Here is a 128,052-nt window from a genome sequence, read left to right as displayed (position 1 = left end):
TATTAAGAGTTTATAAGGTTATTAGACGATGATTATTTAAATTTAGATATTAAATTAGACCTAATTCTTAATTTTTTTAATGGCTATATTAGTGTTATCGATGGGACTTACGTTGCTGCCTACGTACCGTTATAATAGTAATAGAGATATTGTAATTAAAAAAGCAACTTTATATAGAACGTTTTCGTTGCTGTGAAGTTCGATTATACCTTTACGTATGTGTTGGCGGGAGTAAAAGGGTCTTTAAATAATATTTTGCTATATATTTACGTGTTCGGGAGATCTTTTTATATATTAAAATTATAATATTACGTAATAGATACGGGGTTTAGGACTAAATTAGGGATTATAATTCCCTATTTAAATATTAAATAGTATTTATAAGATTGGAGAAATATAGATAAACCCCTAGAAATAGTAAAGGAATTATATAATTTATATTATATTCGTATCCGTATTATCGTTGAATAAATCTTTAATTTTATAAAGAGAAGGTAGAAAATTGTACGGATCGCGCCTATCGAATATTCTATAAAAAAATAAGTTTAAATTATATACGCGGTAATTAGGCTTTATAATTTTATTATTATATATTCGAAGAAGGAAATAAGAGTATTAATATTAATTGAAGAGGAAATAATAAAAATAGCGTACCAGCGAACGAAGGAGGTAGTAAAGGGTATTTATTTTAGAGAAACTCTATTCGCACGGGGAAGAAACTCTATTCACACGGGGATCCACCTTTTTACTTATATATAACCCTAACCCTCTTAACTCTGTTACGGGGCGCGAGTAAGTACTAAGGTAAGACTTTGATTGTTGTGCGAGGAATAGGAAGAGAATCCTATACGCGTATAAGAATTATGTAGGGCACACGTGGGTCCAGTACACGGACTACAGCACGTATATACGTAACTATTATACTGTACTTAGACAATTGCAAATTGGCTGTACTACTATAGTATAGCACCCATCTATATATAAGAATATAGTAGTAATACCTATAATACTACCCTCCCTCAAAACGAAGCTCCTACTCGAAAAATCCGTTATTATTAATAAAATAAGCCCTCCCGACCCTTCCTATAGCTACGTCCAATTAGGTGCCGGTAAAAATTTCGCTAAGACGGGAGGCTACTTAGTACTCGAATTCCCGCTTAAAAGTGAAATACTAGCCAAAATATCGCTAAATCCGACCCTTCTACTATAAGAATTATTATTACCCTTAATAATCTATCGGCACGCCGGGAACCAGCTCAAAATACTCCAATTATTGTATATAAAAGACCTCAACGACTCTTACTATTACTAGCCCTACCGAGGGTACTATAGGGACGTCCGTAGTATAGCGGTTTATATAGGACGCCCGTAACCGCTATTAGTATAAATCTAGAAAACTCGTATATTCAACTCCCTACTTATACTTTATCTTTTCTTTAAACGCTTAATTATTATACTATTAACCTTAAAAACTCTTAGATTCCTCTTATTTTTAAATTTTAATATTAACTATATATATAACCAATTTAGGGAATAGGAGACGTAAAACCGCTGTAAAACGTACTATCTCTTAATACTATTAATAATTACTCTATAAAAGAATATACTATAAAGTATTTAATTAGGGTATATAAAATAAATCGAACTAAACTCCTTTCTTTTTACTTTTTCCCACATACCTATCGCCTTTTAATTAAAAGATTACTTATTATTCAATCTTATATTCCTTTTTATTTACCAATTATCCGCTACTAGTACTACCGTAACCGGAAATTAAAATTACACTTCGTCCTTTTAAATTATCTTTATCTTTTACTATATTTTCTACCCTTTTTTAAAATTTAGGTAGGGAGGGCCGAATTCTAAATATTAATTATAAAATTCCTAAATTAATTCCTAATAACCGTCGAAGTTTTTAATAAACTATTAATCTAATAAGTAATATAACTATTTCACTAAATACTTCTAAGAACTATCGACTTTTTAATAATCTAATAATTCCTCGAATTCCTACTATCTATCTTCTTTAAAATTATCCATCCTAATAATAATTATATCTTCATTTATTCTAACGTCTATTATTAATTTTCTTTAACCCGGGAGCCCCTTAATGTAAAATTTAATACAGAATATATTAATAATATAAATAACCTTTATATTTTACGGTAGGGCAAATTCTACCGTATATAAACTAGCCTTTATAATACAAAACGGGCCTTCGAACCGCAGCGCCAGCTTATTATATAAGCGCCCTATTGTGTAATTAATTATATTAAACATTACCTCATCGCCTACTTTATACTTAGGAACATCCGTACGTTTCTTATTTACAGCTACCTCATAACGTTCCTATATTTATAAAAAAGAAATTTTAATAAAATCCTAAACTTCCTTAAACTATATAACTAACTAGTTAATATTAAAGATCTATTTTTATTATATATCCGTAACCTCTAATAATAATAGAATAATAGGCTCTATACCTATTCTAGGGTAAAACCTATAATTAATAAAAAATAAAATAACCCCTATTAACGCTAACTTAAAATTATTCCCTTAAAATTCAATTAAAGGTAATTAATCTACCCAATTGTTTTATACCCAATTAATAAACATTCGTAAATACTATTCCATCTCAATATTAATCCTCTTAGTTTACCTATTTATTTCTTTATAGTAGAGCGTAGAGAACTTTAATTTAATACTTAATTATTACAATAATTACTTCTAAAAAACCAATACGAATTAGATACCCCTATTAAAAATAATAATATTTAGGAATCTATAGAACGTATAAATATAATTAATAAACTTTTCTATTAATTTTCCTGTTAATAGCCCCTCTATCGGAATAAAGTACCGCATCTTTGTAAATCTATCTACTATAATTAATATATATTTATACTTAGTACCCTTACTAATCCGCTATAATTTAGGAAATAGAGTAATATAATTTATAGAAATATTTCTTTATAAAGTGTAAAGAATTAGTAAAAATTTAAAGAAACCTATTAATAACGTTCTAATAACTTTAGTTTTATTATATAAAATATAAGTTTTATAATATATATTAATTACTATAACTATCCCTAGCTAGTAATAATAATATATTAAAACTACTATTTTATTTCTACCCGGGTAACCTCCTTATACTAAAGAGTAGATACAATAAATTAATTTTAATTAAACTTTCTCATTGTCCAATAGGATTACTAATCTATTTCAGAATATTACCCTCTTATTAACTATATAGTATTCAGCGAAGGGGATCTTTAACTTTACTTTTAAATACTTTAGCCACCACCCTCCCAATTTAATAACTTCGCGGATATTAACTATTATTAAAAAATTTATATATACCCAATTTACTAAATTATCTATATAAATACCTACCTCATTATCCTCCTCAAAACTATCTTCCAACATACAAATTATAAAGGGAGCCCCCTCTTCCAATATTATATTTATTACAAAACCTTCGCTATTGGTATCTATTAACCAATTATCTCCGAAGAACTCCTCATCGAAATAATTAAAGTCAATCAATAACTTCTATCTAACCTTCAACCTATTATTTATCTCATTTCTAAAAATATATTCGGGCTTCCTACTTAAAGCATTAAATCGAACGTTAATTAACCCCAACCGGTACTTAATTATAAAATTAAACTTTAAAAGAAATTTAAACTACCGTATATACCTTAATATAAATTTCTTTATAATCCTAAACATTTTTAAATTCTTATAGTTTGTAATAATTTCGAAGGGTTAAATAGCGTCCTTTAATTCGGGCTTCTATTCTTCTAAAACTTTAATTACTACTAACAATTCTTTATTATAAATATTATAATTATATTTAGCCGCCGAATATTTAATAAAAAAGTAAATTACGGGGTAAAGTTCACTATTATATATTTAGGAGAATATACCTTCTAATAATTAATTTAAAATATCGACTTTAATAACGGTTAATTTCTCCCAATTATAGATTTTTAGTACCGGAGCGGATATAAAAGCTATCTTTAAAACCTCAAAAACGTTATCCTATTCTTTATCCTACCTCTAATCAATAATCTTCTTTATAAATTCGTATAATAATTTTCCTATCCGGGAAAAACTAGCAATAAACCTTCTATAAAAATTTATAAAACCAAAAAAATATTATAACTAACGTCGGCTCTTTAGAACTTCCTACTTAGTAATAGCTTCTATCTTTTTAAGGTCTATTTCAATACTACTCGGAATAATAATAAGTTTTAAATATTTAATCCTTTATATATAGAATTCGCACTTATTAATATTAATCTATAAACCAGTATCAATTAATTATTAAAGGACCTCCCAAATATATTTTACATAATCTTCGTAGGTTTCTAAAAAGATAAATACATTATCTAAATAAGCAGTCGTATAAATATTAAGGATATTATATAATATATCGTTAATAAAATTCTAAAAAAAGGTTAGCGCTTTAAATAATCCAAATAGGCACACCAATAACTTATAAAAACCGAATCGTATAATAAACACTATTAATTATTCGTACCCTTCGGCTATTCGCAACCGGTTAAAGGCCGTAATAATATTAATTTTTATAAACTATTTAACTTTATAAATAGCGTTTAACATTTCCTTAATTAGTAATAACGGATATCTATTCTTTAAAAAAATATTATTAATACTTTTATAATCGATGTAAATTCTAACGCCGCCCCCTAACTTCCTTACTAATAAAACTAAAGAGGCTATATTTAAAATTAAAGGCCGAATAAAACCTTTTACTAAATTATTATCTAATTACTATTTAATAACTTTTAATTCCTAAAGTAATATTAGTCTTACTTTTAAATACAATAGAAATTCCGTTCCTAACTTTAATTCAATTTTATAATTATACGAACAATATTCGGAAATTATTTTAACATCTATAAAGTTAGCTACATAAAAAAAATCTTTATATTCATTAAGAAACCGAACTTTTACCTATTCTAAAATATACTTTAACTTCGTAGATTTTTCTATAAACTTCTACATATCTTCCTCTATAATACTATAAATCTTATTAATTTCCGTTAGTAATATAGACTCTTTCTATTTATCCTCTTTTATCCCTATATTATAAATACAATTAATAAAATTACAAACTACTTTACTAAATTAAAAAGATTACTCGCCGAAATTCTCGCCTGCAATTTCCCTCTTATAAAAATTAATAAAATTATAAATTCTATCGTCCTTAAAATAATATTTATAGGGCTCCCCCTTACCCTATATAATATCCTTCCAAGTATTTTCTAATAGGACTAGAATTAAAATAGCTTTCTTTTTTTCTTTCTAAACTTCTTCAAACTCGGCCTATATAATTAAATTTATATAAACCTTTATTAACTTTATATTAAGTATAAAAGTCCTTATATTAATAATCTTAAAGTCTGCTAGGTCTAAGGTTATTATATTAATTAAGGGTTTAAAGGGTTAGAATATAATACGCCGAACTCTTTCTAATTGTAGCATTGTCCAAATTCTTCGCCTACCAATAATTTTTACTCGTACTTAAATCTTCTTCAATATTAACTTCCTCTCTAGACTAAATAACTCCTCGAATCTACTTACGTAAAATAATAGAAAAGGTAACTCTATTATTATAGCCTTACTTCCCTTTAAAATATTTGTAATATTAATTATCTAATTAGGGAGGTCTTCCTCCAATTTACTATTTAAGTCGTCTCTAAAATTAGAATACTCGTCCTTATACTCTTCGAATTCCTTTATTTTTTAAATTCTTTTTAGGAATATAGCGACCTCTAAAAGTTAATTAATATATATTCCTATATATACAACGTTCTAAATAACTTTATTAGCCACCCAATCGATATCCGGGTTATAAAATTATAACTATAGCTATCTTAAAATAACCGGGTAATTTACTACTAAATTAATTATAAAAAAGCGAATAATCTCTTTATAATTATTTATATATATAATAACTTCAACGTATTAATCTACCCATTCTTTAAATACGCTATCGGCCAAATACAATAGCCTTAATTTTTCTAATATTTTAAATTCTAAATAGGCCCTCTCTATAAATAATCGGTCGATAAAAACTTTCTTAAAACAATTTAAATTTATTAATAATACGCATTCTATCTTATTACTATATTAGGGATACTAAAAATATATAGATAGAAGGGTTGCATTTTACTTATAGAATTCTAAGTTACCTAATCTAAATGGCTCTATCTTCTAATAATTAAAAGAATAAATATTAAATTTATTTATCCCTATCCTTCCTCTTTATATCTTAGAATACCCCGGAGTACAATTTAACCCTAGGGTTCACTATTTCCCTATTAAACGGGGAGAATAGGCGCTACAAAGACTTAAACTAGAGCTAAAGCCGCCGCCAGGGCAGCTTAAACCGGATTAACTATATCCACTATTATATAATTAATAACTAATATACCTATTATTACGGGCAAAGGGTAGATGGTAGATGTGATTATGCGTAATTGTACGAAGGAGAAAGGAAGAGAAGTGCAGCCGAGTGCCCAGAAGGCTGGCCTTATGAAGGTAACCGGCGGCGGGTCTAATAGACCTGCGGTAGGCAGCGTTCTAACCAATTAGCTGCCGGCGGTAATAATAGCGTACGGTAGTTTTAGAAGCTGCTGTACGCTGGTACTAGGTATAAGGTATATAGGCTAACCCTATAATACTTCCCTAGATTAAAAGAAGCTATATAGCTAACTAATATTATATGAAATAATAGAAATCCCTATTAAACGAACGGTCCGTTCTTAAAAAATCCTTATTACCGCTAGTGGTTATTATTATAACCTCCGCCGCGGAATTGGAACCTCCCGCTCTGCCTCCTTCTCTTTCTTTTTCCGCTTTTTCTCCGCCGCTACCCAAGCTAGTAGGTATAGCGCTTCTGGGTATCCATTATAGAAGGCCCGTACGGCGTCGGGGGTTATAAATATATTAGCGTGCGGTTGCTATAATAGTGTGTGTGGAGGTACTTAGATAATAAAATATTCCTAACGGCCCTTATTATTCTTCTAGTATTTATTAATCCTCTTAAATTTATATTCTACTAAGTCTTTCCTATTGTTAGTCCTCTTTATAGTTCGGCTGTAGTTAGTGCGAACGTTCTATTCCTTTATATCCGTTTACCCCGAAAGACCTTACTCGTTCTATAGTTTAACCTTGCTAATATAGAACGTTGGATTATACTTTATATTAATTAGGAGTTTAAGTGTAATTCGATAGCTATCCGCTTTAACAATTTCAAATAGTCCTTCGAAGAGGGGTGTAAGCTTAGTATAGGGGCGGCTAGTATCGAGGTTCTTAGTATTAAATAGGACCCTATCTCCTTTTTTATATTTCGGCGTATTAGTTCGTTGGGCATTCGTATTATCTTCGTAGTACTACTGTACTTACCGGGCTTAATTTGTAATAAAATTTAAAATTTATTTAAATTAATTAATTAATTTATTAACTTTAAAGTACTCGGCTTATTATACCACCGATATCTCTAGCGGGTATAGTTTAACTAATTCAATACCCATATAAGGGTAAAAGCTATAATTAGTAAAGAAGGGGGAAATACTAATAGTTTTAGAAATTAAATTATTCCTAACGAATTCTATAATTAGTAGTTAATCTATTTAATTATCTTATACCTAATTAATATAGAAGTAAAGGTACTTTTTTATTTTAATATTAATACGCTTAGTCTAATTATTAATAATAGGGTGGAAAGCGGAGGAGGGTTTAAAGGCGACCTCTAATTGTAATAATAAGGCTCTTTAGAACTGCGAAATAAATTAGGTACTATAGTTAGAGATAATAGAGTTTGGCAGGCTGTAAATACTATAGACTCTCTCTATAAAGCGTTCTACTAATTCTTCCGCTATTAAGCCTATAGTAGGGATATAATACTATATCTTAGTAAACCGGTCGATAATAACGGCGATATACTTAAATTCCTATCCGCGGTGTAGGTAGGGCGTGAGCGGGGTAATATAATCGATTGAAATATCCTTCTATAGTACGAATAGTACTACTAACAGTTTTAAAAAGCTGTAGGGGGGTATTATAATAGTTTAAACTTAACGTATACTAAATAAGCTTTATAGTACGACCGGACTGTAGTATATATTCCTAATTAAAAGAAGGATTGAAATAGTAACGAATAGGTCTTTTCGTAATTTGGATACCCGGCAATTAGCGAATTGTAAATACGTCGGAGGAGTGAGAGATAGAGTTTTATATTAGTAGGGTCGACGAGGATAGTACTATAGAAGTACACTCGTCCTTAAATCGCTTAGTATTTAGCGAAGGGGACCCGTTTTATATAATTTTTAATTTCCCTAAACTATATTCGACGGTTAGAGTCCGATAAATATATAATAATATTCTAAAGTATTGTCGACCTTTCGTAACCTTTTACTATTAGGTTATTTATTAATTTTTCGTTTAATACCTTTAAATTACAAATATATTCGGTATTAATATTGACCTCCTTACTTCTATCCTCTAAAGCGAACGCTCTATTAATAAAAATATTATAATTAAGTAAGATTTTATTTCTAACTAGTAGCCTTTTATTGGCTTTATCTTTAAGTAAGTCCTTTAATTTCCTACTTAGTACGTTGGGACGTACTTATAAAGATTTAAAGCGGTATTTAATTATAAAATTAAAATAGGAAAGGAATTGAGATTAATATATATAATAGGGGGTGAATTATTTATTAATTATAAAGGTCTTTAAATTTTTATAGTCGGTAAGGACTTTAAATAATTTTTAAGTACCTTCTAATTCGGAACGCCATTCCTTAAGGGCTTTAATAATAGCGAATAACTCCTTATTATAAATATTATAATTATATTCGGCCGAGGAGTATCGTTAGTTAAAGTAAACGACCGGGTATAAGATTCCCTTCTCGTTATATTAGGATAGAGTGCTACTATAAGTCTAATTTAAAGTATCCGTTTTAATAACGGTCTATTTAGACCAATTGTAGATCTGAAGTACTAGGCTATTATTAAAAGCCTTTTTAAGGGTCTTAAAGGATTTTTAATATTAATTAATTTATTATTAATTAGCCGATTTCTTCGTTAATTCGTATAATAGGCTAGTAATAATTGAAAAGTGCTTAATGAATTATCGGTAGAAATTAGCGAAATTTAGGAAATACTATAGCGCTCTCTTAGTTTCTAGGGCTTCCTAAATAATAATAGCGGAGACTTTATTAGGGTTTATTTTAAATCCTCCTAGTATAATAATTAAATTTAAGTACTTTATTTTTATAATATAGAATTTATATTTATTAATATTAATTTAAAGTCCTGCTTGGATTATCCGTTATAGGACTTTCTTAATATAATTTTTATAATTTACTTCGTTATTCAAATAAATTAGGATATTATTAAAGTATGCTATTGTATATACGTTAAGAATATTATAAAGAATATTATTAATATAGTTCTAGAAGGTCCCTAGGGTTCTTTAGAGGCCGAATAAATAGATAATAAATTCGTAGAGGTTAAACCGAATAATAAAAACGGTAAATTATTTATATCCTTCCTTTATACGAATCCTATTAAACGTAACAATTATATTAAATTTAGTAAAAATCTTCGTACAATAAATTATATTAAAAATCTCTTTAATTAACGGTAAAGGGTAATGCGATTTTAATATTATATTATTAACGCCGCGGTAGTCGATACAAATATAAACGCTACTACCGGGCTTTTTAATTAAAAGAATAGGAAATACGGCTATAGATTAAAATAAGCGGATAAAGTTCTTTTTTAGGTTATCGTTAATCTACTTTTTAATAATATTAACCTCTATTAGGGATATACAGCACGGTCGTACGTTGGGAGGAGTCGCCCTTAACTATAATTTAATTTTATAGTTATATAAATAGTAAAGCGGGATTTCTTTAATTAGGGAAGGGAGGAATACCGCTACTTTATTAATATATTAGCAACCCTCTAATTTCCTTAAGAGAGCGATAATCTCGTCTCTTATTTTAACCGGACGGTCGGCTTTATTAAGGAATTTCTTTGCATTTTTATCGGAGATTTTAACTAAATATACCCGCCGGATCGTCTCCTCGTAGAGTAGTACATTCTAATTAAAATTGCTAATTAAATAAATTACCTTAACTAAAACCGCTACCTCCCGAAATTCTTCAAATAAATAAATACTAATTAAATTATTAATAAAGGGGTAGAAGAGGGGAGGGAAATTTTCTTTATACTATTAACCGTTACCGGCTATAATATTTATAACTATTTCCTTAGTTAAATCTATATTCCGGATTCCAACTATAATAATTAATTTCTCGAATTCGGTATAGTTTGTAATGTACGGTTATAGGCGTTGGGATTCGTAGGCGAAGTTGAAAGTAATTGTATTAAATTCTTTAATATTGTTTAATTTAATAGAAGAAGTCCTATTAAAATTATAGTAACGACCGGTGCAGGGGCGTTTTATATTTGTAGAAACGTATTAACCGTTTAGACGGATATAAGGGTTATAATATATTAGGTTTTTAATTTTAATAAGAAGGGCTACCGTATTTGTAATACCGATCTTAGATTTAATTCTATTGGCTATTAGCGCTTTAATAGGGGGCGAAATAAATTAATAATTATCCTAAAGAGTAAACGAAATCCCCTCCTTATTCTTTATTATAAAAGACGGCGGTAGCGGTAGTAGCGGTAATTCTATTTAAATAAAATAAATAACTCCGCTCTCTAAATTTACTACTAATATTTATAATAGTAGCAGCGGCGCTAATTCTATTCGAATAAAATTAGTAATTAGTATCCTCCGGGTGGGAGGAGCGGTTTTATACTTCGGGGCTAGCTAGTAAAATAGGGCATTCTTACTATAGATGGCTACGATTAAAATTTAGTTAGTAAGAGTTCTTAGTACTATTAATTAGTCCTTAGGAAGATTAACGGGTAAATAATAACTTCAGTAAACGGGGTTAGTAAAATATATTCTATATTAATTATAATTAATTTCGGACTTATAGTATTATATTTAAGGGAATTTTAAAATTACTAAATAGTTCTTTAAAATATTATAAATTAAAAAGGTAATTATTTTACTATAATATCCAATCTAGAATTTAATTATTACTCCTTTAGAAATAATATTTTTAATTACCCTATTAGTGAAAATGAGTTTCTTTACCCGGTGGAGGTAAAAACGGGGAAGGTTATATTTAATTATAAAAGAACGGTCAATAAAAGCGAATGTAGAATAGCTAAAATTAATAAAGGTAATATAATAATCTTTATACAATCTAATTATAACGTAAGAAAATAAAAGTATTAAATTTAGGGAAGTAGAACTATTTAATAATTATATTTTAACCTCCTCTAAACCTTCTAATTCTATAGAATTTAAAACCTATTTCTACGATAACGATAGGGAAGGCTTCTATATACGCTTAAGTATAGAGGTTAAATATTTTCCGGATTATTATAATATTTATCGCCAGTGGTGGCGGTAGTAGTAGGAATTATAGCGGGAATAGTAATAGTAGTATTAATAGTAGGTACGGCTCCGGTAGCGCGGACTTCTTTTTTACCGCGGCGACCCTTACCTTTACCTTTTTTTTTTTACCCTTATTATATTAAGGACTTTAGGAATTATAATTAATCGAAGCGAGGTAATTACGGGCAATATAATTGTTATTACTATAATAGCGGTATTTGCCCTTGCGGGTGCGCTAGTTAAGAACGTCCTTATAAATAAAAATAGTAAGGTCGACGGTATTGAGGTTTATCTTATTATTACTCTGGCTAATAGGAATGTTATTGGTATTACGAGAATTAGCGTTACCCGTATTAATATTAGTATTACTAGAATTATTACTAGCGGAGGCACTATTATTAAAAATACGGGTATTTATTTTATAACGGTAGTCGGCGTCTTCTAAATTACTTATAATAATATAGTAAATTATAAGCCACTTCTTAAAATCGTTAGCCTCGGGAAGATTATAATACGCGAAAGTATTATAGAGGCGTTTATTAATTTTATTATATAGGTAGTAAATTTTTATAGAGTTATTGAGGCTGTAGAGGTTTATTAAATTAATAAATTCTAATTCGAATTCTATAAAAGATATATTTTTTATAAAGAATTCCTTAAAACGACGGCTAGCATCTATCTTTAGGTTAATATTCTAGAAACGGGTAATTAAATACTCTATAAATTTAATACCGGTCTTCTAATACTAAGAATCTATATTTCTTCTGTTTTAAATAATATTTAAATTATCCTAAATACCGAATAAGATTTTAGGATTTAGTAATATAGTAGTACAAATAATTTTAATATCCTTATTAATATAGAGGAAGGGGTTGTATTTCTATTGAAATAAAATATAAAAATACTATATTTTAAAAATCTTATATTTACGGGCCGTATTAATATTCTCCTTACCAGTAAAAATCGGCGGATTCTCTATAATTTACTTTAAAGACAATATTTTACTAATATTAATACCGGTAGTTTTATTAAGGTTATTAAGTAGGGACCGGATATTAACGCTATAAGACTTAAGGGCGGCGTAGTCTATATTAAAGTTATTGTATTTCTTTTAAAGGTTGTTAAATTTAATTATTAAATTAAAATAATCGAAATTCTTCTAATCGAAATTATTTTAGGCTCTAGTAGCTACTTTACAAATAGTCTTTAATTCATCCTCGCTACGTTTAAAGTCGATAGCAATATTTTTATATTAAATAAAATTATTATAATAAAAGCGACCGAACGGGGCGATAATTAATTAGAAAGCGGGGTCCCGAATAATAACGTTAGTTATATCGAGGTAAGTACGAGGGATAGCTTTCTTTTCTTTATTATTATTAATACTAATAAAAAGGTTATTAATTACTATTAAGGGAAGGAGCTCGACGAACGCGGTTTAATAAATAGTAATATTAGTAGTACTAATAACTTCGTCAAATACCTTGTAAATATTGTTCAAATTAAATAGTATACTCCTAGGAGGGGTATTAAAATTAATAAGATCGTCGGTACTACTAACGGGAAAGAAGGATGCGTAGTCGCTATTTTCGTTGTAAGATATAAGAAAGGTAATCGTACAAAGTAGTCTTTTATCCTTTAAATAAAGAATACTTACCCTTATTTACTAAATAAAGGGAGCGAGACTATAATTGCAACTATTATAATTTACGACTATTAGTATTTGGGGTACTAGACTCGGCAATTCGATAAATGAGATAATTCCTATATACGCGCTAATTGAGAATTAATAGTACAATAAAAGAAAATAAGTTTACGCTATAAACGCAATAATTAAAAAGTACAATTAACTATTACGGGCAAAGGGTAGATGGTAGATGTGATTATGCGTAATTGTACGAAGGAGAAAGGAAGAGAAGTGTAGCCGAGTGCCTAGAAGGCTGGCCTTATGAAGGCAACCGGCGGCGGGTCTAATAGACCCGCGGCAAGCAACGTTCTAACTAATCAGCTGCCGGCGGTAATAATAGCGTACGGCAGTCTTAGAAGCTGCTGTACGCTGGCACCAGGCACAAGGCACACAGGCTAACCCTGTGATACTTATATTAAATCTCTAATATATTGTAATACCTAGGCCTAAATAATTAATTTATTTACCTTTAATACTATAATTAATATTATTCCTATAATCCTTAATTAAATATCTTCCTTTACTATAATTTATACAATTACCTTTATTATAACATTCCTATAAAACATCTTTATAAATCTCTATAAATTTAGCGCAATTAATATCTATAAAATCGGGGTCCTTCTATTTATTACTACTACCGCTATTACTATTACCGCCGCTATTATTATTATTAATTATTTAAATATAATTATTATAAAACGAAGCTCTAGTATATACTTTAGCAATACCATAGAATAAGGTAGACTACCCCTTTTAATTATTATATTCTAATTAAATATAATAATAGGAAATTAAATTAATTAGTAATTTAAATACTTTCTAATACAAGAAATGGACCTTAATTATTATATTATAATTATAACGGTCTACTAACAAAATGAACCTAGCCTCGAAATCTTTGTAATTAATATATTTACCGGCTTACTTAAAATTCAACAATTCCTTCTCCGCTATAACTACAAAGTCGCCTTACTTATAGCGTTTATTTAAATAAGTAAGGAATTCCTCGCTTATCTTCTATTTTTAATAAATTAAATAGTACGGGTTATTTAGGATAAACTAGTAATATTCGCTAATACTAATTTTAACCTCGCTATTCAAATAAATTATAATGTAAAGGAGTTTAAATAATTTATTAAAGAACTTATATCTATCTATTAATTAACGATTGCGAATAGTTAAGTTCCAGGTACTATAAGCGTTATAATGCTTAATTATATCCGTCTCCTCGCTATTAAAATATTTAGGGTCCTTATAAAGTACTTTATAATAGTAATTACCTAAGGAATTAGGTTAGAAAAATATACCGCTAGGATTACCGGGTCCGCCGGAGCTTCTACTACTGGGACCTTCTATTCTACTGGAGAAACTACTACTAAAACCTCTACTACTAAGACCTTCAAATCCGCCGGGGAATCTTCTACTTCTAAAACCGCCGCCTATACTAAGGAAACCCTTATCCAATCCTCCAAGGCTACTATCGCTAAAACTGCTACTTATATTAAGAATACCTATACCCGATCTTCTAAGGCCGCTACTACTAGGACCGCCGCTTATATTACTAGGGCTAAAGCTAATTCCCTTACCCAATCCTCTAAAGCTACTATTTCATTTACTAATATTATTATCCGTAATATCTTCGACTGTAATTTAAAATCTAATTTTATCGGTAACCTTAAATTAATTTTATACTACTGTTAGATTATTTTCGATAATAAATATATTTTCTTTAATTAAATAGAAGTTATTTCGAATAGTTTTAAGGTCCTCTTATAATTTAGTAGACTCCTCCTATATAATTTTAGTAATAATATACATATTACTACATTCCTACTTAAGCTTATTAGACGTAGTATTAATTGTAGTTAATAAATTGAAAATAATTTAATAATCGCCTTCCTTCTTAATAATAATCTTAATTATATTACTCTTTTAGACTACCTTCTCTTTTTTAACTATAACCAACTTCTATTCTAAAAATATATTATCTTTAAAGACTTAATTATATTAAATTTATAGGACCTTCAATTAATTTATAAACTATTTTTTAATATTCTTAAACTTATTAATACAGTTAATAATTTATCTTATCTCGTAACTAATCTTCTTAATGTAAACTTCGGTATTACATTCGTAGTTCCTAAATTTTTCTTACTCAACCGTAACATTCTCATCAAATAATTTAATCTTTTTATTGAAATAGTATAAAAGCTTTATAACTTCTTTATAACCCTTAACTTATACTATAAAATTAAATAAGACCCGTAGGCTAATATTAGAATCATTACTATAAACTGTAAATAATACATTATAACCCTCGAATAGGGTAAGAAAGATTATAGTAAGGTCGATTTGATTATCGCCGTTCTAATTTTAATTACTAAATATCTTATTTAAATAAATAATTAAATTAATAATTTATTAATAATTAAAGAAAAAGATTTCTTTACCGTATTACGTAATGTAATAATTGCGCCCTCGTTATTCTTAAATATTTATTTACTTTTTTAGGGTCGACTTTAATATTATTAAAACCTTTAGTTCGCTATTAATAATTATATAATTCATTAAAGAATAGATTTTACAAGAACTATTTTATTATATTAACCTTTACTAAATTTAATTCGACCGAAATTACTTATTATATTTTAATACGGAGGTTAGGTATAATAAAGTATTATAGGGCGCGAATAAGTACTAAAGTAAGATTTTAATTATTGTACAAGGAATAGGAAGAGAATCCTGTGCGCGCACGAGAATTATATAGGGCACACGTAGGTCCAATACACGGACCACAACACGTATGTACGTAACTACTATACTACACTCAGACAGCTGCAAGCTGGCTGCACTACTGTAGTACAGCACCTATTTATATATAGGAATATAGCAGTAATGCCTGTAACAAACTCCCAACATCTTAAATATATTCTTTTATAAATTTCGCCTAATAAATCTAGGCATTACATTCTTTCATACTATACTAAGCGTAGACTTTAGACTATAACTAGTATACGTACTAGACTCGGTATTTATAGGGCATTTTACAGCGCACTTTATAGGGCATTTAGTAGTACAATCGTACATCGCAGTCAATTAAGCGACTCAATTAAGCGATCAATCAGTCGCACTCAATCTACATTAATCTATACATCTATAATCTATCTAATTTCTACCGTATAATTAAATACTCTAACTAGTCTCAATCGCTCAGCTACCTCCGATGGCCTATGCGTCTCTTCGGACCCACAGGGCCAAATAGTTATAACATCCGGCCCACCACCCTCACCCACCCACTAATCCGGACATTACACCATTTGGCCCTGTGGGTCCAAAACGACTGCGCCACGGGGTGGCGGGGAAGTGGATGGGGGCTGACTAAGGTTGAACGTCTGTCATAAGAGACTAACTCTAACTACTAGCGAGTCTCCCTTATTGGGCTTAAGTGCTAGTTGGGGTACTAGCTGGTGTGCCCCCCCTCCTTATACCTCCTCTACCCCGTATAGAGCTGCTTCTTCCCCTTGTACTTCCTCCTCTTTGAGAGCCTCGCAGTCGGCCTCGTCCTTTTTGCAACGGAGTAGGAGGGTGCTTATTTACTACATCCTCTACCTCTAAGTCAACCCCCTCCTATATAAACGCGTTTCTCTAGATAGACGGCGCTATTCGTATTAATACTATAGGGTTATAGCCTACTCTAGGCTATCGGCCGCGGCTAGGCTAAATATAAAGCCGACTTCGGGGTTGTAATACCACTTAGAATTAAATTAACACAGTCGATAGAAGAGGCGCTTAAATACTAACTAACGCAATCAATTAAAGAACGTAAAAATCGCTTACGAAGGGTGTTGAATTACGAGGGCGGCTACGTAAATAATTTATACGGTTAAAATTATAATATTTAAAATATTTATCCTTATTAATTAAACTTCTCGTAAATTACTAGTAGGGGTAAAAGTCTAGCTTCAATAGTTTTAATAACGGCGGTCGGATAAAAAGGCTAGGAAATAGAATATACGAATATAGTAAGTTAAATTGCTTAATAAATTTGCCCGTATATAGCTCTAGTTTATCGGGATTGAGATTCTAAACCGATAGTACTATACCTAGAGTAATACAATATTACTTAGTAACCAACTCAAATACTCTCCAATATACCTAGTATAGGGCTTCCTCTAATTAACCTATATTAAAGTACTTCTACTAAGTAAATCTTATCTCTTTATCGTTATACTTATTAATCCGGTATTTTATTATATTAAGAAGGCTAAAATTCTATATAACAACTCTAATAATTAGACTATTACTTATATATTATATAATAATTAATATATTATAGAATATATAAGGAGCAATATAGTTTAATATAATAAATAAGGTTGGAAGTAGTATTACTAATAATAAAACTCTTCAAATTTCGGTTAACCGACTCAATTAGGGATATAGTACAATAGCCAAAATTAAATCTCTTATTAATATAACAAATAACCCACTCCTACTTAACTACTATATATATCTCTCTCAAATACATAATAATTACAATCTACTACCTAAAAAAACTCTCGAATCTCTCCCAAATAATATTAAATACCTTAACTATATAAATATAGCATATATACTTCCAAAAATCGTAAAAACCAATCCATAAATACTCTACAATATTAGGGAGAGCGCCTAATTGAACCGTACTAATCGCTAGCTCATTCATACATATAATAACACGCTTATCCTCTTCGTTAAATTTATTTAGAATTATTATATTACTAGGTAAATATACTAACTAAATTAACTAAATCAATTAAACTACTCGCTAAGTCAATACTAATATTTCTTACTATATTTATATAATAATTATATTAATATAAACGTAACTAACCTAAACGGCGACCTTCTTATCCTATTTATATTTAATATTCAATACTATATTCTTATTAATATAAAAAATATACAATTAAAAGCGCGCATTTAGGTAGACTTACTTAATAGCCACCCTTATTACTAAATTATAATTTATAATAGTAATAATCGATTTACTAATATTAATAGCTTTATAACAAATATTAACTTAATCTATCAACCAATCAAATCCCTCTTATTTCTTATTATTAATAAAGCTAAAACCGCAATTAAAGGTATAGCCAACCCTAATTATACCAATAATCTAGAAAAAAGCTAGGCCTTTATTATTCGTTTTATACGTATTATCGTACATCTAAACCCAAGGATTTTCCTTCCACATTTATTCTCCCTAGGGATTACTCTAAAAAAGGGCAATCGGTTTACTCTCTTAAAAAATATCTACCCAATTAACTTTAAAATAGACCCCCTTCTCTATAAATAACTTTATAGTTAATTAGAAGGGATTATAACCTATATTAATTTATTTCTTAAAGGTATAACGAAAGTTCTCCAACTATTTAATTATAAAATAAAGATCGGGAAATTAATTACATAATCGCTCTACAATCTTACAATTCCTAATAACGGGTCGGTTAAAATACTATACAACGAATATTTTATACTCTATTTTAAAAATTCTATAAATTTATAACATTTTAGCAAGAAGATAAGTATAACTATTATAACCATCTCTAATCTCAAAGGTCTACCATCTAAAATTCGTTTTTAACGCTTTAACAACTCCTTTCTAAGGATATCCCTATTTAACTATTAATATTAAACAGTTATAGGTAATCGAAGGACGAATCTCGCTAACTAAATACATAAAATCGACCCTTATATAACTAAATCCCTTAATTAAATCGTTCGAACGTATCTTAACTAATTAATAACCGAATTCTATATTCTACTCTCTAATTACTTTAAAGAATTTATTAAAGGTATTATACTAAATCTTAAAAATAGTATAACGATTATTGTAAATACTATTACTATCGGGGTTACCGCCGTTATTGTTATTATTATTAATTTCTATAAACTAGGCAAAAGTAGGCTTAATTAGGGTAGTACTTATTAAAGGTTTTAATTATAAGTCGATAAAATTAATATCAATTACTTAATTAGGGTAATCACCTACGCCACAGTTATATACGCCCATCGGCTAGAGTATCGTTATATTGGTTATCTATATTATAATTAATTAGGGAAATATACTAAAAAGTAATATATTAATCCGTACCGTCGACTAAATACGAACGCTTTATTTACTTTAATAGTATTTAATAATGCGCAGGGTAGTAGATTGATTGAATGCAACGTAGTAATAATATATATAATTTAGTAGAGGAAGTAATATAACGAAGTATATACTAGAATAATCGCTAAGTTAGATTGAATTGGCTAGTATAGTACGAAGGTAGCTAGTACAACCCCCAGATAGGTATAATAGCTTAAAATCTAGGAGCTTAGCGGGCGCGGTACGAGCGAGACTGGTGCGGGTCGGTGGTAGGTATGCAGGGTTAGGGTTATGTGTGAGCAAAAAGGTGGATCCCCGTGCGAATAGAGTTTCTTCCCCGTGCGAATAGAGTTTCTCTTATTTTAATAATATCCGTTACAATACGGCTTAGTTAATAAATAAATAATAGCAATCGATTTGTAGAAGGTAGAATAGAGGGGAGAGGAGGTGAAAGGAAGTAAGAAGAGGGGTGTTGAGATTATTATATATAAAATCGAATTATTTGAGCAAAGTCGTGTAAAATCGAATTATTTGAGTAAAGTCGTGTAAAATTGAATTATTTATGTAAAATCGAGTTATTTGAGTAAAGTTATGTAAAATCGAATTATTTGAGTAAAGTTATGTAAAATCGAATTATTTGAGCAAAGTTGTGTAAAATCGAATTATTTGAGTAAAGTTGTATAAAATCGAATTATTTGAATAAAATCGAGTTATTTATATAAAATCGAGTGTTTGATTTTGCTAGAATTTTATTAGTAAAAAAAAAAAGGGTATTTGCTTCTGTAATTCTAGTAAAATAATCGTAAATTATCTAATTTTCTAATTAGTACTACATCTTTCTAGATCCCTCGTTTCTATCTATTTATATACGTACTTTTTATACCCTCACTTAACTTCATCCACATCATCGCGACTAGTGGATTATTTACAAGATAATTAATATATACTATTATTTCTATTTCTATTATTTTACTAATAAAGTAATTCTATAGATTATTAATTACCGTACTAATATCGGCCGTATTAGGAAATTTAGGAATTTAGAGAGTAACTGCCGCCTTTTCTATCGAGCTCCCTAGTATTATAATATCCGACTTTTTCTTACCTCTACTACCTCTATCTATATTTACGAGCGCGATCGTTTAATTAGCGGGAATTTTATTTAGATTAATATTAAAGCGGTACTATTGTATTTCGGTTATTCTTTAATTCGCGGCGGGTTAATTCGCGTTGGCTGCTTTTGTTGCTTATAATACTGTAATTTGTTTTAATATTATAGAAAGTTTAAATTTATTGCCACTATTATCCTCTTCGTTATTCTCCTCCTCTTTGTTCTTAGATTTATTACCGCCGTTATTATTACTATTATCTTCGTTATCTTACTTTACTTTACCCCCTCCCTCGACCTTATTTAGTAAATTATTATTTAATTTATCTTCGACTTTGTAATTAATTCCGGCTCTAGATTCCTTTCTTTATTGTATTTCATTCGGTTTAGCGATATTAAGCTCGATACCCTTCGATTTAAAAAAAACTCCGTAGTATACCTTAATATTATTAAAAGGTTAGCGGCGAACCTAGTTAATATTATACATTTTAATATTATAGTATTTAATAAAATTATTTTAATATTCGTTAAAAATAATAGGTAATTAAATATTAGGGTTAATATTAATATTAGAGTATTTAGTAAAGAGAATTTACTATACTGCGTACTACTTCTTTTCGGTATTTTATTTACTTTTTATATAAATTAAATCTTAGTAATACCCCGGCTACGTTTCTTTATATATACTAATAAAGTAATCCTACGTAGTATTATAATCCCTCTAGTATAAATTATTAAATTAGTTTTACCCTCTACAATATAATAATTATATTATAAAAGTAGCGGTCGTTTTGAGTATAAACCTTATTGCTTTAGTACTATCGAGTATAGGACCCGCTTTCTTCTTTACTAGGGCTTTAAATTTTTTAGGTACTAGTTAGGCTATTATTTTTCGCTTCCTCTTAATTACTACCGGTTGGATAGAGGGGGGAATATCCTACGTAGTAGTAATTTAGTTAGTAGGGGGATTGGGCGTTAATTCTTAGATTAGTATAATAATAAAGGAGGGAAAGGGAGGCGGCTGGTTATTATTTCGGCTAGCGGGTATTGGGTTACTAAAGATATTCTGGATGGGCGTTAGTAGTATATTTTTAATTACTAGACCTAGCGTTGGGGGTTGGGTATAGAATTAGAATAAATTAATACTTTCTATAGCGTTAGGAGGTTTTGGGAGGTCGTTTTGGGAAGTTATTTAGTTGTTTGGTCGATTATTAGTATTATTTATTTTCTATACAATATTATAAAATATAATAAGGTCGACCCCTTTTTCTAAAAGCGGTATAAAGTTCTGGGTATGGGCTACGCTCAATACGGTTAATAACGATAAATCCGGTTAATTAAGTATTAATACGGTTATCCTAGTACGGTTCTAGTATGGTTACTACGTTAAAATCAGTATAATTACTAGTGTACTGGGCGTTAGCGTATTGAAATGTACTGAAATATTTCTGCACGAGGTGGGTGTGCAGGATGCCGATCAGGGCCTTACCAGCCGTTAGACGATGTGGTAACCTTGACCGCGTTTCTTGAGGTAGGTAACAAACAGTTCTCGTGAATCCTCCCTACCTTAGTCTCTCCGGTGGTTATGTTAATGTTTACACTACCTAGATAGGCACTCTAATCGTACCCACTTTTAGAAACACAACACTAAAGGACAGACGCTCAGAAACTACTAGGTATAGTATACACAAACTAGACGTCGAGTAGAGATACACGCCACCTCGTGATACCAGATAGGTAGGTCGGTACACAGCCTTACGCGGGCAGTTACGTTACTGCCGCTGTTCATCTTGTACTCTTGGATACCTTTAAGTACCTAGCCTGTCTTCAAATCAGTGCATTTATTTACATGATGGCAGTGAGGGACCTAGTGGTGGGTACCTGGAGATAGAGGTAAGTATGGAGAGATTGGAAGGCGTGAGTGACATATGGATGGCTTGATGGATGGATGGATGGTTGGTTGCAAATACTTGCTATAATGTAATGTTTCTCTATTTTTCTTTGCCTGGATGGATTTCGAGAACGGCTGGGAGGAGTATCTTGAATGAATCATCCCTCCCCGAGATGGGTTACGAGGCTGCTTCAAGATAGACTTACCTTATGAGGCTCTAGTGGCAGCACTCGTAATCACTCCTTGAACCTACCTCTACCTACCTACTTAGGTTGGGATGCTGGAGGTAAGTACCTACCTAGAGACCTATGTAAGGTAAGTATATTAGGGACCTAGGGAGATGTCTGGTGTCCGCTGACATCGATCCTCAGGTACCTACAGGGAACAGGGGCGACTAAGGGCATGGAAGCAAGGGTTATTCTTATGGGAACCTACCTAGGTAGAATGCGTCAATGTATCTAGGTAAACGACGACCTGCGCTTGTGAGCTCGATCGAGGAGGCTTTTCACATCATGTTTCTTGGGCGGGCCTAAAAGGAAGAAGGTGGGACAGCAGAGTACCTAGCGTAACGTACTTAAGATGAAAAGAGGGGGATGAATGGCCAAACTTGACTAATGTCGAATATTGGCTGAATATTTCCGAGTGGCTTGCTTGGCTTGCTGACGACACTCTTCCCTTCCTTTATATTACCTACTACCTCTAGTGAGTACCAAGAGGTTAATTGGGGAGCGACCTCTGAGGATGGACGAATGGCGCATCTAGGTAGGTACGTTCATTTGTCTAACCCTATCAATCGGTGAGATCCATTTGTTAGGAGGTATAGGTAGACTAGAGGTACCTGACAGGCGGTCTGGGAGACCGACAAAGACGTCACCTAGCTTTCGAGCAACGAGCAAGGAGCATGGAGATTAAAAGGGAAAAATTGAGCCTTTCTTACCCCAGACGTTAGAAATTACCACCCACCCATCCAAGCTTGTGCTGCAAAAAGACCTAGCACAAGGTGGGTGTTCCATGAGCCCGAATGGTCCAACTTTCCACTCCTGACCCGTTGAGTGACATTACCTGGTAAGGATATGTAATGAAGCAAGATCGATGAATGGAAATTGAGGAAAGAGATTAACGAGAGAGCGGATGGAAGAACCCGAGAGGTCGAGTGTTGAGTCTTTATCCTGGTCCTGACGACGCCGTTGAGCATCTACCATGGTCTGTGTCATCTGATGTTTCAACTTCATGTTATCTCCTACATGCCTGTAGGCAGCTTCCGATCTCTATTTTCCCCGCTTCCCAGCTTCCAGGCCTCCTGTACCATGCAGAGGCTACCTTTAGGTAAGGTAAGGTAAGTACCAGCTAAATGGATACCGCATTGCATGATCGCAGAACCAGACGCTCACGGTGCCAAACAAGCAGAAGAATTGGTTTCGTTTTCGTTTTCGTTGAAACAAGTTACCAACCTTGAGCGTCAAGGGACATCAGCCCACTGTTGCAGTCCAGTCTGTCTGAGTGCGTGAATTCAATGCTGGAATGCATCATGAGGGGCTCGAGATTTGCAGCCGAGAAAAAGGATAGTGCGGGGAACCTGACCTTCTCACCCACGTGCTTCCAACTTCCATTCCATATGAAAAGCGCAGCTGACTGGCGATTGCAGGTGCGTTCGTGCTTGACGGAAGCAACAGCAGGTGGATAATCAAGGTTCCGACTTGGAAGGAGCGAGAGTGTGAATGGAGATGGGGCTGGAACATGCCAGATCTGAAGAGCTCATCTGTCCATCAATCTTACCCTGACGAACCTGCTTGCGCCGCACTGCACCGCCTGATGTTGGATGAACACCTGAGGAAAGAGGGTTGGTACTTGCGGCGCACTTTGTTGTATGCCAATGTGTAACATCAGTTCTGGTAGGTACAATGATCTAATCTACATGACACCGTTCTGGTAGTAAGCAGTACAAAGCAGACGAGGAACAGACAAGAAGCAGACGAGAAGTGAAACCTTGCAAAAGATACTTTCGTTATCTTCAAGTCCAGATACACTGCCGTTTGGCTTCCGGTTACGCACGCACCGCTGGGCAGTGCCTTATCCGGACAGCTTTTCGGAATTTCGGACAGTCGGCCGGAGCTTCCCCAATTGCCGGTCCACGACTTCCCCTTCACTCTACTGATGCCGACTTCCATTTATACATAGGTATGCTTCAGTTGTGAACATCACCACCATCGGGTCAGAATTCGTTGCCCAGTTCTTTTATTAGAAGTAGTTGGCGGTTCAGCTTACAATCAGCTGTAGATCCCGCGACAAGGTCTTATATCTGATTCTGATCTGGGCTGAACCCATCAAATAGAAAGCAAAGACATGGCGCGGACTCGCCCGAGACACTACCTACCTACCTAGTACACTATGCAATATATCAATGTTTCAAAGATCCCAATGTTCAGATTTACACAGTGATAAAGTGTTCCAGTACGGCAGGAAGGAAGGAAGGAAGGAAGGAAGGAAGGAAGGAAGGCTTGATGTTTCTGTCTGTCCAGCAACTCGCTAGCCACACCTGCACCAGTCAAGTGTCATTGCCACCACCACCCTGCACAAACTTCTACTGAGCCGCAATCTCAACTGCCACCGGAGTTCGTAGAGCTTGACATCAATCCCGAGACCGGTTTGCTGCCGGCGTTCAAATGGTACTTGACCCCTACCCGACACGCAATGTTTCTTTATCTACCTCTCAAAACGGATGGCATACGGGTTGCCCCTTGATGTATCCGCTCTCGGTTTTTTTTTTTTTTTTTTTTTTTTTTTTTTTTTTTTTTTTTTTTTTTTTTTTTTTGTGCTTAGAGGTATCTATGTCATTGTCACTGTCAGCTTAGGTAGGTTTTTGGTTTAGGAGGTTTAAATAGGTACCTTCCATAGCAAAGGCTCACAAGTGTTGACAGGAGGGCCATCAGCTGGCCGGTTAACTGATGATGTCCAGGTGTTCTTTCCTGCGAGGTGGTTACTAGAGTCATATCACCTGGCCGGGCCCGACGTCCATCTGAGTGCGGGAATACTGCCCGACTGTGTGCATTCCCATGCCCGCAGAACCAAACGGTGAAGGATGGAAACCGTGTTGCTAATCCGAACTCGAAGTGCTGTGAAAACGATTTCTATGATGCTTCTCCCTCTGTCACCTGTCTTTTTGACGGAGAAGGAGGGAGAAGACTTCCGAAATCACTATCTTGCATGTCTCCAAAATATCTGGCGGCCATGAATTGGGAAACATGCTTACCTTACCCAGCGTACACACCATGCCGGATCTCCAGGGAATTTGACTACTACCTACGAGTACCCTTGGTTTGTACCTAGAAATTGCGGCGGAATTTCCGAGATGCTGGTAACATCATGCTATTCCTCGTCATATATCTGCTTATCTTTCGACTGACTCCAAGTTCACCTGGGCAACTGAGGTGATCGAGGCTTGGTCAAAACAGTTCGTCCAGCATCTGCCGCAGCCGTGTCATGCCACAAGATACCGTGTCTGGCAAGTCCGGCGCTATCATATGCCTTTGTGGCGAAGAGTCAAACGAAGTTGCGTCCGCTTGACTACCTATCATGCCCTCAATCAAGCACAGAAAACCTGTAGGCTGCAGGGGACAGATGTGAAAATTTCAAGTTAGCAATTTTCTGTAGAAAGCAAAGAAAACAAAGGCTTGAAGCCATCACGGTATAAATAAACCCATTCCCTCGTCGTTATCAGAAAAGACTCAAAACCTTGCTGTGCCGTGAACTTACTTCACTATCAGTCCTTGTCCGTCTCCAGCCTTTATCCTGGTCCAACCAGTCTTTCTGTAAGCTTGTCAGTCGGTCTCACTGAAATTCCTTCTGTCGCAAACACCGTCGCCAACCCGTCGCAAAAGGATACACAACAGATTCCCAGAACATCACACAGCATATTCTTCTTGTTCCGAAAACAACCCAACCCCATGTATGTGTGTCTTACACTCTCACGCGTCCCCTTGTCCTCTTGTGCCCTTTGTCCCCCCATGTCGTTTTCCGTCTTACACAGAGCACTTTCCCAACACCACTGCCTTTGGTCCCTATTCGTGTTTCACCAAAGTTGCCCGTTCATACAGTCCACTCATTACCTTACTCCCTTCACCATTCACCATCCATCTCCATTGCCAGTCACCCAGTCGTTATCCACAGCCCTGACGGAGAGAGCCGTGAAATTGAACCCATACTGACAGGAACCAAGTTTAGTTCTCCCACTCCCGTCGAAATCCCAGTTCGTTCCAAGCCCACGGCAGGCAGGGTATAGTTTTGGCGTCCTGTTGTGACACCACACATCCCAGTAGCAGCGATAGTACCGTATACCAGGAAGGAAAAGGTACCTCGAGAGGTATATATCTTGCCCATCATGGCCGACAACCAGCAGCAGCAGAAGCCGATTTATGTCGCCACTTATGGCCGCGATCCCAAGATGGCTGCGGCTGTCAGTGAGAAAATGTTACCTGATGTTGAAGGTTTGTAGTCCCGTCTCATTTCTGATCGCCGATTGAGGGATTCACCGACTCAAGCTGGCGTTGGTGTTGATGTCCGCCAATTTTTCTCTTTTGACATCATACCCCCCCTTCCCGATCTCCCAACCCGAGTTCATCTTTCCCCGCTTTTCACTCTTCTCTTCTCTCCCCACCTAGTCACTGGTCATTCCCATATCTTTTATTTTCTTCTTCAGCTTCTCATCCTTCCCTCCGCCAACAACAGACTCTAACACCCCCCAAGTAGTCCACACGTCTCTCTCCCTCTCCACTGCCCTCCACGAGCTTCCCGCTCTCTTCTCAGGCGACACCTCCATCGTGCCCTCCTCCGGTCTAGGTTCCAACACCAACCGCTCGCCCTCGGAGCGACACATTCCCACCGCTTTGCTCGTCGGCGGCAGCAGCTTGTCCGACGAAGAATACGAGAACATTGTCTCAGCCGTACGGGAAGCGATCCCTGGAGCCGAAGGAAGCGGCACAACCGTGCAGTTCATCCGGATCGGAAAGCGAGATGTCATTGCGGCTGGGGCGTTTACGGGGCCGAATCCGGAGACCATTGCTAAAGTTTATCGGAAGAGGCTTGCTGGGGCGAGGACTTAGGGGTTTCTTTGGGGCGGGGGCCGGCGATGGCGTGGATGGATGCGCCGCGGAGGACCAGGAGGAGGGGGAGGGTCGTGGTGGTATCGGTGGACGGTTTGGGGACGGTGATTCTGCCGCAGGGAATGATATCGGAAGGGATACAAAGGGAGGAGGAAAGGGAAACAGAAATGGGAAGAGGTTCTGGCAGAGGGACCGCTCTGCCGACAGTGGCATTGGATTACCGGACGACGACGACAGCTCGGAGACCCCCCAAGTAACAAACGATGACTTCCTCGGCACCGCCATCGCTACGGGCACTTCCACCTCTTTCGCCTTCGCCGGCTCCACTGGCTGGCGATACATCAGCCTCTCCGACGACGACAACAATCAGCGCCCCCATGCAAACCAAGACGAAACCGTTGGGCTGCTCCAAGGAATGCGATTCAGAGGCAAGAAAAAGAAAGGAAAGAAGGTTGTCATGTTCGCCAGTGGCATTCCAGAGGAGGAAGAGGAACATGAAGATGATGATGCCGATGGGAAAAAGAAGGGTGTCAAAGGAAAAGGTGGCAAATGTGAAGGATGGTTTGAAACGCTCATGGTCCATGGATTCGGATCAATCGCTCATTTCTATGTCCCCTGCGTTGATTTCACAACTTTCGATGAGAATGGAATGGTGAGTAGAGAGGTAGTTGCGATGCCGAGGCAGAGACAGGCGCATATTGTGGTTTTTGATGATGGGCTGGGGGGTATAGCGCTTCGTGATCTATGAGGCAGTCAGTATCAAAGTGAATGAGGACTTGTTGCGTTGTCGTCAATTGTCCAAACACAAGCCGATAGCAATAAAATCGTATTTGAACCTTCCTCTACGCCTGAAATATGTTCCACAAGTAAATTAAAGCTGTCTTTGATGCCGCGTCCTCCTCCTGACATGCCTCAATATCGTTTTTGACCCAACTCTTCCTCGGTCACCGTTTACTTGAAGTATCAGGTATGGCTTCCCCGCGACATCGTAAAAGCGCCGCTCTTGTATATACTAGGCGCTTGGATGATCTAGCAACATTGGAAGTACGTCCATGTCTACCTAGTGAAGGCAATGGAGAAGAAGGGATTGTAGGTGTTGCCGTACAAGAGTCAGGCAAGCTCAAAGGAGTTATCGGCGTGTCAGCAGTGCTTGCGGTGGTGAGAGTATCCGGGGTGGTCGGAGTGCCCAACGTGGTAGGAGTGCTCGCGGTAGTGAGAGTATCCGGAGTGGTCGGAGTGCTCAACGTGGTCGGAGTGCTCGCGGTAGTGAGAGGACTCGAGCCGTTGGTTTCCACATCGGAGTCCATCCGGGGGCGCAACGCAGACGAGCCTCTTTCCCACCCATTGCCCGAAATTTTGTTCCTCTCAGCCGGCTCAGACATGACTTGATTCTCAATGAAGTCCGAAGTGGAATCCATCTCAGGTGGCGATGCAGTTGGATTAGCTCGCCAATTGGGGCTTCTCATCACCTTCAATTTCCTGGCAAGCTCATCAGCAACCCTCACCATCTTGCCATATGATTGTCTTGTGAGCCTAGGGCTCGTCGAAATGCTTTTCGCGTCATGCCAGTACCTCAGCGACTGGTAAGGGACAGTATACATTTTCTCAATTCGCACACCTGATGGTGTTAGAAGTGTCTCCCTGCCACCTGCTAGATCCAGAGAGAGATCTGTATCCTGACGGCGAAGCTCTGGATCAAGCGGGATGGGCAAGCAATCCTTGTGCTTGGGCACGCCGGGTCTTCCCGGTCTATAAGGGCCCTTTTTGCCGTGACTGGTGATCTGAGCGACAGCATACTGTCAGCATGGGCTGCCCAACTGGAGTCCCATGTTCCAAGGACTAAATCACACGGGAGTACGAGTGACTTGAGACCAAGAAGAAACGGAAGAGACTAACCGGAAATATACAGACGCTTTCCGTGTCCATGGATTGAATAACAACCGGATGACCGAACACTTTATCGCCTATATCCTTAATCTGGTCATGCAGATTGCGTTGAATTCCATGTCTTGGTGGCAAGTACATAATGACGCCTCTAACGTCGCCAGCCTTGTCCCAGTTGTGATCCATTGGCGCGATCTCGATTGGTGCTTGAGGGGGTACTGTGTTAATGCTGCTTCCCAGACGGGGGGTTCGCAGCTCAGTTTCAGAGCTATGGAGTCCCGGATTGTTCATAGTTTGGGATTTCAGAAACCCCACGACGACTTGGACATTGCCAGGCTTGCCAGCACCCTTGGCTGGTGCTCGGAAATTTGTTTCGTCCATGTTATCTTAGACCACAAGGATCTACGGAACCACGTGAGCGGGATGAAGCTACACCACAGGTATAGGCACCCTCCCTGATTGAGAAGCCCGGTGCGGTAGGCTCTAGAGACTCAATTAGCATAAGTGAACCACAGCCTTAGGTAGTGCGACCAAACTTGCCGGTAATGTGAGTGTCTTGTAATAAGTCCTAAGAGACAGAATCCTCCTGTTGGACTTGAAAGAGGTGAGTTACCTCTATAACAGTGGGATCGCTGCCGCCTTGAGCCGGCGCAATATGATCACACCAACGGCAAGGAGGTACGATGTGATACCGTCCGTGCTAGGAGAGGTAGAGCGCACTCAATGGAGGAAGACTCGAGCGGAAGGGAAGGTCGAGGTCCTCGACTGGTTCGTGATGCTCGCGAGCCAGGTTACATTAAGGTAACAAGGCAGGGCGAACCAGAGGGCTGGGAGGTGATCAAGCCTCAGTTGTCACGGCTTAGGTTGTTCTGACCTTTATGCAAGACTGCCCGAGTTTTATCAGTGTTTGTCGCAAATACAGAATTCCAGATACCTAGGTATACAGGGTCGAGGCTGTTGCCATCTGCGTCTGACAGTTGTCAAGAGCCCTCATGCAGCGCTGGACCGTACGCCAGTCACAATGCCTTTTGACTTGGTCTAGCGAACATGACTTCCAGTCTGCTTGGAAGTTAGCATGCCACAGGAGCTATTCGGACGATAGGACGGAACTGGGCGGAAATGTAGCGTACCTATATGGAGCACATGGGCAAAGTGCATCGTTCCGGGAACATCCCGGGATCGTCAACGTTGCTGTTGACCCTTCAGCACATACGATAACCTGATGTATCGGGACCACGGGAGCTGCTTCATTCAGCAAGCATACCCGCCCTTTCTGCGACAGCAGAACGTTGTTCTGCATTCGAAGTCATGGGTATTGGAAGCGCACAATGGAGTGACTGCCCTCAATGGGCTCCCAATGACGCCATATCATTGTGAACTTGGTTGTGTTGTATCGATGATGTAGCCAATGTCTGGTAGGACTGTTTGTAATAATGTTCGCTGGCGCCGCCATGCAACACCCAGACTTGTCGATATGGAAGGGCGCGCATGGCCGGACTCTTGTCGTTTGAGGCACATCTGCAATGCAGGAGTCGGATTCCTTCAAGATCCCGAGGCCAAAACGGTACAAGGAGCAAGAGTGTGTCGGTTGTGGTTGAAGTGTGTGGCGCGAGGTGATCAAGTGTCTCTAGAGATACATATTCGTGCGGAAAAAGATGATTGAACGCAAAAGAGAAAGATGGAGAGAACAGCACATTATGCGGTAAATTCCACTTAGCCCTCTCGTCGCCCACCAATTCACAGTCAGAGTCGGTGCCCCTGTGCCCATGTCGTGCTGTGTAAGAGCGGAAGGAACTAAGGATTGAGTGCACCCAACTGGAGGTCTGGTGGATGCAGAGGTAGAGGTAGGCAGGCAGTTACGATGGATTACTTCGTGCAGGGTGCTTACATCGCAGCTGAGGTATTTGTACATGCCTGCCAAAATACCGTAGAAACTCGCGAAACTGGCAACCGCCAATCTCCTCTTTCAGAGCCAGGCAGGCGAGGACATTGCCCACCACGGTAACTTGCGTGCGTTTTCATGTACAGAATCGGGTTTGTCCTGAATAAGTACCTACCTATATGTCCTGCACCGGCGCTCAAAGAGGAGATTGACGATTGCCAATTTCCCGAGTTTGTACGGTAGGTACCTCTAGCCGCCTCCAACTCGACCTCGCAGTTGCCATGTACGTACCTAACAGTGCATCTAGGTAGGTACCTCTAGAGATCCGACGGATTAAACTCCCTTCTCCTGAATGACGTGCCATCTTCCGCGATCACGTTACGGGCCTTGAGGTTTCCTCAGTTCGCCCCTTATTTTTCCATCAAGTCGACTGATCGTCTTTGCCTCGCGGTAACCTTCGCGTTGTGCTCCATTCAGATCAGCCCTTTGAACAGTCTCACGCCTTCTCTCTGGCACCTCTCAAATCCCCCTCCTTGCGCCATTTCATCTTGCCCTCATGGTCTCCGTCTTCCTCTTCACGCTCTCCTCCTTTCACCTCAAGGCTGCTCTCCTCCTCATGGCCGTTGTCCGCACTCCATGATCCCCCAAAATCCTGTCCCTCGTACCAGCATCAACTGACCCATGTAATCATCATCATGCCCCATCACACCTTCCCTTGCTTCCACAACCTCTCCAAAATCTCACAGCCCTCCTTCACCCCCCTCGTCACCTGCTCTGCTCTCCTCTCCTCCGTAAACAAATTGAAATGATGTCCTTCCACTTCAATAACCTTCCTCACCATTCCCTCATGATAACTCCCCCACCCCAACTGTCCATCACCCCTATGCACATCCGTCCTCGACACCTCTTCTTCATCCTCCTGCGGCTCTTGCAGCGGGACATTTTCCTTGGCTTTCAACAGCACCACAGGCGGCGGTCCCATTGGACTAGTCCTGATAGTACCATCCCCATCAGCATCTGCGACTGGTGGCCAAGTCGGCAGTTCCCAGAAGGCCAACATGCGTCTCGCCTCATGGAAGCACCTGAGCACCGCCTCCTTGGTTTCCGGCTTGGTATGCGGGCCCCACTGCATCTTGGTAGCATTCGGGTTGGCAATCTTGACGTTGTGCGGGAAGGAGGCCTGGTCGGGGTTCATGCTGTCGATCATGATGATTCCCAGGACATTCAACTTTTTTGCTTTCTTTCCTGTTTTGACCGCTTGAGCAACCTCTGCAGCGTTGAAATCCAAAACTTGCCTGGATACTTCCAAGGAAACCATGCCGCCAAGTGACCACCCGCCTAGAATCAAGTCCCGCTCTCTACTAAGCTCTTTTCCTGCATCCCTTTTTGGAGGAGAACTGACTTTTCCGTCACATTGATCGTCTCCAAATAAAGTCTCGATGATAAAATTGAGATAAGTCTTGGCCATCTCGGGGATGCCGCCCTCGAATGTGGATTTGGTAGAGTAGCATGGGTTGAAGATGCCGTAGACGGGGCGGTGCAGGTCGGAGAGGCAGTAGTAGGAGAAGATGGTGCCGCCGCCGTCGTGGATGAGGAAGAGAGGAGGGCGGGAGGTTGAGAGCGGGGTGAGGGGGGGTTGGATTAGGTTTGGGTTTTGGCGGAACATGGTTGGTACTCCTTTGGTGGATTATGAGGGGTCTGGATTATGTAGGTACGTAGTTTGTTGGTTGCTTTAATGGACTTGTTGGCTGTTGATCGATGATCGCTTTGGTGTTGTTTTTCGTTGATGCTGCAAGGAGGGAGAGGACGGACGATTTAGTCGGTGAGAATTTATGCTTCCAGTTTACGACTATCCAGTCTGATTTTTGGACCAGACCTTGACAGGTTGGATTCTGCGATTCTACTCTTCACCGGAAACAGCTGGATAATTCGTCAGTGGGTGACTCGCAAGATGGTGACTGACTAATTCCGTCCGTCATACGTGACTGTTTGCGCGTGAGTCAACTGGTCGTAAGGTGAAGAGGCATACCGGTTGGTGAATGCGTAAAGCGGCACTCAGCTTCAAGGTGGAAGTTGTTTGATGGCAGTCTCCGTCCTTTTGTTATCTGGTCCCGCCCCCTTGAATGATGTGAAATCTGCTGCTGCCTGGGCTGCTAATAACCACGACAAACTGCTCGAGTCAGGAAGACAGCCGGAAGAAGACCGGACGAAGGTGAAACAATCCTTTTGGTCTAGACAGTCCAGTTGGTGATGAAGTTTGGGGTCAGGTCCGAATCACAAGAAAAGCTGACGTGGCTGAAGCGCTAGGAACTGAAGTCAAAGAGACAAAAAAAAAAAAAAAAAAAAAAAAAAAAAAAAAACAGTGTTTCAAGAGAGGATGTAAAACAAGATATTATCATTGGTAGGTTAGGTAGAGAAAGCATGAGTGAGGCGACAGTGAATGCGAAGAGAAGAAGGAGATGAAAGTGATGGGAGTGAACGGGAGCCATTCATCCACGACCCCCTTCCGTTGTCGGCACCATCACGTAGTGTAGATCAATCACACCAGACCCCTGCATGTGTTTGTAAAAGTTCCGAACGATCCATCGTTAACGGTTCGGCCGATCCTCCGCTGACGATGACGGGTGGGTCCCACCCACCCATCGACGTTTGATAAACAGAACAACTGAAGCCGACGGCCCGGACCTGACCACCCGGGAATGAATGAAGGATGAAGGATAAAGGATGTCTACCCCGCTTTTGTTTTGACGGATTGTCCGTCCCATCATTTGGCAAACAATCAAAGCTTGTGGTTTGTAGATTCGCAGAGAAATAAAAATTCCACGAAAGTTTAGCATGTCGGCCGTGGTGGTGGTTTGAGTGGTCTAGCGTACCGACTAGAGGTAGTCAGTCGTATCTATGTCAAACCATCAGATGGAAGTCCAATGCAGGAAACAACCGATCGAGCTGAATGGCGGAAATATTGATTGGTACCTCTAGGGTAAGTATCGATGCGAGAGTGGCAGGTACCGCTTCACCAAGTAAGCGGGACGGGAGGGACGGAAGGGAGGGAGGGAGGGTGATGACATCGATCCCGTTGGTCGCCTTGATGCCAACGTTGTCAGCTCGTAGGTGTTTGTCACCAGTTGCCGCGTGGTGGCCCTTGTGGTGATAACCGACGGGATGGCTGTGCGGTCCTTTTCTCTTCTGTCATCACTCACTACTGCGGCTTTCTTCGTGCGACAGAAGCCTTCTTATCTGCCAAAGACGAAGGAAGAGAAAAATGATCATGAAAAAAACGAAGAAAAAAAGAAAAAAAAAAAAAAAAAAGACCTGTGGGCGTCCAATGCATTTTTCAACTTCAAGATGGTGAAGGGATAAGGAACGTCGAAAAGAAAAATGTTAGGGATATCACATACATATATAGTGCCAAAAACTATCACCGGCGCCTCCCGCCCATTCAACCCTCCATACATCCGTCATTTCGTGAAAAAGAAAACAAATGTTGAGAGGGGATCTTGAACCCATGTACCTTGCCTGCCCGCCTGCCTTCCAACGACAAGCCACTCAGTCTAAGCTCCTTTGAACGCCAGAAGTACAAATGAAACCAGCCTCCTTGTCTCCCGTTCTGTGATAATAGCAACAAACCTCCTTTTTCAACTTATCCGGCTATGCAAAACACCATCTCTTTCTTTTGTTTTTCCCACACACACCATTCCAACTCCCCATGACCATCTCATCTCCCTCATATATGGGCCTAAAACTCCCCGGCATCACCGCCACCCCCAATAACCCCCGCCGTCCACAACCCAACCAACCCCCACCAACTAACCTTCCATCCCCTCCACAGACCATCACACCCTTGTCCCCGCCTATAGACCACCTGGGGCACCGTCGCATCGCCCTTCTTCTTGGCCGCAGCCGCCTTCCTCTTGGCCGCCGCCGTCATGGGCGCCGCATGCGACCCCTCCTCATTGACGATGCTATACATTGTGCCAAACAACCCATTGTACCTGCCCAGCGGGACGATTGTCTCCATTTGCGGTACGCTGCCATCCTCACCCCTCTCGCCCGCCGCCGCCGCCCTTCTGCTCTTCGTGACAGTCGGCACCTTGGGCTCCAGCGCAGCCACGTACTGCGGCGAGCTGAGGACGGCCGCCTGGCCGCGACGGAGGACGGTCTCGAGGGGTAGCTTGATAAACAAAGCGACGGTGGAGGAGCAGAATTTGGCGATGGAAAAGGCCACGGGGGAGACTTCGCGGTCGATCATGAAGCGCGAGCGGAGGACGAGGGGTGTGGAGAGCATGAGGACGGGATGAATGAGGGAGTGCAGGACGGTGGGGATGACGAGGGTGGCGGGGCAGAGGTAGGAGGGGAGGGCGCGGAGGGTGGAGAGGGTGCGGCGGGAGCCGCGAGAGACGGAAGTTAGGACGAGGCTGGTCAATGTTAGTTTGTTGTTCTGGAGGGAGAAAGGTTTGGGGAGTGTATCTTACCGTGTCCGGACCAAGTCCAGAGGAGAGAGGATGAGGCCGGTGATGGCGGCAGCAGCACCAGCAACGAAAAGTGACGCCCATGGGTATGGTGACGCAATGTCGACTAGCCGGTCTAGGTCGCCTCGTACGCCCAGGTCCGGAACGTTGAAGAGAGCACTAAGCAGACTTCGCGACCAGTTCTCTAGTAGGGACTGCAGAACCGAGTAGATAAAAGTCGCATTAGTTCCCTTCCACACACCCCACGCTCCTTCTTTCTGCCATAGCTGCGCAATCACCTCGAGCACCGAATTGGGCGTGCGCAGTGTGAGTTGGTGTTCTGGGACTTGTTTGCTGGGGGTGCGCGTGGTCGATGCGCCGGGGCTCGGGGATCTGGGTCTGCCTGAGCGACTCTGGGATGGCGAGGCTGGTCGGTGGGGGACCTTGGCCGTGAAGAAAGAGGCCATTTCATCTTGATCGGAATCGGAGTCGTAAGGGGAGGGGGTATCCTGACAGTTTGGATCAGTCAACACCATGTTTCTTCCGTGCTCGCGTGACCTTCTCGACTCTTGTGTGGAAGGACATACCTCATCATACATGCGAATCTTTTGGTTCGTCGCCGTCTTTTGCTTCGCCTGCTCTACCGCGAGGGCCTCCAGTCCTCCCAGGTCGTCCTGGGCGCGGACCTGCATGATGGTCTTGGCCACCTCAAAGGGCTGAGCCATGAAGACGGACATGTACTTCCACAGCAGCTCGTCGAGGACTTCCTTGACCGTCGACATGACCGAGGGCGATTGGTCGTTGAGGTAGTCCTTGTAGTCGATGTCGATGTCGGAGAAGATGGTTCGCGCCTTGGAGGCATAGTTGTCGGTCGCGTTTCCCTGGGCGAAGGCATGGGGACCGGGTGCCGTCATGGGCTCGACTGCGGGTTCGCCAATGGTGGGCGGGATGTAGTATGGTCTGAGGGGGTTGATGACCCCTTCAGCGTGGTGGTGGTGCGCCATGTTGTTATCAATTGGCTCTTGATATCTGAGACGCTACCTATTCACAGATTTCAAACGTGTGGAAAGAAAGTCGCATGACGAGATGGAGATGGAGTCGAGCAGTCGAAGCGAAGATCCTCGGGCGTCGAAGGATCGAAGGATGGACCTGCAAAAGCACGCTACGGCTCGGAGCGCCAACTGGGCCCAACTGAAAGAGCAGCCAACCAATGTGCCTGCAGCGCCTTCAAGGGAACATCGGGCGCTTCCACTTCCACTTGTTAGCGCATGGAATGATCATGATAGTGGGGCCCGATAAGAGGTCTTGGCGAGGCATGTGCATGGGTAAATTTTCTTATCGGCCGGTTACTGATCGCTGCGGTGCGGGGGAGTTACACGCTGCTACAGGTGAAAGCTGATGCCGGAGCTGCCAGAAGCTGTCTTGCGGCTGGCAATTGGGAATAATCTGGTCACTTTTTCAGATGACATCGATGGACTTTGGACCGAAATCCCCGAGACTGACGTGAGCTACATAAGCAACCACATGTCGAGTCAAATTTCGATCGTGAAGAAATCTTTGATCGATCACAATGGATGCATGTTGTTTGCTTTTTTGCGCATTGTCATGAGACAGGAACCTAACATCTACATGGATGATGGAGCACATTTCTTCTTTCTAATGTCGTCTTGTGATTGTAAAGTCCTCGAAAGTTGGGTTGCGAATCACGTTTCTTTGTCGGACATTGAAGGCGCTTGATGTTTGTCATGGATTGCAGCTGAATACTCGGAGCCGAGCACATTGGGAAAGTGAAGGGATTCCAACCATGAACAACCATTGGTTTGTAACATTTTGAAGTTGTCTACTTTTTTTTTTTCTTACCTACGCCGAAATGTCAGCTTCGATCGGCGTGTATACTTATCGTTAATTGATAATTCTCCATTTTTTATTCGTTTGAATCCCCATCCCAGTCATCTCTTGCGACTCGTGGTGCCGATTGCCAGGTCCAGGTCCGAAAAGTGTCTCCTCCACTTCCAACGACTCCGTTCCCGCGCGCGCCGCATTGGATCTGGGATCCCATCTCCATAATCTCGCGGCAACTCCCAATCACCCTCAACTTTGTCCACTTCATTGTTCTCTTTGACAACGCTTTGGACACCCTTTGCGATCCGGTGTTGCGCCCACATAATTAATACACAATGTCGACCCCGCGAGTTCTTAGGCAGAGCCTCCAAAGGCTCGCACAACATGCCCGGTGCTACAGCAAGACCACCACCACCACCACCGCACCTCTCCGAACACAACAACCGCAGCGTCTGCCTACCGCGTGGTCGACGACGACACAGCTTTCTGCTTCCGCTTCCGCGCGCCGTTCGCTTTCCACCTCTTCCGCTCTCCAGCACGGCCACGTCGACCCTCCCAAGCCCGGCGAAGAGTAAGTTGAGCGCATTCCCCTCGTTGTCCCATACCCACCCCTCCGATCCCTCTCTTCCCCAATAACCAACTAACCACACTACCACCACACAGACTCTACGTAACCTTCATCGACAAAGACAACCAAACCCACCGCCTCGCCGTCTCCGAAGGCGACAACCTGCTCGACATTGCCCAAGCGCACGACCTCGAAATGGAAGGCGCCTGCGGTGGTTCCTGCGCGTGCTCGACCTGCCACGTCATTGTGCAGGACCAGGACATGTACGACCGGATGCCGGAGCCCGACGACGACGAGAACGACATGTTGGATCTGGCGTTTGGACTCACCGAGACGAGCCGGCTGGGGTGCCAGGTGCACATGACCAAGGAGTTGGATGGGTTGGTGGTCAAGTTGCCGAGCATGACGAGGAATTTGCAGGCTAGTGATTTCAAGTCCTAGACCGAACGTCATGAAACGTGATGGGATTGGGGGAGGTAATATTAGGCGAGGAAGGGATGATGAGCCTGGAGAAAGAAGATGGTAGAGGTGAAGGGGAAGGGGATTTACTTTGGTGTAAAAGCAAAGGGAGACGGACGATGGAATATATATGGTACAAAAACGAGATCTGTTCCATTTCTGTCGGGTTGTTGAGGCGACGGCGTTCAGCGCAGAGTTTATCGGATGTCTGTGATGGGCAATTTTCATGTCGATGGAGATAGCGGATTGGCAAGAGCATGTTGACTTTTCAGATTTCGGCATGGAGCTTGTACGTTGTTCAACTATTTGCCCAAATCAAGGGCATGGATTGTACATAAGAAAATAGCCTAGACCTTGACAATATGCAAACAAACGATATCACCCCTCCACACCATAATAATTCCCTTAAGCCTCCTCCAAGCCACCCTTCTTCAATCCCCCACCACCGCTCGCAATCAAGTCCAAGAACCCCTTCCTCGACATCTCCGTAACCTTCTCCTCCCTCCTCTTCACGCCCACGATTCCCTCCTGCCTCGCCGCCCGTTCCGCCTCCTGCGCCTTGACCTGCGCCGCCCTAACCGCATTGAACAGCTTCACCACACCCCTCTGCGCCGTCTTCTTCAACCTCCTCTCCGTCTCCAGAATCTGGCCCGTCGTCTGCTCGCCCTCTTTACCATCCGGAATCTCCTCAATCTCGCCCGTCTGGATGTTCAACGTCCTAGTCTTGCTAGGGACCAACACATCACGCACCCGACCCTTCTCAAAAGCCAGACGCTTCTGCTCGCGCAAACGCTTGCGCGCCTTGGCTTCGAGCGCCGCATCAACCAGGGACTTGGCGGCGGCTGCGGACTCGGCGGAGCGCGCGACAATGGGGTCGGCGCGTCGCGAGGCAGGCAGCTTGGAGGAAAGCATTTTGGTGATGGAGGTAGCGAAGGCATCGGGGTCGTTGCGCTTGGATTTGGTTTGTTTCCTGTTGCCGTTCTCATCACCCGAGCCGTCAAGGTCGAATTCATCGTCGAGGTCGGAGCCCAGGTCGGAACCGCCGTCTAGGGAGTCGTCATCGTCGTCTTCGGAATCTGGGGCGTCTTTGGCGACGAATTTGGGTTTTGTTTGCGACTTCTTGGAGGACTTGTTTGATGGTTGTTCAGCGTCGGAATCATCAGAGTCGGATGCTTGCTCTTCGTCTGTGGATGCGCCGTCGTCGGCAACGAGGTTGTCTAGGTCTTCGTCGTCCGAGTCGAGGAGGTGGGCGGGAACGGCGGAGGTGCCGGCCTCCTCGTCGCTTTGGTCTTCAACATCTTGCTGCTCGTTGTCGGATTCCTCCTCTGAACTGCTGTGGTAGGCGGCCAATGCTTGCGCCTTCTGCTTCTTGGACGGTCGGACGGGCTTGCCCTTGCTGCTAGGGCCTTCTTTGCGCTTGGTGATGCCCATGGTTGTGATTGTGTGTGTGTGTGTGTGTCTGGTTTGATTGGATGTAGGTTGTATGTGAATTAAGCAGATGGAATTGTGGTTGTGGTTGTGATCGATTTGCCCAGCCGATCAAGCAGAGGGAGGAATACAGGCAGAACTGAATTGTTTATCGCGGATTGGAGATGTGCTGCCGAGATGGTCGAGGTTCGGAGTGCAGGTCCCTCCATTCGAAACTTCCCAATTGCTGAGGTGCTCTCCACTCAGAAATTTTTGGCGGTCGCGGCCGGCAATATGCCCTGTGCCCCTGTCCCTGTTTTGCGTTAACCCCACATTTGGTGGAACCAAGGGCAGCCCAGCGGGGATAGACGGTGGACCCGCTCTGCCGTCATCAGAATTACCCCTAACCCTGAGTTCTTGTGACTTCAACGGCTCAATTCGACGACAACCTCTTCTTCCCATGACAACTCGACATCGAGACGATCGAACAGTATGAAATTGTTTACGTGTTTCACATCTCGCGCTTTGGATCGATACGATCCCAAGCATATGGTCTCAGGACTCGTTACTCACGAACGGGCGGCAGCGACGAGACCTAACAAAGTTGACCTGCCCCTGGACTGAACATGAGCACCTCGATGAACAGCGGTCGGCATAATGTACAGACCTTTGTCTGAGCATGTTGCACTTTGGCGACCGATTGAATGTTGAAACTTTTGAACGTCATTTACAGTCGAACGATGCATGACGATATACCTGACCTCGATTAGGTAAGTAATGCAGGTCTATTCCGGTTTTTACATGTTGATTTACGTTGGACATACGCAAGTGGAATCTAGATGAATTCGACTGCCAACGTTGAATCGGTTCGCATTACATCGACCGCTGCGGCTCCATACACAATACCTCTCATCTTGCTGTACATACAGAGCACAGCTTCTGCCATCCAAGAGGCACGCTTCTGCAATTACAGTACATGTACCTCCCTACTTTCCCGAACCAGGTTTTCCTAGAAGGGGTGACCAGGTTCGATGTGTTAGAAATCCGTGGAGGATTCAAGATGTTACTGCATGTCATCTCGCGCCATTTACCAGGTACCGTACCTAGGTAGTGACACGTGGGTGAGGGATTGGAGGAAGAGTATTGGATCGGTGCCCTCAGGTCCTAAAATTTGAGCTTCGCAACTTCCCGTCGCCAGGTCGCTTCTCCCAACTTTGCGTGTAGTTTGGTTCACGATCTCACGCAAGAACCACTGCCATGGAGCAGAACTAGTTCGATGTGGGCTGTAGAAGCAACGCTCGGCTTGAACTTGTTCATTTCCAGAGATGGAACAACGCCAAGTGGAAAGGTGGGATGTCAGCACACGGTCACGGGTTCCTCATGGTTGCCGAGACAATACGGGAGCATCGTCAAGATCCACCTTCATACCTTGGGTAAGTCAATGTATTCTCTTTGCCTTTAGAGTTTCTAATTGCTGACTGATGTTCAAACCCCCCGAAACATTCACACCCAGACTGATGCTGCGCTTTCCCGTAGTCAGGAAATATGTGAATCTCGTTACTAACGCATCGTGCATCCAGCGCCAAGGAATCACTACTTGTGAATGTGAAAGTTACCAGTCTGATGCCATACTCTGTTGCTGACAGATTCTGGAAGTTTGGACATGTTCCTTCAAGACGGACCATGACTTGCCTTACCGGCCCGAAGTCTAGGAATGGATCCAAACTATTTATAACACCCGACAATTAGTTCATCGGCTGTTTATTTGCAGCCCAAGAAGTCTTGGGGAAAAAAAAGCTGACACCATTGATCATCTTCCATCATACGCCAAAATTTCGACCAAAGACCCCGAACGTCTTGGTCTCAACGACTGTAGCGGCAAGGTCATAGGTACCCACACGCCGTATTGGCTCAAGATCCATCCCGATCAAAAACCAGAACACTTGAATAAACCAGAAAATCATCATGATCTCCTCTACCTGTGCTTGATCGCACAAATCCCAGATACAGAACTCTCAAAAGGTGCTGGGCTAACCCTACAAGAATCTAGAGCGTTCCCTACCATTTCTTGATGTCTTGTAGTGTGATATTACTACCCCTACTATTGCGACCTTGACAAGAACTGCTTGTTAGCAGATGGTGCGCTGGTTTATTGCTTTTTATTACTTGGAGGGTGTGGTGCTGGGATTGTTGAGGGAGGAGGCAGAAATGGAAAAGGCACAGATGGGGAAGGCAGAGATGGGGAAGGCACGGATGAAGATGCCAAAGGTGGGGGAAGGAGTGGACAAAGCAGAGACGGTAGGAGCAATGATTGATGGAGTAGAGATGGGGAAAGCAGACTGAGACAGAGGAAGCAAAGATGAACGAAGCAAGTTCAACATCTGTTGGGTCAGAGACCTCTTTTCTGCGGGTATCTCATCTGGTACTGTTTCCTCTGGTGGTCTGGCTTGGGAGGGTTTGTCTTCGGAGTTTCGTCTCCACAGAGTTCGTCTTCGCAGTTCATCTTCGAGGGCACAACTTGTGACAGTCATTCTTCTGATGCTCCACCTCCCGACGGTTCACTTTCCGAATGTCCTACCTCCGACGGCCGATTTTTCTGATGAAATTATTGGCATGGCTGGATTTCAAGGTATCTGCAGTTTGGGACCTTTCTGTCGGTATTTCGTGCGGTGTTAACCCCGTTTCTGAGGCCATCGTGGTGACAAACCACAGGCAGCGCTTACACGATCACGATGTCTCAGATGGGCGCACTCATCCACTGCCGAGGCAAGCCCAAAGACCTGAGCGCATAAGCCTCTTTCTTGAGGCATGTACAGGTGAGCACTTCTACTATTCCATGACATTTCCCGACCTCTACTGTACCTCTAGACTCGCAAAGCTTACCACCGTCAATCTCCTCTTTAGGCGCCGGGTAGGGGGTAAGCCCAAACCTGTAAATTGAACTGGACCCAAGTTAGAATACGCAAGTTACCTAGAGTGGTGGGCATTGTCCTCGCGTTTCCACATGGACACATGCTTGCATACCCTATGCTGGTAAGGGGAGCGCCGGGTTCTGCATGCCTCTAGCAAAGCAAGTCACGACAGCACCTTGCGACACATTTAGCGAAACTGAGCATGTACCTACCTCTAATCGAGGTACAGGTAGGTTATCAACCATTACATCGGAGGGGGCTTTCAGTTGTGGATGGGACTAATGTAGAATTTAGGGCGAGACGTCGCATGAGACTGAGAGACGACATGATGCCGAGGATCACATGCATCATCTTGCAGTTACGATCAAAGAGACTCTGATATACTACCGTAGAAACTCGAGAGATTCAGTATCGAAAACCTCCTATCTGAGCGCCTGGCAGAGCACATATCTGTGCAGGACAGACCCGAACCTGTGCATTGAAACGCACACAAATTACAGTAGTGGCCGATATTTTCGAATGTTCACTACCGTAGAAACTCGAGAAACTCACCACCGTCAATCTCCTCTTTGAGCGCCCGATTGGGGACATAGTAGTGCAGGTCGAGCCCGATTCTGTACATTGGAATGCACCCAAGTTAGAGTGGTAGGTAATATCATCGAGTTTTCACTAACTGAACAGACACATCTGCTTACATATGCTGGTTTACGGGCCGCCGCGTTATGCCCTGCCAAGCGCTTAAAGAGGAGATTGACGGTGGTGAGTTTCTCGAGTTTCTACGGTATCCTATCCTTCCATATCTGACTACAGCATATCTTACTTACCTAGGTAGGTACCTTTGTTACTATCGGATTTCTAATTCCCTCTAACTAGCTCATCTATACAAATAGCTGACTTGCTGAGCAGTCCATAGCCCATGTATGTCTCTGATACCATGCATCGATGCTCTCCTTAACTTGCGGCAATGGGACTGCACTCACCATGTACCATATTCTTCATGTAAGAGGTGCCTTACGCTTGATGTTCAAGAACCTGGCCTACCTACCTCAAATAATGGGGTGCCTACATAAAATGCATTCCCCGCCTGCTGGCTGGTAGCTATGATGAGGAGCTTGACGTTTACTGCAAATCCAAACGGTCTCAGGCGAATACCAACACCTTCATGTCACACGGATTGCCGAGAGCAACGACCAGAGCGCTTTGGCTCTATAAAATAACCCAGTTGTTTTCTCCTGTTGGCCGAGTATCTCTGTGATCATTCGGTCTTTCACAGTCGACAAGCCAAGAAATCTCGACACATTGTTAATGCTCGCAACGCCCTCTCGCCCTTGACATCCACTTGTCTTGCTTCTTCCTTTATTGCCGGTGACGATCTGGTTTTCGGCGACTCTAGGAACTATCCCAGCGTCCGATTCCTGTATCGTTGCGCAAGACAGTCAACCGATCCGGGAGACTATCAATGTCGATCTGCGCTGCCCATACTTGCCATACCTTGTACCGGTAATGTTGGCCATCATGTTCGAAGCTGTGTTGACGGGTGTTGATGCTAACTACCGGCGGCGTCCTTCAGTCTTCTTGAACCAATTTTGGCTCTTCACTTAGGAGGAGCCTTCCACTACGCGATACATTCCACTTGCAAGCGATTCAACTTCCAGTGGTTTCATGATTCCTCCCCTTAACCGGTACTTGGAATATAAATACGGACGACTTAGTGTCCGTCGAAGCAATGGAGAAAGACGCTGCCTTGTCCGTGGTCAACCACGAATTTGTCGGTGGCAGAATCATGTGGTTGCCCAAGAAGGTGATGATAGAACCTGGTAATCTACCAGCCCTGGATGATAAGTTATTCGATCATCCGGTTTTGATCATATCCGAGCATCGCGAGGAGCAAACAGATATTGTTCGCGTCTTGATTGTATGTGCTTCCTGGTGTAGACCCCCATACATTCACGCGCATACCTTTTCATCAGATAACCGCCCAACCATTTCACTGCTGATCACATTGCTAATTGAAATTCTGTTATCCAGATAACCACTTTCGCAAAAGAGGGTCTGGAGACTAGACATGGCCGGTCCCTCCCATGCCGATATTACCTGCCGCTCCCTGGCGCGCCTGGCCATCCCTGTTCGAAATGGAGCGAAGACGTACCCTCCAATTTGACGTTCGCCGAGGGGAACGGGAATGAAAAGGCTCTCCGTGATTCTTGGATAAATGCCAAAGCGTCCTATTCGGTGTCGTACCAGTGCCTCATCAACTGGAAAAATATGCAGAGGACCCCGACACTTACCGAGGAGTCTCTTAGGGACGTGATTAACTATCACACGGAGAGGGTACCTAAAATTGAGAGGTGGGATGAGGCAGAGAGACGCTCAAAGGAGGAGGAGGAGAAGGAAGAGGAGAAGAGGATAGATGAAATAAGGTTGCGACCATCATGGCGGCTACCTTTGCAACACCCCGTGAGCGAGACTCGCGGGGTTGTCAGCACAACAACATACTCTTCTGAGATGTCAATATCTCAGAGTGCGGTAATGTTGGCGAAAAATGATCGATGTGATGGAGGTGCGCGATGGATGCGGCAAGTCCGGAGGGAGGGGAAAGGCTGGTGCCCTCTGGGGTGTCTCTGCTGTTACTGCTGCGATAATTGGAGAGATAGGAGGTGTGCGTACAGTGATCCTCCAAGGTCGAAATCAATTTCGGCCTTGATTCCTAATCCCGGTTCGCACATTTACAGAGTGGTGGACGAGAGACCGATCAAAAGGACCTTTTATGATAAGAATAGAGGTTCCCGAGGTGAGTTCAGCGCCGCCACCACCTCTACCTCTTACCACACTCCTGTGTTCTCGTTATTTTGCTGACATCCATGATTCTAGCCCACGTATCTGAGAGGAGACCGGTTATGGATTTCTCCACGAGCCTTTGCCAGAAGCCACTGGTTTCGGCACCTACCGAGGTGCTGGTCATAGCCAGTTTCGACGTTTTGTCCCAGGAAACTGGGGTCGGCAATGCGCAAAACCTCCTTTAATGAGTTGCTGGTTTCCTCCAGTCCTTGGCGGCACATGATAGGAGGTAGCCCACCGCTCGTGGGCAATTTGGTTTCATCAAGTTCATCACGCACTCCAGCGCCTTTCACTTCACTTTTCTCCTGGTTCAACTGTTTCACTTCTGTTGTTGGCCCGAATTTGCGGCCGGTCTGCCTCGTAGCCTGATCGGCTACCTCGATGCTACCTAGATGCTGGTCTATCGTCCCAAGCACTTGTGCGACCACCCTCCTCATTGGATCTGCGCAAGCTCATATGCATGCATGCGACTGGGCGGGCCGGTGCGACGGGCCACCACGGCGACACACACCATCACCAAGCCACGTTCCCCCACACGGTTATCAACCAGTCAGCCAACGGGTGTGAAGAAGGGTACAAACAGATGAAAACATAACAACAATCGATCTGCCGTTCTGTGATGGTTGTTCAGCTGTGCCCGAGCTCCTTCATTTCCATGAAGACTCGAAGGGGTGGATTCCGATCTTTCATCTATGTCGACAGCTTCGCTTGAAAATTGCGATACTTGCCCAAAATGCCGTCCGCCCGCCGTGCTGTCAAGAAAAAACGACGATCTCAGACCACTCAAAATGACGTGCCAAAACCGCCCAATCTGGGTGGCCGTATAATGTGGCTGCCCAAACTTAACGAGTTGAAGACACCGAGCGGACTTCCAGACGCCTGCCATGATCACCCAGTCATCCTACTATCCCCAAAACTGCTGCCTAACAATGAGGTCGTTGTCTTGATGGTAAGTTCCATTCGCCATTGTCCCAAGACTCATAACTCCACTCATTCTTTCCCCAGACTAACAGATGCATCATAGGTGACCTCCTTTGGCGGCAGGGACCTACAAACCCGGCACCGGCATAACTACGAAAGATGGATGCGGGCACACTACCTCCCCATCGACCCATCGCCCGCTCATCCCGACGAACCAGACAAGAACGTGGTGCTGAAACTTGGCGGTGGTGCGGTTCTGAGAAAGAACTCGTGGGTAAACACGGAGACGCAGTATCGGGTGGTCTTCCACCTATTGAGAAACTATGACAGCAGGTCGGGGAAGCTCTTCGTGCTTATGCCGGAGTCTTATGGGAGGTTAAAGGACTTTGTTGGGTTTAGGGCTGATGAGATCGTCGCTGGTCCGTCTGGGACATCGGAACCGGGAGCCACACCGGCAGTAACACAGACAGCCACGCCCCCATTGACTCCCGAACTCAGACCGGTAGTCGTTCCAGAACCAGTACCGGAGCCGGCGACCCAGCTACCGGAAGTTGTCGAGCCGGCAATGACACACGACTCGGACTCGGACACCACCATTGTCGCGGAGGATTATTGGGAAGCCGATAGAAGACGCCGCCGGGAGCAACTCCTCAACCAGCAGCCCGTCATACAGACCTACCGTCCTGTGCCTCCACCGAATGTGCCTGTAGCCCCGAGCAGGTCAAGCACTGTCCAGGCCCTTCAACAAGCCAACAACGAGCGATCATCCCTCCTCCGTCCACAGACCCAAGCGACAGCACCCAATCCGCCATCGAAATTGCAAGTACCGATTCCAGCAACCAGAACAGGATACGGAACCGTATCATCGTCATCCCGTCCCGCCGCAGCATCTCATACCCCAAGATCATATGGGCAGGTTCGCTCCCAGTTCTTTGAGGCTCTAGAAAGAGACCAGGACTTACTCATAGCCGCTGTAAGAGCCCGGGCTCGGGCCTGGGCCCGGGCTCGAGCCGCTGCCAAACTCAAACTCGCCATCCTCAAACGAAAGAAACCCAGACGTACTTGGTTTTCTCAGTTGGGCTTCCCCTTTCGAGTTGACTTTATCTTCTTCGGTGTTGCTTCCACGGATGTGCGGAATCGCGCTCGCGCTTATGATCGCGCTGTTGACACTGCTCGTGCTCAGATGATGAGACAGGGCGGATATGAAAGCATGATTACCGAGGCTGAAGTACGAGCTATAGAGTGGGAGGTAAATGCTGGACCGGCGTATGAGTATGCGCGTATTGCTCCCTCCGGTATAGACAGGGAGAGGGGATGTAAGGGGAGGCTGTCGATGCTTGCTAAGGGTACGCTTGTTGTTGTAATCCTGTTGGTTCAGGCGATCTTGCTGGCGGCGGTCGTGTGGAGCGTGGTGCAATATGAGGCCGACACGGCGGTAGTTGAGTGGGTTGCGAGAGCGGCTGGTAAGGTGGTAGACGCGTGGGAGTTTCTTGTTTATTGGTTTTGGGTAATTGTTGATGTCTTGGTGAAACTCATTATTGGTCTATTGTATCTCGCTTTCATCATTGTCTGTTTTGCGCTCTGTTGTGGTGGAGGAGCGTAGTAGGTACAGTCTGCTTGCGTTGGGTCGAAAGGAAAGGTGGTCGTGCTGAGGAAGGTGCCTCTGGTTCGAGTTGTTGTTTGGGAGGCGACGATGATTGCGCCTGCGACTTTAGGCTTTTATGACTGGGAAGACCGCTGGTTTGATATTTGTTAGCTTATGACCTGATACTTGTTAGCATTAGTATTTGTTGAAATTATTGTCTTCTCGGCTCTTTCCCCCCATTTGCTTCCCTCAGCATTCAGTCCGCATGCACCCCTTGCACTAATCTTCTCGTCTTCTCCCCCCCCCCCCCTCCTTCTCATCCCCTTATTCCTTGTTCTTTTAAAATTCTTACAATCTAATACCCGCTACGTATCATGGGCTAATGTTCACAGCAATAAGAAAAGGCATACACGCCCTCCAGTCATGAAACAACCTAACCGCAGGAAAGCAGTAGTACATCACGATACTGACCTCGGTCGAGGTACCTCTCACAAATCAATGTACCGTATTTCTGCAGCTGATGCTTTTCGCAGCGCGATCTTGACCCACGCCCTGCATTCGTATTTCCTATGTCGTCTATGTCCTTTCCTGATACTCAGTCCCAGGTCAACTTCAAGCAAATCTCCAACCCATCAGCATCACTAACCACTACATGTGCCCAAAGCCTGCCTCAAGAGGTAGTCCCTTCACAAGAGACGGAGAAATTGCACCTGCGTCTGCTCAGTTTGAGCAACTGAAGCCGTGCCCTCGGACTTCACAGTGTCTTCGCCGGTGGAAGTATCTTCTTGGACCAAGTGATCACCTGCAATCTCTCCTTGCCCATCTGGTTTATCGTTGCTAGCTGGCTGGTTATTGTGCGAGGGACCTAGATCATGACTCTCCGTGGTAGACTCTTTGTGTAATGCTTGTTGATGGACACTCGCCGTCCCGTCGGGAGCCTCCTTCTCGCTCGAAGATAGATGGTTGTTAGGTTCCATTATTTTCTGTTTTTCATCCTACTTGACTTGTGATTGTTCTAGTGCTTGCTTTTACTGGTTGAAGGGATCCAATCTGATGATGTGGTTGGTGTGCTGGGGTTCAGAAAGCTTAGGGAAACATGAAGAATAGGTACTGGGAATGAACAAGGGCCGGTAAGATAGTTCTTATATTGCTCGCACCCCGTGTTGTCGGCGAGGAAGTCATTGTAGTGCAATGATGAGCCTGGAAACTCTTGTGTGAACAAACTGAGGCGCCGTTTGCATTGTTGGAATCTGTGTTGTTTGCTCTAGCCCGTTGTGGTGTGTTACAATGTCGGGCTGCCTTGTTGTGCAACCACCGGTCCGATGGTCTTTGATCTGTAGAGGTACCTGGTATTCACCGTTCACGTTAAAGCCCCATCCACAGCCTTAAGAACATTGACTCAGACAGATCCAAGTACCGATATATCGAAGCACCCTATTTGTTGGGTCCTACTCCCAATCGTCCCCCGCATCAGAGGTACCTACACGCGCATTTAGCTCCGCCGGAGACACTCCGGTCTCCCTCTTTATAGCCCGAGCCATCTCGACGCGACAAGCATAGCAGTAGCAAGTTGGCCCATATTGAGCTTGAAACCAAGGGTTCTTAGCAATAGCATCAACCATCTCAAAAAAAAAAAAAAACCAAAAACAACACATACGGCTCGTAATTTCGCTTAAAATGCTCACATACCGCCTTCCCTACAGCCGCGCCTACTCCCATCAACCCTCTACCCATTACCTTCAAAGCTTCGCTACCTCTACCGGCTGCTACCTCCGCAAACATCTCCCTGCGAACCTGGCTGTGCCAAAACGTCCAGCCAAGAGCCCCAACGCCGCCGATGATTGCAGACATAACCCACGAAACCAACACCAGTCCTACAACAGTGAGCTTTGGTAATGTCACGACATGCACCCGGTACCGAGGCTCTCTGTCTGAGACTTCAGGTTTGGTTAGATGCCGTTGATCTTGGGGCAGGTTTTGAGTAGAGGTAGAGGTATGATTGCTGCCACCTGTAGAGGCATTTTCACTTGTGCCATCAGGGTCTGTGGCAGTGCGGTTGCGGTCACTATTGACGACGTGTTGAGAAAATGGATCATCGAAGCGGCCATTTATCTTTTTGAGCCTGAGCATGACGCTCTTGCGTAGCTCTTCTTTGAGCAGCTGGAGGTGCCAGTCTGAGGACGCTTGAGGTGAAGGATCGTCGTTGTCAGGTGGTGGAGTTGGAGGCTGCGGAACGACGCAGTAAGGTTGTGATTCTCGGGGTCCGGACGGTTGAGGAATCATTGGAGAAGTTTGGGTGGTAGAGGTGTCTAATGGGAGGCTCTGTGGTCTCATTTATCGATTCAATGTCTTCAAGCAGGAGCTGGTCGGTCGGGTCGTGCTTGACTTCCTAGAGGTATTCTTTCGAGTCCGTTTGAGCGGCGGCTCTTATGTTTGGCTCCGTGAAAGACTGTGCTCTGGGCTGTTCTGAATTGATTGGTCAACGTTGAGGCGTTCTGATTTGTCCCATTGGTGAGGGTCGCAGTAGGCCTCTCGCAGACTCGGTGATACTCTGGTGCGGGGTAGCTGAGTGTTTGACTTGATCCAGCAGGGTTTGCGTAGACAAGGAAAGAAGATCCTCTGTCACTAATGTGTTCTTGCCAGCTCTGTCGATACGCCACTGACCTTGATACCAGGGAGGTTTGGACTTTCCGATGTCAATGGAAATTGGAGCAGGGAGAGTTTGCTGAGTTGAACGGACTGGAGTCAACGTACCTCTAAAAACGAGGCAGGACGGAAGGATTGTTGAGTTTGTGAACAAAAAAAAAGGAAGCAGTGGGACGAGCAGAGAGTGGGGGATATTTACGATTCAGCACCGGTTTATTCGTTTGTTTGCGATGCTTGGTACCTTCCTCTACGTCGCGGGACCTAGCAAGTTCTGGCGACTGCGTTGTTTGTTCTACAACTGTGTTTCCTTTGAACATATGGGTGATCACATCCATTCAGTCCTGATAACGAGCTCCCGGCTCCATCGGCTGATGTTCTCGCTCTTCCACCATCCAAACATTTGGCTTCCATTCACCTTCTTACCTCAGACACTGGTACTTCAGGCGGATGCCTCGAGCAGAGAAGGCTCTCAAGCGCTTGCCCACCTAATCAAGCCCTTTTCGTTATTACTATTTCCATCTTGGACCAGCCCAGGTCCCCTCCCCCCCCCCCCCCCCCCAAAAAAAAAAAAAAAAGAAAAAGAAAAAAAAACGGGTCAGACCTTCGAAGCTGTCCAAGTCAACCTGGAACCAAATCAGATCCATAACATACCTCTACCAACTAGGAACCTCTATTATATTACATAAGACTGATCTCTAATCTCTATGTATTTATTGAGGACACACACCAAGATACCTCTACCATTCCCCAACCTTATATGGCTTGATTACTATAACTACCTGTCTAATGGGCTCTATCCTACGTCCAGGACACTGCCTTATTACCTCTAGATACCTCTAGCGAGCGGTTGCAAGGATAAACCGAACGCGTTATGATCCAGTACATTACACCTTCGACATGCTATCTCATCCAATTATGCGTCTTGCCTACGCGTTTTGTCAATAGTCAAAATATTCTTCGGATTGAAGAAGACAAAGTTGACGCGGCGCGATGTTTTCACAAATCTGTACCAGACATATCATTGTTTGACAGCGTCAATTTTGTGTCAAAGCGAGTGCTTTTGGACAGTCCAACTTGGAGGGTCCACTATGTTTCCTTCATTCCACTTTCCATAATCACTCGGAGATAGCAAGAGTTAAACCCAATCTGCCCGTAACTTCCTCGATTCGTCCATGTCCCAAAAACCGCAAGTCGACCCAATCCCAAGCTGGCAAGTACAACAGTCCCACCCATCCCCATCCTGTCCATCCCAAATCCAAAACCAGAACCCATTACAAGCCAAAAGCACCGCCCGCTCCAAAACCCAGAACCAAACGCCATATCGCCCCGAATCCCTCCATGACTACCTCGGTAGACCCAAACTCCCTCATTCTCCTACTCCACCCAGGTTGACATCTGTGCACTCGGCCCACGACTCCAACCTTCCACAATCACCGTCCCGCAGCTCCAATCCAGCTCCCATCCTGGCCATCCTGCCCACCCCTTGCCCAGTCCCGGTCGGACTGAGTAAGGGGTAAATCGGTAAAGTATAATGGTTAGCGGTTGAACAACAACTTACGAAAGGAAAGGGTAGGGGTATTTTACTTGTGACTTACGTGTTTGAGTGTGATGTCGCACTTTCAGAGTCCCTAGATTTCCATCAGCTAGACACAGTCATAGTTCGATGCAATCATCAGTGAGAGAGAGACTTACTTCAGTCGGTAGGCAACCTGGAACCTTGTGATGCTTCCCCACCGCCCCTAGAGGTAGAGGTACCCAAGAAAGAGCAACAGCCGGGCATCGTGCAGCCAGGCCGAGCCACCCACAACCGTCATCGAGCTTCCATGGAAACGGAACCCGTCAAAGCCTAGGTGTACGAACGAAAACCAGACCGAAGTCTACTCTTCCGCTCTATGCGTCTTCGGCTTCTTGGGCCTCTTCCGCTTCTTGTCCCCGCCTTGGCTGTTCGGGTCCTTCATCATGTACTCGATGAGACTTTCTTCCAGTGGAGGGCGGTTCGTCATGAACTCCTCAAGCTTGTGGAACGAAGCCTCGTCGATGGAGTAGTCTTGCGCAAAGAGGCCTCCATCCTTGTACGCAACAAGGAGGTCGAAGGCGACATTGCGCATGTGCGTCGTGTTGACGAAGGAAGTTGCTTTCTGGTTGTGGGGCTTCTTAGTGGTCTTGACCATGAAGTTCCTCACGGGGTCATCGGGGTGGGGTTCGGTCTCGAGAGCACCTTCGATGGGGAGGAAGTAGGACCTCGCCTTGACGGCTTCTTCAGAGTTTCCGGGGAATCTCTTCAGGAGACTGTTGTCTTGGAACGAGGTCAACTGGTGGGTGGGTGTGAATGTGTGGTTAGTTCCAACTTTCCAGTTACACGCCGTCTTGTTCGGTAACGGGCCGGGTCACAGCAAGAGAGGATCGGGTACTTACTACCAAAAAGTCGACGGTGCCGTCCTCCTTAACTTTGGGTGACATGATGAGGGCAGGATGAGGAGGCAAGCCCTTCTTCTTGTCCAGAGGACCTCGAGGCAGATCTCTCACAGCCTTGGGTCCAGCCCACAAGATACGTCCTGCGAGATCTTCATCCCGGCACGTCAGGTCATGCGAAGATTGGAGAGTCAGCAGTGGCTTCTCCGAATCATTGGCCTCATGACCGTCGTGGCGAGATGTGGGGTTGATGGGCCCCGAGATGCTGGTTTGTGGTGCCAGCGAGCTGAGAGATGGCTGAGGAAGGTCCTCGTCTGAGACCCTTCCGATGTTGATGTTGGTGGAGGTGGGGATGGCGTTGCCGTTATCGACGTCGTCGCCGACACGGAGACGCTTGGTTCCCGCACCCTCATCGTCATCGTCGTCATCGAATCGGCGGCGCTTGGTTCCGGCGAGCGCGCTGGGGTTGGCAGTCAAGACCGCCTTGGTCTCGTCAATCTGGCCGAGGACTTCCTCGACGTTCTTCTCCGTGGGTGCCATGTTGAGGGTGAGGTAAGGGTAGCGGAGTGAGGAGAGGGAGTGAGGAAGGGGAAGTGGGGTGGAGGAAATGATGGGGAGAGTGCCGTGCTGTTGGAACCCTTGGGCTCGTTGGACGCGGTTTTCCCGGTGTGGTTGCTGGAAATGGCCTTCCTAAAGACCTGATGGAGATGGAGTGGTGGTTAACGTGTAACCGAGAGAGAAACTGGTGGTAGAACGCAACGTAGAAGTTGGACAATGGATCGTGATGGGTAGAGTTCTGGTGGAACGCGGGGTTCTTGAATGTGGAAGGAAGTGAGAGTTATGCTACCGGTTTTTGGGCTACGGCAGAAATTGTAAGATTGAAAATGACATGAATCTAGAACCGTTACCCTGACAACTTCGAGCAGGCAATGATAACAGCCCGCGAAACTTTCGGTTCTTTGGTAGAGGTAGGTAAAATTCAGGACGTTACCACTTTATCTCTCTCCCGGAGTTCGGTATCATATTTCCCTCTCGTCCAAGATATATCCATCATCTCCCACTAGGTCATATCTGCTTCCCAACACGTATTCAGTAGTCCCCAAGAGGCCTTTATTAGAAGTAATTCTTGAGATTTGACTTAACTACAGTCTCAGTGTAATTCATCTTTGCGCATGTGCTGCTAGGATCAAATCGAGCAGGCTGAGAATTATTCATTTGGTTCTATATAGACTGAAAGATACTCGTAAATAGGTACCTAGGTCGTGTACTTCCGTTGGAGGTTTCAATACCACAATACCTCATCTTATTGAAACTTTGTACGTACAGAATTAAAACTGTTCTCGTTGCCACGGGTAGCAAACATGACGGACTGGACTTCGAACGACCAATGAACGGAAGGCAAAGCCCACAAGTGAGTGAGAATGGCCAGGAAATGGAAGGCACGCGAAGAACAGAAAAATAAGCCAGAGATACTTACCTCTACCTTACTCGGTGAGAAAAGGAAGGTGCGGCTTGGTTTCTGGATTGAGGGGTGGGTTCAGAATAATGGAGGTACCTGCGTTCTTCTTTTCCTGAGTGACACTTCAATTTTTGTAGGCACTTGGCTTTATATGAGAACAGACTGAATCTGGGCGAGCAGGTATCAGGCTATGAGAACCATCCCACGATGAAGGACACATTTGATGTCAACTAGAGGTAAACGTACCTCCGTCACTCTGCCACCGAGGGCCAGACCAGTTTGCGTCGTGAAACAGGATGGGACTGTGACGGTCCGTCAAGATCTAGTGGGAACGTTGGATTTCACTGCAACTATTGACGAATGCTATAACTGCCCCAGGTATATATTTGCGAAGTGCAGTGACTGGCACAGCTGTTATAGCCGAGCCATTGTGGAACGTACATGCAATGTTTGGACTCACAAATCCGATCATTGCCTGCACGCTTTACACAAGCGAGAAAAAATCCCTGCCCAGGGGCGTGTCGTCCGCCTTGAATGAGCCTCAACGCGTTCCAATCTCACTCTATAATCCGGAGACAAGCTACATCCCACGCCAGCATCAAGATCTGATCCCACTTGGACCCCCTCCCTCCCGGATACCGCTCATAATACGCGTGAAGAACACAGGCACTCAGGCTTGCTATGGCATAATGCCCCCACTTTCTTTTAAAGTGTCTGGCCACCGCCCATGCCATTTTAGCAAGAGCGTCCTTCGCCGCAACCACGATCTGGAGGTTCTTCCAGGCAGCCACGAACATCACTTCTTGGACGCCCGCCTCAAGCTCCTCGACCACTTCCCTCCCAACTGTGCTCATACTGAAAGCTCCTCCAGCGGTTAGCATCGCAACGCAGGCTATGGCTACCCTGATGATATTCCTTCCAAATTTAGGCAAGTTGAGCGGACCTCCAAGACCGTAGACGTGACGGGCGCCGTTATCGCATGCCCATTTGCGCTTGAGGTGTTCCGTGAGAAAAGAGGCTTGCTCCGCATCCAGAAAATCGGAAGGAGTAGGAGACATGGGCTGCATGTGACTGTGCGTGGGAAATGGAGGCTCGGTTGCTTCTGATGTTTGTGTTGTTGCATGTCTCGACTGCGCTTGCTGGTTCTTAGCGGGCAGCGGTATATTGCCATTGTGAAATGGAAGGAGCATGCATGGACTCTGAGGCTCATTCTTGACAGCGAGTTGCTCCGTAAGATGCTCTCGCTCTACCTCCGGGTCTACAGGAACGTGACAAAGCGCAACAGTTGAGAAGCCGACAAACGCAGCCAGCTTTTGGTACGAGTCTTTGTCGAGGTGGAACCTTGGACTTTGAACGACGTACATGCAGTCGCTGCCGTTGGGGAGGTATTCCTCAAGTACCGAGAAGAGAACGGATCTTCTAGATTCCACCGAACCGTCCACGTAAGAATAGGTCTTTGGGTTGTAAGGCAAGACCTTGAGCATTACATTCTTCTCTGGCGTGTCCGGGTGAGGGGGTGTAGGCTCGATGGGAAGATATTTGGCCCTGTTCTTCATCCCTTTGCGGGAGGTTTTGAATCTTTGTGTAATGTCCCTACCACCGAAACTCGTCATCTTTGAAGAAGCTCAAATTAGTCATAAATACTAGGTACCTCCAATCATCAATATCTACCTGCCGTACTACCTTAAAGTATCCAAGGTACTGTTAGGAAGGGGGGATGCTATGCATTTGTAACATCAACTTACCCCTACTATCTCGACTTTGTTGCTCATAGAGATGCTCGGTGATAATATAACAACCGGATGGTCGTAGGACGCGTACCCTTGAGGAAGGCCTTTTACATTGCTTGGTAGCCACATGATAAGTCCAGCAAGACCTTCGGACTTCTGATCCGTGGCATATTGAATCGAGGATTGCAATTTCTTCTTCGTATTCGGCTCATGGGCCTCTGGATTCGGAACTGGCGCGCTCGACATGTTGAGAATTGACTCGAAGTTCAGTACTTCCCATGAGACTGGAATTTGTGAAGTGGATGACTGAGGATGTCGACTGTCGAAAAGACGAAACTCTGGCAGGACGCGAGGACTTGGGCAGCGATCGGGTAATTAGAGTGACGTTCACTTATCAATTACCTCTGCATTTATGTTGCATACAACCGTAGTGTAATCCGTTTACCTCACTCCCCGCTCGTTGGCTGTTCTGCATGCGGGGGTTAGAGACCTGGCGGCCATTGCAGCGGCCTGTTCCAAGCACACAGCCTCCCGTGATGTGGATAGGCGCATAGTCGGCCAATGGCGTTGCACAACGAAGGGCAGACTGGTGGGCAAAACTTTCCTGGGCATGGCCGGAATAATGGGCCAACGGCCAAGCCTGGGAGAGCTGGAAGGCAGAATACTTGACATAGGTAGGTATGTTTGGTGCCCGTTCACCGTTTCATGAGGATCATGGCTTTTGGCTTGTAGAAACAAAACCTTGATAAATGTCTAGGTAGGTATCTGAAGTTAAAGATATTGATTCTGTTGAAGTGAAACGAAGGATCACAAGGGTACCCTACTTAAGCGAGTGTGGTGACCTTGTTGATTGAAGAAGAATGGAAGAAGCAAGCTTGTGAGGGTAGGAGCATCCCTCAATTTATTCAAGACGGAAACGAGAATCCGAGCAAGTCAACATGTGTGGATCGAAATGCCAACCTGGAAGTCATTCAGTAGATTCTTCATGATCCCGGAAATGCCTCCTCCAAGGTCCGTCTAGGTAGGTGAAAGCTACTCCTATCATTCCTAACACCAGGCTCCCAAAACTTGCAATCCAGAGCGACGTCGTGAGTCGAGTTCCTAAATGCCATACCACCCAGCCCAACCCATGATGGAAACCCCAACATATGGATATGATAATTTCCAGTGCGTGCAATGTCGCGCCTGAAGCCACGTGAAGGGTCTTGATTCCCACCCAAAAGATCACAATGGTCAGAGTCACTACAACGCAGAAGAGGAGAACCAGCGTGGGTAAACCGATATAGCAAAAGCAAAACAAAACCGAGTACATTTGCATCATATCTCTAGAGGTAAGGTAAGGTAGGTATACATGGTGTTAGAGAGCTGCGTGTTGTTGCAGGGAGGGCTGATGGGTTTTGAAGGGGTGTCATACCTCCTTTGTTGCTCAGGATCGTCACCGCGGCTACTCTGGGAGGACGACTCGGATGTTTGAGATGGCTGGGGCAAACCAGACGGTGGGAAACGGTTAGACGGCTCGAACCGGGCGTGCTTATGTCCGTCCATGTTGTGCGGGACCAGACAGATGTTGGTGTTTTGTTGGAAGCGGACTGGAAAAGGTGACGATGAAAATGGCTACCACTGGGTAGAGGTATTTTGTGATTTTGAAGGGCAGTGGAATCGGTTATCGGAAAAGAAGAACCAGAAACAATGGCAGCCTAAATACCTCTACATAGAGGCACCTGAAGGAAGTGCCAGTGAATGGAAGCACGCCCATTGAAAGCATGCCCGCCCACTTTATTCTAGTGTTTGGGGGCCTAGAGGTAGTGCACGGACCTCCAACACTCTCTCCAGTCATCAATGGTAATAGTTGACGTGATTCGTCAAGAATGAGAAGTCAACCTGCACTGGTAGGTACCTCTATCGATGGTGTGATCAAGATATGGAGTTGCCCAAGATCCCAAGGGCTACAAATACCATAAATCCAACCATATACCCCATCCAACGCACCAGATGCTATAAAAGAGACGATACCGGTTCAAGCAAGCCTTGAGAGCTCCGGTATACCTTTGCTGCTGTCTCAAGTACGGGGACGATAATTTCAAGGCTATAGTATAGGACATTTGTTCCCAGCTAGAAGTAAAGAAGGACAAGGAAGGGTGAGATAAAAAAAAGTTGAGGAAGGATTGGAGTCGGAGCCAGTTCATTATGTGCTCTTCTAGATATCTCTCTCTCTGAGCATCGAGATTGTTCAAACCTTGCGTGAGCAAGATCTTCTACAATAACGTTCCAAGATAGGGATATTATAATGAATTTGCATACCCTGTACGGATGATTGTCCTACTGGCGAGCTTGGGAAGTATTTTGGGCTCTTTGGGATGCAGACCGTTGAATATGGTCAGACATGATTGCCTCTAGGTACCTTTAAGAGTCTAAGGTACATGTACCCGAGGCCAATCTTGCGAAATTTTGTTTTCTGTTGGGGGCTGGAGACGTGACGACAGAAAAATTGATTTATGTTTTGTTCTGCTAGTGGCAGTACAAGAGGAGATTCGGAAACCAGGCAGTCCAGAGCTAAATAAATAGGTACCCAGAGAGGGCAGGGGACATGGAGCCGGTGAATGGGAAGCACAGTGACAGTGAATGGGCGCCCAGAGCATGGACTTCCAGCACTTTCTCCTCAATAAACGTAAATGTACACTAAGAGGGCGCCAAATTGATCTGGCAATGGTTTTCGACAAGGCGGTCATTCATGTCTTTTGTTGGCACAAATAGGTGTGTTTTTTTCTACTTGCTAAATACCGGACCTCTGTGTCTACGGGCATCTAATGCTCCCCACCCGCTTCTTATCCCGTCCATCAATGTCTTTGTTCCTCTTCCTCTTCCTCTTCCTCTTCTTCAATCAACAAGTTCACCACCATTCTCGTGTCCTCGTGTTCACATCCACTCCGTTCACTTCGACGATTGCTTCGTCCCGATCAGACTGCGGTTGATGCCCCTCAGATGATCCGGCACTTTGTCACCGATGCGTCTCACCACGTTTCTTTTTGTTTTTCCAGTGGGGCTTATCACCCCGATGATGTTGCTGCTGTTGTTGATCACGACCGTCAACATCGTTTGCTATGAATGTCTTTGGCAGAAGTTGACACATTGCAATCGTCTTGACCAGCTGAAGTCGACAATCAACTTGGCCGTTGGGATTGGAGACACAAGCTGCGATGGAGTACGGTTCTGCTACGGTGAAAGCCGCATATGGTTTTATGCCAATACCATGCTCCTATGTGTCGGTCCAGATGCTGCTGGTGTTTTGTTTGTAGGGCAGCTTCGACGGCTCGGAGGTGGAACTCAAGGGCGGAAAGATGGAGTACGTTGAATCGGGTTTAAACAGTTCGGCATCCGAGGTCTGCTTTCCACTCCATTTTCTGTGCGTCTTAGGCTGCATTTGTTTTGGTACGGTTGCCGTACAGAGGAGCTGGTACCTCTAAATTTGCTTGCGTTTGGTGTCATCGACACTCCACAGCAAGTTTGGCTTGGTCTGGTGCATTGGTTTGTTTGCGTGTCATGACCAGCCAGCTGAGGGTTGACTTGCTGTGGAGCGTCGATGAAAGCACCAGGGTTGTGGTACGCATTCTCGTGTCCATTGCGGCTCTCGATGCCAGGTGTTGCGTGGAATTAGCGTAGCCTTGATGAATGATGAATGTCTTGATTGTTGTCTTCTCAAGTCTCCAGCGAGCTGACGGCTCCGTCAACGAGCCTTATGTACAGCTCATGGTAGAGGTAGCTGCTTCCCTCAACGGGAAAACCCCGTGTCACCAGGAGAGTGCGGCCCGGGACCGTGCGATCATGGAAACTTGGTGACCTGATGCTTTCGGAGTGGTAGATGTTAGAACCTCTTGAAAACGACAGGTGAGAATGACTAGAGTTCACTTCGAGATGAAAAATACAGGCAGGAGCGGAGGAATGTGGTACTTACAGGGAGGCACAATGGTCTTGTTGTCAACAGGAGCTTCAGTCCCGGTTGATCTTCTCAACCGCCTCCTCATCTACCTGTAGAGGTAGCGCCCATGGATTCGCTGACAGATGTGAGCTTCAACTTCAAATGGGTTATTTCTGGACTTAGCTCATCAAATCGACGTACCTTGAGATTGGGAACGCGTAGAGAGTGTTTTTGTGGGATTATCTTTGGAACTTTGCTTGGAGCGGTGTTTGGAATTTTGTTCAAACTGAGTTGGAACGTTGTTGTTGGAACTTTGTTGTGATGGGAAGGGTTTGGGAAGAAGTGAGGGGTCAAAATGGTGAGTCCGGGAAGCTTTTATTTCTGTTTCTCTTGCCCGTCCGTTATGTGGCTGCATGTGGTGCTCACACTGAGTTCAAAGACAGTGGTCAATTTTGCCAGCTGCCAGTTACAGCCACAGCCTCTCACAACACCACATACATACTACACGTGCACACGCAGGAAGGCTTGTTTGCCAGCTGAACTGTGATAGCCCTACTGTGACTGGGGCTGCCGGCTGAGGCAGAAAGATCGGATTACCGGGCCAACCGTTATGCTCTATGGCGGTCTGGGTCAGGTTCGGATGCCTGCTACCGGTTTGGATCCTTCCAGATACTTTCAAGTACGTCATTCATCCAATAGTTCCATTTCCGTCATTTTCATTCATGCCTGGCACTCTGTGGTATCAGAACCCTTCGTGGAAGGCACCTGGGTCTGTCCTTGGCGTTCTCGAGAGATGGATGCCACGCGGTCCGTTGCCAGGAAGCATTGCAAGATATCGTCCACGTTGTTCTACACCACTAGCGAGTTGATGTGTTTAACATGCAAGCAACACTTTGGATTCACCTTTAGGTCCCTTTTGACACTCTTGAAAAGCATAGTTGCCCAGTGGTATACCGAGTGGCGTGGAGGGATGCACTGTATCCCTGATCCCAAACACCTGAAGGACACTCGCTATTTTGATCGTGCTTAAAGCACCCTGCGGCAGACAAAGTAACAGCATTAGATTCTCTGGCCTTCAGTTTTCACTCAAGGTCTCTTTGTCGGAAGAATACATCAGTGGTGTAATTTTCCCGATAACAGGAAATATTGAGTGCCCCTGATCCAGACCCACTTTTCGCAGCGGGTGCTGTGGCGAAGGAAATCATCAAGACATTGACTCTTCGTGCTTCAAAAAATATCTGATCATTGCAGTCCAGTCCTCTTTGGAGTGTAAAAGGAGGAAAGACCAGCCGGTTGGCATGAAAATGCTTTAAATTGTCTTCCAAATGTTGAGTGTCCGTCTCCAAGAAGGAGTCTGGTGTGATTGTAAGGTGAGCTCAGGTTGACATGGAGCACATAAAAATCAGCATCAGCGGGCAAGAAGTAACTCACAGAATGCGCTCGCTAAAAAACAACCTATAACCGCGAAATCGGTGAGAACCGCAGGACACTCTGATCCGAATCGAAAACGAACATTGTTGGTTGTGCAATCTGAACCAGCTTGCCATCCTTCTTTCACAATCTACTCTCTGAAAATTGAACTGGGATCCTTTTTTTTCGTTACCTTCAAACTCACAAAATGAGTAAAGCAAGCCTTTGATCCTCTTCTTTCTCCTGCGTCCTGTGTGTGGTCAGCCAGTCTGGCCCGTTTTCAAGTCTTCCATTCTTTCATCTTTGATCATAAGCACGCCTTATCCCGTCAAGAAAAGAAGAAAATATTTACTACGGCTTGTGGGATCACGAGATTTTCAAAGTCCAAACCAACCTTACTTGAAAGAAGATTAATCTACCTCTAGGTATTAACAACGTCCATGTCCCAGTGCGTGTAAGCACAACGACAGTCGCATAGCACATTTTCTTTTGTCCCAAGGTTTGAACAAACGTGAACAGAGATAATTGAACGTAAAAGTCTCATTGTGTTCTATCTACTTCGACTTCGACTTCGACTTCGACTTTGCCTTGGCATCTTTCGACTTGATTTCCAGCTTGGCCCGCATCTCCAGAGAGACTTGTTGGCCGGCCGTGCCTCTTGGCGCCCATTCACTGTGCTTCCATTCACTGGCCCTCCTATCCTGGGTATTTAGGCTGCCCTAGGTGCTTTTTCCCTTCTTCCCTGTTCCTACTACCTGAATCAACACCTTTTCGTCGTCCCAGTCCAACAAGACTGCTTCAGAGTCTCGACTGCACCAGCATTTGAGAAGCTTGAAATTGGCAGCGAGGCCTTTCCCTTGTTCTTAACATCTTTGACAAGCTTCTCAAATGCTGGTGCAGCCCTTAGGCTGGCCCGGGCCGCCCTGGTACTGAATGGGCGTGGGCGTCCGCCTTTGTTGTGGCGGCGGCCACTGCGGTTGGTCGTGGTTGTCGGCATGGCGATTAGCAGGAGCATGAGAAGAGTTGGTGGAGGACATGGTTCTGGATGGGCATGGGCGTCCGCCTTTGTTGTGGCGGCTGCCACTGTTGCAGCACCTGGAGATGAAGTTAGGACTCAGGATCTCGTCACTCTTCTGACAGAAAAAAACAAGCAACAGCTTCTACTTACACGTTACCCGTGTGTACAATCACCTTCCTGATTTTCTTGTGTGCTGGATGGATGCGAAGCATCTCGGATGCTTTCACGGCTGTCAGGGTAGGCTCGGGCTGGGGCGATCCCCGCTGCTTTGCCACTCATCAAAGCAGAGTGTATAACAAACGCCTTCTTTTGGTCAGGGCCGGGTGCCGTGAGGGGGGCACACGATGACGACGACGACGACGACCTCTTCCTGTGGTTAGGATGAGCGGCGCCCTGGAGTAAAAGTGAGTACTCACAATTTCTTCACTCTTCTGACAGAATGAACAAGAGACGACTACTTACGGTCAACGATGTTGACGTATGATACGAGGGGGGTTGGATGCGGTCGTGGCAGGTGTTGTTGCCGAGGGTTTGAGAGCTGGTTTGGCTGTAGTTGGAGGCGTCTTCGAACTACCCGTCCTCCTGCCGACCGCGTTCTGGGGAATTCAGGAGGGGGAAAGCAGATGCGTGTCTCGAGGCAAGTTCGGCCCTACCGTACGAGCTTCGGACCGCCTACCTTCAACACACTCTTAGGGCTGCGTGATACACGTGTATCAAGTGATGCCGATGTGCTTGAGGAACTGGGTGATGTTTGGTTTGAGGAACTGGAGACCGAAAGTTGGGGGTGAGGGGAAAAGTTTGAGAGGTGAGAGAAGGAAGGTCGCGAGAAGATCTTCAATGGATTTTAAACCAGAGCAAGTGAAAAACAAGGTGGGGCAAGGCAGTGTACAATTCAATCTTTTGTGTGCAGAATCTGTATTGAAAGTTACGTGCAGAACTTCAAACTGCCCTAGATGCCCCAGGCAGAAACAGAACGTACTTCGGACGACGAAGCGGTGCAAGAAGAAGCGACCAAAGGATGGAAGGTAGGGAGTAACGGGAAAGACAGAAAACAGCCCAGATGCCAAAGCTCAGTGAATGGCGTATGAGCCTCATACGCCGGCACTCTAGACTCCCGTCTTCAACGGGAAGTGAAAGAGCCTCGAGGTCAGCATGACCTTGACCCCTCCCAGCGTTAAGCCCGTGCTTTATCCCATCGTGTAGGTAGACAGGTAGCCTACCTCTACCTCCCTTGAAGACCTCCTCTCAAGCAAGACCAAGGCACTCAGAAAAGCTTCCACTTAGAGGTATCCTTTGGTGTCCCCATGATCCAGTCCCTCACCAACACCCACGCACTCTTTGCCACCCATGCAACACTCTTAGCCATGCCGACTACCAGATACTTGAGGATCTTACCCATAGTAACCAAACAATCCCCAAAGAAGGACCCGACAGCATTAGCTACCTTGTGCCAGTCAACCTCCTTCAGGCCTCCAAACAAATAACTGAAAAGCATGTACACGAGAGCCACTACACAGGCAAAGGTAGTCGCGAAGATAAGGCCGAGAACAATCTGGGCGCTTGGTGAGAGATCGTCAGGAGATCCGCCTGACGAGTGACCGGAAGGTCTTGCGGAGTTGCGCTTTCTCTGGGAGTGGACATCGGAATAGTACGGGTCGTAGCTGTTGTAGCTGTTGTAGCTGTGGTGGTCGCTTCGAGCAGTGCTTTGGACAGGTCGCGAGGCGGGGTATTGTAGCTGTGGCTGAAAGAGGGAGTTAGAAAATAGAACTCAGTGAAACCTCATCAGAGGTAGAGGTAAGTATGTTCAAAAAAGAGAGGTTGTGACTAACAGTAACACTGGGTATTGTTCCGTATCCCTGGCTCCGCTTTCTCTCTGCTTCCAGATGAGCCTGAACAAGAATGTCCAGAGGAACTGGAACAGTGAACCTGTCATCGTAGACAGGAGGAATGGGCTCGCAGTAACCGGAACGTTTTACCACAATCTGGTATGAGGCATCCGTGATGGTGTAAATCTTGTTTTTGCGACGATCGTAGTTTCTCAGAAGAGAGAAGAGGATTTTCTTATGGTCCCTAGTATTTACGTAGGAGTTCTTCTTGAAGGCCGGCACGCCGTGGTCAAGCTTCAGTTGGATATTGTTGTCTGGATGGGGAGGTGACGGATCAATGGGAAGGTAAATTCCTCGTAGTTGAGTGTTGCTGTACCGATGCCTCGTTTCAAGATCCGTGCCGCCAAAGGATGTCATCTGGATTGCACATACCAAGCTTGTTAGCTTGTGGACGTCGAGTCTTGGGACATGACTGATGCATTGGAAGATTTCAAGAGTCTTGCGCAACTCACAAAAAGAATGTCAACCTTCCCATCTGCAGCAATCTTCTTCGAAAGCACAAGGACCGGGTGGTTATGGGATTCCTCGGAGAAACCAGTCGACACGCTGAGCTCATCCGCATACGGCAACCACATTATGCGTCCCGCAAGCTTCGAGCCATTTTGTCCTGGTGTCGGCGGAGTGCTTCCCCGTCGGCTTCGTTGGGAGTTACGTCTGGAAGATGGAGTGGTTGGCATGATTGCTTCGAGTTACAGTCCCCATTCAATACAACGAAAACAGGCACTCATGCCACAGTAACACATATCAAGGGTGTAATTTTCCAACACTGCAAAAAGACGGGAATTCGCTCAAGATAAACCCCCTCAACTCAGCTCACCAGCAGCAAAGGGAAGCCCAAAATGAGGGGTCGCTTCCATATGTCCGTGTCCTTAGGCAGACTGGCAGAATCCGTTTGCTTTCATGTCTTGTTCCCGTTGGTTGCATCGTGCATTTTCCTGCACTTTTTGGTCTTTGCATGTCATGTTGTACGCCCACGAATGGCTAGATGATGCGCCCGGCCGCTATAAGTGGCCATCGGCGGCCACCAGCGGGCCGTTCCCACCACACAGCCTCTCTCCAGGGACCCTGTCATGCACATAACCGCTAATCAAGCACACCAAATCTCCAATGGGAGGCCGTACCGGCGCTGCGGGAAGGTGACGAACGAAACATGTTGGCTCGAGTGGTGGACCGTCGAAGCAATGCGGGGGTGGGCGCAGAGCACGGTCAGGCTGTGACGAGGGCTCCGAATGTGTGTTGGCGTGGACTGGACTCGTAGAGGTCGAAGTTCAATCGGGACATGGATGAGAGGTGAGGAACGCCGACCGTCTTCCCCTTTCTGGTTGCTGGGGATACGGTGGGGTTGTTTACGTGGTATGATAACAGAAAGAAGTCAGCTGTTTTGTTCGCTAGTCCGACGACGGTAGCGCTGAAAATGGAGGGAGCCTTTACCTGGAAGTTGGGTGGCCTTTGTGCCGCCAGCGTCAGCCCCTGGAACAAGGACATATGAAGTCCGCTTAAGCCCGCGCTTAGCTAAAAGAGTCTCAAGGTTTATATAATTAGGTATAGGCAATACGTACATCGGGATGTGTCAAACTCGCATCCAAGCGCCGTGCCTACGTCCGATATGTCGAGAGGTCGAGAAGTCAAGGCGGATGACATGTCGTCGGGGTTCCACTTTTGACCTTATTGCTCGATTTAGCTCCCAAAACACAGCGGCTGCCCACTGTTACTGACATTGTTTTGACCCACTTTTTAACTTCTCTCCAAGTCATCCAACGTCGTCCTTCATGCTTTCATCCCACCTCAACACCAAACAAAGCACGATTCCAAACATGGACGTGAGCAGAAGCACATACTCCAATTACTTCAACACTCAAACTTTCAATTATGTACATTGACCTTCCTTCTTAACAACCCATCTATATCCCACCCCTCTCTTCAACACCCCATCCTATCCGGCAACCCCTCCTTCCCCGTCACTCTATCTCTATACGTCTTCTCCACAAACTCAAAAAATCTATCCACATCCCTCTCATTACTCGCCACCCCAAAGCTGACCCTTATCCCCCCCGCCGTCGGCAACCCCAGCACCCTCAATAACTCCTCAAAACTCAACTCCTTATCCCTCCCCTGGCCTCTCCACATCCTCCACAACGTGGGCAGCGGCAGCCTCGAAAACGACGTCCAAATATCCAACCCGAACGCCGCCTCGCCCGCACCGGGATTACAGAAACATCCCGTCCGCAGACTGATCCCCGCGGCCGCAGACTCGAACGCGACCAGTCGCTCGTCCACGTACTTCCCGCGCGCATCGAGCAAGTTGAACGCCACGCTGCCTCCGCGCATCTTGGTATCTGTTGGTCCGTAGATCTCGACCATCCGTCGACCGTCGCTGTGGCGCAGGTTTTGTAGTCTTTCCAAGAAGTAACCCGTAAGACAACGGACGCGGGTTTCGAGGATTTCCATGCCGCCTACTCCGTTTCTCTCTCCGTTGGAATCGGTGCTGTCAGGACTGGGACAAGGACTGGAGGGAGAAGAGGCAGAAGGAGGCGGAGGATTGTCCTTGGAATCCAACCAATCCAATCCCACCGTCACTTCGGGGATACTCAAAAAGTTGACGGTCCCGTCTTCGAAGGCTTCTTCCAGCCGGTCGCTGAGCTGATGCCACTTTACTCCAACAGTAACTGCCTTGACGGTACCTCCGCTGAACCAAGGCCTGCGAAGTTTGGCTAGGGCAGAGCGCTTGACGATGAGACTGCCGACGCCGGTGGGGTAGCCAAAGAGTTTGTACCATGACACGATGATGAATTCAGGTTTGATGTCCCCCGAAAGATCGAGGCGGGAGGTAGGCAGGTAAGCGGCAGCGTCAAGAAGGACGTCGTAACCTCGTGACTGAGCAAGTGGTACCCAGTGCAGGGGATGTCGGACGCCAGTGAAGTTGGATTGAGCCGGGTACGCAAACAAGCCATTTCGTCTTTCCCCTCCTTCTTTTCTCTCCTCTGTCTTTCCCGTCGACTGATGTTGGTGATTTTGATATTGTTGCTTCTCGGACATCGGCAATGCTATCCGCCCCACTGGATCAGGAGCAGAAGACAAATGCCCAAGACACCCCTTAACTGGCACAGTCACCACCTTTCTCACTTTCCCCATCACTCCGGCATATCTTGTGGGCAGCTTCTCGATAACATCGTGCTCTTTGATCCTCATATCAGTCCCACTAATCCCGACATATTCCACTTTCGCCCCCTTCCTCTTCGCAAACTCCCTCATCCCATTGACACTGTTATGATTATCCGCACTTAACACCAGCCTCCCGCCCCTTTTGTACTGATATCCCTCTCCGACCAACCTCGCGGCGCCCGTGGCGTTCGGGGTGAAGATAACCGCATATTCTTCGGGGTCCGCGTCGAAGTGCTTCAGGATCCTTTTGCGGGTTTGCTCGACCGCGATGGTGGCGGCTTCCGAAGTCGGGTTGACGGAGTGGGGGTTGCCGTAAAGGGTGGAGGCGAGCCGGGCTTCATGGGCGGCTAGCTGGAAGGAGGAGCAAAGGCCGGAGCCGGTGTAGTCAAGGTAGGTGTGGGATTGGGCGTCCAGGTAGGAGTAGGCGGTTGAGCGGAGGTGGTCCAGGCGGGTGGTGGTGCGGTATTCGGGGTAGAGGCTCGTGATGGAGGGGGTTGAGTCTGAGGACATTTCGATGGTGGGTGTTTTGTTGATAGTTTGGACTTGGTATGTAGGTGGCGTTGGGGTCGCTGTAAGCTGCCTAGAAGTAAAGAGAGGTGACATGAATAGAGGCAAGGAGTCCTTTTTGTTTGTTCCTGCAGATGAATGGAAGCTGATATAAGACGGGAAGGATGACTCGAGCAAGTCCGACTCTGTGCCTGAAGGAAGATGACAGACAGACAGATCTAATGGGCCACAACTTGTGTTGACAGGAAGGGGCCGAAGACAAGTTCGATGTGAAGCCTTCATTGATAGGTAATCCACTGGAGGTCCCCGATAACGAGGATTGTATCCAATCTCACTTGGTGTGTCGAAGAGTCTCAGTTGTATTGCTGACCACCCACCCACCGGGGCCAATATTACCTAACGACTCGCGGATGTGTTGCAGTGTCCCCAACGGCCCGGAAAGATACTCCGAGTATTCTGTGTCTTCCGTCATAAACGCCTCCCTCATGACATGCATGCCTCTATGCATGCCTTGTCGTCGATGCCGATCCAAGTGTGCTATCTCTTTTCCCTTCAGGTCTCCCCACTCGCGTGTCTCTGCCTTCCTGTTGCTGCTATCCGCTCACACACTTGTCTTAGTTCCGTGTCTGGTGGGAGTCTCGATGCTAGGAAATCTACACTAGCGTGGTAGTTGGCTGAGGCGTATCGGAGCGTGAGATCCGCTGATCACTGTGATGAGAACTATGACGGTAAGGGTCACGTTCGGACTATCAACCAGTGAGACAGCGTGCTTTCCTCGTGGATGTTGGGCGTACACAGGATACCATGTAGATCTGCTCTGCCTCCACGATGCATGTATTGCATGTAAAGCTGGCAGCTGGGTGATAACGACGAGACCTTCCGGGCGACTGAACGGCAAGATAATGGCTTTGAGCCGGCTGTGATGTTCTTGATGGGACATGATTGGTATTGTAGTCAACGATAACCAATATCTGCAGGCATGTCAACGACTTTCGGGTGTGGCTTGGTGTCGCCCTGAATCCTGTGTTCCGGAATTCTCGGACTTTGTCGTTCCCCTCGAGCGTCCTTGACAGTGAAAGCTCGCGAGGCTTGTCGTCTCCTTTCACGATATGGAACCTTTGTTTCGAGCTCTTATCACAGTATCACCAGGCTCGCACTGGCTGTTAGGTTGCTTTTGTTAGCCTAAAGACAAAGACATCCGTCTTGGGGATTACCATACTGTTGGTGCAGAGACAGCAAGTGACTTGCAAGTCGCTTACACACACATAGGGCATAGTGTGGAATGTCGATTGGTCGATCAGTCCAGCATTGTTTTTTGCCTTGGAAGGTTAGCGTTAAGATTTGAGCCGGCCAGCATGCATCATTGGGGTCCAGGGCCATGCCCAGATGGGGATAGCGTTGTCCTGACCGCGAGCGAGTGCCAAGTGCATGTAGTGTACAAGATATTGATTGACAAGATTGACAATACAACAGCCAACCAGCGGCCAGCCGCCTATGTTCCATGATGGGATGATAGTCGTCGGCTGTGGTTTAAGCAATAAAGTCCTAGCTGAGCCCTATCATTCATGATGATCTTTATCGCGGGCCGTGATCGCCAGCAAGCGAGATAGAAACTCCACAGAGAAAATCGGAGGGTTGCAAATGCGTGTCGCAGTAAGGTACACTATGTCTAGTGTACAACTACATGCAGAAGGGCTGAACGGCAATCTGAATGGGGCTTGCACCTGGCTGCTGCAACGCTGACTTTGTGGCTGTTCTCGGAGACCACTTTCAGTAACTCCAGTGGTGCGCCATCGTATGAGCGTGCTCGCTCCCTTTGAGTCGTTCACGTTGTCTTTCCTTTGCCGAAGCAACGGTATTATCTCTTCGCATTGTTGTCATGGTCCTTGTGCCTCGTCGATCTTTGAATCTCAAAAGAAATAGGAAAGACCAAAAACTTTCCAAGGCACCAGTAATAAAGGATCGCATGATGTTTGCTCTTTCGGCTTTCCTTTGCGAGATGACCTTCATCTTATCGATCTCCCAAACTCCGGTTGGTCTCTCGAGGATCGATTGCGATCAAACTTGTCCGTTTCGGTGGGACAGTGCGCCGAAAAGTCCAGTCATACTGACTGCACCGGTGTTCTTTTCTTCTTTTGCTTGTCTCTTTCTTCTTTGGGCCGGCCGTTTGCAAATGAAGATGATCGGACTTGGTATGCAAGCCACACTTGGAACATATGATCGGAGTGAGAACAATTACCCAATCAGCGAGGCGACGAAACAACGCCCTTGCAAAGCTGCATCCGAGTCAAAGATTTGTGTCAGGTACCTGAATCGTCGGAAGGCTTGGAGTTTTTAGTCGTCGGACAACTGGTCTCTGCCTTGTCATCCATTGCCATGTCTAGCACTTGAGGAAATCCAGGACAGTTTCCCAGACTCGGGATCAATTCACGAGAAGTCGGAGAAGAGACGCCGCGGGAATCTGTTTGCTCAGTAACAACACCGATATGCAGTGTCAATGGTAGCTGCCTGTCGTGAAACGCCACACATGTTCGGGCAGAACAATTCCCTGGTCTGACCGTAATCCGACAGCCTGGTTGACAAGAACCTGGCTTCCGCAACCATGCAGAAAGGGGGCTCAATAATGTCCTGTATGAGTACGGCGCGGAGGCACAATCGAGAGAGCCGAAGGAAACGTGGAATCTTCATGATTCCGGTTGCCGACCTCACTAAGGGCATGCACGTTTGCTGCGCCGCACTGCTCCGCGACATGTTGATACTACCGGGAGCGGTCCGGTATCTCGGGAATCCGGGGCGGCTTTGCGTAGGTGATGGTTCGAACGGAGGATTTCGGTTGCCAGTCAATGAATAAACGATAAGTCCCAAGTTGTCTTCAAGATGCCATCTTGATGCTCGCTTAAAGTTCATGTTAAGACATCCTTCGCATTCGACGTTTGTGCTCGCCCACCGTTGCAGTGTTCAGAAACCTTAACCACCCGCTACCACCAAAGCACACAGAGCCTCGTCGAATCTGGAAATATGCAGCAAAGACGTTACCTCCGAAAGTGTGAGATTGCTTATCCATCGGGTCAGCATCCCGTGTTCCCCCACCTTGTGTTCCGTTGTAGGCATCCTTCTCTTCGTCTTCCAGAACAGGCAGCCGACGAATGGCTCTCAGCTTGCACAAGGCCCAACGGGATGACCTACTTACGCGCATGGCGCATATTCGTCTCACGCACTGTGACCGGCGACCTTTGGTTCCGAGGTGCGTACAAGCTAAGATTGCACTTTGAGAACTTCCCAAACCCGTAATGGTGGTAAGCAGGGCTTTCAACCATCATGACTTCCATCCCACCATGCGAACGATAACATGGAAAGTTGGATGGATGGATCATCAACCTAGAAACCATGTGCGCGCCGCTCGTGGTCAACTGGTTGCGACCTCACCAAGTGCTTGCGCCGCCTGCGCGGCTGACGTGCATTGGGGAGGGGAAGGATGTAACGGATATAGTGCTTGGAAGATATCGCTATAGAAGCACCTGTATACCTTTTGTGCACCACCTTATTTGGACTTCACGTTGCATTCCGGGCGATCTTGAAAGAAAGTGCGACGATTCGACTTGGGCATCCGGTTAGCGATGTCGGTTGTCAGTCAGCATGTTATCATCCGCTCTAGCGCCTGACGAGAGACAACACTGTAATCGTGGTAGCCGATGTGCTCGAGTTGGGCATATCTCGAAGAGGTTGTTCAGCAACAGTAGGTATAATCGCTCGCCTCAGTTGAAGTGGCTTGTTGCCGGATATACCCCGTTTTTCCCACCTCCTCAACATGGCCTCATCGTTGCGGTGTGAGAGCGTAGTAGTCGTTGCATTTGGGGGCTGAAGAGTCGTCGGTACCAAGAAACAGAGAGCCCAAAGCGGTTGTTCCCGTTGAACCGGATCGTTGCGAGCAATGGAAAGCAAACAGAGCCTGACTGCCGCATGTGGTAAAGAGTTCGTGATACTGTAGCAAAGCACAAGGTCAGTACCATATCTGGTCAAAACAAGCGAGCTTGTGTGGTAGGCGTCAGGTAAGCAGCCACGATATCTGAACCCTTCCCCAGGTCACCTCTTGACTCTGCCCTTCTTCCGTCTACCCTCAATTCATCCCAGGCCCCGAGATCGGTATTCCAATGGGCTCCTGGTGGCTCTGGGAATGGGCTGACAGGGCGTTCATCTTGGTGACAGGCGTTGAGGAGGAAGCAAACATTGACAAACGACACACGGCCGGCAATGCTTACCTAACATGGAAGGTTCAGCCATCAACATATGTTGGTTTGCTTCTATTCCGGACGTGTTCCCCAAAGGGGACCGTTCATTGCCCGGCAATTTGCATCGTGGGGGCGCAGAACGTGGCTTTGTTCCTTTCGTGTTCTAGTGGTCGTTGACGACAACGGACGTGCAGTCTTGACGGTGTGCAAAAGCCAGATGATGAAGAGAAAGGCGAAGAAGGAGAAAAGGAGCAAAAACGAACGTTCCAGCCACAGACCGCAGTCCGCATCAATCCCAGGAACAGTGGAACCCGGACCTGCATGGGGCCCTGTACATTGTTAAGTAACGTTCAAAATGCTCCAGGGGTGCACTAACAATTTCGAGACCTCACTGTCGTCGAGGCCAATGCAATGCAGTGACATCATCGCATCTCCGCCGGGCCCTCGCGGGACATCGACATCATCATTAGCAAAACACCACATCGACCACCTTTGGACCACAGCAGCACCAACTCCGCAACAGAAGGCATGAGAAGATAGTGGAAACAGGGTACACGATTCGATTCACTATGACGACTTTTTGACAACCAGCTTTTGAGGTTTCTTTTTGTACGATAGCTTTAGTAGTGGTTATAAACACAACAATCTGAATTTCCTACCTCTACAGTCCCAACTTCTTCTGTCCCATCTTTTGCCAAGACATCACCATTCCCTTCAATCACCACCATCAGTACAACAAGTCAGCCACAATGTTCGCCCTCTTCCGCGGCCACCCCAACAAAGACCTCGCCGACCTCGCCGAGCACCACCTGCAACATGATCTCCAGCCCGAAGACCGCGAACGCCTGCGCAAAGCCGCCTCCAAAGTCTCGACGCACACCACGATCGGCACTTTTCTAGGCCTTGGTCTCGGCATCGCCTTGGCCTGGCGCATCCGGCAGAACCGCCAGCAACTGTTCAACGCGTTCAAAATGATGGCCAAGCCGGTGGAAGTAGTATTTGCCAACGGTCGGAGGGGCAAGTTCTTTTTCTCTCCCTTCTCTCTCAGAACTTTTCTCAGTTCGTTGCTAACATACCTACCTACGCGAAATAGAACCAGTCCCAGACCTAGAACCCCTCCTCCGCCCTACGCGCTGGGGTGACATCGCCACTTACACCGTCTTTGGCATCGGGTGCTCGATGCTCGGCGGCGAGACCGGCTTGCTGACCGGGTCGGCAGCAGCGACTCGCACCATCACCCGCGACCCCGAGTCCCGGAAGCGCATCGAGGATGCCTTTCGCTTGTTCCAGATCGATGTGCTGAAGCGCCAGCTGGAGATGCTCGAGCGGGAGGTCAAGGAGAGGGGCGGCGCGGCGGGGAGAAAGGAGACGGACTCGGAGTTTGCTTCTAGCTGGGAGAAGTTGAAGGATCAGGCGGGCGGGATGGTGAGCACCTTGAAGCCTTCCGAGTGATCGATTCTAGGTATGTTTCGAGTGAGCGAGAGGGATGGCTTGGGTGGTTTGCATGGTTTGCATGGATTGGAGTCTGGGAATAATGGGTTATTTGTTTCTTCCGTTCTTGTTGATATTTCTGCTTTGCACAGTCTCATTCATTCATGGGTGTTATATAAATGGTCTGGATATACATTTTACTTGTTTTGATGCTGATAATTATCTGTTGGAATGTTCCAAGTGATCATCTTGTACAGTGGTGAAGATGAGCATCTGACTTGTGGACTTGACTTTTTTGGCTTGAATATTGTCATGGGTGGTCCAGTCGATGATGTTGACCACAACATCGCGTGCCGTAATCTTTGCTCTTGCGACCGTCGTTCACGAATGCCATCAAAACCGTCTCAGCCTAGCTCAATTCCAACTACAACGGCGATCGCCTTTCGAAAACTCGTGGTCCTCGTAAAAACGGCCTTCTCATTCCAGCCAACGACTCAGACACCCGGGTAACTGACAACCGCCGTCAACCCCGAAAATGCGATCGCCGAGGCACAGGACCGAAGCTAGGTTCAAGTACTCGTCATCCACCGCAAGCCAATGGAGGAAAAACAATCGATATCATCTGATTGAAGACCGATACTCATCAGTGCTCGAATCGTCTGTTTGGCCTTTGACGTATACAACTGTTCAAAATTGCCCGATTCTCGTCTTCCATCCCATCTCCTAGTAACCAAAAACACCATTAGTACCGTTGCCAGAACCCATCAAGACCCGCAACATTCTAATAATCAAATCGACAAAGAGTACTCTCTGAGTGCGGAAAGCTGCCCAGACGCAGCAAATCTCGTGTACCACTCATCTTTGCATCCTGGTACAACACAAGTATCATGAAATTGCTGCATTGCATTGCATTGCATCAGCTGTCTCGTGCATAGAGGCATGCCCACCAAACATTGAAGTTGACCTTAAAACCAAAACAACAAAAAGCAAAGCAGAAAGAAAAGCAAAAAAAAGAACCCCATACCGCGTCCGGTAATGGGGTGAAGGAGAGGTGTTCTCAGCGTTATTGACGCAGGTAGTTAAAGCGATGGATTGAAAAACTGCATCGGCAGCGGAAGCGGGCAGAACTGTCGTCGGACAGCCTGTGAAAAGTGGTGTCTGGAACAAAGCATCGCAGACAAAGAAATGCGTGTGCATCAAATGGCCCTTAACTGAGGGTCGAACTCATAACCTCCTACCCCCGAGAGGTGTTCGCCGCTCACATCGGAACCACTGAGCCAAATAGGTTGCTCATAACCTGTCAAAGACTGTGTGCGCAGGGAAGCGCCTCATTGTTGGAACGAGGAGTCTGGCTTGGGCCTTATATACTCCACCACATAAAAGCACAAGATCCATGTCCACCAAGCGTGACTAAAGGGTCCGTGTACGGACTTGGGAGAAACTCAAAGGCAACTTTTCAATTGGGTATGTACTACTTTTCGGTATCACCCCAAACCCAACCGGCTAGCATAACATCATCATAGCCGGTAACTTGAACCCCCCCGGAACACCGTGAACCAACCTGCTTGTATACGTCCAAGTATCGGCAAAGCCGACACGCCATGGAACCAGTCTCAATGGCCGGAAACCACCACAAACACGAACGGAATCAAGCAGTGTACTCATCAAATCATTCCATTTTCATTATTCCTCAATTCCCATTTAGACGGTGCCGGCGGCGTTGAAGTCCTTGAGGGCCTCCTCGACGCGGGCCTTCATGGTCTTCTCACCCTCGCGGATCCAGACACGGGGGTCGTACTTCTTCTTGTTGGGCTTGTTGGGGCCCTCAGGGTTGCCGACCTGGCTCCTGAGGTAGTCGATGTTGTTGAGGATGTAGTCACGGATACCGACGAGGTAGCTCCACTGGAGATCAGTGTCGACGTTGACCTTGACGACACCGTTCGAGATGGCCTCACGGTACTCCTCCTTGGAGGAGCCGGAGCCACCGTGGAAAACGAAGAAGACGGGCTTCTTGTCCTTGCCACCGAGCTTCTCGGAGACGTAAGCCTGGTGCTTGCCAAGGAGCTCGGGGTGGAGCTTGACGTTGCCAGGAGCGTAGACACCGTGAACGTTGCTGTCATCTCGTTAGTTCTAATGAACCGAAAGCAAGGGGTAGAGTTCAGCCTTACCCGAAGCCAGCGGCAATGGAGAAGTAGGGGGAAATGGGGCGGAAAGCCTCCTCGATCTGCCAGATGTCCTCGGGCTGAGTGTAGAGAGAAGCGTTGTCAACCTCGGAGTTGTCAACACCGTCCTCCTCGCCACCCTGTTTGCAAGTGTTAGCTTTCTGTTTCCTTTTGGAGCAAGCGCATGACATTGACGTACGGTGATACCGATCTCCATCTCGAGCCACTGCTTCATGGGCGCCATGCGCTTAAGGTACTTGACGCAGGTGGAGATGTTCTCCTCAACGCTCTCCTCTGTAATTGCACGTCAGTAAGCTGGGGCATTGGTGGGAGCGGTCGCATTTGTCGGGGGCAGACTTACCAGAGAGATCGATCATGTGAGAAGAGAAGAGGGGCACGCCGTTGGCCTTGAAGAACTTCTCGTCCTCCTCGAGCATGCCATCGAGCCAAGGGAGAAGCTTCTTGGCGCAGTGGTCGGTGTGGACTAGGACCATGTCAGCATCTTGAAGGCAAGTTGAACCGAGAATGACAAGCTAAGCTACTTACGGACAACGGGAATGCCGTAGATGGGGGCAATGGAGCGGATGTAGTGAGCGGCGGCAATGGCACCGGCGACGGAAGCCTCGCGCTTCTCAGCAGAGTCCTTGATGCCCTTGCCGGCGAAGAAGGCAGCACCACCCTGGGAAGTCTGGAGGATGATGGGAGCCTTCTGGTCGCGAGCAGCCTCGAGGGCAGCGACGGCAGTGCTAGAGGAGGTGACGTTGCAGGCAGGGATAGCAAACTGCTTCTCGCGAGCGTACTGGAAAAGCTTCAGGACGTCATCACCTAGAGGTAAGAAAAAGGTCAGATTTTGTTTATGTTCCGGTATCGGGCAGCGCATCTGCTTGGCCAAATCGTACCGTAGAGGACGCCAGCGGGAAGGTTGAGCTCCTGTTGAGGGTATCACCGTTAGATCAGCTGCGCTTCGAAGCTACCAATTGCCAGGTTGAGAGGAGGCGGAAACTTACATCGAAGATACCCATTTTGACTGTTGTTTTTGGTTATGAAGTTGCGTGACGCGGGGTAGCTGTTAATGTGAAAAGGTGGAAATAAGTATAAGAACGCTTTCCAGGATAGCAGGTTGAGGGTATCACAAACAAGAATGAAGAGGATGAAAAGAGGAAGACGGGACAGAACTGGAAGCACTCACGGTTTTGCAGACTGCGGGAATTTGTATGACGAAGGGTTGATGTCCTGCTCAGGAGATTTGGGAAGAGGAGACGGAGAAGAGAGAAACTGCAAGAGGGTCGACAGTCACGCCCAACAATCCCGTCAGTGGTTCAAGGACGAGGAAGGAAGTGGAGGGATCGTAGGTCAGCCAGCGGGGCGGCCGAGCATAGCACCGACGCTCTAGCCGCGGTTTCATTGGCCAGGACACCCAAACAGAGCAAGAGCTGCGTTGTGCCCCTCACTAGTGGTCCAAGGTGGGGGGTTGACGACGAGCATTGAGCAGGGAGCTGTCTCCAAAATGACAGACCACTTGCAGCAACCCGCAGCCCAGACCCTCCAAAGAGTGGACTGCGCCAAGCGGCCGTCTTCCCGACGCTTGCTTGTCAGTGTCGCGTCACTGCTTTGGTCGGGGTTCTTGTCCGGGGGTCCCTCTTGCCATCCGCAGCCAGGTGGTTCCACTGTCACGGCTTGAGCATTGCCGGACCGTCACATTCATTTCATCAAGGGCAGTCTTGGCCGTCGTCACCTCACAATGGCAGACTTTCTTCAAGCCAGTGTCGTCATCCCGTGTTTTCGACATTGGATCATATTATCGATGTTGCTCGCTGTCTGGTTGGCGGCGTGTTTGGAGCTTCAACTTTATCCTGACAACGAATCAAAAGACCGCCAATTCAACCCGTCGAAAGACTTCACACCTCCCCTTTCCGTTCTTTCACTGGCTACTACTCCATATCCATCTCCAGAACTGAGGAGACCATATGCCATGCAGCCTCCTTTCGGAAGGTTGGACAACAGACAAAACCCTTGCCCTCAGGTCTCGTGCCCGTCAATTGTGTCTCGACTTCGCCGAATTTGTCGTGGTTTGGATTGTTGGAGAACGTGAAATGGAAAAGATCGGAATCCGGGGTTCAGGATCGCGATGAATGACCTCGGTCCGACATGACACCACCTCACCGCTCAATATCGGCGACACTCATCGTGATGATGGTTTCCAGGATGACTACGGCTTTGGCGTATATGATATAAAGCCGGACCCTCGTTGTCACCCTTGGCCACCAATACTATTACGGGGGCATCACAGCAAGCGAGACACGTAGGTAGGTAGGTAAAGGAAGGTATTGACAATCGCGGTACTCGGACACGCTACTTTCTGTGATAGACAGTCAATCATCAGGGCGTCTTGACCGACTTGACAGACATCACTGACACGGGCTGTTGAACTGAACAATGACTCGACCGATGACCTCATTGGGAGCCACTCTGGATTGCATCTCCCCATTGCGAGACCCTGTCGAGGGCCTCGAGAACCCCAGGGTTCCCAGGGGAACCTTTCGATTGGAATTTACCCCTGGATTGGGTTTCTTCGGGTTCCATTCTCCCGTCTCTTCCCGGGACGTATTGTTTCTTCATCCAGCTCACGGAACGGAACCGTTATCGCCAAGACCCGGGACTCCCCGGATCCAGACCCGCTTGCCCCGCATTCTTCCCCCAAGTTCCCGTCCGGGCTGCCGAAGCAACGAACTGAATGAGCCGCGTGAACAAGCATCCGGGGATTGCATTGTCGAGCCGGCAGTATCTTTGAATGCAATATGATCCCTGTGGCTGGTTATTCTGTTGTTGCCATGTGTTGGTGCTCTGCCACAAGGCTGTAGCTGCAAGCTCAGTGACCGGCACCTCGGTTACAAGGCTGATCCTCTTAGCCGGCAGGGACTTTTCCCGGCTTCCCCCATTGGTTCCCCTTTGTTCATCCTTCTCAATGTAGCAGCTCTTTCTACTTTCTTGCGTGAAAAAGTTGACCGCACCGACCCAATGCTTCTCCTAACCTGTGGTACTTGCAAGAACTACGACCTTCTTATCCCATCTGCGCGCCTCAATACCATGAAGTCACGGGCATACATCCGTCCTAAACAGTCTATTTCCCGCACCTCACCTTTGCTACCCAGGCTTCTCTTAACACAGAACTCGCTGGACACCTTTGACGGATGTCGTAAAGTTGGTTGTCACTCGGGAAGCCCATCCCACCGCCCACCTCTCGTCATGGAAGTGCAAGCTTGAACTGGCCAAAGAAACACTGGAAGTCACCGAGAAAATCATCAGACTTCCGAATTCACAAGCACATCTTACCAGCAACAGCTAGAATCAAGCAGATGTGCAAAAATTATTTCAATTATTCGTCGTATCGCAAACCGGCAAGCCCGACCTCTACTTACGGCCAGCAAAACCAGTGAACGGCTCAAGGAACAGAATCTTGATAGGAGCAGCGAAGAGATCCTCCTTCGTGGCAGTCTCGATCAACCAACCGAACTTGGGGCTCTCCTTGTGAGCGTTGAAGGCAGCCTCGTCGGCGTAGCTGCGGACAGTGTAGTGTATATGTTAGCCACGGTTACCTACTACCAGACATGAGATGAAAGAGAGAGAGAGATCACAACAACTTACATCTCCTGAAGGACGATAATAGGCTTGTCGTCCTCCTTCGAGGTAGACCAGTGGTACTGGAGCGTGTTGGGCTCGTTGGCCTCAACCCAGGCGGAAATCTCCTTGCCGAGTTCCTTGACCTGTGAAGGGGGAAGAAGGGTGTTAGTACGTAAGACGGGTATTTGTCAGGGGATGTCGCCATGATTCCGGGAAAGACGCGGTATGAGTTTAAATCATGCTAGGTGTGGAATGTTGAAACACGTGGGAGACAAGGGCCGATTGTTGATGGTAAGTTGCAGACACAGTGAGGTCGGATGGACCGGATGTTGGCGGTAGAGAGGTAGAGTTTCTCAGTCGGCCCTTCTCGAGGTTTGAAATTCGTTTGGCAGTCGCAACTGCTCCCCTCAACGGGAGGAGCGGTGAAGGACCACAAAGAAAAAAAGTTGACGATATCATTGCACCTCAGGTCCAGTCGACAGCGGGGAAGCTCCGTTCAGCGGGGTAGTTCAGCATTTCAGGAACCAACTTACGCGCTCAAGCTTGCCCTCCTTGGGGTAAACGACGGCAACGAGGTTGAAAGTCATTTTGGCTGTTGATGTGAAGGAACTGTTCGTTATAGATGTGATGAGATGGTTCGGTGTATGGGACGAGGTTGGTGGTGAGATCGATGGAGTGCAGTGAGGTGATGACACCAGAACGGCAAGATGGACGGCGGGAACAGCGGAGTCTTAAGCACGAGGAGAGCCACCTGGGTAAGGTGGAGAGAAGCGAACCGAGGCCCACATTATTAATCCACCCATTCTCGCCATTGTAGTGTAAATGACGGCGACGACGACTTTGTTGTTGAGTCTGCCGTTGGAATTTGTAATCTCTGGGTAGGAACGAACCTCGAAAAGGATTGGTAAGGATTCTATATCACACTCTGACACTGCGCATGAGATGCTTCCAAACGGACATGATATTGCCCGATGAAGATGTTGGATTGCTCACCTAATCCCACCGGCTCAACCGGTCAAGCACAACAACCCCAACAGTAACGCCGGCAGGCATCCGACGATCGGATGTCAGGGCATTGCGGGACTCCTAGTGCCTTATCAGCTTATCTAAATACACTAAAGTGGAAAGCTTCAAGCAGAGCTCACCCTGCAAACCCCACTTTCCACGCCTGCCCCAACACTTATTTACCACAACAACAACAACAACAACAACAACCACTAGTCACTTTGGCGGAGTAGTTAGGTATTGTGCCGCCCGGCTAATCGCAAGAAAGTAAGAAAGGTACCCCAAAACTTAGCAGTTGTTCCTAGCACGAAGGTTAGGTAATTTGGTCTGATGATCAGAATGGAATCCGAGTCACCTAGTCAGCTTGTTCGGGCATTTCTACATCTGGTAATTTATATGCACTGTGTGGTAGGGGAGGCCCAACCCTTATTCGCAAATGTCAGTTTATCCGTCGTTGATGTGCTTACGGTTTAGAGCCAGGCATTTCAATTTCCCTACTCAACTTGTAGTGTCTCTTCACATACAACTGAAGTTCGGGTATCAACCTTTCATCTCACCCATCTGGATGCACGCCACCAAACAGTTCATACCTTATTGTATCAAGCCAGTTGAACGACTTGGTCCGCACGACACACACAATGAGTCTCCTTCCTTACACCTAGTCTCCTCGCCGCGATCCAGCCGGCGCCAAGCCGCATTGGAACACAGGCAATGGCTCAAACAACTCGCTTGCGAATCCTTCCTGCTGCTTGCCCAAGTCACCCAGCGCGCGTCTGCTGCTGATAAACCATTGAGTGGATGTGGGTTCCGTGAGCAGCGATGCCTGCTTGTCCAGGCGGCTAGGTCATGCTCCCACGTCCATCTGTCATCGGTTGGGCACTTCTTGATGACGCGGAACATCATGATGTCAAATTTTCATCTTGAGGCAGAATGTCACTTCTTTTGACGTCGCCTGCCTCGCTCCTTGCCCTCCTCATCTCGTCCTCATGGAAGGTACCTAGGTATGCTGAAAAGTTCGCCGGTGGCAAGAAGGGAACACAGTTAGGAAGGCTAAAGACCGAAATCGATCCTGGGGGGGGAAGTGAGGACGACCTGGGCGACAAAGACGCATTCATTGTGCTTTTCGTTTTTGATGGCCGTCCATCTGCTGCTGATGTAAGTGAATGTCGAGTAGAGAAGTTGAAACCAGAGCTGAGGGATGGCCGCTTGTTCCTGCAACCCTGCCGCTTGTTCTTTCGAGTTGACGGTCGTGGCAGGTGTGAACGAGTGCTCGAAGCCATTTCGAAGAGCGTTGGGAAGGTGCAGTGGGGCTGACAAGCTAATTTTGAACTTGCGCAACATTCCTTGCGGCGGATTCGACATGTTTCCTTGCTCTTGCCCGTTGCAAAACACCAGTTGCCCTGAAAGTATCCTTACAAAGAGTCGTCTGTGTCTGCTAGTGTCCGATTCTCGCAGTAATGCAAAAAAGAGCGCGTCCCACGAGGCTCAGTCTCTCTGAGGTCGTGTGGCATCGTGAAACAGAAATGTTACGGTGCCGTCTTCCCACTCTTTGCCAAGTGAAAACACCTGCAAGCCAGCCTCAGGCTCCTCGCAACTCGCACTTGATCCTCCAAAATCCGTCATCGCCCGATCGAGCCAACAACAGCAAGCCTACTTGTCCGCCGCTGCAGGTGGCGCGTCATCGTGTGAACAAGCTTGGAGAGGGGCAGGTTCAACGGCACGCAGTTGTCCCAGTGCTCCAGTTTCCCCCACTTCCCCGTGCCCCAAGCCCAGGAATTTCGTCACTGACAGTTGAGCTTCTGCCCAGGTTCAAGGAGCCAGATGTCATCCGAGACGCCGAGGACTCTGCGAACGATGAAGAGAACACAGGAAGTGCATTTGACGAGTGCATGGGGGCTGTAAGATGGAACCTGAGCTACAGCTATTCCTAGTGAGTCGTTTTGCAGGCGAAAGTCGAGGGGAACACCCTATACCTTGGAAGGAGGAAGCCCTTTGCGGACAAAGGAGCATACATAACGTGAGTGCTAGTGCCTGTGGAGATTCGAGAGATCGGAGAGTTCGTTCCAGAGGCCCGCATCAAAGCCCAAGATCTCATCCACGACCTTCTTTGTTGACTCTCCACACTTTGCACTTGCGTCTTTAGAGGTACCCTCATGCTCGTCGGAGTCTATCTCGGCGTTAGCATAATGTTCATGTTCATAGGTTCCTTTGCGTTCGTCTTCTCAACAATTCGGAGAACCCTCACGATCCTCTCCGAATCGTTGTGTTTGTACTCACCACTTCTAACCCCAAAGTCCCCTTTTTTTCTCCATGTTGACTGTGTCGACGTTGTTTCTAACACACCCTCTTTTACCGGGGTTCTTGGTATTGGGATCTTCGAACATGTTGATGCTAAGAGCATAGTTCCCTCCCATGTTGGTGTCGGCGGCGTGGCCGGCGGCCTTACCAATCTGGTTGGCATGTGGAACTTTCATGTTGGCAATTGTGTCTTCTGGCCTGATTTGGGAACACTTCTGCTTGAGTCGATGGGCGAGAAAGGCGTGACGTGAGAGTTACCTATTTGAAGAGAAAAGAGGAAGGGTTGAGTTTTTTTTGCACTCACGAAAAACATCACCAGTAAGGCTGCATTTGTTTTGGTACGGTTGCGGTACAGAGGATAAGGCCGTATAGCTTTATACGACAAAGCTCGGGCCACCTTTCAGATGCGCCGTATACAGCCATTTGCACCCCCTTTATACGGCCAGTATACTACCAGTTCCATTTGGTTGATTTTTTTCTTTTAGGCGGTTTATAGGGTAAAGGCGTCGCACGAGTGCGCTGAGACCCTTAGAGCTTACAGGGCATTACAGGGTGCAGACTGCGAGTATACGGCATGTACGGCGTTTTGGGGCTGGTCTGCATTTTAGTGGTTTTGTACGGCGATGTTAAAATTGTACGGTTTTCTGGCTATATATAACCCTAACCCGATTAAGGGGGTCGCAAATTGGATTTCTGTACGGCAACCGACCAAATGATCACTATTTTGTACGGTTATCATATAGAAATGGCCGTATAAGGCCATTTATACTGCAACCGTACCAAAACAAATGCAGCCTAAAACGTGCAACCGCGGTATTTGTACTTCAGAGCCTACCACCCTTTACCACCGAGCTGTAAGGCAAGTAGAAACATGAATCTAACTACGGGTCTTACGATAATGTCCGGTGCTTTCTTGTTTATTACCATGGTTTACGTGTATCACACGCCCGGAGCCGATTCAAGTAATTAGAGGTACTGTCCATGATTCACCAGCAGGAACTTGCAGCAAGCGCAGCTCACGCGGTTATAGTAACTCCAGACCTGATCGAGAAGTTTCCTTGCATTTGCTGGGTTATGAGATGTCCAACGTCTGCTATCCACGGCAGTGGTATTGTGACAATGTTCCTACCTAACGAGGCTGGCGACAGAAACTTTGCAGTAGAGGTACTAGCAAGCAATATGGAAGAGTTGGGTGTCGTCAAGATAGAGGCCACAACGGCAGGAGATCCGGTGGTATATCAAGAACACAAACTGTAGAGCAAGGCGGCCGTACATTGCACTGCATCAATTGGGAACATGAATACCTCTATATAATAGAGTTGGATCAATCTTCGATTATTGCGAATACCGATCCTCGGGGTTCGAACATGTGCCTCCCTGGCCCATCTTAGGCCCATCTTGAATAGCTCCAGTCACCCACCCGGCTCTGTGAAACTTATCCTACTCTCGACATGCTGTTAAGTATCTTTTGGTGTTTTGATCATCCGCTTCACAAATCCTGCCCCTTTCATATCATTCATCCGATGTCGAACGACACAAACACCAGATCAAATCTCACGCCCCCATTCAATTTGATCATATCATCGATCAACATTCACAGTCAGGGAAGTAACTGTTACAGCCAAGATGAGGGAGGAACCAGAGTGTGATGCATCAGTGCCCCGATGCTCCTTCCATTTGTCTATCTCTAGGTTGTCATCAACAGGTAGTCGCAGATGTTTCTTATGGGGTTTTCTTTGCTGACACTTGTACTTGCTTGAATGGGCCAGAGACTTGGAAACCCCAAAGGGGCGAGATTGCATGGCTTCCTGATAAATTACATGCTATTAAACTTCTCGACCAGGCTGGAGAAAGGAAAAAGAGGCAGGAGTGACATACCGGTCGAAAAAAACGTGCTTATGCAGTCCAGCAGCGTTGCGCCAAATTGCCATGCATCGGTTCATGTGTTCCCGAGTCAGGGACTTCTCCTTCTCGTCAGTCACCGACTCCTAAAGAGCGACTGCACGCAGGGTGAGGGGGGTCGCCCGGTCGCACCGCTTGCCGTCATTGTGATAGCGGGAGTAGGCAGCGCCGGCCTGTAATAAGGCAAATATTGTAGGGGCGCCCATTTTTCTCGTGGGCTCGCGAGGCATTCCACCACCCGGTGTTTACCTACCTTTGAGACTCGGCAGAATGAGCTCAATTCTGAAAGAATCCACGTGAAATTCCATCCGGTGAGTACCTCTTTTCTTTCAACTGCAAATGCCACGAACCATATAGACGCTGCTAACCACCACTCACTTTGCTCTTCTAAATCTCGGCCTTTGGGGGAAGAACCGTATCTAACAAATTCAGCCCCAGCAGTCGGCGATCCCCAGAGACCCGGGAGGATCTTATGTGCCGCTACGTGGCGCTTGCCCCGGCCCCACCTCATCCAATCACCGGGAATGTTCTTTCACCAATGGGAAAGAGATGGAAAAGGGTCTGACGTAGACCTCTTCCACGACTACGAATGCCCGGCTGAATGTCTACATGTAGACCAATATTTTAGCGGTGGCACAGCTTAACGCTGGGCCGACTGCATGAACGAACTGGACGGGGCGTACGAAGGTCACCTCAAACGGACATCTTTGGCTTCAACGCAAACTCACTAGGCTGGGGTTAAACTTCCCTAACAATGCCCGAAAGGTCCTACCGGCATTGGAAGCACAAACCCTTTGGTAGCCTACCCTTCTGGTATGGTTGTGGACGGCTGCTGGCACCCACAAGCACAAGGATACCTCTCCCAGTACGGATATCCAACTCCATACCCGTATGGATATCCCTACTACTGGCCTTACGCCCATCTTGGTCAGTGGCAGGCAGCCTCCCTTTCTACGAGGCATAGGTAGTAGAACCAGGACCAGATACCCGCAATCGTAGCGTCGCATGTCCGTCAGCCGTGTAAGCGAATCGCCCCACTCCACCCCGATTAGCGCCCTGGAGGGTTCCATGTCGCCCACAGCCTGAAGTCTTGGCGACGACGCCCTGTCTTGGCGTCAACCTTGTTCTGACCTCCTTCCTTCCATCCATCCGGTGGCCATCCTTATTGCAAAACGCCCTATTCCAAGCAGCGTACTACGAAAATCCACGATATACCAGCCAGACTTCAACTCGAAGTAGTTTCTCTTGATTTTCCAGGAACGCATGGATGCCGGTTATCTCAAGGCTGACAACCTGAGTCCTGACTCCCGAGTATCCCATTTTGTCTCCCATTTTCCCCAGCGGGACCAATGATCGGTCGATTGCTTTCATCCGACACCAAAAAGAACACCTCGCGGCTTTGAATACCAACTGCCATCAATCCACACAAGCATCACGCGATTCCCAACACAACCACCGATGCGGCCGCTTCACCCGCATCAAATTACAGGAAGATACCCCTACATAGAGTATCACTAAACTCTCCTATCCACCTAACACCACCTCACCGACCATCTCCGTCGGATGCTAACTTCAATGTACTACCTACTACACATGGTGACATACACAGTCTGTGCCTATGCCGAGTGTAGACAGAGAGAGGCTGAAGAGACGCCATGTTCCACAACAGGCGGGGCCACAACATGTGGTCCGCTCGTTGACGCAGAGCTGGTAGGGAACATGGACAGCGAAACCTTTCGTTCTGTGATGGACAAACATTTAGGTACGATAGATTGAATCATCCGAAACCCTTTAATATTACTCGGCCGTGCGGCTCAACGACATAAGGATTGTATAAGAAGTTGAACTGCTTCCTTGTAAATGGGGTTCCATCGGGTACAATTAGTCCACAGGCTTTAAGCTGTTGGCACTGGCCGCAGACAGTCTAGGACAAAGATTGATATGAAAGCGCCCCTCAAGAGGAACATTTCATCAAAAGGCCAAATACCTCCAGAATGCTCGGATGCAGCCTCACCAACCTTGCTGCACAGATTAGGTGGCTGCCCAAAAGGGAGAAAATTCTCGAAGAATTCCCTGAGCAGATCCCGTCTGGTCTCGACCGCGATGCCTTTGGTCACCCAGTCCTGATTGTGACCAGGGGTATGGACGAAAAAGGCAGAGTTAGTGTTTTTCTGGTAAGGTGTATCCACCTCTAGCTTTAATCACCTCTGCATCTACACTTCCTAGAAGTATCTTTTGGTGCTTCCAGAACGTTGGTCCTTCTTAATCTGGTGCTAATCGCAAGGTATTCGCTCCCGGCATGCAGATGACATCCTTCACCAACCGAAACATCCTAGCCAAGTTCCCCTTGCCCTCCCATCGCCGCAACAGGGAGCCCTACTGGCCCATCGATCCAACACCCAAGCATCCGGATACCGGGAACCTCCTCAAGCTCAGAGATAAGAGACTCATGGACAAAGAATATTCCTATGTCAACAGCCAAACTTCATATCCCGTTTGCTACGAAATCCTTGAGCCGTATAAGTCCGAAGACCCGGAGGACGTCTGGGCTATCGAGGAGGAGTCCTACGAAAAACTCACAAAAGGGCGCGACTATGACAGGTTTCATAGTAGCTCGTGGAGAAGGGAAGAAAATAAACCGGTCTTACCACTGCCAGATCCAGTGAAAGAGAGGGAGCAGGAAGGGAAGCAAGCCTCTAAGGCTACGAGTAACGACGAGACACCTGATCTGGCGGAGGAAATTCAGGAAAAAAACCTGAGGGAGTTTTTCGAGGATATCAAGGATTTCCTACCTTGGTCCGATTATAGAAAGATTTTTGGCATGGTAGATGATCCCGATCCGTAAAATGGGAGGTGATAGGAAGGGAGGGGGCTACTGGTGTTTTGGAATTTTGGATTAATGCAAGGAAGAATTCATGGGATGTGATGATATGGGGTCTGGGGATGTTGAGAGATGAATGAAAGTGTGTTTCTGATTTTCAGTCTCACGCAGGATAAAAGCTGCGAAAAAAGGACTTCAATTTAACGATTTTTGACATGATCGAAAAGTGTCGGAGTTGATGCGTCAAACACGTAATACAAGCGGATCGTTTCGAACACCTCCGCTCTTTTCACCGCGCACCCGATCATTGTTTCTTCACAAACCTCGCGCTGTTGTTTGGGACAAAAGCAGGAATTACGGGACAAGGAACCCATTTTCCAGGACATTAATCCTTTTACTTCTTTTCTCTTCTTCACAACTGACGCAACTTTCCTCAATTTTCCACCCATACCATTAATCCACACCTCGCGATGTCTGTCGTCAACTTCCATCCTCCGATATGCTCGGTCCTTCTCCCGCGTCCCGGCTCTCGTCGCTCCTAAAATGAGAGGTCCGACCTGCACTGCATACCCGTTACCGAGAAAGCCTGCACATACATTGCGTGTGGCTGTGCAGACGGGAACAGGTGGGAACGGATAGGAGGGTTGCTACACAGGGTGACAGGAGTCCCCAGCGCCTGGGACACACAAGAGCCGCAGCGACCTCAATCCGTGAATCAATCACGACGTGGAGCTATTTATGGATATGCGGAACATAACACTGTTAACGAGAGACATGGGCACATGAAATATCTCTATCACTCGTACGAAACTGTGGGAATGTTGTTAAGGGGGATGGAATGGTATGAAAGGGTTGGGTTTGTTACCTTCCCTTGTTGATAATGGTGCATCTGGAGATGAGCATCAGAGCATGTCGATCGCAGCACTTGTGCTAGAATCTCTCCACCGCCAGCGACCTCACACCGGGAAACTACCCGCGAATAAAGGTACGCTACGAAGTCACGATGTTTCTCTTCTTACACCCATGAGCCACTGTTTTAGATGATGGTCCCCCCTTCTTGTGATGCCGCAACGTGTTTGACGACGGGATGCTCAAGAACCAAGTGCAACGCAAACACACCTATATGCGGAACCTTGAAAACCATTTTGCAAGACTTCCACCCGCAAGAGCACAAACGTGTAACTACTCACTACAGAAATTAGTGCGTGTGTAGGTCGTAGGTACCTAGTCAAAGGCTGGTGTACGCGGCTGGAGTGAATGCGGGTAATTATCAAGTCTCAAGGGTTGACAAAATGGAAACAACCTGCCTGACGTACCAAGCTGTACCTTGCGCAAAAACTATAAATCTCAAGAGGCTTATATCTCCTTCACTTACCGATCCCCAACTTACGATTTCGGACTCAAGATATAAATCTCACCCTCAGCACTATTATCACTACCCACAAACAGTCCCCGCCCCGCCGGATCCCAACTAGCAGCCGTCAGTCTGAAGCAGTTACTCATCGTCAACCCGTTCGCCGTACAGCTCCCCGGATTAGTCGCCGAAAAAATATCCGCATACCCCGTCCTGGAATCCGCCGGAGCAACCGGATCATAACTCCCATCCGCCAACCTCGTGAAGGGCACCTGCACGACCTTGAAGCCCGTGGGGGGTTGACGATTCCATGATCCGTGGAAGGTGACGTACATGTTCTTCGCCTCGTCGTCAAAGGTGTTCCAGATGGGAGCGGAGTGGGCTTGGAAGGTCAGTCGGGGGGCAATGGCCTTGCCGTTGCAGGTGGCGTCGTTGTAGGAGGAGTTCGGGGCGATGACGAAGTGTTGCCCGGTTTTGAGCCCGTTGGTGAAGGAGGAAGGGTCCCAGACTGAGAAGCAGGTTGGGTAGCCGTACCAGGCATTGCGGACGGTGCGGGGGTCGCCGACTGGATGGGAAGGGCGGGGTGTTAGTGGTTGTACACGAAAAGGGAAAAGAGAAGAGAGGGGAGGACTCACGGTTGTTGAGCTTTTCGGCTGGGTTGTTGGTGTGGATGTCCCTACGCTGACCGTTCTCGGTGCGGGCAAAGTCCTGTTGGAGGTCAGAGGAAGCTAGGAAAAGGAACCGATGGATTACTCACATCACCACTGTTCTCGACACCCCAGAAGACACCGTTTGGATCGGGGACAAAGCCGATCTCGTTCCTCAAGCCGTACCCAAACATGTCGCCCTGTGTGTTATAGTTGTACCCACCCGATGGGACCTTGTCGATGTCAAAGACCTTGATGCAAGCACGGCCATTAGACGGTTGCTGCGCAGCCATGTCGAGGTTGGAATTGCTTCCCACTTGCAACAGGACCAGGTTCGGCTGACCTGGAACAACTTTGACGGTACGAGACGAGTGCACACCCGTCGACATACCCTTGACAACGGTCTTTTGGTTGCTGACCTTGCGTGTGAGGGGATCGTACGTCCAGCTGTAGAGAGTCGTTTCCGAAGATGCGTAGAGGGTCTTGCCGTCGGGAGTCAAGTCCAAGCCGTGGTTGAGACCACCGCCGGAGATGAGCATGTTTGTGCTGTTGATGCAGCCGTCGTCACCAAAGGTGTGCACGGAAACGCCCCTGGTGTTCTGCTGGACGAGCATGTTGCCCTCGGTGTCCCATATGATGGTTCGTACTTGCTTCAAGCTGCCAGCGATCTTCATAACGGTCCAGGCGGGGTCGATAGTGTATTGGTAGCGCATGTTTGGGACTCCGCTACAGCTCTTGGGGAGTGGGAGTTTTGCGACTTCGGCATGGACATCTGTTACCAGGGTTAGCTCTCGTCATGGCGGACACACAAACGGAAACGAGCCTACCGGCACCCAGAAGGGCCGCAGCCACGGCGAGAAGATTCGATAGACGCATGATGTTTGAGTCCTCAGGATGCTGCAATCAACGAAACCCACAGAGAGACCTTGCAACCAGAAGAGAGGTAGCAGAAGAATCTGGAAAACATGGTGGACATGCGGTCCTCTTCTGTATGATCAACTCAGAAAACAAAACATAACACAGAACCCGCCAAGACGGGACGAGTCGAGTGTTTCATTTGAGAGACCGTCAAACTTTTGCAATCGTTCTCCGTTATGATTCCATCCTTGCCGTATATCACGATATGTGATCGAGTGTCGTCGATGCTGGTGGCCAACCACTTTGCCGAGATGGATACGACCCAATATCGGGCATGATAGCCTGTTCGGCAGTATGGCTCCGAGAATTCGGCAGTCGCCATTCTGTGCCGTGTGTCGTCACCCTTCTCCGTGATCTGTCTTGTAGGCTCGCGTGGAAAAATTGCGGGCAAGTTCGCCGATTGGTTGGTGAGAAGCCGCATATTAATCAAGGGTAAAACTCCGGTTTGTACCGTTCCAGAAGGCGAAATAGTTGAATCGGCGCCAGTCAATCCTCCATTTCAGGATAACAACAACGAGGAACATGTTGAATAAAAGCGATTTGCATGTAGCGGATGAAAAGAGATTTGACGTGTCCGTGATGTGAAGACCTTCCTGTGGCGCAACTAGTCCGAGGACGGCAAGAAGGTTGTGTGTTGACTTGGAAACTGCGATAGCGCTACAACGGAGTGAAGGGGGAACTGTCGATAGTTCTGTCATTGACGAAGAATGAAGAAGGGGTGAGTGGTGAATAAAGTCGCAAGAAGTTTCAGTGGCTTGCAATGGTACCTCTAGGGACTGGAAGTCTGGAACGGGTGTGAACCGACAAAGGAACAGGTACAGTCTGCATGCACTGCATGTGTGCAGCCAGCTGGCACAATGATCACTTGCATTTTGCATTGGCCGGCAACACACTTGGACCCCCCTGGAAAGAAGAGGTACCACTGTTCCTTCACAATACAAGTTGCCAGTTGCCAACTTCCAAGGGCCGTACCCTGCGTTCCTGCCTTCTTCCCTTCTGCCTTCCTTCTCCGCGATAGGAAGCCTAAGTACCCCACCAACACCGCAACCGGACCAGGCAGCAACAACGTCCAAGTACCAAATCTGCCCTGCCTTCCCTGCTGCTGTCCACCCGCCCTTTCCAGACTTACCATCCCGCACTGACCCTTCACAAGCTGGTCCCTCGGAGACTCTATGGAAAGACAAGAAGGTGCGGTTGGTATAGCGGCTAATACATTCGTCCCTCTGTGATCAACGAGCAACCCGGCTTCGGGCTCCCGGACTGCGCAAATCTCTTTTTTTTTTTTTTTTTTTTTTTTTTTTTTTTTTTTTTTTTGGCCTTTGGATTCTTGTACATCATGTTGTTCTTTTCAAGCTGTGATGTACTAGTTGTTGACTTTCAACCACTCGTCTTCATGAACCAGTCCCTTGACCTCTTCTCGCCTGTTCGTGACATTCCCCTCCAGTCCCCCGGCTTCGCTGTCCTGCTTTTGATCATGTCATCGCGGGGAGGTGCCGAGGGACACTGCTGCAGCGCAGTTCATGGCCCAGTCCGTCGCAGATGTACATCGAGGGAGTTGCATTTGAATAGGTCTGCATGCTGCGTGCAGACTCTTTGCACACGTCTGGATGGACACCGAAGAGTGCCTTTGGCAGGCCAACTCTTCCCCGGAATACCACCAAAGTTGGTGATCCATCTTTTGCTTCAGCTATCGGCGTCACTGGCAAGTGTCAAGTAACCCAAACGGTCTCCTTTAATTGAACTCACGTGCCTGTGGTAAATTTGGGTGGCCGTGGACATTTTGAGAGGACAGCAAGTGATGCTTGGATTCACTGAAAGCACTTCCCTGGGATGATTTTCGCTCACAAAATGTGATAAATAATGCACAAGCAAAGCTCCTTCCCAGGAAACTACCTATTTGATGTCTCGAAGCGAATTGAACCTGGCAGCCAACTGACTGCAAAGACCAGACTACAACACCTCAAGCAAGGAAAGTGGGTCATGAAACGGACTGGCACAAGAAGAATGATCAGAACAATTAAATATCGCGACCGGAAGCTTCTTCAAATTGTTGACGCCAGTAATACTGATGACGCCGAGGACCAATCCAGTCTGCTTATCTCGTATGTCGTTACTAAAGCAATAACTCCTTGTCAAGCATTGCTCGAAAATACAGGGGTATCCTCAACCAACGCCATGCGCCATGCCATGCATAAAAAAATCAACGCTTGGTTAAGTTTCTTCCTTTGTTGTTCCCTCAATTCCACCGAATTCCCCCAAGAAGCCAACACCCAGCCGTAGGTCGTACAGCTGAGTGAGGGCTTCTTGGGAAAGCTGATCAATGTCAGCCCTCAAATCCAGCCCGGAGCCCCCCTTTTAACCGGATCAACCACAATCTCTGCCCTCTCGGCCTTGCCCTTACCCTTCTCCTCCTTGCTTGGCCTCTTCTCCTCCTTCGAGCCTGCGGCACCGCCACCAAACATCACACCCTTCCAACCCTTCTCCTTCGTCTCCTTCCACTTGTCAGCCAGCTTCTCTCCGACTTGCGCAACTTGCTGGCCAAGCCGAGTAGTCAAGCCCTCATCGCTCCCGTCTGAGGTAGGGGTGCTAGGCGACCAGCGGCTCTGAGAGGGCGGTTCGACGTAGGCGGGCTTCTGGCTTGGACCGCCTCTGTCCTGGAACTCCGGGTGGGGAGTCGTAGTTGATGACGAGGGGCCGGGACCGCCAGCGGCGGCGGCAGGGGCAGCTTGAGCAGGAGCTGAAGCAGGAGAAGCAAAAAGGGGAGCAGGCCAGACGGTGTTGCCGCTGCTGTTGCCATTGTTGACAGCCTCATGCGAATCCTCGGAGAACCTGGACGCCACATCCTCCTGCGACGGCTTGGAGTACACAGACGAGCTCACGTTGCGGGGAGCGCGAGCAGGCGCCGGCGGAGCGAGGAGCGGGTATGAAGCTGGCACGGGCGAAGACAAGGGACTGATGGGCGCGGGCACCAGCACCCTCCCCTGATTCGGCGTAGGAGCAGGCGCAGACGCAGGAGCAATGCGAACAGTCCTCAACCTCGGGCCCCTATCCCCCTCAGCTGCCGGCACGACTTCGATGCGCATCTGGCCAGGAGCCCTTTCGTCCCCACCCGTGCCGTCTGCCGTCTCGTCCTGTTCGCCCCTGGTTTGCTTGGACTTCCCGAGAGAGGCGAGCGGTATGTTCTCGGGACGGTTAACCCGTCCGTCGCTGCCACGGACAAAATTGGTGCCCCGGTGGGCGGGGAAGCGGGTCGGCGCGGAGTAGAATTGTGCCTGCCGTTCAAGGCGGCGGCGGCGGAAGAGACAGAAGGCCAGAATGGCAATCAGCAAGAGACCAAAGATTGTGCCGCCCAGTGCGCCGGCAATGACCCCTGACTTTGGGCCTTGTGTGCCGCCGTTGGAAGCCGCGGAGCCAGTTGTCTCCTCGGGCGTAGGAGAGGCAGCGGTGTTGGTGGTGATGGTTGTGGTAGTGACGAGGGTGGTCGGCACCGGCGAAGAAGAGTGAGTGACGGAGCCGTCCTGGTGGAAAGTGATGGTCTCTGTCTCGATGGTCACAAAGACGCTGGTGGAAGTGACGATGGTGCGCGCCTTGTGGGAGGTTGCTGAGGAGGTGGTGAGCGCGGCGCGAGGAGTGATGAGGTTTTGGGGCTGGTCGATGCCAGAACCCATGGTTGAAGCTGTGGCGCGAGCCACGACGAGCTTAGAGATGGGGAGGGAGGTGTCGCTGTTGTCCTCCATTATTGTTGCTTGCCTTCTTGATTGAAGTGAAGGTGAGGTAGTTCTTTTCGCGAGGTGCTCCCACGAGAGAAACAAGGCGGCCAAAGACAAGGTAGGAAAACGTTTTACTTGCCGCTCGAAGAAAGAGATCGATCGCCAGACAAGTAAAGCTTTAGTAGAAGAGTGAATGGGCCTTGCAAAAGGGAGGCTTTTCCAGTGACGATTTTCTTGTGGTTGCAAACGCAAAGAAAAAAAGATGGGAGAAGAAAGAAAACAGGTGAGCAAAACGGCCCCAGAAATACTGCCTCAAAGATACCAAGCTTTGCCGTCAACGAAAGGGATTTTTAACCAAATGACACACGTACTGTGCGTAACGACTAATTCACCGCCCGCGAAAGCCTTTTTGTTGAGACGAGATGGGATGATTGCGATTGCGGACGCGAGTGTCCAGTCCGAGTCACGTCCGCAGGGCGGGATAATCTGCCCTCGTCTCATCTTTGGGGGCAGGCTGCCGCCGAATCACTCACCTCTCTCCTCCGGCCTCGCTCATAGCTGAATGACGTACACTCGAAGCCTTCGAGCCGTGTATAATAGTCCAGACAGGAAGGAGCGGAACCGGAAAGCTATGATCATAATTCCACCGGTCCAAGTAGGAAGACATACAAAACAAGAAGAGGGGTTGTAACGAAAAGCATGCATCAATGATTTGCAGAGATAAACCTTCAAAGAAACTGTACTTTATGTTACATGCAAGAATCAGAAAACAGTTGCCCATATTTCAAGCCATCAAAGCCCTTTTTACAATGACCACACTTAATACCTACCTTACGAGAGATAGTATGACTTGGCCTCGCACTGGTCTTTGACCATCTTGTGATGCAGCAGCTCGGCAGCCTTCTCCAGCTGCTCTACCTGCTTGTTTGTGAGAGTCTAACCGAGGAATTTGGGCTTGGTATAGAGTCCATCATCATCGTTGTAGCCTCGTAAACTGATACTGGATACCACTAGATGGAGGTGACTAGGAAAGGGCTCAGAGAACCTGCGTACAGCCTTACAACCGTCAATCTGCATCTCACTTACAGATTCGCAGCATCCTTGACTGGTCCTGGGCATAGAAGCATTGTCTTCGGGATATTAGAGGATAGTCGTGGTGAATATAGACGCGAGTGTCCAGTCCCAATCCCAGTCATTCACTACGTCCGGTTCTTTCATTTTTTAAGTATTCCCGCAACTCTGACAAGCCCCCAGATAGATTAGAATCTCTTCATCTATATTCTCCCTTGAGCCAAATACAAGAAGCACATCCAAAGACTACACTAACAAATGCTGGTGATTCAAGAGAGAAGCGAGCTCCCAACGCTATTCCAGCCAAACCAGAGAACCATGAGCCTAAGACGTGCTTGAAACAATCTCTGCTTTCGTCTCATCTCCCAGGTTGCCAGGCTAACTCAGCTATCTACCCCCACCTCGCTCATACTTGTATCTAACCTCGACGTTTCACCACGTCCCTCTTTTGAGGATATATGTATAAGTTCATGTAAACAAAAGCAGGCCGTACCCAATATAAAGAAGATCTTTGACTGAATGCTTGCGTATCCGGACTATACCTCTAGTGGATATAGAAGGTACCCAAGGAGTCGAGTCAGTAATAGCCCTGTTGATCAACTGCGTGTTTAAAGATCGGTCGGTAGGGCGGTAGGTAGGGGTAGAAGGCTGGCGGCCCCTATAATCTCCCACTACGTACTACCTTTTGGTTTTATCAACTGGAGAGAAACGTTGTTTCCAGTCGTGAGAGGTTCATTCATGTTTATAGGTGCCTTCACCTGGGTAAGTTGTTATCTCCAATGGCCTAGTCAGGGACGGGAATTACCTCTAGGTATCCTAACGTTTACCTTGATGCCTTACCTCTAGAGTTCAAAGCCATAAAAAGAGATGCTGAAAAAGGCAAGACCGGGCAGAAACAGAAAGCCAGTATGAGGGCTATCATTTCGTCTGGCCAAGTAGGAGGACTCGGGCACACAGAAATGAAAAGAGCGTGTAGGAGATCCGGGAAGGATACAACAACGATGTATTGTAGTACTAATAATAAGTTGGAGATGAGTGTACCTTTAATAATGGGTCGTGTGTTTGCATGGAATAATTCCCAGAAATTACATAAGATCCCAGCTGGACTTTGAGTATTTCCAAGAAAGAAAGTGTTGGGAGGTAACATGAAGTCAAATCTAAGAAACTGAAAAGCAGAAAGCACCAGGTGGATAAGGTGGTCTTCTCTGGAGAATTTTCAAGGCCGCAACCTCAAGACTTGGATTGTAGTGCTGGCGTATACAAAACTGAGTGTCCAGACAGGCTCCGCTTCCGTCCCGTCTCTGCCAGGTTGCCGGGTCACTCAACTCTCTGTCCAACTGCGTCGAAGAATTTTGCCCCTCTCCTATATCGGAACCGAGGGATCAAATTGCAAGACCGTACCGTATCTTTTTAATTATTATTGTAGCTCGTAACTGACGTATACCGTGTAACCTGATGCCTAGACCCAAAAAGACATACATGGACGGCAGCTTGGTGGGATAGAGGAAGGAGCAGGAATGAAGAGCCGTAAACTCAATTATAGTTGGCTGAGAAGGGGAGTAAAAGACAAGTAGGAGCACCATAATAGCAAAACAAGACGCTAGTGCAAAGGAAAATAAAAATAAAAACAAAAATAAAAATACCTACCTCTACTAAGGTACGGTCCCGCCTCTTGCCATGCCCCCTCGGCAGCGACTTGCGAGATAGTCTTTTTTTTTTTTTTTTTTTTTTTTTTTTTTTTTTTTTTTTTTGATTGTTTTTGAAATCATTCTGAGAACCATCAATAGGATCCTCTCAATAAGATCCTTCCTACAGCCAAACAACCCATCCTCCCCAGTCCTCTCCCCTTCCAGCCCCTCCTCACTCCAATATCACATCACCACCACCACCACGACCACCAACAACAACACTACCACCACAACAACACCACCACCAACAACAACAACAACAACACCACCACCAACAACAACAACACCACCACCAACAACAACACCACAACACCACCAACAACAACATCACACCACCACCACCACCATCACAACCATGGACCCCATCTCCCACCACCTCAACCACTGGGTCCGCTTCATCTCCCGCCTCGCGACCCTCTCCATCTCCATACACCAAGGCTACCACAGCGCCCGCACCACCCTCGCCAGCTTCCTCTCTCTCCTCGGCACCATCTTTCGCGCCCTCGCCAACCTCTCCGGCTCCCTCTCCAACTCCCTCTCCCACTCCAACTTGGGCCTCGGTGCCAGTCTCGGTCTCGGCAGCAGCAGCAGCAGCAGCAGACTCCAGGCGCAGGATCTCCTCCTCTTGCTCTGGGCTCTCCTCCGTCTGCTCCGCCATCATCTGCTTCGTCGTCTGCTCTGTCGTCTGGTAGGTTATTTGCCCGTGGGCTATCTGCCCGCTGACTTCGTGGGCTTCTTTGCGCGTGTGCGGCCTGCTCTTGAGCTGCCTGGTTGGCTTCGCCAACTGGCCTCTGCACCGCCGCCGCTGCCGCCGTTGCTTCCGTCTGCTGCTTCCCTGCCATTTGGGCCGCCCCCGTCTGTCCTGCCGTCTGCCCCGTCATTTGGACTACCTGGGCTGCCTGGTCTGCCAGCCAGCACGCCCTGGCATCTTGCCAACTATCGGCAAGGCGTTCCTTTGCCACCGCCGCCGTATATGCAGGGGCAGGTATATGGGCAGCCGACTGGATATTACCCTCCTCCTCCTCCTCCTCCTCCTCCTCCTGCTGCTCCTGTTCCGCCTGCTCCTTCTCTCCCGCCGTCTGTCTCGCCGTCTGCCCCGCCATCTGCACAGCTCTATGGGCAGCTCCCTGGCCCGCTAGCTCCGCGTGCTCCCTTTGCTCCGATGTCTGTTCCGGCCTCTGGCCCGCCTGCTGTGCCAGCCCAAACGCCCGGGCTTCACCAACTTCGCCAGCTCCGCCAGAAACGCCAACTCCAGCAGTCACAGTCTGGGTCTGAAAGCGGAGGAGGAGGAGGAGGAGGAGGAGGAGGTACTCCTCGTTAAGCGTTATATATGGACAGGAGGCCAACGGGAGATTCGCGGCTTGTCCCTGGCTTATGCATTAGCCAAAACGTCGCGGACAAAATGTTGTAAGTACACATTCTAATTTCCAACTGCGCGTTCGAAGAAGGTATGTAACCCGTATGTGATGTGTCTGCCGCGTCCAAGTAGGTCCTCAGCCCAGGACAGAAGCTTTTCTGTCTCGAGGACCCTTTTGGTGTGAATTAAAGGGATGTAGCTGGCCAAACAGGGAAGCAGACAACTTGAAATGAATGAAGGAGAAGCAAGAAAAAGCATCTAGATCCAAGAACCATCTATTAACACTCTTTTATGCAGATCTATAGTTGTGTAAGCAATCAGCCAGACGATCAGGAAAAAGACGAACAAAAAGAAACGAAAATAAATAAAAAAAAGGAACAACCAAAGCTCGGAGGACTTGGCCCTCTTGCCTTTCTACGCCCCCTTCGAGAACGATACAACGGCATACTTGCCATTCCACGCCCACTTTCTCGCTCCCGAATCTCCCCCTCCGCCCTCCCGTGCCCTCAACTCCTCGTCCATTCCCTTGGGCAATCCCACAACAACATCCGCCTTGCACGTCCTCAATGCCAGGACATTGATCCCCGACCCCGGCCCAAGTGGTCCAATAGCTTCTGTAAACGGCGTGGTAGGATCCCACTCGGCATCACCGACCAACTTGCGGTAGTTCAAATCGCCCTTGAACACAACCAGCTCGCTCTTGCGCAAGTCCTCCGCCAACTCCTTGGTCTGCTCGTCGGCGTTGGGATCAACGAGGCGCCAGAATGAGCCAGGGCCCGTCCAGAAGCGGTTGGCGCGCAGGCCGAGTTTGCCTTCGGCGTGAAGGACGGACCACTCCTGGAACAAGAACGACAATTCCTCCTTCTCCTTGTCGGAAAGCTTCTCGGGAGTCTTGCCCTGCAATTCCTCCTCCTCGGTAGCCGTCTCGAAGAACGGCACGGGTGCCGCCAGAGCATTCAGCAGCGCACCAAAATCCCCCGGCAAGACGTCCGAGACAAACCAAGGAATCGACTTGGCATGCAGCGTCACCCTGGTCGCCAGCCCCGCCGTCAAGAGGTATCCAGCAAGAATCAAGTCCACATACAACTCAAACCCAGCATTGTCGAGAACGATATCCACCACTCTTGCTGTCTTGCCGGCCTTCTTCGCCTCCACCAACTGCTTGTACACCTCCTCAAGATCGTTCACAAGGATGTTGGCCTCGCTCTTCTTGCGCGCTTCGGACCCTTGCAGCTTCTGGATGTCTTCGTACGAGAGGGAAGTCAGGAGCGAGAGATCGGTGGCGTTGCCCCAGAGGCAGATCTCGCACATTTCGGTAAAGAGCAACTTGTCGGCTTCTTCCGATGTCTCGCCGGTGTGGGAGCGGAGTTGGGTGATGAGGTCCTTGTAGCGGGCGGCGAGCTCGAGAACGGCGGGGCGGGAGGAGCGGAAGGTCTTGATCTTTTGGCGGGCGAAGATGTCGTAGTTCTTCCAGTGGGTGGAGAGAGCGAAGGAGGTGCTAATGCGGCTGTTTGTTGGGAAGGGTGGTTAGACACCTTATGGATGTGACATGATGTATGGGCCAGGCAGGAAAAGGGGTAGGGATGGAAAGAGAGACGCACCGGTAGAGGTAGCACTCGCTGAACAGCCAGGAGACGTTCAGCCAGGTGGGCTTGCCGAGGGACTCGAGGATCTGGTTGTAGGTGGCCACGTCGGAGACGCCATCGTCGGGAATTGGCCTGTTGCTGTCTTAGCACATCTTCTCTTCTGTGTATATGTACTAGCATTTGCATTGGGAACAACTGGGCGGACGAACGTCAGGGCGCGGTCGTGCTGGACTTCGTATTTGAGCGTGGCAAGGTCGTTGATAATCCTCTTGCCCTCCTCGCGCTTCTCAGCGTCGTCGGTTTGGCCGGTGGTACGGTAGACATCGTCAATGGCTTGGGTCTATGGCGTATATAAGTGGTGGTTAGCGGCTATTCGTTGGTGGTGTGTCGAGACAAGAAGATGGGACGAGGCTTACGATGATGATGGGCCACCGCTTCCTGGCGGTCTCGTAGGCAAATGACGTCTTGTCGCCCGTAGAGGCCGTACCTAGGAACAATGTCAGCTTTACTCATTCCTTCCTACAATTGCAATGTATAGGTATTCAGACTTACGGATCTTGGGTTCAAACTCCATCTTACAAGTCTGGTCTAACAAACAAAGCCGTCAAGGTTGCCAAGGTTGGATGTCTGCCGGGAGCGGGAGCAGGAATCGGATGGAAGCAGGACGGGAGCATGTAATTTTTTGGAGAAGGCTGTCATACCTACATAGCGGGGTAGCATTGGGCGTTTTGGCGGGCGTTGACGCCTACCAAGGTACAGGTAGCTGAGGCCCTCGGAGACGGCTGCCGAATGGGGGGCGAGGCGGGGTCTGCGTGCCGTCCTCCCACAGCGGGTCGAATGGAACCCCCCACTTTCTACGTATATGTTGCCCACCAGCCAGCCCTATAACCACACCCCTAACAGCGGGGTCTATAAGGTCCATCCAAATGACACCTCGATCAGGTCTCCGCTGTTTGTGAACCTCAATGGCCAACAACCTTGGTGATCTGCTGACAACACAAGATATCTGCCACCAGACAGACTGTCTTGTGTGTTGTCTTGGTTCATCGAGATCTCTCAAGACTGCTGGTAGGTACTACTTGCCTCTAGCATCTTAAAACGCCGTTTCAATAACAACATCACCTAAAGTGCCTGCTCATTCCAGTCCGGGATTTTTGATATTAGGTAGGTATCATTGAGGTATTTTCGCTATGTGGTATCTGTAGGGTAATGTAAAGGTATTTTGTCCTTCCAGCGCTCGTAACGTGATCTGCTCTGAAGCAGTCAAAGTGCCAATCTAGGTCGATGCCGCCTTCATGGAAATGAAACTGAAAATGCAGAAAATGGGAGATGGAAGTAAACGCAAAAAGAACTCCTTGCCAAACAGACTTGTGCATGTAAATCACTCAGATAGGTATCTTCATCTTCACCTTCATCGAAAGGAACCTTCAAACTGCGCGCAAAAAGATTGTGGATATCTAATTCCAAACGACCGACCAGATAGGAAAAAGATGATCCTTAAAACGCCCGATGCCCATGGATATACGAAATCCAAAAACTGAAAAAAGCAACCGCAGCCGCAACAACAAACAAGCAGAGATGCATATGCCATGCCCCAACAACAACAACAACAACAACAACAACAACAACAACAAGATGAGATCAAAAAACCAAACGGCAGCCCAACCACGCTGCGATCATCGCTCATAGGAAAGAACCGTAGACAGAGAAAAGAAAGAGGAAAATAGTACAGCATCCCTCGCCGCCAAAGGGAGGAGAGAGATGTGATGTTCATCGTCATGTCCATCAGCCTTCATTCATCTCCTCCTAGGCGGCAACACCCTCAATTCGTTGCAATCATCATCATCATCATCATCATCCGCAACATCGTCATGATCAATGCACGAAGAAAGTCACATGCCGCGACCAAAGAGGACGGGCACGCGCATGCTCAGTCTCCTCTTCCAGCTCTTGGACCTGGGGTTCATGCCAGGGTGGACGGCGCCGTTCAGCTCCTCGGTCTTGTCCGAGACGCCTATCTTCGACGAAACCTTTGGAGCTGATACAAGAGCGGACTCGGCGGGCTCGGCGCCGGTGCGGTCGCCGGCGGTGGACTTGGTCTCCGCATCGGCACCAACGGTCCGGGGTTCTTGGACGACACCGAATTCCGCCTTTTGGTCGTCGCTGACCGCGAAGGAGACAACGGACTTTGCGGCATCACGTAGGGCGATTGGGGATGACTCATGCTCATGCTGCGCCTCGTCCTGCCTCTCGGCGGCGGCATCGCCGAGCTGTTGCTCAGGTACATCGGAGGAGTCGACTTCATTGTCAGCAGGTGTGGTCTCAGCCTGTTGGTAGCGTGTTAGTCGTGCTTCTTGTTCTGGACAATCAGGATTCGGTTCTACCTTCTCTGTAGTCTGGGGTTCGGCATCCTCCTCAACGGCAGCCTCCTGAGAGATCTTGAGCGCATCCTCAGTGGTGGACTCGACAACCGTCTCGCCGCTCTCGGGAATGGCGGAAAGGTGGAGGTACTGGTTGGCGGCCTCGGTCTCGGCGTCGACGGCCTTGCCCTTGTCCTGCTTGGCATCCTCCTCGGACTCGGCCGAAAGCTCGGAAACGCCAGGAGCAGACTGCAGCTCCAAGAAGCTGTGCCGCTTGCTGGCCTCAGCCTCGCCAGGAGTAGTAGGCTCCCAGAAGCCAGAGTCGGCTTCCCGGTTGACGCGAGGGCGGAAAGGGAGGTCATGAGAAGCAGCGTCGAGCTCCTTGATGACGGGCTCAGTGCTGAGGGTGATGGGAAGCTCGTCACTGAGCTCCTTGCCGGAATCCTTGCGGTCACGACCGTGAAGCTCGGCCTTGGTCTCGCTCTTGGGCACAACGGCAGCGACGACCTGTGTCTCAGTCTTAGCCTCAAGGTCCGACTCAGAAGTGTCATCATCAAACAGTTCACGAACCTCGGACTCGGGGACCGTTTCGGCCTCGAGCTCAGATGGAGCCCTGTTGACCTCAACTTGAGCCTGCTCAGGCTCGGCCTCGACCTCAGGTGTGGCCTCCTCGGCGAGAGGAGACTGCTTGCGTTCGTCTTGAGAGACATCCCTTGTCCTGGAGGTGGCTCGGGAAGACTCGGCCGTGGTGATGGGGCTGGCAAGGCCCTGCTTGGGGTTGGTCATCTGCTCGCAGCAGACCTCGAGAACGATCCTGAGCAGGATCTTGTTGGGGGAAAGGATGTGGCTGAGGCGGTTCAAGAGATCGGTGCCGAGGAGGGAGCTGGCATCGTTGAGGTGGAGTCTGATACGCTTCTTGAGGTAGCCGATGAACCACTGGTCGGTATCGACAAGGCTCGGGTACGCGTCACTGGCGACCTCAAGGAGGGTGGGAAGGGCCATGCCATCGCCAAACTTCTCAATGTTACGCTCGGCAAGACGAACAAGGTCGGGGAGCTCGTAGGCACGGGCCAAGATGTAGACCTTGATGGCCGTCTTGAGCTCGACTATTTGCTTGGCCAGCTTATCGGCACCCAGAGGCTTGAGAGACTCGTACTTGTTGGTGTAGAGGTAGTGGACAATGACATGGCCAATCTCCTCGGAAACGGTTGGGAGTTCTGGGCTCTGGCTGTCGTAGGCGGCATAGAGCTTGGGGGCCTTGTTCTTGAGGACATCAAGGGCAACCACCATAGGGCTGGCGAAGGGGAGGTTGCATGCCGGGCTGGCATATGGACTGTGTGTTGTTGTTAGCATTGTGAAGGATGTGTGTGATGTGGATTGCTACACTAAGACGATAGTGTGCAATGTCCAGTGAGGGAGGGAGGTGGATGATATAAAAAAAAAAGTGAAGAGAGATGGATGAGGCTCTACTCACGAAGTCTCGGGACGGTGGTCGATGGGGACCTTTTTGGGGACCGTCGAGAGGTGACCCTGCGTCTGGGGTTGGCCAGGGAGACCGGGGGTCTTGGTGGAGCCGGACTTCTTTTTGCGAGCCATGCCGATTAATTTGGCGAGACAGAGGTCGTGAGGGGGGGTATGTAGACCGGGAGGTATGTACTGCGTATGATGCTTTGGAACTAGCGGGGGGATGAGTGACACTCTCGGAATGGACCGAACTGGATGGCGGGATCCTATTTCTCGGGAAAATAAGATAAAAACAAATAAAATCAAGGGGAAAAAAAAAAGATAATGATGCGGCTGCTGCGGCTTCGGCGGTGACGTAGAACCGGTTTGTTTACCTGGTATCTCGAGGTCACTTCCTAGCTAGTCGATGGGCCCCCTCCTTGGTATGGTTTGATGGATGGGGACCGGATGGGGAGATGGTGATCTCTAGTGTGTACAAAGCGGGTGGGGGGTTGTATCTCGTGGTCGCGATGTGAATCTTGCTGATATCAAAATAAAAATAAAAAAAGGAGTTTGCCCGAGAAGAGGATGGAGAAGCAGCTTTTATCATGGCAAAGTTCCTTATCATTTGGGATCGCCCTTTTGCGGGTTAGGCGTCAATCCCGCCCACTAACGCGTCCGCTTACTGCGAAGGACGCCCACTACGCCCACATTCAGTGCCGAACAGATCCGTATAGTCGATAGCGTGCCCAAGTAGCCTCTGGTAGTCTCTATCCCCGACTCTGGGTTGGCCCACGACAGCGGCGGCCAGCATGGGAGCGACATGTAGGGGAGCCACATTGTCTAAGCGTGCGGCCATCACTCTGTCTTGTATGGTCCTCGTCGGCCTCTCACAGGCCGCCCTGTATGCGGTATGTATATGTGATCTCTCATCTTTCATCGCTCCTTGTCGCTGCCTTGCATTACATCCGAAGGTCGAACCGCTTGCGAGCATCATGATCCCATGTTCACCACCGCCACGCACAGGAGTAGCGTATGTACCTATCTGGACCAAGATCGCCACAATGAAACGAAGGATATAAAGACGACAGCCAAAGAGAGTGAAGAGATGAGCAGACGCTATGGACTAGGTAGTCGGCCTAGGCAATGACTGGCCTCTTGTCGACGACCCGTCCGGAGCTTCGGGAGACTGGAATGACGAGAAAAGTGGGAGGAGGAGACTGGACCTACTATGGACTCATGGAGGAAAGACGGGAGTGAGTGGAAGGAGGAGGAGCACCACCAGTCCAGTCCAGTCGCTAGGTCGCTGCCTCTCGCGTCGTCGAAAAGGACTCGTTCCCTCGTCGACGGATGCACCACCGACTCTCATGAGTGGAGCAGCCTAACGCAAGCACACCAAAGCTAGGGGTGGAGCCAAGACATGGCCCAGACAGCCAATGAGAACCAGCTTGTCTTTCGAATCGGGAACCAGCCCCGCCATGGGTTCTTGACTTCTTACCAATCGTTCCCAGCAGTCAGAGAGTGAGACCCTCGCCGACGATGTTGACTGGATGCTGGGTGCAAGGGCCTCATGTACGGTCTGCTCAAGCGAGCTGCAACTGTCACTCGCTGGCGGCACCGCGTGAGCTCGAGTTTCCGTTTTGTGAGAAAAGAAAGGACCCCACGCGTGTGGCAGGCGCTACAGTATGTACCAACGCTACCTACCTCTTAGAAAGAACCCCAATTGTCAATGTCGACAGGTTTCAGAGGCAAAAAAGGCAAGAGGTAAACAGTCCAACTCCACCGCGATGTCCCATCTCGCCCGGTTATTCGCTCTTGTGAGTGCTGTCATGGGAAAGCCCTTGCAAGAACAAACTGACACTTGCAACTAACCTACCTCTAACCGGGGTTTTTGTTTACATACCTCTTTCAGTTCCGCTAACAGAACAGCCACAGGGATAGAGGGTGTCTGTTAGTTGTAAAGGCTGCTGGTCGGAAAATGGGGGCCCTCAGTCAGTCTCCAGTCAGAGTCAGGAAGTCTGTCAGACAGGGAACCGAACCGGCAGCGAGGCAAGCCTCATATGACAAGGGTCCTAGGTGCCGGGGGGGTGTCTCTGCCACGTAGACACCAACCACCGCCAGGAAATGTGCGATGAGTCGCATTTGTGCCGTTCTGGGGAGCATTGATGATCGGAGATTTGATACCGACGGGTTTTCCTGGCTGCCAAAAAAACACATGCACCCATCGACCCCTCCGTGAGTTACAGTGTTTGCATGAAAATGGGCGAAATTAGGAAGGAGGGGCAATCCACGGACGCGCACAAGAACGAGTCGGATTAAATCTGGGTGCGATGACAAGAACACTAGTTCTAGTATTCAATTATCAACGACCACCACGCAAGAAAGGTGGGTATTGGTTGTATCTCGGGCAAAGGCCAACTTCATCCCCCACGGGTACGCGTCCAGTGAGTGTCTCCAGACTACAGTACATATCTACACACTACAGTACCTTACCTATCTCACCAACGGCGACGACTCATCGGCCGCGGGCGAGATTCCATTTCCATTCTCACCACATTATCGACAATGTAACGCGCGTCTGCACGACTGGTACTGTACCACTCAACCGCATATGTAGAGGTATGTAGTATCTTATGCATACACAGATACGCCAAGCATTCGCAAGCATAATCGCCTTCCACCTTCCATTTTCCCCCTCTCAATGCCCCCCCCTCCATGTCGTTTTCCATCCATCCTAGGCCTGTCAGGACCCCGGAAGATCACAGAACAATCACCACCAACCACCGATTGTAAAAAAGCTTTTTGCGGTTTTGCAACAGGTCTTGGTACGGGTATCCCGGACAGCTCATTGACTCGCAATTGACCTCTCATTGCTCTCGCCCGCCCTCCCGGCATGGAAGGCAATATCCGATGTACGAGGCACGGAAGACGCGAAGCCATGCGAATTGAAGTTCGGCGTCTAGAGGGCGGGTGACTGAATGGTGTGTACACGAGAGGAGGGCGGCATTGGGCATTGATCTCAGGGGTCAAGACACACCGATGGCAGCCCTCCTGTGTGCAACAAGCATACCATAGAGGCAAATTAGATGGTGTGGGAGGGAGGGCGGCAATGGCGCCTCCTTGGTCAGATTGTGTGTGTCTCTGTGTGTGTGTGGCTCGAAAATGTGGCCTCGTAATACTGCCTTGTTCCAGAACTTCCGTTGCAACTCGTGACATTGTCTCTGGTGTCCAGGCGAAGCAAAACATAAGCCGAATGGTCAGACTGGGCATCCAGATCAACCAAAGAATCTGAGGCGTCGATTTTTCTCTTTTCTTATGGAAAGCGGTACATTTGGCACTGGGGCGTCTACGGTTGGACAATGGCAATCTCTCATCGACATGGCCGCCATGCATTGCGATCATGATCTTGATTGAGAGCACACAAGTGCGTGCACGCTGCTGACCCCAACGACGGCAAGCGTTCGTTCATTGATATCGCCGCAGAATAATTATTATGCCCGCCGACAAGGGTTAGGGTCCAATTGCAGGGTTAACTTTCCGCTTTCGAGCCGCTTTCCCTCTTCCAATGTTGCAGCGCTAAAAAAATGGTAGAATGCCGCCTTTCCGGGATTCTCAGACGACAAGGAACCTCGACCGGGGTTGTTGCGTGTAAGTCAGTGCTGGGGGACTGGAAGGGGAGGGGGTCGAACAACGGCACGGACAGGGGAGTTTTCTTGCTTGTGATAGTAGCAAACTACATGAAATGTTGACACCGCTTGCTGACAAGGGCGCGCGCGACATGGAGGCATTGTTGCAAATCCCTCTAGCCACCAGCCAGACGAGTGGCACACGTATTGGAGACCGTTTGCAATGATCAGCAGAGATTGAAGATGGTGAACAGCCTCAGATGATTTTTGGTGGATGGAGAATGGAAGATCAATCCAATTCCCATCAACCGATGAGAGCACGTGGAGACTTGTGAGACGCCCCCCCCCCCCCCCCCCCCCATGAAAGCCCATGACGAACGGAGGTTTTGAGAGGTTTGAAGAAAACATCCTGGTACCCTGATGGTGGCTTGGTATTTTGGACCGACCGACGGCTTTAGCAGATGGATGGAGCAACTTCAGCTGGCACTATCAAAACAACCCCGAAACAGCGAGGATCCATTTTGTATCAACCGAGTATCAACCGATCAATGGAGCGCATCAAAACGACTTACACGATAATAAATGGATCCCGCCTGAACGGAGCTGCTAGTGTGTCCATCCACCAGCCGCGCGAGAAAGACAAGACATCAAACGATGAATGGAGTAGTGTAAACAAAACAAAAGTTCCGAGACACCAAACGAAAGCATAAAAAAAAAAGAAGGATGTTCCATGATGTGGCTGGTAAGCTGTCAACCCTTTATCCTATAAAAAGTCAAGACATGGATGGACATGGGGGCTATAGCATTGTCTTTCATCATGAAGATAGCTCTGCACACTGCACTACACTCACCTTTGTCCGGACCTCCCCTCCTCGGCATTTACCCTTGACCCTTGTGTCAACCTCCTACGCTACTCAAAAGGGTTCAAAGATGGTTCGGACAACCCATGATGGTTCACCCTTCAAAAACACCACTAATACAAATGCGGGGAAAGTGGGAAAAAGCTACCTCTGTAGTGTACACCATGCCAGCTTGAAACTGCGCGAATGGGGTCCCCTTGATAGTTTCGGAGCTACCATTCAGTCATCCTTGACCATGAAGTCTGGACTTTATACGCTTCCTTGTCGTCCTGCGAGATGCGAGCGAGCTACACCGAGCTGCGACCTGCGAGTTTGTCAGTCGGCTGGGGGGTCCAGTCGCTGTCGGATGGACCCTTGAGATTCTGATGACAGGCATAATCATCATCATCATCGGCATTGCCTAATTCTGCTTCCATGTAAACACATGCCCCTCCATTCTCGGAATATTTTTTTTGTCTTGGTGCTCGTGGTAATTGTCGTTCTTATCAGTCTCTCTTCAGCTGAGGTGCTGGGGCTCTGTGAAGTCTTTCCTATTTCGCACTAACATCTTTATGAAAGCGGAGACCCTTAACAGCTGGGATGTGGACGGCGGGACAGGGATCGGCCCCCCCTACGGTAAAAGAGAGGGACCTCCTTGAAAGATAAGGTTACAAAGTCAGACACCGAAAGGGTCTCCGGGTGGTGGTGGTGGTGGTGGTGGTGGTGGTGGTAGAGGTGAAGGAGACCACCAAGGTTCACCACCGGAGCCGACACGCTGGTCGAGGAGTGAAGGGCCGCCGGGAGCGAGGATGGAAGACCCTTGTTGTCAAAGACAAACACACATGAATGAACCAGTCAGAAAACAAGGAAGTTGCGTTCGATGTGATGTGGACTGGGACACTGAAGAAAAAAAAAAATCGAAATAAAAAAAGAGGGGTCCTCCTCCATCTGTCGACTTGGCCGTCAATGCGAACACCATGATCGTGGGCGGCTTATCAACAACATCCAAGACAAGATACATCGGCTCCGAGACCCTTCGCACACAACCACTTGGTAACTACCTAACACGGGAGATCCACCCGAAGGAGTCAAAAGTGTGTGCAAAGGGTTCAATTCTAAACACATGCCAAGCCAAAGAAGCAGCTCAACGCACTGCATTGCATCTTGCATGTCATTGCATCAACAACAAAGATTGGACCATTTCTGGTTGCTTTCAATGAGCCGCGTGATCACGGGTCATGAAGCTATGAACTCACCTCGCGTCAACGCTAAAGCGTCGAGCGACGACGGAGCTCTGTACGGGCAAGTCGGCGACGACGACGACGACGAGGTCGAGCAAGGGCCAGCATCACCTAGCGGGCAACGTTCTGGTTGGTGCAATTGCTCCGGCGCGGCGCCGGTGTTATCCACGTGCATCATCCATCATTCACTTTTTTTTTTCTCACACCGTCTGGACGTGGGAAGGGGGATTGCCAACGGGTGGATTGGTGGACCGCTTTCTTGGACAGGGAAAGCTTGTTGCTTGATGAAGAATGACCCCGCCGAGCTACGCACCCGGACTACCTTGATGGGGTTAGTTGTTTTTCTTTAGTCGTGATAAGCCTCATTGCTAGCTCTTGAGCCAGTCGAGAGAAGTGCGATGTGCGCCAGCGATGGCGATGGCGATGGCGACGGCGCTGGTTGCTTGGCGGTGGACGATGTGGACGGTTGGATGATGCGGGACTATCAATCTCAACGATGTCGGTGGCCCGGTGAGTGGCCTTTGACTGACGATTGCGATGCAAAGCTCACCAGTCCAGTCAAATCGTCAGTCAGTTGCAGGAAACTAACAACCAAAGTCAGCCTCGAGCAACTCCGTTCGACCCGTATGAAGCTCCAGTCCGTTACGCAAGAGCGGTGCATGGATCCCGTTGGATAAGGTGAGACACATTCAAGCACCAGATCGGGGAATTACCTGCGTAACAGAGGTCACGGACAGATTGTGGCATTGTGCTCGGGGACCGCCAAGAGTGACGATCCCGTGATTCGGATCCCGTGCTGCCCCGGTCTGGGAATTGCCCGCAGCAGATAATGTGAATATGTGATGGTTTTCCGGGCCGAAGTGGTAAGCTGAGGTGATCGGTCGTCGTTCTATGGCCGAGCGGGGTCGGTCGGTCCAGCCAAGGCCAAGCAAGAGAAAAGAAAAGAGCAGGCAGACGACCCGAAAATGTGTCACAGAGATCTCACTGGATCTCGGAGCGGGAAATCTCTATGGAGGGAGCTCCAGCTGGAGTCTACACTAGTGGAATCGTACCACAATGAAGCCCATTTTGACTTTGGCATTTCCCGGGCACCAAAATCTGGACAAGGAACCCAAAACCTGGCACAACCTGGAAGAACTGGTGGAGTGCAAGATGCAAGAGATCAGATGAACTCTTGGTTTTTTCCTCTTGTCCTTAAAAACTGAAGGTGTTCGTTTCATGTTTGCAGAATCATCAGCCGTCCAAAGTCCGTCCAAACATCGGATGCTCGGAGTGGGCCGTGCGCTACGGTCGCTACAGGCGGCAACCGTGCGATGTGACGTTCTCCGGCGAGCGGCGTCTAGTGTACACTACATACAAGTCGGAGACGATGATGACATCAGATCGTTGCACGACAACTTGACAACCAACGGCTGCACCATGATGAAGACGTCCAACGACGACGACCATTGTTGGTTAGGTACTCAGTTCGTTCCTGTCTCCTTGGATGCCGTCGAACGAACGATCCGATGTTAAGGCGGTCAATCACAACAACAGATGAGAATGTCAATTGCCGATGGGAAGGCGCTGTCCAAACTTGAAAGTCACACAGCACAGGAAGCATCATCCACCACCCGTCTCCAATGCGACCACCGTGATCCAGACCCCGCATTCCGCAATCCTGCAGCGGAGATATCTTTTGTGGATGACTCCCCCATTCCACTTTCCATCAGCCCAGGGCTCAGAGCAATTTAGAAGGCAGTGATTCCACAACCGACGTAACCGTAGAGAGCCAAAGCCCAAGCTCAAGCCGAAGCCCGTCATCGAGCGTGATTCGAAGCCTATAAAGGACGCCAAGTTCCAGCCTGCATCCATGAAGCCCTGGGCACCTCACAATCTCTGCTTGCGATACCCCGGGCCCAAAATCCAAACCACGAAAGACCTCGAAGCCTGCGCTCCAGCCTTCAAGGTTGGTGGAATGGAAGGATGCCAAGCTCGAACCACAGCCCGGAAAGGGTGTCAAAAAGGGATGGCAAGACTGACTCTGAGCCTGGAAAGAACTGCGAAGCGAAACAGCCACGGCCTGGAGAGGACTAGAAGCTGACCGAGATAGTCTGGATGGTCAAGGCTGGTGTTCATACGAAGAGAAGAAACAGCAGATTGGAGAGGGAGGGGAGGTTTGACTTGGGCCTGGAAATCGACGTCTCCGCTCCTTTGAACCCGGAGATGGGTCGAGTCTTTCCCTTGAGGCAGCCAAGTAGGGAGTTCGGCGCTGGCAGTGTTCGCTCCAATTCACTGCTTCACAGAAATACTTGTACTAACACCATTGGGCTCCTGAGATTCCGAACAAGAGTGTTGGTGGGAGTACGCAGTACCAACAGGGTCTAATGTGAGCTTTGCTCCTACCGCGGGTGTCTACCCGGGTGTTTGGGCAAGTACTTAGAGTTATCCTATGGGGACACTGGTGTTCTTGGAGCTGTAGCGGTTTCCCTGGATCCCAAGGTCCAGTTGTGGTGGACGGGACTTTGATCCACCAACTGACGGAAAAGAAAAGAGGGTAATGTAGAGGAATATGCTATAATTTCCCACCCACAAGCTTAGCACGAACAGCCGCAAATGATACATACACCGAATTGTTCCCTAGAATTGAACATGCTCTCAACCTGTTTGTCTGGGCACCTATGCGGAGAACTGGCAAGCCTGGCTCAATCTACCTAGTGATACTCAGAACAAGCTCGTCACAATTAACTTCCTCTTGACTACCGAGCAGTGACTTGAAGCGTTAACCAAGGCGATAAAACCGCGGTGAATATCACAGGACCACGACCAACAGTCCTCCAAGGTTCACCGCGTATACGCTCATTACTAGGTAAGTAAGTAATAGAGATCAAGAATGAAAAACCTCTTGCTCAGGAGTCCTAGACTTCTTTTCAACATTGCCTTTTCATCTTCTACCCTCGATCTGAACACAAGATACTCCCTATGACAAAGCAGTACAACACTTTCACGCATTCAAATCTGACCCCAAGGACTATATATCCACTATTATCAAGAAACTTTACTGTTCATGTGTCTCCCCACCTGGTACTTTCCTGCTTTCACTTGCAAGCCACAGCAGAGTAGGTAGGTACCTACCTACCTATGTGTCTTCCCACCCCATTCCCCCAGAGACATAAATCTTGATGCACCGCTCGTCCAGCAAAAGTGCACTGGTGAAGTGGTAGACCTACCCACGCTCCTCTTTTTCTGCTTTGTTGTTTTCCGAGCTCTGCAGAACAGACATCGTTTATACATCTCCTCACCTCAGCTGTGAATGTTTCAGTCTACCTATACAGCCGTGGACCTCAAGTGTGAGGTAATGCGAGGGGTGGGTGAGACGAAGAGGAACGCGATGCACCTAGGTACCTACCTCTACCGTAACCAAAACCTGAAAGCAAAAAGACAGAGACAAAAAAAAAAAAAAAAAAAGGTAGAGAAGGAAAAAGAAAAGGAAACTGTGCAGTCCGGGAGTCGAACCCGGGATACTCAACTCGGACGACTTCCGTGGGGGCCCCCAGCAGTCGTGTCTAAGGAGCGAGCGTACTACCACTATACTAACTGCACTTTTTTTTTTCTTCCTTGTTGAATGGGACTCGGGGGGGGGGGGGGGGGGGGGGGGGGGGGGGCTGCTATATGAAGGGCCGGTAACAGTTAGAGCAGTTAGAGGGAACGCGGGGCAAGGACGTGGACATGGAAGGTACGCAGCGGTTGGCTGGGAGAGTAAGGGCGGGTAGATTACCGTGTACCTTACGCGTCGGGTGTTTGCTTCCTGTGTGTCTGGTTTGCGGTGTCCAGTCCGGCGGTACTGGTTACCAAGGAATAGGATCACGAGGCTAAAGAGGACAGAGATAGGAACACGCTTACGGCTTTCTTGTACCAAGGTAAGGAGATCTATGTAGTGATAATCAACTACTGTAGCGTATCAAGACACGCTCGCCCGGAAGGCAGAAGATAGTGCATACCCAGGTAGATGAAAGTATAGTGAAGTTGAGTGAAGTCCACCAGAGATTCTGCAGGGTCCAGCACCCGTCCAACCCGTAGTGGTCTTGTCTGTACTCATGGATAAGGCAAATGGTTTTCCTGATGATGAAAGGGGTATCTCATTAACTTCCCGCTGGGGGTATGTTTCTACTCATGACTTATCTTTACAACAACTGCAACAAATGGACCACCTGTTGCATCAACGTGCCACCTCCCAGCAATTAATCCCACCTTCTCCCTGACCTAACGACGTAGTGCTTCCACCTTCCACGCCGAAGATGTCCTCACACCTATTCCGTCCTTCTCTTATCCTCCTCTCCTTTTTTCCCCCCACATAGGGTACCATCTCTCAGAACGTCCCATCAACCATGATCCCCATGAAACTGCTGTCCATTCCCATTCCCATTCTGATTTCCATTGCCCTGCCCTTGTTCCTGTTCCTGCCCTTGCACCGTCCAGTCACCACCACCGCCCAACCCCATCGGAAATGGCGACAATCCCAACCCCCACGCGTCGGGAGCAAAGAACTCAGTCATGCCCATACCGACCCCGCCGAAATTGATGCCATTCACATTCAGTATCTCTTCAAAGGCGTTGGAGCCGGTGGTTATGGCGGAGGCTTGGGAAGGTGCAATACCTGGGTTTACACCACCTGGACCTACTTGCAGTGGGGGTGGTGCGGAGCTCGAGAGGGGTGGAAGCATTTGGGATGTTGGTTGTTGTGCTTGTTGAGGATGCGGTGGGACGGGCGGTGCCATTGCTGGTTGTAGCAGACTTTGAGAGGGGCTGAGTTCGTGCGGGTTGTTGATCAAGGGGATGGGACCGGCCATGGCGACAAATGGTGGGCCGGGAGAGAAGGGCGCGGGAGTGGTGGGTGTGAGGAGGTCGTTGGGTCGAGGAGTCTGGGGAACTTGTACTTGGCTAATGGGGAGGCCTTCGGCTAAGAGTTTTTCGATGTCGGTTTGCTTTGTGGGTGTTAGCGTCGCCCATCTGTACCTGGCTGGGTGTAGAGAAAGTGGTGGGAATGGAAGGAAAAGCAAAGGAAAAGAAAAGAAAGGTAAAAAGGGGCAAACTCACAATAGCCCTGCTCGCCGGCCCCGGACACGCCAACCTCGCGACCCTCAAACAAACACTGACCATCTCCCTCACTCCCTCCGCCGACGGAGCCGGCGACTGACCCCTTTCGCGAGTTTGAAACGAATGATACAACACCCGTCCACACTGCAAGGCGCACCCGGACAGATCCACATCCCCCAACGGCACACTGCTCTCTCCCAAAGCCAGTACTTGAGCAAACATATCCGCCATCGCGCGAGCGTGTCTATAACACTCTTGTCTTGCCCATTCCACCAGCCCTTGTCTTTGGCCATTCTGTCCCTGCCATTGTCCTTGTCCTGGAGCCGCGGGGCTACCAATAGCGCTCCCAGCCAGCTGCGCCAAACTACTTGCCGACAATGCCTCCTTCAGTCCTGGTAAGAAGAGTCGATACAAGTCCAAGTGGCACTGCCTCCACCAGACATGTGTCATGAAAAAGATGCCCAGCCTCGTAGAGTAAGACCGTAACCGGAGATTCGACTCACTCCACCGGAACGAAGGCGGCAGCCTCGCTTCGAACGAGTCCAGCTCCGCTTTGAACTCCGCGCACCTGAGCGGGAGTTGCATCAGCTCGTTCGGGTCAGGGTTTGGCCCCACGACGCGCAGCGAAAGCTGGAGGATCCGCGTCCTTAGCCAGTGCATACGGATATGCAAGGCCGTGAATCCCACAGCGTCGGGGAGCTGGATTGGTTGTCCGGATGGACCGGGTAATGGTAGGCGCAGTGGTTCGGTGACTTCCGGCAGATCGAAATCAAAGTTACGCTCGTTACATGGCAATTGAACGCGGATTTGTCGTTCTGGATCCGGCCAGAGGGCGAGTTCGGTCTGCCCATTGGCGAACCAAGCGTCAATCATGTAGATGGACCACATGAGTCTGCGGCGGGATTCCTGGGCGAGAAAGCAGAGGGCTGGGTTTTCGACGTTTAGGCGGAGCACGTTTGCGAATCTTGAAGTAAGTGCGTGTAGCATGAAGGCTGCTGAGAAGCGTTTTGAGAGAATTCGATGCTTGACGACGATTACCAAAGCCTCGAGGCGGGTGATGCTTCTGTTTTCTAGTTCGGATGTGCAAATGGAGGCAGCCTCGTCGATGCATCGGTTGGAAAATAATTCTGGGTCGGCAACGGAGACGGAGGGGCCCAGGTCGGTTAGTAACGCGGCGATGCCGACGATGGCGAGCAGCAGGGCGCGGTCGAGCAGGCCGGCGTCGTAGCGTTCCATCAGCGAAGCGCGGTGAAGGAATGTGAACATGGGCAGGTGGTGGACGTGCCGGAAATAGTTGTCAAACGCGCGCTTGACTATCGGATCGTCGGGTTGGGGGAGGTCGATGCGGCCGGATGCTCCTGGGTTGTTGCTGGGGATGGGAGCGGGACTGGCGGTGCTCCGGCCACCTATGCTTCCGTTGCCGTTGTGGTTCATGTCGTCTTCTAGATCTCGGGGGTCATCGAGATGCATGCCGTTGCCTCCGTCATCTAGAACCATTTCGCTGGCGTCACCAAGGGAAGAGTTGTTTATCCCTGGCAGAGCTAGACCTCGCTTGCCCTTTCTAAGGACACATGCAATTCCTAGAGCCCGACATCGTTCGCAACCCCGATGCCCTCCGCTTCCACTTCCTCCTGGCCCGGATTTGTTGATGATTCCGGAGCACTTGGCTTTCTTGACATGACAACTCTGACAAGCCTGTCGGGCTCTGATCCTCCTTAATCCCACCACTGGTGCTATCGTGGTGGTACTGGTGGATGCGTTTCCCTCCGTCTCTGTTGGGGCCAGCCTGTCGACGGAGAAGGGTTCGTGGGAGGTGACTGGGTGACTAGCTCCCACGCCGGCGTTGATGCTCGTGGTGACGATGGTGTTGGGGTCGTAAGAGCAGGTGAAGCCTAGCCGCTCGCAGTTGGTGCACTTGTCTGGCCGGCCATCGCATTTGACTTTGCGAGCGCGGCAGGTGATGCAGGTGCGTTTCTCTGGGCGGGAGCTGGGCCTGCCAGTTCCTTCCGTTCCATGCCCGTGGTTGGATCCGGGTGTGGGTGGTGAGCTCATGTTCATCCTGAGCGCGGAAAGCGCCCGGGTTTGGAGGGGCGCGTGACGGGTGTTTAGTCAATCCCTGGATGCGTCTTTTATGGTACAAAGGGCGAGAAAAGAAGCTGGTGTCAGCTAGTGTTGGTGATGGCCATCGGGTCGATAGTGTCCAGTGAGTGAGTCAAGGGCTGCGGCTTTCCTGGTCCTCGGCTGAGATGCTCGTTTCGTGTGTTTCGTCCGGCGGTCAGTTCCGCGGGTGAGTGAGTATCCGTGCTCCTCTTTGCGCCCTTCGATAGAGGTATTGATATGCCGCGAATGAGAAGCGCGTTTCCGTTGAGGTATATCGTTCCCGCTGAAAGGTATGAAGGCAGGGAGATGGCGTGAAGCCCTCTCAACTGAAGTAATTCTCGATGGATGATGTCCCCAGACAGAATCAAAGGCTCCCTCGATAATGATCAGCCACCTTGATGGTTGAAAGTGGGGTTGGCGACGGAGGCTGCGGACACCGGGCGCGGCCGGGAAACGCGAGCGCCAAGACTTGAAGTCTCCAGTTTTGACCCACTATAAAATCCGGGGCAGCCCCCCTGCCGCAGAGAGCCGCCCATCCCCCTTCCAACGACATTCCATTATTCATCATCACTTTCCATCCAAGGACGGTCGACCAAAAACGGGCAAAGTTGTCTTCCTATTGCTTTACGTCTTCCAGGGAATATCGCTATACATTCCGTTGCTTCAGTCTTTCCTCTTCGGGCTTTCACCTGTGGTATGGCAAGCGTTGGGAGCCAATCCTTCATCACCTGGTCATCTAGGTTGCTTTCCACTCGTTCGAAGCCTTGTGACTTGGGGCGCGCTTTCTTTTTTGTTACAAATATGTATTCAGCAGCATCTTTAACACGTCCACCTCATCCTTTATTTCCGCCCCTAGCCAAGGTGAAGAGACGCATGCAATAACCACAGAGAAGCCTTACCTTTTCAGTATGATGAAGACTCTATGGACTTTGTGTTTGTCTTGGAAGGATGCTGACGGCGGTCAGTGAGGGCCGGCTTGAGGCTTGACCAAATGGGCTCTGGACATGGACGATTGCCTACCTGCACAGTAAATGTACCTCCAGAGATGGGAATTCCACCCAGAGCGTCTGGATCTGCGCTCATCATCCGTGAGCACCACACGGAGACACAGAGACACCAAAGGGAAACCTCACATCGCACTCGACAATACCTAACTCTAAAGCAACACAAAGTTCGATGCCCGAATGGCACCGTCAATAAGCAATGCGAAGAAGGACTACCCTGCAGGTCAATGCGATGCGATAGGCATAAGACCAGCAACACATCTGCGCACCTAGTTCCACAGCGGCCGAGAGCTCCTTAGCTACAATAAGGGCACGAGAAGTCCAGTCCTTTGCTTCTTTTATTGGGAGAGAAAGGTACCTACCTATCGTTGTAGTTCCCCATACCATCATTTCTCTTTAAGCTCTACATGGTACAAGGAACCAGACTACCTACCTAAGGATTGGAACTGTCTCCGCACCTTATGTCTCTATAATCGTGCGGTGACTGTGAATGTGAAAGTTAAGTAGTACCTTTTTTGTTTCCTATAGAGGCATCCCTTCTTTTTCCTCCCCGCGTGCAATTCCACAATAAGGCGTTAACAGAAAATATAAACCGATAGCACGTCTTACAAACCTCTTCAATAATATACTCCTATTACCTAGAGGTACATTATATGTACCACCTGGCTAGCCCAGTCTCAAAAGAGTCAAAATACCTAGGTACCTAGGTGTTGGAAACCATTGGACTACCACACGGCAACCCGTATATATATATATAAGACTAGCTACCACGCTCCCTGGTAGGCTTCTCAGATACCTCCGAAAGGAACTCTCTCCGTCGGACTAGAGGTAATCTAGCCTACTAGTTCAACTTCCCAAAAACGTCGTCCTACAAGCCGTAGAAGTTCATATTTTGGTAGAGGTATCCGCGTGGGAATTATTGATGTTGACGGCATATAGGCAAGGCGTATGCACTTGACTTGCAGGTCTGCATCAATACCTAGGTAGGTAGAGATACAGATCTCTATTCAGAAAAGAGCCCAGCACTCACAATCTACTCAAGAGTGAAGTATGGCGCCAGTATCAACGTGCAATGTTGGTACCACACTTGGCTGGCCTTGAAGTTGGATGTGCGCTTGTAATAGTTTGCCAGTAGAGCCTTGAGAAGTTATTGGATCAAAGGCTGGACGCGACCAGGACATAGGGCCTCCAGGAACTTACATGTACACTATCGGCCACCCCTCTCCTTCTTCATCTTAACCTATTGGGTACCTATATACAGGTAAAATAAAAGCCTCCAAGTGACTTGCAGGGTATGCGCCTCAGACTTCTTACGTGCTTAAGACTCTTGCAGCTTCTACATGTCTTTGTAGAAGAGGAAGGTCAAGAGCGGCATTGTCCTCTGCCTGCTCCCGTTGACGTTCGACTTCCGTCCCATTGTCAGTCATTACCCGCGTCCAAAACTGCAGCTCACCATGTCCACGGAGAATCGAGCCAGCGACACCATGGTGGCTTTGGTGGCTATTTCCTACCTGGCAGGCCAAAAGGTAGACGACGAAAGCTGAGAAAAGGCGTATATTTGCTCTATATACCGAACCGAATAGCTCGTAGCAAGCACTTTTCAAGAGGTCTGGTGCTTATTCCTCGAAAAGCATCTTGCAGACATCGCAGGACCCAGTTTGTAAAGTACATTAATCTCGTAAATCCTTAGAGGTAACCAGGCAATGACAACAAAGAGCAATGAAACCCACAAGGGACCCCAACCAAGGTACGAAAGACCAACTTTTCCATCTCCTCCATTCAACTCCGAAACTCCGCGCAATACCCCAACCCAACCCAGATCGACGATAAAGAAACGAGAGGGGATTAAGCTATCTTGACACGGAAAAGATATCTCAGACGAATCTGGGCAACATCATACGCAATGTACTCGTTGTACAACAGAGAACAGCCTGGGACGTTTGTGTTGCCTGGTTTGACCGAGGTGTCGGGCTGAACTTCTCATTAGCAACCATCCCTTCCTTGTCAGTATCAAAAACAGAAGCGAGAAAATAACTTACCATCATCACCCCCTGCAGTGCCGGGTTCACAACGCCAGCATCCTTCCACTTCAACGGGCCAGTTCCTCCCTTACCCCACGTGGAAAGCATCCCGTTCTGCTTGGCGTGCTCTCCAGCATTGTAATCGGCACCAGTCAACTCCTGGATGGGGTCGCCAAGCTCAGCCTCGCAAAGCAAGAGGAGTGCCGTGCCATTGGAGAGATATGCACAGCAGTAGCCGGCCGATTTACTGGACATATCCGCCAGATAGACGCCCTTGCCAAACATGTAGCCATTGACGGGCGCTTCCGGCGGCGCGATGCGGAGACCCTGGCTGAGAATACCGCCGAAATTGGTGGAGCGGGAGCCGTGCCACAAAAGCTTGCGATTCTTCTTGAGCTTCATCTTGCCGTCGGCATAGTCACTCTGGTCGAACCGGTCGAACTCGCCCTGGCGCTCGATACGGAATATCTCCTCCACTTGGTAGTTGAGACCGTGAGTATTACCCCGTGTCTCGACCAGGTAGTCTGCCAGTTGGGCAAACTCGGTGGAAGCCCGATCCAAAGGCGTCATCTCCTGCATCTTGAGTCCTTGGTACTGTCTGTCCAGGGGATGCACATCGAACTGAGTCTTGTCGATTCTCATGATGTTGCTAGCTTCCTTCATATCGCTCAAGTTCTCAAGCAGCTCGATTTCCTGCCTCAGCTGCTCGTCGGCCGCAATGACAGGTGGTCGGTCACGACCGAACGCGTGCGGAATCACGGAGTAATAGGTGTTTGATAAGTGCTCGACCGCTTGCTGGTACGGTAGACCATACTGGGAGGCTTTGGTGGGGTCGGCGAACAACTCAGAAAGATTCTTAAGCGCCTGGAAGCCGCGCATGATAGTGGCCTTGCTGAGCTTTCCCAATGGTAACTTGTTGCGATCGTACTTAAGTGCCGCCATGGTGTTGTCCATTAACTGCTGGTTGAAGATGAGTTCCATGAGCTTAGCCACTGAAGGGTGGAGTGTGCATTTGGGAGGCTTCTGGTCCTCTTTCTCTTCTTTCGTGGCCGCGCCGCCCTCAGCTTCCTCTTCGTCATCGGATTCATCCTTATAGTTCACCTCGACAAAGGCGTACTTCTTGGGCTTGGGGTTATCACCTCGGTTGCTCCAGAGCAATCCGGACTTGTCCTTGAACTTCTTTTCAAAAGTTTGCAGGGCATCTTGGAGAGACGGGCAGTCGATGAGCGCGTGCTGGCCGGATTCTCCGACACGCCCCCAGCGCGTCCAGACAGCGCACCGGCCGTTCTGCTGCGTCAGAAGCTATTTGATGAGTTAGTCTGGGGGTGCGGCAGGCGACGTTGTGACGATGACTTGCCTGAAGACGATAGAACTTGTTGTTGTTGCCAGTGGAATTGGTCAAGTTCAATGATGCGTCGTAAATAACACCATCAGGATCAACATGAACGGCGTAGCCATATGGAGCGCCGGCGTCCACAGGGATCTGCACAGTCTTGTCTTTCAAGATTTGACCCTCGCCCATGGCCCTTTTGGTTTCGAGTTTGGACCTTTTCAGAGTGTCCTCCTCCTCACCATCAGCCTTGGCGCCATCCTGCGCTGGCGACGGCGATCTCTTTCTCTTGGTGCCTCTGGTGTCATCGCCGTCGGTCTGGGAGGCAGTATCTGCGTCAGCCACGGAAGCGTCGCTTGCGGCATCCAAAGAGGACAAGTCCAGAGCGTAGTCCTTCTCGGGCTGTCGGGCGTTGGTCTCTTTGGTCTTCAGCAGCCAGTCGATGCTGACAACGGGGATGCTCATTCCGTGTGCCTGCTTGACTTTGGCGCTTATCTTGTCGGCGCTCTTGTCCGAGTAGATTACATGGGTGACGCTCTGCACGATGGTAGTCCCGGTGGTGTTTGCTCCGAGGGACTCTGCTGTTTTCTTGTGTTGGTCTTGACCGCCAACAAAGGTGCCGCTAAAGACAATGCGACAGTCTTCAAGCGGAAGTTTGGCTGGGGCAGCCGCTTCCTTCTTTGCTCGTCTGGGCGGCATTGTGACGGACGAACTGACGGGGTCTCAAGAGGAAACAAAGGTGTGAAGTGTGAAGGCGCGTCCGAAAGTAAACAAACAATGGGGCGTGTGTGTAGTAGAAGGGCGAGACAGGGCACTCCACGACCGTGTCAAGGTTGATCAACAACCTCAAAGTCGAAGTGAGATGGACCTGATGGAAAACCCGAAGAACTTCAGCTGAGAGGGCGAGTTCAGTTGACAAGAAGAGACGAAGGATGAGTGCGACAAAGGAGAAGGAAGGAAGCAGCAACTCGGCTTCGGGAGATATCATTTCATTTTCTATCTCCTGTCGAGCCATACAAACAACCCATCTGGGGTAAGCGCGCTCAACGTGCCTTCCAGGCAACAGCCGCCCCTGCTCTCCCTCTATTGAACCACTTTGACGCCAATTCATCGCGAAATCACGGGACAGACCGCAGGAGAGTTGCCTGCTCTTGCCATTTGTTCTTCAGGCACGGCAGGCAGCTCATCAAGGTGATCCACAAAACGCCAGGCAACAACCACCCCTGCATTCCAAATTGGCCAAAGTGACGTGATGCCAAGAGCTGGGGTAAGTACCTAGCTTTCACTTTGGAGCTTTGGGGTTCCTCGACAATGAAGAGATGCCGCGCCGACAACAAAGGACCATCTGTCGTTTCATGATCACAAAACATTATGTCTTGATTGATTGGCCTACGAGGGTTATAGCCCATGGGAGGAGTGTGATAACGGTAAGATGCGATTGCGGTCAACTCGAGATCTCACAGTCCGTGGCTTCGTTGATTGTTAGCGTGTGGGGAGAAGTGTGTGATCTAGAGAATGTGATTGGTCCAGATACTCGAAAAACTGGGGTAAAGAGAGAGTTCTGAAGAGCCTCTCAGTATTTCCAGAAGCAGTAAAGTGAAACGGTGTCTAGTTGAGGCGACCCCCCTTGTAGGGCTCATTTGCAGCCAACCTGCGTCCGATTCGTAGGTGCAAATATCGAAGGTACACCCCACAATATGCAAAATGTAGTTAAATGTATATAAGCTTTATATCTAACAGCATATACTTAACGTATATATCATATATAAATTCAATATTTCAATACTACTTATATAATACTTTTATAGGTCTTATTAATTATAAAAGAAGTTATAAGGACATTAATATTTTTTTTAAAAATGGACATCGGATGGAAAATAGAAAGTAAATATACTAAACAAACTATTAGGAAGAGGGTTTAAAAAATAAAAATTACCAGTTAATTTTTACTTTTTCTTTCCCTTAATAATACTATTAATAATTACTAATAACTGCCGTAATATTGAATAATTATACTTTAGGAATAAATTAATTAATTTCCGCGGGGTTTCTACAGCCTTTTTTTTCTGTAGGGTTTCTATATAATTTCCGTATAATTGATTTTTTTTTGTGTGGTTTCCGCGTAGTTGATTTTTTTTCCGCGTAGTTTTTACAGAGTTAATTATTTTCTTACTTTTTTTTTAAATATAAATTAATATTATTTTTTTTTAGAAAGCCTTTAATAAGTATTGGAAGTTCGATACCCAATCCGACGGTTTATCTACGATTGTAATTATAGTTGATACGTTGCTCGCCGGAGTAAATATAGGGTTTTTTAAATTTTTTAAAAACTTTAGAAATTATTTCGAAACCCTTTATTAATTATTTATTTTTATTAGGGTAAATAATATTATACCGCCGAACTTTACTTATATAAAAAGTTTTATTATATACCGGCCGAGGGTAGTAAATTTTATTTTTATACTAAGGTTATAATTAAGAACTCTCTTTATTACTATTATAAAGATAAATATAATATTATTTTAGGTATTAAGAAGGATAGGCGTATAATTATGGATATTAGTAGTCGGCTTAATTTTGAAAAATAGATTATAATTACCGGTAAATTAATATTTTCCTTTATATTTTCTAAAGGGTTTATTGAGGGGTTTGGAATAGGGTTTTAAAAGGGTAATTAAAGGTAAAAAAATTATTAATAAATACGAATATAATATAATTTAGTATAAGTTATTAAAATATATTTTTCATATTGCCGTTGTAAGTATTGCGGAGTTTAATAGGTAAATTGCCGAATTTAAGAAGGTGGCGCCCTCCCCTACGAAGAAGAAGATAGAGTATACTATAGAGTACGCTACTATTGTATAGGCTACTATAGTTAAAAGTAAATATTATATTATAGTTTTTCGAAGGGTTTTGGGGGGTATATATAAAGGTTGTAAAGGACTTTTAAAATATTTAAAAATTCCTAAAAAAACTATTTAAAAACTATTTGGAAATTATTTGCAAACCTTTTAATAATATTTTAAAAACCCTTTAAAAACCCTTTACTAATATATTATTAGAGGTTTAAAAAACTATTATTAAAATAGTATATACTGAAAGTATTGAATTCGAATAGTAGTAAGAGGCTAAAGTTTATAAATGGGTAGTACAGTATATAGAGCGTAGTATTAACCTTAAATAGGTATTTAAAAAGGATTTTAAAGGCCCTTTTATTAATAATATCCGTAAGGCCTTTTATAAGCTTTTTAATACGAATAATAATTTGGGCGAATTGTTAGACGGCGGAAAATACTACTCCGGCTATAAATATATTAGGCGTAAGTTTTTACTCCCTTTTTAAAACCCTTTAATATTTACTTTTTTAATAGTTATTAAGGGTTTATTAATTCTTTAGAAACTCTAGCTAATTACTAAATTTATAATTACCCTTTATAATTATAATAATATATAAATTTATTACTTAATTTATACTTTCGGCCCCCTAAAGGATATTATTCTTACTATTAATATAGTAAGTATATAGTTCTATAAGGAGGAGGATGAAGTTTAGGAGTATATAAAGGTACTTATAGAAATTAAGTACGTTAAATATAATTTTTAAAAGTATATTAATAAATATTATTAATATTATATTATTAATAAAATATACCCCGACTTTAAGGACGATAATAGTAATAAGGATAATAACAAGGAGGAAGACGGCGGTAAAGATAATATTAGTAAAATTTAATTTTAGGGTTGGGCCGGGGTTTTTTAATAGTTAGGTACGGGTTTAAGATAGTTTTTTTATAGTATTTTTCCTTATTTGCCTTAAGTCTTCTTATAGTATTTTTCCTTACTTTCCTTAGGTTTTTTTATAATATTTTTTTTATAGAAATTAAAATGTAGGTATTGGTTAGGAAAAGGGTTTTTAAAGGGTTTTTAAAAGGTTTCGGAAGGGTTTAGGAAGGGTTTATAAAAAGTTAATAAGGGGTTATCGGAAGGTTATTTCTTTACTTTATAAGGGTTATTAAGGGGTTTTTATAGGTTATAAAGTAATATATTACAGTATTAAATAGAATTTAATATTTAATTTCTACCGTCTAATAATATTTAATTCTTACCTCTAATTTCAGTCTTTACTTAGTTTTTTCTAATAGTATATTATTATAAAAAAACCCCTTTAATTTTTATATATATAGTCTACAAATTTTTTTTTAAAATAAAAAAATTATTAAGGTTTTTTTTTAAAAAAAAAAATTCGTTAAGGTTTTTTAAAAAAAAAAAATTACTAAGGTTTTTTTAAAAAAAAAAAAATATTCGTTAAGGTTTTTTAAAAAAAAAAAAAAATATTCGCTAAGGTTTTTTTTAAAAAAAAAAAAATATTCGCTAAGGTTTTTTTAAAAAAAAAAAATATTCGCTAAGGTTTTTTAAAAAAAAAAAAATATTCGCTAAGGTTTTTTTTAAAAAAAAAAATATTCGCTAAGGTTTTTTTAAAAAAAAAAAATATTTGTTAAGGTTTTTTTTAAAAAAAAAAAAAATATTCGCTAAGGTTTTTTTTAAAAAAAAAAATATTCGCTAAGGTAATTTTTTTTAAAAAAAAACCTTAACAAAATCTAGTTTTTCTTTTTTAAAAAAAAATAAAATAAAATAGGAATTTCTTATTACAATATTGGTTTTTTTTTGAAAGTACTCAAATAGAAAAATTTAATAAAAATCTTAATTATTTTTGAATTAAAAAAATTATTTAAATTATTACTTCTATATATATTTTTATTATATATATAGAAAATAAATAATAAAGTTTCTTATTATAGCGTAATTAATTTTATATTCTAAATAAATATATATATATATATATATACTTATAAATATTTTAAGAAAAATAAAAATAAAAGAATATAGTATCTTTTTATTTTAAAAAAGGAATTATAATTAATAGTAACTTTTAAAGGTATATTATATATATATAAATTATTTATAAGTATTTAAATATATAAATTACTTTAAATTATTATATAAAACTTAATATAAAAAAAAAATATATAAAATTAATTCCTATATATATATATTATTATAAAATTAACTATACTTCTAGAATATATAAAATTTAATTATATTTATTAAATAAAAATAAAAATAGAATAATTATATTAAAATTTTAAATTGTTTAAAAAAGATGCCTAGTCTAGCTTTATATATTTAAATTAAATTATTTTTATTAATAAATAACTTTATAATATAGAAATTAATTAATAATTAATATTTTTGGAATTGTTAGTAGCGTACCTTTATATAAATAATTTAAATTATTTTTTAATAAGGGAATATATAGTAAAATATTTTGATTTATTTTTAAAAAAAGGGAATACAAGTAGTATATTTCTTAGTACTAGTTTTATTAAAATTAATATATATAAAAGTATATTTTTTAATATTATACTTTATATATTATATTTATATATAAAGTATATATTAATTATTCAAAAACCCTTTCTAATATATTGAAATAGAGCAAAAACCACACTAACACGAAAAGCACCCTACCACACCTAAATGTAGTAAGGAGCAGATCCGGAGTTAAACATAGCTTTCGTCCTTAGGAACTGAAATAGAGTAGCAAAGTTACAACTTATTAACCACTACCAAAAACTAACGAAAAGAATAAGATTCTCCTTATTAATTTTAAATTAGTTAAATAGGTCTAAGAGTTAGTTCTTTTATAAAAGGGTTATTAAATTTACTATTATAAGGGCGTTCGATAGTAATTCTATAGTATAAGAGCGGGATTCTTTAGTCTATTATTAAGGATAGGTATTATCTAATCTAATTTGGAGTCTTTACCTTCCTTTCTCTTTTCAGTCGGAATCTCCTCCTTATATCTCCTTTCTACTTATTATATTCCCAGGGTCCCGTCCGACTAATATAATAAATTTACTCTTTAATAAATAATAAATTAAGGCCCAAATACCTCTACTTATTATTTAAAAGTAAGAGCCTACAATAAGGAAAAGAAGAATATACAAGGAAAATGAAAAAAGAATAAACGAACTACCTTATATTATACTTCCCTTTAAATATTCTTATAATCCTCCTTAAAAATATTTATATACCTAAAATAAAGAATAAAGAAGGAATATACCAATACTTATAATTAAATAGGAGATCCGTACTAAGGAAATAATAATAAGAAAAAACGAATTATAAACTACACTAATAATAATTTTAAATAAATAATTAGGGTAGAAGTTTCTTCCTTTATTTTTATCCTCCTCTTCTATATTTCTTAATACCCTTAGTAGTAGCTTATTTTTTCCTTTTTATTTCCTTCTCTCTTTTCCTTCTCTCTTCTACCTCCTCTCTAAATAAATCCTTTATATCCTCTAAATTTATATCCAATAGATTTTAAATTTTATTTATATTAACCACCTTAGGTTGGGATAATTCTTATTTTATTTTCTTTAAAAGGGTTAAAATATATTTCTATTCTATATTTATTATAAAGGCACTCCTAATACGTCCAATCTTTAGTAGGTCCCTCGTAATTAATTTCTTCGTTAGAAATATAAAGTAGTTAATTAGGAAGCGGTTATAATTTCTAAATACAATTTTTACTATTTATACTTTATTATACTTCGTTATCCTTTTTTTTTAAATTTCGAAAGGGTAGAGGGGTTTAGTACTAATCTTTTCTTTTATAGAATCTATAGTATTTTAGGTTTGGGAACGGATCCCTCTTTCTTTAATTTAAGTTTAAATTTTAATATTTTATTAAATATAAAAATAGAATTTCTATCTTTATTCTTAATATTCCCTTATTCGGATATATCCATAGTAATATTCTTCTATTTACTAATAAAAATTAAAATAGGTAGTTTAAATCCTTATTAAAT

The 128,052-nt window shown here is 46.6% G+C and overlaps 38 protein-coding genes and 1 non-coding gene across 39 annotated transcripts; 14 read left to right on the top strand and 25 right to left on the bottom strand.

The window, feature by feature from the left end:
* Nucleotides 1-17,544: 17,544 nt before the first annotated feature.
* On the bottom strand, nucleotides 17,545-17,943 carry B0T23DRAFT_308188 (uncharacterized protein; the record flags this gene model as incomplete). The annotated part of the gene is made up of 2 exons (XM_062834463.1): nucleotides 17,545-17,706; nucleotides 17,803-17,943. Coding segments are annotated over 2 exons (303 nt in total), but the record flags the coding sequence as incomplete, so codon positions are not given.
* Nucleotides 17,944-26,066: 8,123 nt separating this feature from the next.
* Nucleotides 26,067-26,584, top strand: B0T23DRAFT_368607 (uncharacterized protein). Its single transcript, XM_062836456.1, has one exon. It carries the CDS (start codon nucleotides 26,291-26,293, stop codon nucleotides 26,549-26,551), a length of 261 nt encoding a protein of 86 aa, XP_062696444.1. The 5' UTR covers nucleotides 26,067-26,290; the 3' UTR covers nucleotides 26,552-26,584.
* A 140-nt stretch (nucleotides 26,585-26,724) lies between these two features.
* On the top strand, nucleotides 26,725-28,193 carry B0T23DRAFT_305699 (uncharacterized protein; the record flags this gene model as incomplete). Its single annotated transcript, XM_062834327.1, has 3 exons — nucleotides 26,725-26,830; nucleotides 27,090-27,358; nucleotides 27,411-28,193. 3 exons carry the CDS (start codon nucleotides 26,725-26,727, stop codon nucleotides 28,191-28,193), a joined length of 1,158 nt encoding a protein of 385 aa, XP_062696443.1.
* Nucleotides 28,194-28,389: 196 nt separating this feature from the next.
* Nucleotides 28,390-29,046, bottom strand: B0T23DRAFT_400543 (uncharacterized protein; the record flags this gene model as incomplete). The annotated part of the gene is made up of 2 exons (XM_062838497.1): nucleotides 28,390-28,594; nucleotides 28,691-29,046. 2 exons carry the CDS (start codon nucleotides 29,044-29,046, stop codon nucleotides 28,390-28,392), a joined length of 561 nt encoding a protein of 186 aa, XP_062696442.1.
* A 2,278-nt stretch (nucleotides 29,047-31,324) lies between these two features.
* B0T23DRAFT_433722 (Alpha/Beta hydrolase protein) lies at nucleotides 31,325-32,877 on the bottom strand (the record flags this gene model as incomplete). The annotated part of the gene is made up of 2 exons (XM_062840462.1): nucleotides 31,325-31,863; nucleotides 31,969-32,877. The coding sequence occupies 2 exons, from the start codon at nucleotides 32,875-32,877 to the stop codon at nucleotides 31,708-31,710; spliced, it is 1,065 nt and encodes a 354-aa protein (XP_062696441.1). The 3' UTR covers nucleotides 31,325-31,707.
* Nucleotides 32,878-34,947: 2,070 nt separating this feature from the next.
* Nucleotides 34,948-36,798, bottom strand: B0T23DRAFT_348527 (mitochondrial carrier domain-containing protein; the record flags this gene model as incomplete). Its single annotated transcript, XM_062836013.1, has 3 exons — nucleotides 36,247-36,798; nucleotides 35,684-36,168; nucleotides 34,948-35,626 (listed from the first exon to the last, which is right to left on the bottom strand). The coding sequence occupies exons 1-3, from the start codon at nucleotides 36,661-36,663 to the stop codon at nucleotides 34,948-34,950; spliced, it is 1,581 nt and encodes a 526-aa protein (XP_062696440.1). The 5' UTR covers nucleotides 36,664-36,798.
* Nucleotides 36,799-37,836: 1,038 nt separating this feature from the next.
* B0T23DRAFT_400540 (2Fe-2S ferredoxin-type domain-containing protein) lies at nucleotides 37,837-38,510 on the top strand (the record flags this gene model as incomplete). Its single annotated transcript, XM_062838496.1, has 2 exons — nucleotides 37,837-38,072; nucleotides 38,165-38,510. 2 exons carry the CDS (start codon nucleotides 37,837-37,839, stop codon nucleotides 38,508-38,510), a joined length of 582 nt encoding a protein of 193 aa, XP_062696439.1.
* Nucleotides 38,511-38,703: 193 nt separating this feature from the next.
* On the bottom strand, nucleotides 38,704-40,176 carry B0T23DRAFT_1956 (Rrp15p-domain-containing protein). Its single transcript, XM_062833289.1, has one exon. It carries the CDS (start codon nucleotides 39,957-39,959, stop codon nucleotides 38,934-38,936), a length of 1,026 nt encoding a protein of 341 aa, XP_062696438.1. The 5' UTR covers nucleotides 39,960-40,176; the 3' UTR covers nucleotides 38,704-38,933.
* A 503-nt stretch (nucleotides 40,177-40,679) lies between these two features.
* On the top strand, nucleotides 40,680-41,622 carry B0T23DRAFT_400538 (uncharacterized protein; the record flags this gene model as incomplete). Its single annotated transcript, XM_062838495.1, has 6 exons — nucleotides 40,680-40,705; nucleotides 40,865-40,961; nucleotides 41,259-41,368; nucleotide 41,398; nucleotides 41,449-41,467; nucleotides 41,582-41,622. The coding sequence occupies 6 exons, from the start codon at nucleotides 40,680-40,682 to the stop codon at nucleotides 41,620-41,622; spliced, it is 294 nt and encodes a 97-aa protein (XP_062696437.1).
* Nucleotides 41,623-42,097: 475 nt separating this feature from the next.
* On the bottom strand, nucleotides 42,098-43,469 carry B0T23DRAFT_391514 (uncharacterized protein; the record flags this gene model as incomplete). Its single annotated transcript, XM_062837947.1, has 6 exons — nucleotides 42,098-42,274; nucleotides 42,659-42,735; nucleotides 42,819-42,877; nucleotides 42,960-42,997; nucleotides 43,060-43,061; nucleotides 43,400-43,469. The coding sequence occupies 6 exons, from the start codon at nucleotides 43,467-43,469 to the stop codon at nucleotides 42,098-42,100; spliced, it is 423 nt and encodes a 140-aa protein (XP_062696436.1).
* Nucleotides 43,470-44,573: 1,104 nt separating this feature from the next.
* On the top strand, nucleotides 44,574-45,968 carry B0T23DRAFT_433718 (uncharacterized protein; the record flags this gene model as incomplete). Its single annotated transcript, XM_062840461.1, has 3 exons — nucleotides 44,574-44,762; nucleotides 44,876-45,638; nucleotides 45,719-45,968. 3 exons carry the CDS (start codon nucleotides 44,574-44,576, stop codon nucleotides 45,868-45,870), a joined length of 1,104 nt encoding a protein of 367 aa, XP_062696435.1. The 3' UTR covers nucleotides 45,871-45,968.
* Nucleotides 45,969-46,418: 450 nt separating this feature from the next.
* On the top strand, nucleotides 46,419-48,209 carry B0T23DRAFT_308122 (uncharacterized protein; the record flags this gene model as incomplete). The annotated part of the gene is made up of 2 exons (XM_062834461.1): nucleotides 46,419-46,634; nucleotides 46,710-48,209. 2 exons carry the CDS (start codon nucleotides 46,419-46,421, stop codon nucleotides 48,207-48,209), a joined length of 1,716 nt encoding a protein of 571 aa, XP_062696434.1.
* Nucleotides 48,210-48,679: 470 nt separating this feature from the next.
* Nucleotides 48,680-49,168, bottom strand: B0T23DRAFT_306029 (uncharacterized protein; the record flags this gene model as incomplete). The annotated part of the gene is made up of 2 exons (XM_062834346.1): nucleotides 48,680-48,758; nucleotides 48,882-49,168. The coding sequence occupies 2 exons, from the start codon at nucleotides 49,166-49,168 to the stop codon at nucleotides 48,680-48,682; spliced, it is 366 nt and encodes a 121-aa protein (XP_062696433.1).
* A 700-nt stretch (nucleotides 49,169-49,868) lies between these two features.
* On the top strand, nucleotides 49,869-50,494 carry B0T23DRAFT_400533 (uncharacterized protein; the record flags this gene model as incomplete). The annotated part of the gene is made up of 2 exons (XM_062838494.1): nucleotides 49,869-50,073; nucleotides 50,352-50,494. 2 exons carry the CDS (start codon nucleotides 49,869-49,871, stop codon nucleotides 50,492-50,494), a joined length of 348 nt encoding a protein of 115 aa, XP_062696432.1.
* Nucleotides 50,495-52,714: 2,220 nt separating this feature from the next.
* Nucleotides 52,715-53,789, bottom strand: B0T23DRAFT_307894 (uncharacterized protein; the record flags this gene model as incomplete). The annotated part of the gene is made up of 2 exons (XM_062834446.1): nucleotides 52,715-53,149; nucleotides 53,253-53,789. 2 exons carry the CDS (start codon nucleotides 53,787-53,789, stop codon nucleotides 52,715-52,717), a joined length of 972 nt encoding a protein of 323 aa, XP_062696431.1.
* Nucleotides 53,790-54,989: 1,200 nt separating this feature from the next.
* Nucleotides 54,990-56,805, bottom strand: B0T23DRAFT_368590 (uncharacterized protein). Its single transcript, XM_062836455.1, has 2 exons — nucleotides 56,454-56,805; nucleotides 54,990-56,321 (listed from the first exon to the last, which is right to left on the bottom strand). Exons 1-2 carry the CDS (start codon nucleotides 56,682-56,684, stop codon nucleotides 55,266-55,268), a joined length of 1,287 nt encoding a protein of 428 aa, XP_062696430.1. The 5' UTR covers nucleotides 56,685-56,805; the 3' UTR covers nucleotides 54,990-55,265.
* A 395-nt stretch (nucleotides 56,806-57,200) lies between these two features.
* B0T23DRAFT_368587 (uncharacterized protein) lies at nucleotides 57,201-58,157 on the bottom strand. The gene is made up of 2 exons (XM_062836454.1): nucleotides 57,853-58,157; nucleotides 57,201-57,763 (listed from the first exon to the last, which is right to left on the bottom strand). Exons 1-2 carry the CDS (start codon nucleotides 57,981-57,983, stop codon nucleotides 57,406-57,408), a joined length of 489 nt encoding a protein of 162 aa, XP_062696429.1. The 5' UTR covers nucleotides 57,984-58,157; the 3' UTR covers nucleotides 57,201-57,405.
* Nucleotides 58,158-60,039: 1,882 nt separating this feature from the next.
* Nucleotides 60,040-60,486, top strand: B0T23DRAFT_368585 (uncharacterized protein). The gene is made up of 2 exons (XM_062836453.1): nucleotides 60,040-60,282; nucleotides 60,391-60,486. Exon 1 carries the CDS (start codon nucleotides 60,108-60,110, stop codon nucleotides 60,273-60,275), a length of 168 nt encoding a protein of 55 aa, XP_062696428.1. The 5' UTR covers nucleotides 60,040-60,107; the 3' UTR covers nucleotides 60,276-60,282; nucleotides 60,391-60,486.
* A 2,076-nt stretch (nucleotides 60,487-62,562) lies between these two features.
* Nucleotides 62,563-63,098, bottom strand: B0T23DRAFT_1756 (uncharacterized protein). The gene is made up of 2 exons (XM_062832988.1): nucleotides 62,933-63,098; nucleotides 62,563-62,859 (listed from the first exon to the last, which is right to left on the bottom strand). Exons 1-2 carry the CDS (start codon nucleotides 62,992-62,994, stop codon nucleotides 62,649-62,651), a joined length of 273 nt encoding a protein of 90 aa, XP_062696427.1. The 5' UTR covers nucleotides 62,995-63,098; the 3' UTR covers nucleotides 62,563-62,648.
* A 547-nt stretch (nucleotides 63,099-63,645) lies between these two features.
* On the bottom strand, nucleotides 63,646-65,345 carry B0T23DRAFT_433710 (uncharacterized protein; the record flags this gene model as incomplete). The annotated part of the gene is made up of 3 exons (XM_062840460.1): nucleotides 63,646-64,523; nucleotides 64,612-65,052; nucleotides 65,121-65,345. 3 exons carry the CDS (start codon nucleotides 65,343-65,345, stop codon nucleotides 64,047-64,049), a joined length of 1,143 nt encoding a protein of 380 aa, XP_062696426.1. The 3' UTR covers nucleotides 63,646-64,046.
* Nucleotides 65,346-66,588: 1,243 nt separating this feature from the next.
* B0T23DRAFT_424360 (pyridoxal phosphate-dependent transferase) lies at nucleotides 66,589-68,340 on the bottom strand (the record flags this gene model as incomplete). Its single annotated transcript, XM_062839850.1, has 1 exon — nucleotides 66,589-68,340. One exon carries the CDS (start codon nucleotides 68,338-68,340, stop codon nucleotides 66,589-66,591), a length of 1,752 nt encoding a protein of 583 aa, XP_062696425.1.
* Nucleotides 68,341-70,028: 1,688 nt separating this feature from the next.
* B0T23DRAFT_1472 (uncharacterized protein) lies at nucleotides 70,029-70,741 on the top strand. Its single transcript, XM_062832463.1, has one exon. It carries the CDS (start codon nucleotides 70,217-70,219, stop codon nucleotides 70,673-70,675), a length of 459 nt encoding a protein of 152 aa, XP_062696424.1. The 5' UTR covers nucleotides 70,029-70,216; the 3' UTR covers nucleotides 70,676-70,741.
* A 2,270-nt stretch (nucleotides 70,742-73,011) lies between these two features.
* Nucleotides 73,012-74,239, top strand: B0T23DRAFT_368577 (uncharacterized protein). Its single transcript, XM_062836452.1, has 2 exons — nucleotides 73,012-73,583; nucleotides 73,660-74,239. The coding sequence occupies exons 1-2, from the start codon at nucleotides 73,316-73,318 to the stop codon at nucleotides 74,016-74,018; spliced, it is 627 nt and encodes a 208-aa protein (XP_062696423.1). The 5' UTR covers nucleotides 73,012-73,315; the 3' UTR covers nucleotides 74,019-74,239.
* A 1,200-nt stretch (nucleotides 74,240-75,439) lies between these two features.
* On the bottom strand, nucleotides 75,440-77,375 carry B0T23DRAFT_368575 (fructose-bisphosphate aldolase). Its single transcript, XM_062836451.1, has 8 exons — nucleotides 77,349-77,375; nucleotides 77,167-77,225; nucleotides 77,059-77,089; nucleotides 76,706-76,984; nucleotides 76,521-76,643; nucleotides 76,359-76,453; nucleotides 76,166-76,299; nucleotides 75,440-76,110 (listed from the first exon to the last, which is right to left on the bottom strand). Exons 2-8 carry the CDS (start codon nucleotides 77,179-77,181, stop codon nucleotides 75,699-75,701), a joined length of 1,089 nt encoding a protein of 362 aa, XP_062696422.1. The 5' UTR covers nucleotides 77,182-77,225; nucleotides 77,349-77,375; the 3' UTR covers nucleotides 75,440-75,698.
* A 398-nt stretch (nucleotides 77,376-77,773) lies between these two features.
* B0T23DRAFT_1118 (uncharacterized protein) lies at nucleotides 77,774-78,423 on the top strand. The gene has a single exon (XM_062831873.1). It carries the CDS (start codon nucleotides 77,901-77,903, stop codon nucleotides 78,249-78,251), a length of 351 nt encoding a protein of 116 aa, XP_062696421.1. The 5' UTR covers nucleotides 77,774-77,900; the 3' UTR covers nucleotides 78,252-78,423.
* A 144-nt stretch (nucleotides 78,424-78,567) lies between these two features.
* B0T23DRAFT_400525 (uncharacterized protein) lies at nucleotides 78,568-80,367 on the bottom strand (the record flags this gene model as incomplete). Its single annotated transcript, XM_062838493.1, has 9 exons — nucleotides 78,568-78,752; nucleotides 78,788-78,850; nucleotides 78,891-78,979; nucleotides 79,011-79,180; nucleotides 79,211-79,237; nucleotides 79,299-79,333; nucleotides 79,579-79,718; nucleotides 79,805-79,923; nucleotides 80,314-80,367. 9 exons carry the CDS (start codon nucleotides 80,365-80,367, stop codon nucleotides 78,568-78,570), a joined length of 882 nt encoding a protein of 293 aa, XP_062696420.1.
* A 1,529-nt stretch (nucleotides 80,368-81,896) lies between these two features.
* Nucleotides 81,897-82,647, bottom strand: B0T23DRAFT_307545 (uncharacterized protein; the record flags this gene model as incomplete). The annotated part of the gene is made up of 3 exons (XM_062834426.1): nucleotides 81,897-82,103; nucleotides 82,146-82,156; nucleotides 82,575-82,647. Coding segments are annotated over 3 exons (291 nt in total), but the record flags the coding sequence as incomplete, so codon positions are not given.
* A 162-nt stretch (nucleotides 82,648-82,809) lies between these two features.
* On the bottom strand, nucleotides 82,810-83,199 carry B0T23DRAFT_400524 (uncharacterized protein; the record flags this gene model as incomplete). The annotated part of the gene is made up of 2 exons (XM_062838492.1): nucleotides 82,810-82,952; nucleotides 83,073-83,199. The coding sequence occupies 2 exons, from the start codon at nucleotides 83,197-83,199 to the stop codon at nucleotides 82,810-82,812; spliced, it is 270 nt and encodes an 89-aa protein (XP_062696418.1).
* A 1,571-nt stretch (nucleotides 83,200-84,770) lies between these two features.
* Nucleotides 84,771-86,250, bottom strand: B0T23DRAFT_400523 (uncharacterized protein; the record flags this gene model as incomplete). Its single annotated transcript, XM_062838491.1, has 7 exons — nucleotides 84,771-84,887; nucleotides 84,924-84,927; nucleotides 84,962-85,053; nucleotides 85,084-85,158; nucleotides 85,777-85,864; nucleotides 86,106-86,162; nucleotides 86,201-86,250. The coding sequence occupies 7 exons, from the start codon at nucleotides 86,248-86,250 to the stop codon at nucleotides 84,771-84,773; spliced, it is 483 nt and encodes a 160-aa protein (XP_062696417.1).
* A 562-nt stretch (nucleotides 86,251-86,812) lies between these two features.
* B0T23DRAFT_368561 (uncharacterized protein) lies at nucleotides 86,813-87,905 on the top strand. The gene is made up of 2 exons (XM_062836450.1): nucleotides 86,813-87,159; nucleotides 87,291-87,905. The coding sequence occupies exons 1-2, from the start codon at nucleotides 86,980-86,982 to the stop codon at nucleotides 87,828-87,830; spliced, it is 720 nt and encodes a 239-aa protein (XP_062696416.1). The 5' UTR covers nucleotides 86,813-86,979; the 3' UTR covers nucleotides 87,831-87,905.
* A 1,116-nt stretch (nucleotides 87,906-89,021) lies between these two features.
* Nucleotides 89,022-90,915, bottom strand: B0T23DRAFT_1066 (uncharacterized protein). Its single transcript, XM_062831786.1, has 4 exons — nucleotides 90,635-90,915; nucleotides 89,918-90,579; nucleotides 89,796-89,868; nucleotides 89,022-89,725 (listed from the first exon to the last, which is right to left on the bottom strand). Exons 1-4 carry the CDS (start codon nucleotides 90,681-90,683, stop codon nucleotides 89,193-89,195), a joined length of 1,317 nt encoding a protein of 438 aa, XP_062696415.1. The 5' UTR covers nucleotides 90,684-90,915; the 3' UTR covers nucleotides 89,022-89,192.
* A 2,025-nt stretch (nucleotides 90,916-92,940) lies between these two features.
* B0T23DRAFT_433672 (uncharacterized protein) lies at nucleotides 92,941-94,898 on the bottom strand. Its single transcript, XM_062840459.1, has one exon. It carries the CDS (start codon nucleotides 94,460-94,462, stop codon nucleotides 93,056-93,058), a length of 1,407 nt encoding a protein of 468 aa, XP_062696414.1. The 5' UTR covers nucleotides 94,463-94,898; the 3' UTR covers nucleotides 92,941-93,055.
* A 2,651-nt stretch (nucleotides 94,899-97,549) lies between these two features.
* On the top strand, nucleotides 97,550-98,515 carry B0T23DRAFT_449768 (uncharacterized protein; the record flags this gene model as incomplete). Its single annotated transcript, XM_062841069.1, has 1 exon — nucleotides 97,550-98,515. One exon carries the CDS (start codon nucleotides 97,550-97,552, stop codon nucleotides 98,513-98,515), a length of 966 nt encoding a protein of 321 aa, XP_062696413.1.
* Nucleotides 98,516-98,791: 276 nt separating this feature from the next.
* Nucleotides 98,792-100,818, bottom strand: B0T23DRAFT_1027 (uncharacterized protein). The gene is made up of 5 exons (XM_062831718.1): nucleotides 100,690-100,818; nucleotides 100,554-100,624; nucleotides 100,347-100,477; nucleotides 100,153-100,269; nucleotides 98,792-100,058 (listed from the first exon to the last, which is right to left on the bottom strand). Exons 1-5 carry the CDS (start codon nucleotides 100,709-100,711, stop codon nucleotides 98,966-98,968), a joined length of 1,434 nt encoding a protein of 477 aa, XP_062696412.1. The 5' UTR covers nucleotides 100,712-100,818; the 3' UTR covers nucleotides 98,792-98,965.
* An 862-nt stretch (nucleotides 100,819-101,680) lies between these two features.
* On the bottom strand, nucleotides 101,681-103,994 carry B0T23DRAFT_368552 (uncharacterized protein). The gene is made up of 3 exons (XM_062836449.1): nucleotides 103,068-103,994; nucleotides 102,522-103,004; nucleotides 101,681-102,464 (listed from the first exon to the last, which is right to left on the bottom strand). Exons 1-3 carry the CDS (start codon nucleotides 103,848-103,850, stop codon nucleotides 102,030-102,032), a joined length of 1,701 nt encoding a protein of 566 aa, XP_062696411.1. The 5' UTR covers nucleotides 103,851-103,994; the 3' UTR covers nucleotides 101,681-102,029.
* Nucleotides 103,995-109,382: 5,388 nt separating this feature from the next.
* Nucleotides 109,383-110,586, top strand: B0T23DRAFT_433656 (uncharacterized protein; the record flags this gene model as incomplete). The annotated part of the gene is made up of 3 exons (XM_062840458.1): nucleotides 109,383-109,501; nucleotides 109,537-109,775; nucleotides 110,019-110,586. 3 exons carry the CDS (start codon nucleotides 109,383-109,385, stop codon nucleotides 110,321-110,323), a joined length of 663 nt encoding a protein of 220 aa, XP_062696410.1. The 3' UTR covers nucleotides 110,324-110,586.
* Nucleotides 110,587-113,120: 2,534 nt separating this feature from the next.
* B0T23DRAFT_t1 lies at nucleotides 113,121-113,228 on the bottom strand. Its single transcript has one exon. It is a non-coding gene; the product is annotated as a tRNA-Lys (tRNA).
* A 390-nt stretch (nucleotides 113,229-113,618) lies between these two features.
* Nucleotides 113,619-117,223, bottom strand: B0T23DRAFT_328367 (uncharacterized protein). The gene is made up of 2 exons (XM_062835682.1): nucleotides 114,723-117,223; nucleotides 113,619-114,610 (listed from the first exon to the last, which is right to left on the bottom strand). Exons 1-2 carry the CDS (start codon nucleotides 116,778-116,780, stop codon nucleotides 114,008-114,010), a joined length of 2,661 nt encoding a protein of 886 aa, XP_062696409.1. The 5' UTR covers nucleotides 116,781-117,223; the 3' UTR covers nucleotides 113,619-114,007.
* Nucleotides 117,224-119,366: 2,143 nt separating this feature from the next.
* On the bottom strand, nucleotides 119,367-122,080 carry B0T23DRAFT_740 (PARP-domain-containing protein). Its single transcript, XM_062841723.1, has 3 exons — nucleotides 121,205-122,080; nucleotides 119,866-121,149; nucleotides 119,367-119,797 (listed from the first exon to the last, which is right to left on the bottom strand). Exons 1-3 carry the CDS (start codon nucleotides 121,874-121,876, stop codon nucleotides 119,672-119,674), a joined length of 2,082 nt encoding a protein of 693 aa, XP_062696408.1. The 5' UTR covers nucleotides 121,877-122,080; the 3' UTR covers nucleotides 119,367-119,671.
* Between the last annotated feature and the right edge of the window lie 5,972 nt (nucleotides 122,081-128,052).

This window comes from Neurospora hispaniola, assembly GCF_033458365.1.
Source record: "Neurospora hispaniola strain FGSC 10403 chromosome Unknown B0T23scaffold_1, whole genome shotgun sequence".
Lineage (NCBI taxonomy): Eukaryota > Fungi > Ascomycota > Sordariomycetes > Sordariales > Sordariaceae > Neurospora > Neurospora hispaniola.
Note: the sequence above shows the minus strand (reverse complement) of the source record. Positions and strands in the feature narration are given on the sequence as shown.

Coding starts and splice junctions, on each gene's coding strand:
- B0T23DRAFT_1956 (XM_062833289.1), bottom strand. CDS start 39,959: ATGGGCATCACCAAGCGCAAAGAAGGCCCTAGCAGCAAGGGCAAGCCC.
- B0T23DRAFT_1756 (XM_062832988.1), bottom strand. CDS start 62,994: ATGCTTCGCATCCATCCAGCACACAAGAAAATCAGGAAGGTGATTGTA. Junction 62,860..62,932: donor ATTGTACACACGGGTAACGT/GTAAGTAGAAGC, acceptor CTTCATCTCCAG/GTGCTGCAACAGTGGCAGCC.
- B0T23DRAFT_368590 (XM_062836455.1), bottom strand. CDS start 56,684: ATGTCGAGCGCGCCAGTTCCGAATCCAGAGGCCCATGAGCCGAATACG. Junction 56,322..56,453: donor ACAAAGTCGAGATAGTAGGG/GTAAGTTGATGT, acceptor GCTTCTTCAAAG/ATGACGAGTTTCGGTGGTAG.
- B0T23DRAFT_368561 (XM_062836450.1), top strand. CDS start 86,980: ATGCTCGGATGCAGCCTCACCAACCTTGCTGCACAGATTAGGTGGCTG. Junction 87,160..87,290: donor GCAGAGTTAGTGTTTTTCTG/GTAAGGTGTATC, acceptor CCCGGCATGCAG/ATGACATCCTTCACCAACCG.
- B0T23DRAFT_368607 (XM_062836456.1), top strand. CDS start 26,291: ATGTATGTGTGTCTTACACTCTCACGCGTCCCCTTGTCCTCTTGTGCC.
- B0T23DRAFT_1118 (XM_062831873.1), top strand. CDS start 77,901: ATGGCAGACTTTCTTCAAGCCAGTGTCGTCATCCCGTGTTTTCGACAT.
- B0T23DRAFT_368587 (XM_062836454.1), bottom strand. CDS start 57,983: ATGGACGGACATAAGCACGCCCGGTTCGAGCCGTCTAACCGTTTCCCA. Junction 57,764..57,852: donor GATCCTGAGCAACAAAGGAG/GTATGACACCCC, acceptor CCTTACCTCTAG/AGATATGATGCAAATGTACT.
- B0T23DRAFT_1027 (XM_062831718.1), bottom strand. CDS start 100,711: ATGGAGTTTGAACCCAAGATCC. Junction 100,478..100,553: donor AGCGGTGGCCCATCATCATC/GTAAGCCTCGTC, acceptor TATACGCCATAG/ACCCAAGCCATTGACGATGT. Junction 100,270..100,346: donor CAGCACGACCGCGCCCTGAC/GTTCGTCCGCCC, acceptor AGACAGCAACAG/GCCAATTCCCGACGATGGCG.
- B0T23DRAFT_1472 (XM_062832463.1), top strand. CDS start 70,217: ATGGTCCTTGTGCCTCGTCGATCTTTGAATCTCAAAAGAAATAGGAAA.
- B0T23DRAFT_1066 (XM_062831786.1), bottom strand. CDS start 90,683: ATGCGTCTATCGAATCTTCTCGCCGTGGCTGCGGCCCTTCTGGGTGCC. Junction 90,580..90,634: donor TGCGGCCCTTCTGGGTGCCG/GTAGGCTCGTTT, acceptor CCCTGGTAACAG/ATGTCCATGCCGAAGTCGCA. Junction 89,869..89,917: donor GTGTCGAGAACAGTGGTGAT/GTGAGTAATCCA, acceptor GACCTCCAACAG/GACTTTGCCCGCACCGAGAA.
- B0T23DRAFT_328367 (XM_062835682.1), bottom strand. CDS start 116,780: ATGAACATGAGCTCACCACCCACACCCGGATCCAACCACGGGCATGGA. Junction 114,611..114,722: donor GGCCGGCGAGCAGGGCTATT/GTGAGTTTGCCC, acceptor ACACCCACAAAG/CAAACCGACATCGAAAAACT.
- B0T23DRAFT_368585 (XM_062836453.1), top strand. CDS start 60,108: ATGATGAATGTCTTGATTGTTGTCTTCTCAAGTCTCCAGCGAGCTGAC.
- B0T23DRAFT_368552 (XM_062836449.1), bottom strand. CDS start 103,850: ATGCTAACAACAACACACAGTCCATATGCCAGCCCGGCATGCAACCTC. Junction 103,005..103,067: donor AAACGGTCCCCGAGTCCGAG/GTTCGTGAACTG, acceptor ACTGAGACACAG/GTCGTCGCTGCCGTTGTGCC. Junction 102,465..102,521: donor AACCCCAGACTACAGAGAAG/GTAGAACCGAAT, acceptor CGCTACCAACAG/GCTGAGACCACACCTGCTGA.
- B0T23DRAFT_740 (XM_062841723.1), bottom strand. CDS start 121,876: ATGCCGCCCAGACGAGCAAAGAAGGAAGCGGCTGCCCCAGCCAAACTT. Junction 121,150..121,204: donor ACAAGTTCTATCGTCTTCAG/GCAAGTCATCGT, acceptor CTCATCAAATAG/CTTCTGACGCAGCAGAACGG. Junction 119,798..119,865: donor CACTGCAGGGGGTGATGATG/GTAAGTTATTTT, acceptor TGAGAAGTTCAG/CCCGACACCTCGGTCAAACC.
- B0T23DRAFT_368577 (XM_062836452.1), top strand. CDS start 73,316: ATGTTCGCCCTCTTCCGCGGCCACCCCAACAAAGACCTCGCCGACCTC. Junction 73,584..73,659: donor ATTTGCCAACGGTCGGAGGG/GCAAGTTCTTTT, acceptor TACGCGAAATAG/AACCAGTCCCAGACCTAGAA.
- B0T23DRAFT_433672 (XM_062840459.1), bottom strand. CDS start 94,462: ATGGAGGACAACAGCGACACCTCCCTCCCCATCTCTAAGCTCGTCGTG.
- B0T23DRAFT_368575 (XM_062836451.1), bottom strand. Junction 76,985..77,058: donor TCCCGCTGGCGTCCTCTACG/GTACGATTTGGC, acceptor TCTTACCTCTAG/GTGATGACGTCCTGAAGCTT. Junction 76,644..76,705: donor CTACGGCATTCCCGTTGTCC/GTAAGTAGCTTA, acceptor ACATGGTCCTAG/TCCACACCGACCACTGCGCC.